The 139,771-nt window shown below is 50.2% G+C and overlaps 4 protein-coding genes and 1 long non-coding RNA gene across 11 annotated transcripts in view; 4 read left to right on the forward strand and 1 right to left on the reverse strand.

Moving 5' to 3' along the window:
* The window catches only part of LOC138165008 (ATP synthase mitochondrial F1 complex assembly factor 1-like), a 15,226-nt gene extending 3,331 nt beyond the window's left edge, over nucleotides 1-11,895 (forward strand). Inside the window, exons 4-9 of the mRNA XM_069093059.1 lie at nucleotides 375-437; nucleotides 4,561-4,611; nucleotides 5,593-5,640; nucleotides 7,387-7,482; nucleotides 9,279-9,386; nucleotides 10,870-11,895. Coding sequence (XP_068949160.1) covers nucleotides 375-437; nucleotides 4,561-4,611; nucleotides 5,593-5,640; nucleotides 7,387-7,482; nucleotides 9,279-9,386; nucleotides 10,870-11,064 — 561 coding nt within the window. The 3' untranslated portion in view covers nucleotides 11,065-11,895. The remainder of the gene's footprint in view (nucleotides 1-374; nucleotides 438-4,560; nucleotides 4,612-5,592; nucleotides 5,641-7,386; nucleotides 7,483-9,278; nucleotides 9,387-10,869) is intronic.
* A 23,612-nt stretch (nucleotides 11,896-35,507) lies between these two features.
* LOC138165009 (MOB kinase activator 3C) lies at nucleotides 35,508-51,690 on the forward strand. Of its 4 annotated transcripts, none has more exons than XM_069093061.1 (4): nucleotides 35,508-35,733; nucleotides 42,901-43,344; nucleotides 48,516-48,718; nucleotides 49,607-51,690. In XM_069093061.1, exons 2-4 carry the CDS (start codon nucleotides 42,927-42,929, stop codon nucleotides 49,634-49,636), a joined length of 651 nt encoding a protein of 216 aa, XP_068949162.1. In that variant the 5' UTR covers nucleotides 35,508-35,733; nucleotides 42,901-42,926; the 3' UTR covers nucleotides 49,637-51,690. The 4 variants fall into 4 exon arrangements, with proteins under 4 accessions (XP_068949162.1, XP_068949165.1, XP_068949164.1 ...); XM_069093064.1 differs by lacking the exon at nucleotides 35,508-35,733 and adding an exon at nucleotides 36,489-36,627; XM_069093063.1 differs by lacking the exon at nucleotides 35,508-35,733 and adding an exon at nucleotides 36,491-36,632.
* A 5,106-nt stretch (nucleotides 51,691-56,796) lies between these two features.
* Nucleotides 56,797-99,971, forward strand: LOC138165010 (MAP kinase-interacting serine/threonine-protein kinase 1). Of its 4 annotated transcripts, XR_011169247.1 has the most exons (14): nucleotides 56,797-57,003; nucleotides 67,290-67,474; nucleotides 71,408-71,509; nucleotides 75,155-75,252; nucleotides 77,805-77,884; nucleotides 80,060-80,133; nucleotides 82,311-82,415; nucleotides 86,473-86,528; nucleotides 92,397-92,492; nucleotides 95,729-95,923; nucleotides 96,677-96,841; nucleotides 97,354-97,397; nucleotides 98,705-99,222; nucleotides 99,678-99,971. XR_011169247.1 is itself a non-coding variant. In XM_069093065.1 (13 exons), exons 3-13 carry the CDS (start codon nucleotides 71,410-71,412, stop codon nucleotides 98,931-98,933), a joined length of 1,242 nt encoding a protein of 413 aa, XP_068949166.1. In that variant the 5' UTR covers nucleotides 56,797-57,003; nucleotides 67,290-67,474; nucleotides 71,408-71,409; the 3' UTR covers nucleotides 98,934-99,971. The 4 variants fall into 4 exon arrangements, 3 of the variants coding, with proteins under 3 accessions (XP_068949166.1, XP_068949168.1, XP_068949167.1); XM_069093065.1 differs by having other exon boundaries at nucleotides 98,705-99,971; XM_069093067.1 differs by having other exon boundaries at nucleotides 97,357-97,397; nucleotides 98,705-99,971.
* Nucleotides 97,708-110,211, reverse strand: LOC138165011 (uncharacterized). The gene is made up of 3 exons (XR_011169248.1): nucleotides 109,840-110,211; nucleotides 99,396-99,565; nucleotides 97,708-98,789 (listed from the first exon to the last, which is right to left on the reverse strand). It is a non-coding gene; the product is annotated as an uncharacterized lncRNA (long non-coding RNA).
* Nucleotides 110,212-114,743: 4,532 nt separating this feature from the next.
* On the forward strand, nucleotides 114,744-121,578 carry LOC138164838 (kinocilin-like). The gene is made up of 4 exons (XM_069092763.1): nucleotides 114,744-114,951; nucleotides 117,875-117,943; nucleotides 119,414-119,488; nucleotides 120,151-121,578. Exons 1-4 carry the CDS (start codon nucleotides 114,801-114,803, stop codon nucleotides 120,258-120,260), a joined length of 405 nt encoding a protein of 134 aa, XP_068948864.1. The 5' UTR covers nucleotides 114,744-114,800; the 3' UTR covers nucleotides 120,261-121,578.
* Nucleotides 121,579-139,771: the final 18,193 nt, after the last annotated feature.

Raw genomic sequence — 139,771 nt, forward strand, 5'->3', positions numbered from 1 at the left:
GGCTGGGTGTCTGTCTTCTTCAGCTTTAATAACTCGCTCCTGGCCCCACCCCAAGGGTGGGGTCTAGCACTGAGCCCCAAAGCACTGGAGGAGATGTGGGACTGGTAGCAGCCTCAGGCACCTTCCTCCAGTCCTTCCTGGTCACTCTGGGCCATCAAGAGGCCTGGGGCCTTTGGAGAGTGGAGATATACTCTGAATGCAAGAAGCCGGGCTTCCTTATTCCCCCTGAGATGTTTGTGAAGCAGGGATGAATTTGGGAAATCCCCCAGCCTGGAGGCCTCTGCCTGCCCCTGGCAGCCTCTCCTCTTCCCTCCCCTCCCCTCCCCTCCCCTCCCAGAGGCCTTTCCTTTGACGGCCTTCATTTTCCATTTCAGACTCTCAGCTCAATCTTGAACCTTGAGATGGTGAAAGATAAAACCGGGGAAGAGATCCAGCAGGTAGAGTATTTCCATGTCCTTCCTTGGGGTGAGCAGCTGCTCCCAGGGGAGGGAAGGCCTTTTGGAGATGCTCAGGTAGGGCCCATGGAGGGTGGCAGCAGCTCCCATGGACTGGTCACTTCTGGGCTGGGGCCCCAGGGCCTCTGAGGTCAGCCCAGCACCAGGTGCTCCTGAGTCTGGCACCCTGTCTCTGTGTTGTGTTCTCCCAGCACCTCCAGGGCAGGCTCACGGCTGTAGAAACCCCACTAACATCTTGTCCCATGCCTGCTTCAAAACCTCAAGAACCATCACTCGTACTACTCATCCCTGGGGGAACTGGAATAAGTTTAGAAACTTTAAGGCCCGTAGAGCTGGGTGGTGCCAGGAGGGGCGAGAGCCCTGGGCCTGGAGTCAGAAAACCCTGAGTTCAGCTGTGTCACCCTGGACAAGTCACTTACCCTCTGTTTGTTTTCTGATCTGTAAAGTGAGGATAATATATGCACATACCTCCCAGGGTCATTATGAAATTTGAAAAGCATTTTGCAGACTTTAAAATGCATATTAATCCTAACTAGCTATTATTGTTATTAATAATAATATCCAAACTTACTGTCCTGGCATTCAGAGCCCTCCTAATCTGGCCCCAGCCTTTCCCTCCTCAGCCTCGTGTGCCGCTGCCACCCCATTGACACTCTTGTGTTCTAGTGAAGCTGGACTTCCTGCTGCTCGTGACTGGGCTTTACCCCAATGGCATCAAAACCAAATAGGAGCAGCAGTCACTCCCCTGCACCTCAGGATCCCTGTGGGTGTGTAGTGACTTAGAAAGCCATGCGTTAACAGCATCTGTGTTTTCTTATATTTTTATTTATTTTGTTAAATATTCCCCAATTATGTTTTAATCTAGTTTTAGCCTTGCTCAGGAGTGTTGTGGGTCACATGTTTGGGAAATATCTAACAAAATAAGAGGGCAGAGTCTTGAGGCTGTTGGCATAGTGCAAGTGAGAGATGGCAAGGCCCAGGATGGCGACACTGATTTGGAAAGATGGGGATGGTGGGGTTCAGCAGCTTTGAGGTTCTGTGGGCTTGGAAAAGACAAGAAGCCGAGGGTGGGTCTGGGGTGACTGGGAGGATGGCAGTGCCCTTAGAGAGGGGAGGGGTTGGGGACGAGACATTGTGCTCCACTATGGGCGTGCAGAGCTTGAGATGCCCACTAGACATGTGACCAGAATCCGATGGACAGCGGGTGGCGTGGGTCTGTGTCTTAAGCTACAGAACAGAGCCGTAGATGGAGATCATAAGCTTCATAGGGATGGTGAGGAAATTCACCGAGAGGGAGGCCTCAGAGAGAGAAGAGGACCCAGTGTGCCTGGTGGTGCCTTGAAGGAGACTGAGCAGAAGTCAGGCAGGGAGCAGGAGGAAAGCCTGGGCAGTAGGGCTGTATGCTGCAGGACTGATGAATCAGTCAGCAGGCATTAGTAAGTGCCTCCTGTGTGCCGGGCCCTGGGGATACAGAGACAGGCAGATAGCAGTCTCTGCCCTCAAGCAGCTCACGGCCTGGCATATCAGCAGAGTAAAGGCGCTAGTATTGAGGGATATGGAAGAAGTTTCTTGTACCTGTTGGGATTTTAGTGAGCACCTGAAGGAAGCCAGGAAACAAAAGAGGTGAGGTGAGGGGGAAAGCATTGCAGGCCTGTGGGACAGACAGGGAAGGTGCCTGGGGTTGGGAGATGGTGTGTCCTGTGCAAGGAACATCCATTGTCACTGGATCCCAGAGGATGGGGTGGGGAGTAAAGTGTAAGAACACCAGAAAGGGGGGGTGGGGACAGCTTCTGACGGAAGAGCTTCTCTTTTATCCTGGTGGCATAGGGAACCACTGGAGTTTATTGGTTAGAAGGGTAACATGGCCAGGCCTGTGCTGTAGGAAAATCCCTTTAACAAGTGATGGAGGCCAGGTGGGAGTGGGGAGAGCTGAGACACCCGCCCCCCCTCCGCAGCAGCCAGTGCAGTGGTAGTCCAGCCATAATGATGGCCTGCAGCCGGGGGGGGTGGCCATGTCAGAGCAGAGAAGGTAGAAGACACATGACATACGACAGAGACACAAACGGCAGGTCAAGAACGAAGCTGAGGCAAGGATGTGAGGTTTCCTAATGAAGAGAGTCGGCCTCAGAGAGAGTAGTTCAGTGAAGAGGTCAGAAGTCAGACTGCACACAGTGATTGGAGGAAATGTTAAAGCACCAGTATCACCTGGTTTCCTTGCCTGTGAAAGAGGAGAGCTCTGGACAGTTGCTTGAGGGGATGGGAAGGCCAAGGGAGGGGAGACCTGGGCCTGCTCGTAGGCATCGGCAGGAGCCAGTAGAGAGATGGGGATGGAGAGGAATGAGGGGTCAGATAGTCAGGGGGCCTGAGAAAAAAATAAGGGCATAAGTCCAGGGGCTGCCTTGGGGAGAAGGGCCATGGGGACTAAAGATCAAGAGCATGGAAGATGATGCCATGGGTGTTTGAGCTCTTAAAGACAGAAGGGGGATTTGTGGTGAACAGCCTCGATTTCCTGAGAGATGAGTGCTGTGCCCAGAGTAAGGGTGGGGAGGTGTGGGAAGCCTCTGTGCAGGGGCGTAGGGAGCAGGAAAAGCGCTGCCTTCTGCAGTGACGGCTCATTTGAGATTGGCTAGAGTGGCTCCGGTGGGCTCGGTTGTGTGCCTTCCTCCAGCCCCAGCTGGGAGTGAAGGAGATGGGCAGTTCAAGTTGCTCAGGATTCGAGAGCTGGAGACCACGTAACATTGAAGGGGCTCCCTAAGGGGTCACATCTGGACGGTGGTCTGGCCCCAGGGTTTGATGAGGGCCAAAAGTGGGGTTGGTAGGAATCCATAAGAGGCAGAATGGAAGATCCGGCGCAGACGGGGGGATCTGGGGAGTCTGAATCACAAAGGGAGGTTTGTCAAGTGAAGGTGAGATCAAGGATATGACTGTCCCTGTGTGCAGCCAGGAGGCAACTCTGAGCAGTGTTGACGGTCCCCCCGCCCCTGTTAGTAGGCAGGAGTTGGGGTGAAAAGCAAGACTGGGGCCGGGCTGTAAACTGGAAGCTGCGTTTGGACCAGTGGAGGTGAAGACCTTATTGCTTCCTTTGGGGTTAGTGGTAGTAATGAACACGGTGCCGGCACAGGATGCCTCTTCGGTCTGGCCAGACAAAGACAGCGGGGGCAGTGAGCCCATTGGATCTGAAGATCTGAAGAGACAGAGAGGATGTGCCCACGGGCCCAGGTGCCCAGCCAGCTCTGTTCCCGTGGGGGACATCTGTAGGTTGTGATATCAGAGGTGGAGGATGGGCAGGGACTCACATGTTGCTTAAGCTGGTTTAAGTTTAAGAAAAGAGCAGAAGACAAACAAGCATGTCCCTCTGGGACATGAGGCTGTGGAGAGATGAAGGGAGCATCTCCCCCAGTTCATGGGCTGGAAGCCTGGAGTGCCCAGGCGGCTGCGTCATCCACCGGCAGTGTTCGTCCCCCATCTCTTCTGATTCACACCCCTGGCCAGAGCCTGGCCAGTTGTGGACTAGGCCACGGCCACTTCAGTTAGGATTGACCCCATTCCAGATGAGGAAGCAGGCCCAGAGAGGCTAATAGACTTGCCCAGGGTCACACAGCTGGCGTCAGAAGTTCAGCATTCTTCCCCTACGTCGTGCTTTCCTTTCCGCCCCAGCTTTGCACAGTTCACATCATGGAGATGCAGTCCTGTTCTCCCCCAGACCTTTGGGGCATTCTCTGGTGCCTCATTTGAGATAAGACTCTAACCTCGGGGCCCAGTGATCTTCCCCAGCATGCCATTGGTGCTGTTCTTGGGAAGGAGGTGGTACGAGCAGATCCAAATGCCTGGGGGAGCGTGGTGCCAATGGTGGGCTTCAGGGCATGGCCCCCTGAAGCAGGGCTCTGCTGGGGAGCCAAGAAGGCATCGTGCTGAACACCAGCTCATTACTCCTTCACTAAGGACCAGTGACATTGCTCGTCATAAAAATATACTTGCAGAAGCTTTCCTTGCCCATGGCCTCGGGGCACCCACTTGTGAGCATTAGTGGGGAGGGCTTCTGTCTGGCAGGGATTCCCCTCAGCTCCCCTGTGACCTCACGCTGCTCCTTCTTGTCTCTCACCAGATCTGGCAGCAGTATTTCGCAACAAAAGATACCGTCTATGCTGTTATCCCTGTAAGTTGTTTGGAGGAGGGATGGAGGTAGTGTGAGCACCTGAGCTCAGGGTGGGGGCTGCCTCTTCTGCTGCTGTGCCCCATCTCTCTGGGGAGCCCGTGTCCCCCAGGGGGGCATTGCATGCTCCTCTCTCTGTCTGACACTTGTGACTCTTGTCCTTCCCTCATCTCAGAGACGTCTCTGGGTCTCAAGTCCTTGGTAGTAGGCCAAGGCTGCCAAAACATTTCCAAATTCATTTATTGTCCGTTGGTTTGCTATTTGAAGATGCTGTTTCTAACAGGCCTCCAGAACTAGCGGAGGTGGGAGGTCTTGGGATCACAGGGTCTTGAGGTTAAGAGGCCTTAGACAGGCCTTGGCTGCTTCTCCACTTTGCCTAAGCTGATAGGAGTAGCCGGCGCCAGGTGACTTATTAGAATTCAGAATGTTCTTGCCCGGCTAGAACATTGAGATGAACCGCGTACGGCATTCAGGGAGCAAGAATCCGTTCACAAGCGGAGGGTGGGAGAGTATGTCTGGAGGCAGGGCGTCTTAGGAGACTGCACACTGAATGAGAGTCTGCAGTGTGGTGTGACAGCCAGGGAAGCCAAGGCCATCTCGGGCTGCTATAAGGCCTCTCCTCTGGGGCTTGTCTTCAGCTCTAAGTAACATGTTTTAGGAAGGACTCTGGAGAGAGCCCAGAGGAGAACAGCCAGGATAATGGGATGCCGGCTGCTTGTGCCCTCTGATGCACCTGGGAAAAAGGCAGGGCTCAGAGGAGAAGACCCAGGAGGGGGAACGTGTGTGAGCAGTTATTGGCCGGTATGACTCCATGTAAGGCCTCCTGCTACCCAAGTGTTTGCTGAGGCCTTGTCAGGGGCCAGAGGTCTGGGCTGAGCCTGAGCCCCCAGAGCGCTAACTGGGTGCCTGCCGGCATCGAGCACAAGCATGCCATTGGTTTGTCTTGGACATTCCTTTGTTTTATTTCTTGTTTCCACCCTGCAGGCAGAGAAGTTTGACTTGATCTGGAGCCGAGCCCAGAAGTGTCCCTCCGTAAGTTCATCTGCTCACTGGGTGCGGGAGGGGGCTATGGCCTCAGCTGCCCTGGTCAGCCTGTCAGCATGCGGGCAGAGGTGCCGAGGCATGGGGTGGGGGGGAGGGAAGGGAGGTGGTTGGACTGCTCAGTCACTTGCCCTTGGAGGTCTAAACCACAAAACTTTTATTTGGGTGAATCCCCAGAAGCTGGAAAGCCTTTCCCTGAAGGCCCCAATCTTTTCATCAGCCTCTAAGCTGGTGACTGGAGATGAGAGAGAGATGACCTGGGTGCGGGCTCTGCCTCGGGTGGTCAGTCAGTAAACATGAAGCCCGGCACTGGGCTCAATGCTAGGGATAAAAGGAAGGTGAAAGGCAGTCTCTGCCCTCAGGAAGCTCACAGTCTAACAGATGAGAAAGCATGTGGACAGCTGCATGCCAACAAGCTGTGGACGAGGTAACTTGAAATTATCTGCAAAAGGAAGGCAGGTGCATTGAGAGGAGTTAAAGGCTGGGACTCCAAGGAAGCCAGGGCAGAGATGAGGAGGGAGAGCATTCCAGGCACTGGGCAGCTGGTGCAAAGGCTGGGAGTTGGGAGACTGCAGCTACAGAGAGACTGATACCTCTGGATCACAGAGTATGTAGGGGGAGGTCCACATCCAAAGACTTTGTGGTTTTTTTGTTTGTTTTTTGCTTTTTTTTTTTGGAGGGGAGAAGGCAGGGCAATTGGGGTTAAGTGACTTGCCCAAGGTCACATGGCTAGTAAGTGTCTGAGGCTGGATTTAAACTCAGGTCCTCCTGACTCCAGGGCCAGTGCTCAATTCACTGCACTACCTAGCCACCCCAAGACTTTGTTATTGATGCTGGAGGTGATAAGGGAACCACAGCAGTGTCCTGAGCAGAGGGAGGCCATGGTCAGACCTTAGCTTTAGGAAGGTCATTTTCACAACTGAGTGGAAGGTGGCCTAGAGCCAGGGGAGCGTTGGCACAGGCAGGCCCACCAGCAGACCTGCAGGGGTGAAGCGATGAGGGTCTGCACCAGGGTAGATCAGGGTCAGAGGACAGGAGGGTCATTTGGGAAAACCGTTGTAAAGGTAAAATCCACAGGCTTAGCAACAGCTTGGTTATGGGGCAGTGAGAGGGTGAGGAGTGGAGGGCACCACCTGCCAGTGAGGGGCGGACCTGGGGACAGGAAGGAAGTGTGATTTCTGTTTGGGACGTGTCCAGCTTAAGATGTCTGCTGGGTCATTCAGCTTGGGATGTCTGATAGGCAGCCAGAGATGTGAGATCAGGGGTTAGAAGAGAGGTAGAGGTGAGGATCACCAGGGTGGAGATGGTCAGAGAAGCCTTGGGCACCGAGGGGTCACCAAGTGATACAGAGGGTGAAGAGAAGGAGGCCCAGGACAGAAGGGACTCCCACCTATGGCTAGAGAGAGGGCATGACCTGGAGAAGGAGGATCCAGCAGAGGAGACAGGAGCAGCCGCACAGCCTGGCTCAGGGCTCCAGGCCCAGAGGAGGTGCTGACCTGCTTTGGTGGAGGGCCTTTCCTCCCTACATCTTCCTAATAGCAATAATAACTAGCATTTCTATAGCTCTCAAAAACCCAGAGGTCTGGTTGCTGTCCCTGAAGCCCATATTACCTATTAGTTCTTTCTGGTATTTTGGGAGGCATGTTTGTACTTTCCTAGGCCCCTGAGGCCCTGGCAGCCCCTGGGAGATCTTTGCTGGACATCTCACCTCCCACCCCCACTGTTTACTCCCTGCAGTTCCTGTGTGCCCTCCCAAGGAGGGAAGGTTACGAGTTCTTTGTGGGACAGTGGTCAGGTCCAGAGCTCCACTTCACTGCCCTTATAAACATCCAGGTAAGTGAGCAGCATTGCAGGGTTCCCAGCCAAGAAGGGTGGGCTTTGTTCTTGGTTGGAGTCAGAGGCCAGTGTGTCTTCACCCCCCAAAAGTAGGGCTCTTCCCACAAATAATGTTTCCCAGAATTAAGGTTCAAGAGTCAGAAGCAGCCCCAGGGGCCCTTGCTCTGATGCTAGAGAGGGAGTCGTGTTAAATGTCCGCCTCCTTTAGGGGGTTTTCCCTGACCCCTGGAGCCCTCAGGATGTCTCCTGACACTTCTCCCAGGCTCTGAGCATCAACGACCTTGGATTGTCAGTTATCTGTTTATATGTTTATGGTTTATAAGCACAGATGTCTCCTGGACCCCCACCCCCAGCCTGAGGATCACTCTCTGAGCCATCTCACAGCCCCTGCCAGACAGGAGGATGGCCGAGACCAGTCACACATGTCTCTGTCCCTCCATGGCACAGAGTGGGTGCACCATGTCTAACCCGCTGGGGGCCTTGCAGGGGTCAGCATGGCTTTCAGAGCTTAGATTAGGTTGGCCACGAGTGCGGGCTGCTGGGGTGAGCTTAAAAATCTCCTGATTCTCCCAGCTGGGGGGGGGGGGGTTTCCCCCGCCTGACCCCCCTAAGCATCCCATCCTGTTCTTGAGGGCAGGCACTTAGTCTTCTGATTAGTTATTTTTGTTTTGGTTTTTTTTTGGGGGGGGTGGGTTTGTTTTTGGCAGTTGGGGTTAAGTGACTTCCCCAAGGTAACACAGCTAGTAAGTACTAAGTGTCTGGGGCCAGATTTGAATTCAGGTCCTCCTGATTCCAGGACCAGTGCTCTATTCACTGTGCCACCTCGCTGCCCCCTCCCTCCCTGCCCCCGATGTCATTATTTAGTCCAGCCCACCCATTTCCCAGCCACTTAATTTCTCTACCACAAGCCACCTCGAAGGATTTGGGAGAGAAAACAAGATCACTCTGAAGCTTTCCTTAGAGCAGCCCAGGGGTAGGCAGTGTATGTTTGAGGAAACAGAGGCTCAGTGGCCCCCAGTCACACAGCCAGGAAGGGGAAACAGCACTGAATGAGGAGCCAGGAAAGGCCTAGGTTCAGATCCACACGCTCACTCGACTTCTTTGAGTCTTGGTTTCCTTTTCTGTAAAGCTGGAGTAAAAGCCCTTGTACCTCCCTCTCTTAACCATACAAACACTGCCATCATCATCATTATTATTACTATATCACCATGTGTTATTGATGTCATGATTATTGAATTACTGACTTAAATGGAACTCCATGCTTCAAGCTCCTGAGGGTGAGGAGCTGACTGGGACGGCCCAGGGGAGGGTGTCCATGCCTGTCCTGCCAAGCTGTTTTCTAATCAACAATTTAAAGGACCTTTCCTGATGTTTGAGCTAGACAGCCACACTTTTGGAACCAGTGCTGAGAAAACCTCCTCCAGCTCAGCTGGGGCCGTCACCCTTGGCCAGTCCAAAGCTAGACTGGTCTGGCATCTGCCCCCAACTTTACCCTCTTCCGGAGGCTTCCTGTGGGGCCATGGCCGGCCTCTGTGTAGTCACTTTAAATCTGTTCTTTTTTTTCTCCTCAATAGAATAGACCCTTCTTGAAGGCAGAGGCTCTTCAGGGGATTTTGGCTCCACAGCCACGGTGCCTGGCCCCCATTACATGAATGTCACACCCAGGGTGCCCCCCACAACTCCCTTTCCCCTTGCATGAATGGTACTTGTGGCTTTTCTTTGGGAAACTACTTATTACAAGTGACTAAAGGGCTGGCACCATTGCGGTAACCCTGGGTTTCTCTCCTTTGCAGACTCGCGGGGAGGCAGCATCCAGCCAGCTCGTTCTCTACCACTTCCCAGAGCTCAAGGAGGAAAAGGGCATCGTGCTCATGACGGCAGAGATGGATTCCACTTTTTTGGTAAGATGCATCACTGACACCAGGCCTTGCACCAAGTACTGGGCTGCCAGTCCCTGCCCTCAGGGAGCTCCCAGTCTAATGGGGAGACAGCATGGAAACAGCTGGGTACAAGCAAGCCATAGACAATACTAGGTTGGAGGTAATCACAGAGGGTTGGCCCTGGCATTAAGAGGGATGGGAAAGGGGAATTTTAGCTGAAGGAAGCCAGGAATCGAGGAGAGGAGGGAGAGCCTTCCAGGCATGGCCTCCTCTCTGCAGCACCAGAGGTAAGACAACTCCCACAAACCTCCTGGGAAGCCAGGCCTGGTGGAAGCAGAGTCCCAAGAAGAAATACACCAAGCACACCCCCAGAACTCCTCCAGACAGATCCAGAAAACACACCAGACCGGCTCTTGTTGGGGAGATTAGGGAAAAGTCACAGTGAGGCCTGTTCCAACTCAGGTGGGCAGAATGCACCAGTGCCCATCATGAGAGGGGTCCCAGGCCTGTACAGATGCCAGCTGGCAGCCCTGCCAGCCCCTGCCCCACTCTGGGGCACACAGGCAGACTGAGGGTAGATGAGGAGCAGGCATGCACAGCAGGATATGGAAGGAGGATAATCAGAGGCAGCAGCAGCAATGAGGAGGCGCGGCCTCAGGGGCAGAGCAGGGTCTTGGGGCCAGTTTCTAGCCCAGCCTGAGGAGGAATGTCCAGAGCCGATCCGGGACTGGCAGAGCTGGAAGCAGGGGGCAGAGAGCAGATGTTGCCCTGGATCCGACCACGTGGGGAGCACTAAAAGTTTGTAGGCCCCAGCAGGAGATCCTGGAATGACAATACTCCATGCTCCAGAAGAGCAGCAGCAAGACTCCCTTTTTTTCACCATGGTTCTAGAATGGCCATGGGTTTAAATGACACCACCCCCTCAGCCCCCCAAGGGAGAATGGGGGTCCCAGTTCCTAGAGCCGAAGCAGAGGGAGTGAGGAGGTTCCTCCAGCTTGCATGCTCCCAGTTCAGGATCACTGGACCAGAGGAATCTTTTCATCATGGCGTGGAAACTGGCCACAAACTGGGCTTGTACAAGCTTCAGAAGGGTGAGGACAGCCAAGGCCAGCATAGTTAGACTGCACTACCCAAAGCAGTGGTCCTGTGGTGCTAATGGAGTCCAAGGCCCAGGGTTCTAATCCTGCCCCTGCCACTTCCTGGCCCTGGAACCTCAGGTAGCCCTGGGCCTGGTGGGCCTCACAAGATGGGCTTAGACAAGACACTTGCCAAGACTCCTGCTCAGAGCAGGCACGAGCCTGTAAAGCTGAAGTCCCTAGCGAATAGAACAAAATGCTGTCCTTGAAGACCTATTCACAGAGAGAAGGGCTGGCATGTGGGCAGAAGTCCATCCCAAAGGCCTAGAAAGGGCTTCGGAGGGCAAGGCCATCCACTGAGGGCCCTTCTAAGGTGGGGGAGCTACGGCCGCCAGGGGAGGCCTTAACCATGTTCCCTTCCCTTTCAGAAAATCCCTGAGGCTCAGTGCATTGCCAACCAGGTGCAGCTCTTCTATGCCACTGACCGCCAGGAGACCTATGGCCTGGTAGAGACCTTTAACCTCCGACCCAATGAATTCAAATACATGTCTGTCATCGCAGAGCTGGAGCAGAGTGGGCTTGCAGCTGAGCTGAGACCCTCCCGAGAATCAGACAAAGCCTAGAGCTGGGGCTGTTGTACTGATGGTGGTGGTCAGTCCTGGAAAGGGGCCCAAGGACCCATCGTACGCACACAGGAGCTCACACACACACACTGGACGCCTTCTGTGTTTCCCAGGATGTTTATTGTGGGGAAGGGACCCTGGAGCTTGGTCTTTAGATCTCACAGGGTTGGGTGTTACAAGAACTCTTTTCCAGCCTCCTTAGGCTGTCCTTGGGAAGTGAGTGGAAGCCAGGGCAGTGACACTCGACAGGATAGTTGGCTTAACATCATTAACATTGCAGTATCAAAATGTGACACTGTGGTTGCATGCCATTGGTTTTGACATTACAGCCCCAAAGTGGTGGAGTTGTCCTTTATGTAGAGTTAAGAAGAGATGATGCTGGCCTGCCTGCCGTGGCCACGTACATGGCTTTCACGTACGTGTCTTTCATGTATGCGGCAGGCCAGGCACAGGCATCTCCAGGGGGGCTGCCCATTTCATCCAGAGGTGTCCGTGTGGTTTAGTTGGAATTGTGCTGGACTGGCCCGGGTGCCCGTCTTGTGACCTCCAGGGCTGGCACTTGGTGGAGACAGCAAGCAGTTTTGATAGCCCTGAGAGGAAACCACGGAGTGTGCTCATTCTTCTCACCTGCCCCTTAGAAACACTCTCCAGGTGAAGCGTGCTTGGAGGGGGTGAATCAGTACAGTCTGAGCATATACATAGATATAAAAACGGGCGCCCAGTCCTGCGTCTCGGGGTGGTGGTCCCCGGCCTGGAGCCCCGGAGCTGTTAGCATATGAACAACAGGGCACGGCTCCCTGCTCGAGCAATAAAACCGCTTCTGGCTCTCCAGCCTTATCTCCGTGTGTGATGTCTGAGCTGGGGCAGGATTGGTGCCAACTGTTAGAATCAGAACCTCTCCTCAGTCCCCAGGAGTCCAGGAAAGCCACCAGAGCAAGAAGGGGCTTTGAAAGTTGGAGAGGGGCAGCTAGGTGGCACAGTGAGTAGAGCACCAGCCCTGGAGTTGGGAAGACCCGAGTTCAAATCCGGCCTCAGACATTTAACACAAAAACTAGCCAAATGACCTTGGGCAAGTCACTTAACCCCCATTGCCCTCCAAAAAGAAAGAAGGAAAGTTGGAGATTCCTCCCTGCTGAGTGTGGAGGGCAGCCAGGATCACAGGGGGTCAGGAACCTCGTGTGAGGATCAGAGGAGGCTCAGGGAACATGAGGGATTAGACCCAAGAGGTTGGAACGAGGGATGATGGGAAGAGGAGACAGTGACTGGATTTCAGGGTCCTTGTGAAAATACATCTGATGGCACAAAGCACCTTCTATCTGGTTATTTGTGTCCATGTCTTTTAATAATAACATTTATCTAGAGCTCTAGAACTTGCCAAGCGATGAGATACAACAGCCCTTGGAGGTAAGGGCTCTTATCCTCAATTCACGGTTCAGAAAACTGAGGCAGGAAAAGGTGAAGTATCTGAGGCTGGATTTTAACTCGGGCCTTATATGTCTTACTAGGCAACCTGCTTCATAACAGCTCGGGCCTGGCTTATTCTCCTCACTTCCTGATAGTTGGGGTAATCTCAAGCAGGTCTGCAGCTTTAGGAAGTCTCCAAGCAAAGGCTAAGTGTTGAGCGCTATTAGCAGCAGCATCGTGGAACATCCCTGTGGGGCTGCAGTTGGGCCTGATGCCTTTGGGGCCTTTCCCAGGCCTGTGACCTCACAGCCCCACGCCACGGTGATGGCACCTCAGATGAGGGGAACACTGACATACTGGTGAGCATCTTCGAGGAAGAGAGCCTATGTGGCGAGAGGCCTGGACACTGGGCCAAGGGACCTGAATCAGTTATGGGAATTTGGGAGGGGAGGGTGGTTAGTTTGGAGAGGAAGAAAATGGCTAGAGCCTGTTCTTTCATGATCCTCACAGCAACCCATGGGGAAGGGGCTATGAGGAAGCTGAGACCCAAAGAGGCCTTCTAGACCTTGAGGTCCAGTGAGCCATGAGAGAAAACTTAGGCTGCACTAAAGAGCAGGATGGCACATGCCAAGGATGTTGTTTAGGGGGTCTTGGCTAGGGAGTGACACATGTGACAGGAGATGCAGCCCCTGCCCTTAGAGTCTAGTGGGGGATAAAGGGCACACACACCAATAGCTGGGTGGGGAGTATTTTGTGCCATGAGAGAGGGGACCAGAGCACCCCAAGGATCTGTCACTGGCCCTGTTCTAAACAGTAAAGCTGTCCAAAAATAAAATGAGCTGCCTCAGGAAGAAGTGAGCTCCCCATCACAGAATGCTGAAGGACAATGTCTCAGATATTCTAGAAGGAAGGCCTTGATGCCCTCTTCTGAGGTCAGATGTTCCTTATTGCTTGTGGTTCTAGACTACCCCCTCCCCCACATTCCCTTCCCATCCCAGTCACTAGCGTCAGACCTAACACAAGCCCTCAGATGGTTTAAAATCAGCCGCAGCTCTTGCCCAAGATTCAAGAGGCCTCTCAGCACTCGAAGGTGTCACGCTCACCGGATTGCTCCCAACAATGAGGGGGGCCCTTGAGGCCCCAGGACTGCCCCAACAAGCACTTTGCCATCACCTGTCACAGTCCAGAGCGCCTCAGGCTTGGCAGCAACATCATAGTCCCCATCCAGCATTTGTGGCGGGGAGAAGGGAGAGGTGACTCTGTCAGGGTCACTGCTTATGTCAGGGGCAGGGCCAGGTTGGGAGCTGGCCACCAGCCTTCCCACCTTCATCTCTATTCTGTATGACACTCAGCCAACATATAGCTCTTCTCCCTGTCTTAATTTCCAAGTTCTTACAGACTCCCTGATCTTCACTTTGATGGAATCTGTCATGAATTCCCAAATTTCATGAGCTCGAGTATTGAGTGCTATGACATTTTTCATTTATATAACACTTTAAAGTTTGCTGAGCATTTTATATACATTCATTTAATGTTCATGACAATCCTAGGAGGGAGGTCCTATTACCAGTTTTACAGATATGGAAATTGAGGCTTATCAAAAGAAGAATTGAAAACAACCATATAAAGTGATCTTCCAAGTTACCAATAAGAAAAGCGGAAAAAAAAAAAAAGACCAATCCTGTGATCTTTGGGAAAGATGACAAAAGATGGGAATAGTATTGAAGAGAAAGGCACACCAGGGTATTGCTGATAGAGCTGTGCATTGGTATAACCATTCTGGAGACCTTTTTGGAATTATGTAAATAAAGTGATTAAAATGTCCTCACTCTGACCCAGAGATTCCAACCCGTTGCTCCAAGGAGGCCATTGACAATAAGAAAGTCTCCATATACACCAATTATTTATAACAGCACTTTTGGTGATATACAAAAAAATTGGAAACAAAGTCAATGCCAATCAATTGGGGTATGATTGAGCCAATTGTGGTACCTGAATATAATAAAATCTTATTTTGCTGTAATCTTACTCTGCGTATGATGAATACAAAGAAGCCAGGGAAGACTTACATGAACTGATACCAAGTGTAAATAGCAAGCGCCACAGAACAGCACCATCAGAAGTTCACTCCCCTCGGGACTACTCGGATGCTCCTTGCAGCCCCTTTCTCTAGTTCTAAGGAAAATGCCGGTGGGACTGGCCATGTCTTCTTCTCCAGGCTTCACTCCTGACTCTTTCGGCTTTCCGTACCACAGGCTCCTTCCCACCCTCCTTTTCAGTTTTAATTGGGGTGAGATTAGGGGACAGGGTGACTGACAATGAGGTCGGGAAAAAAAGGGAAAAAAGAAAAAAGGATTTTTCAAAACATTTAAAGAAGCAGAAGAGAATAGAAAGAGGATTGGAGGGAGAGACAAGCAAGCAAGGCAGCTTTACAACTAACATGTTTCATGAAGTAATTTTTAAAATTCAGTTTTTTCAAACTTTTTTCTCCCTCCCATCCCCCCCCAAAAAAAAGAACCCTGTGCCAAATAAGTATAGGTAAGCAAAACAAATTCCCCTCTAGGGCATGTAAGTCCCACTCTGCTTATTACTCCATCATCTTTCTGTCAAGAGATCCTTCATCCTTTGTCTCTGGAATCATGGGTGGTTATTGAGTTAATCAGCTTAGCATCTTTCAAAGTGCTTCATTTTTACAATGTTGATGCTACAGTAGAAGTTCTCCCGGTTCTGTTCACCTCACTGCCTTGGTTCATACAAGTCTTCCCAGGTTTCTCTAAAACCATTTTCCTCCTCATCTCCCAAAGCAATAGTTCTCTATTATACTCATACACCATAATTTGGTCAGCCATTACACATTGTTTTGTTAAAGCAAGTCGTTGTACCAGAAGTTCCAAATACAATCACCTTTCTCGTCTTTACAGATGGAAATGTCCATACTAATTGGGGTTTGTCAAGAATAACGAAAAAAAAAAATTTTTTTTGCTTTTTTTTGGGGGGGGAGGGCACTTGGGGTTAAGTGACTTGCCCAAGGTCACACAGCTAGTAAGTGTTAAGGGTCTGAGATTGGATTTGAATTCAGGTCCTCCTGATTCCAGGGCCGGTGCTCTATTCACTGTGCCACCTAGCTGCCCTGAAAAAAATTATTTTTTAAAAAAGAAAATGCACCTTTGTTTATTGTAGAGGTTAGGGGGAAAGAATAATGACCTGCAATTTCACTGACATTCAAATGAGCAAATTTTCTCTACCACAGCGGAATAGCCAGAAACTCCTCTGCAGCTTGGGAATCTGCCTACAACATGAGAAGATGAGCCATTTGCCCAGGGTCACACAACTAGTATGTATCAGAGGTGAAATCTGAACCCAGGTCTCCCCAGCTCCGAGGCAGGCTCTCTTATCTATTAGACCAAAGGCATATAGAGCACTTTTTCCCCATAAGAGATAAGGAGGGAAATGGTTTTAGAGAAATCCGGAAAGGCTTGTACCATATCTGTGGGGAGAAGGAGGGAAGATCATGATGTGGTGGTTTCATCTTTACTCTCCTCAACTATGAAAATAGGAAGGGACCATAGAGATCACCCAGATCTTCCTCTGGGGAGCACTTGAAGGGTAACATTAGTTCCCAGCTGGGAGTCGGCCCCGGAGAAGCAGAACTCCCCCACCTCCCTCAAGGCTGGATCTTTACAGGGACTCCCTTGTTCTAGGTAAAGTGTCATAAGGAAGACAGATAGTGAAGGGCAGAGAAGATTGGGATGGGGAATCAGACCTGGCAAGTGACACATACCAGTCACTAGCCCCTCTCTTTGAGGCCCAGTTTCCTAAGTGAGGTGGCCACTGACATCACTTCTGGATTCTGCAGTGGAGTGGTATGAGTCCACTAAACCTCAAACACTTGGTCCCAAAGCCAAGGACTTTCCTAGTGATTGGGGGATCATTGGCATCCCAGTCCAGCGGCACCAGTGTGAAAAGGCGAGAGTAGGCTGTCTGTGCAGAAAGCCTTTGTCCTGGTGGGTTTCATTGTCCCTGTGGCCTCTGCCTGGGCTCCTTGAAGGCAATTTCTGGGCCCATGGGTGAGTAAGCAAAGGCAGATGATGTATGAGAAGCCCAGCAAGGGCTGTAGACAGCAGACACAGCCATAGATCTTAGCAAAGAGACTCACACCCCATTGGGGATGGGATTGATGGGTTGTGACTCTTCTACCGCTGCCCAGCTCCTCATTTTAGAACCTGGCAGCTGGCTGTCCACGAGTCCTGGGCTCCAGGGCAGCGGCTGAGAAAACAACACAGTCAAGGTCGTCTTGCTCGCTAATCAACCTGCTCCCACCGAAGTTATTTTCAGAGCCAGAGCCCCCAGGCCCAGCTCCACCGTCTGCTTCTCCATGAGATGTCCCCTGTATCCCTGGCTAGAAGTGATCATTTCCACCTCTGAACTCCCAAAGAGCTTCCTATCTCATGCAGGCATCTCTCTGCAGTTCTTTTTATTATGTGATAGCTTTATGGTATAGCTGTCCTCAAGTCTAATCCTCCAACACTACTACAGTCAGAAGCCCGCATTAGGAACCAGAGCACTTGTGTTTGCTGATCCTGAAGGTTCTCCTTAGGACCTATGTGACATGGGTCAAGTCACTTTCCCTCCCTGGGCCTATTTCCTCCTCTAGAAGTCATTAGGCAAGGTCATTTCCAGCTTGAGTATCTGTGGACACTGTGACTATAAGTTTCATGAGGGTAAAGTCAGTATCTCCCTCATCTTTGATCCCCACCCAGCACTGAGCACTGGACCCTACATATAGTAGGTGCTAAGGAAATGTGGGTTGAATGGAAGAAGGTATGAAATTAAATTGGATTAAAGTTCATCCAGTAACCTTTTTCTTCTGAAGACTTGGAGCCCTGAGCTCATTCCAAGGCTTTTCTCTTTTACCCTCTACTCAGTGTATGGCTTTCTCTCCCCAACCCATCTTCTAGCCTCAGACACTTGCTATCTGTGTGACCCTGGGCAAGTCACTTAACCCTGTTTGCCTCGGTTTCCTCATCTATAAAATGAGCTGGAGAAGGAAATGGGAAACCAGCCAGTATCTTTGCCAACAAAAGCCCAGTGGAACTCAAGGGATTGTGGAACTGAATGTTGTAAACTAAAAGTAAATAAATAAATGTAAATTAAAAAAAAAAGAAAAGCCCAAATGGGGTCACAAAGAGATGGACATAAGTGAACAGCATCCAGATTGCTCTAGAGTAGAGGTTCTTGAACTAGAATCCATAGATAGATTTCAGAGGGTCTGTGAACCTGAATGGTAAAAAAAAAAAGTCTATCTTCATTTTCACCAACTTTTAATTAAAATTGAGCACTCACTTTAATAATGAATAACAATTAAAAATATGGTTCTTAGAAGAGGTCCATAGCTTTTACCAAATGGCATCCCCCAAAGGGATCAATAACACAAGAAAGGGGAACATCTGCTCTAGAACTGACCCCCCCAAGGAAGCCAAGATAATAAGAAGTCAAGCTTGGCAAAGGTACTTAGAACTCTTCAGAGGAAAAATGCTGCCCAAGGTGTACTTAGTCTGTCAGGTTACCAGTGATAATTCACAGAATATTCACATGGACTTGGTTGATCACAAATCCAAGCATGTATGATTCTGTTATAGTCAATTCCCCAACAATGCCATGAACTTCGTGCCGAGTAAATATTAAATTAAGAAAAATATGAAGTACTCTGGTGGAGTCTCAGAGCTGTAGGGAAGCCCAGGGGCAGCAAGCTAAACCATTCCAGAACAGGAATCTCCCCTGAAGACAGTCATCCAGCCTTCCCTTGGAGACCTCCAGGGACAGAGAGCTCACTGCCACTCAGAACAGCCCACCTGCTTTGGAATAACTGCCCATCTAACTCATTGCCCCTAGCTGTGCCCCCTGTCATCTCAAAAGAGGCTTAGATCCCATGAATTGGAAGTCAATAGCCCCTCTCTACCCTATCCTTGTCACTCACCTAGAATTTTGTGTTCAGTTCTAAGCTCAACAGTTTTAAGGACAATGGTCAGCTGGAGAACGTCCAGGGGAAGACAAACAAGTGGACCTGTTAGCCTGGAGAAGGGAAGACTTGGGGGGCTGTGATAACTGCGAATGTCATCTCACTTGATCCTCACACCAGCCTTGGGAGGCAAATGATATTATTATACCCATTTTACAGTTGAGGACACTGAGACAGACAGAGGCTTACTGAGGCTGGTAGGTGACTGAGGTAGGACTGGTTCCAGTTACAGATGCTGTACCAGGAACACTTGGGAGGGGGCAAGGAAAAATAACAAATTTTTCACTATCAAAATTACAAAGTGTACATCATCATCAATCATCATTACAGTCATTAGCATTTATATAGTGCTATAGGGATTATTACATTTTACAAAGAAGGAAACTGAGGTTCATAGAGAGGAAGCTTAAGTAAGCTCCCAGAGCTGGGGGGTATCAGAGTCAAGATCTGAACTCAGGTCTCTTGACTCTAAATCAATCCATCCCCTTCCCACTAACTTGTGACCCCGGCATCCAGCCTGGCTCATTTGCATAAGACTCTCCTCCTTGGTGGAGAGAAGGATGACATTGTGCCACTTTCCTGCCCTTGGGGCAGAGTGGACTTGTGAGCCTCTGAAAGGAGAGACCCTCTTCTGTCCTGCTGTTGAGGACTCTCTTCAGGCAGGGACCAGAGTAGAGAGAGAAGGACATGGGAAGGCAGATATAGAGGGACAGCCTGCTCCTCAGTAACCTCCTGATAACCCTGATAATACCTCCTTAGAGAGAATTCAGGGAATTTCCCCATCACTCAGATAAATGGATTCCCTTAATAGTCACAATTTGTAATGGCCTTCTGTGTAAGTAGGATTTATTTGGTGGGAAGGGGTCAAGTCTTTGGATATAAGTTTGAGGTGCCCCTTCCTCTTTAGGAGGAAGGAATCAAGCATCTATCAAGGGCTTATTCTGTGCCAAATGTTATCTCATTTGGTGATCACAACAACCTTAAGAAATAGGTGCTATTAACTATCCTCATTTTACAATTAAGAAAACTTAGACAGAAGTGACTTGACCAGGGTCACACAACTACTGAGTGTCTACAGCTGGATTTGAACTCAGGTCTTCCTGCCTTCAGACCAAACAGCACTCTGTTCATCATTCCACCCCACCTTGCTGCCCAATTAAGTGAGAGCAATCAGGAAAGCATCCTCAGTCTAAGGGGGAGAGGAGATCGTTTCCTAAAAGGAGCTGATAAGTTGTCACGCTAGTCTGGTATCTCTTCTCTAAAAAGAATAGAGGAACAGGTTTCATGGCCCCTTCTCCTGCTCCCCTCCAGGTAGGGATCAAGGTCTCCTTTGGAAATGGATGGTCAAAATTCCAGAGATATCCACCAATGCCTTTTCTTGAGCCACATCTAATGAAACCATGTGGACCATACCGGCAGCCCTGCCCCCTCCCACCAGCCTGCAAAACTTTCTCTCTCTCTCTCTCTCTCTCTCTCTCTCTCTCTCTCTCTCTCTCTCTCTCTCTCTCTCTCTCTCTCTCTCTCTGGAAAAATACTCTTTAGATGTGAAGTTGGAAGGTTCCTCCTAGGATCAAGAGCCCTGGGGTTCCCCATTACCCTCAGGGCTGGCCACCAGGGCTCCGGGCCACTAGAGGATGCAGAGGAGATAGGAAGGAAAGTAAGAGCTCTCTCAGAAGCTTTAACATCCAGGAGATGGAAGCTGTCATCAAGGCAGAATGAATCCAGGGCCGTGTCTCTGTATGTGTCTCCTGGGAGTTCAGGAAGAGGATGAGGGGTTCAGGAAGGGAATGGGGCTCAGTGACAGAAAAAGGAGCTCAATGACGGGGGAAACTCATTAAGAAGATGGAGGTTCATGGAGGGGATAGTGGCTCAGGGAGTAAATAGAGCCTCCAAATAGCCACAGCCTAGGATGGACCCCCTGACTCACACTGGCTGTGCTCACCCCTAAGAACTCAGACCAAGGACCTACTATGTGCCAAGCACCATGCTAAAGCATACTATGTGCCAGTGCTAATAATAATTAATAGCTTGCATTTCTATCGTACTTTAAGGTTTGCAAAGCACTTTACACACATTAACTCATTTTATCTTCATAACAACCCTGACAAAGAGGGGCTGTTTTACAGAGGAAGGCGCTGAGGCACAGGTGAAGTGACTTTCCCAGGGCCACACAGCCAGTAAGCATCTGAGACAGGATTTGAACCTGATTCCTCTGGTGTGCAGAACCAGGAACTTTATGCAGAACTGTCCTTTATGCCACACAGCTCCGAACCACCAGGAAGCTCTAGCTACCATGTCTCCATTCACAGAATCATGATTTTGCAGTTAGAAGGGGCCCCAGAAATCAGCCTATTGAGCTGAATCATTGAAGAAGTCCTGCCTGATTCAGCCTTTGCTGGGAGATCCCCTGGGGAGGATGCCTCCACCTCCCTGAGCATCTCATTCCACTCTGGGGCAGCTCTCACTAAGGGGAGTTTTTCTTGAGATCATGACAATCCCAGCCTCTTTTCAGCTTCCCACCCGCCCAGCCTGGACCATGGCTCCTCATTGCTCTGCCTTCTGTACTCATGGTTCTGGAGGGCTGGCCAATCTAATCTCTCACCCACTGGCCAGCCCTCCAGAACCATGAGTACAGCAGTCACAGCCCCTTTCCCCCCTCTCCCCATCCCACCCAATCCTCTCTTCTCCATGTTACATAATTCCTTCAGCTGACCCTCTTAGGAGAACAGAATCCAAGCCCTTCTTCATTCTGGCTGCCATCCTCAGGACACTCTGCAGTTTGTCAATGTCTTTCTTAAACTGTGTGGTCCAGAAATGAACCAAATGCTCCAGATGAGGTCTGATGACAGCAAAGGACAGAGGGACTCCCACCTCCCTATTCCTGGAGGTTCTGCCTCACTTAATGAAGCCCAAGATGGTGGTAGCTTTAGGGGCTGCCACTGATGACTCGTTATTGAGCTTATGGTCCATTAAAACACCCAGATCATTTTCAGACAAACTCCTGTTGAACCTCGTAAAGTCAAGATTTGAATCCCACCATAACACTGTATGCTGCTCCCTACTAAAATTCATCTTCACCCTGGGTTTTAACCCATCAAGATCTTTTTTTGGATTCTGGTTTTGTCATCTGGTATATTAGCCATCCCTCCCAAATTTGTGTCATCCAGAAATGGCATGGTACACATCTATACCTTTACCTCTAGCCTTAATCACTGAATGGGTGTTGCCTCAGTCAAACTGAGAACTGGGAAGGATCTTACTCCACAAAGACCAGAGTCTTCCCCTGCATCAAGGGCCATCCCCAGTCATCCTGATCCATATTTGGCCACTGAACCAGATGGCTCTGGAGGAGACAGTGAGGCTGGTGACTTTGCACAGCCCTGCCTCACTTACATCCAATTCACTTTCATGTCATGGCATCACTTCTCTGATGTCATGATCTGTTTCAAGAATGAAGAACAAACAAAAACAGGAAGACAGAAATGTTCAACATGGTTGGTTTAACAGATGGCCGCCAGGTGGTGCCATAGTGCACAGAGCACTGCACCTGGAGCCTCTAAGATCTTCACAAGGAGCCTCAGACATCTTATAACTGTGTGACCTTGGGTAAGTCACTTACCTTCTGTCTGCCTCGGTTTCCCCATCTGTAAACTGGGGAGCATAGTAGCACCTACTTCCCAGGGTTGTTGTGAGGACCAACTGAGATAATAATTGTGAATTCCTCTATAAACCTTAAAGCGTTACATAAATGTTGTTATTAGTATCAGGGCCAGCCACAAATCCCTGGGGTACTGTACTTCAGACCTCCTTCCACACTCACATGAAACCATTAACAATCAGTCTTCTAGTCCAGTCATTCAACTATTTCCGAATCCACTTCATTGTCCTAGCCTCCCCGCCCCCATCTCTTCCACAAGAATAGCACAAAAGAATTTATGAAATGGAGCCAAGAAAACCAACCCACAATGGCAACAATGGAAATGGGAAGAAAAGGCCCTGAAACAATCCCAAGTCAATGGTGCAAAATGACCAAGGACAAGCTTGGTCTTGGCGGCTCAGGCACAATAACTGTATTATCAGGGTGTTCCCAAAGAGCGGGTTGGGTTTGCTGGATTTTTTTCTCGTATTCCTGTTTTCTTTAAAAAAAAGTCTTTGTGGTAAGGGATGGCTCTCTGGATCAAACGATGCCCTCGCTGTAAAAAGGGCTTAGTACCTAGCAGGCACTTAATAAATACTTAGCACCTTCCCTCACTTAGGAAGGAAACTTTGGGAAATTTAGGCAATGTCAAAAACAAAGGCATCAATTCAAAAAAAATGTTAATAAAGCTTTGCTAAATCTAGGTATATTATAGCTAGCTCCTAGTCCTAGCCCTATGGCTGATGGGCAGCGTGACTGTGGACATGTCACTGCATTCCTCTGGACTCGAGATTCCCTCATCGTAAAACGAAGAGGCTCCGAGACCTCTAAGGGTCCTCCCAGCTCTGATAGTCTGTGTTCTAGGTTCTAAGCTCTCTCACCTCTAACATCCCATATTCTAGGTTCTAAGGGCTCTCCAGCTCTGACATTCTATATTCTCTGCTCCCTCCCAGCTGACATTCCATGTTCTAAGTTCTAAGGTCCCTCCAGCTCTGACATTGTCTTCTATATGTTCAAGTCCCTGTAAGTCTTGACAGTCTCTGCTCTACAGCCTAAACTCTTCCCACCCTTTGAGATTCCACATTCTAGGTTCTAAGGTCCTTCCTAGCTCTGATATTCTGTGTTTTTTGTTCTAAGATCCCTATAAGCTCTGACCTTGTCAGGATCTAAGACTCCTCTCCAGCCTGGGAGAAAACAAACTAGAGACATCTTGGGATAGAAGCCCTGTGAGGGAGAGTTCTCACAATCCTTTCCATTTCGGGTGTTGGAGGGGAGGTGGAGCTGTCTCCTCCAGGGGTACACCACTGTGGACACTGGCTGACTGGTGCCCCAGCTGAACAACCTAGCGTTCAGGATATCTGCTCTCCCTGACCCTCTGCCCATCAGAGTGGCCGTCTATCTCGGGATTCCCCAAAGCAAAGACAAAAGCCCCCCAAGCCCACCTTGTCCAGTCCATCCCCATGCTCCTCATCTCAAGAGTGCTGAGGCATCTCTCTCCCTCCTGTCCCAAGGAGACACTCCAGCTCCTTGGGGCTGGACCACTGTCTGCCTACTTTGGGTAGCACTTTGGGGTCATCAAAAGAAGCTTCTCTAGGCCTGGGGAGCTGATAATGACACCCTGAACAGGCCCTCCTGGGGGAAACCGCCTCCTAGACCAAGGATTCCTTTTTGTATTATCTCCTAAACCTCCCCACTCTCTGAACTCTGGCTCAGGGACCAAGTCTGTTCACCATCTGGCCACTGCTGCAGTGCCCTCTGGGATTGGCCCCTCCTAAATTCCATGTGCTTTCCTGGAAGCTCCTTTTTTTCCAATTTTTTTTTAAATTTATTTTTAACATTCTTTTTTTGGGGGGTTCTGAATTCTCTCCCTCTCCCACTCATTGTCAAGGCAAGAAATGTGATATCAATTATACATGTGAGATCATACAAAACATTCCCATATTAGCCATGTTGAAAAAAATGCAAGAAAAACAAAGAAAGTGAAAACAATTATGCTTCAATCTGCATTCACACTCTATCAGTTCTTTTTCTGGAGGTGTATAGCACTTTTCATCAATGAGTCCTTCAGAATTGTCTTAGATAATTGTATAGATCAGACTAGCTAAATCTATCAAAGGTGGTCATCTCATAATGTTGCTGTTACTATTTACATTGTTCTCCTGGTTCTGCTCACTTCACTCAGCATCAGTTCATGTAAGTCTTTCCAGGTTTTTCTCAAGTCTTCCTGCTCATCATTTCTTATGGAATAATTCACATACCGTCACATTCATATACCACAACTTGTTTAGCCATTCCCCAAATTATGGACATCCCCTCAATTTCCAGTTCTTTGCCACCACAAAAAGAGCTACTATAAATATTTTTGGACATGTGGGTCCTTTTCCTTTTTCTCTGATCTCTTTGGGATATAGACTTAGCACTGGTATTTCTGGGGCAAAGGGTATGCACAGTTTTATAGCCCTTTGGGCAGAGTTTTAGAAGTTTCTGCTCTTTCTTTTCCTTTCCACAGAACTCAGGAAGTCCTGGGAGCTGAACAGTCTGGGCTCTCAGAGGCATCAATCCAACCCAGACCAGAACCAGATCCCTCTGCAACATCCCCATCAAGTGGTCATCCAGCCTGTGCTTGGTGGCCTCTAAGAAGGGAGAACTCAAAGCTTTGCTGAGGCTAAATATCCCCAACTTCTTCAGTCCTTATAGGAACACAAAGCCCTTTCCCCTTTTCCTCCACAGTCACCAGCTTATAAAGTCTTTTTTTTATTTAAAGCAATTGGGGTTAAGTAACTTGCTCAAGGTTACATGGCCAGTTATTTCTGGGTGTGGTGCTAAGTATCTGAGCCTGGATTCGACCCCCCAGGTCATCCTGACACTGGGGGCCAGTGCTCTTACTCGCTGAGCCACCTGGCTGCCCCAGATAAAGATTTCTTTCTTTCTTTCTTTTTTTTTTTGGCGGGCAATTGGGGTTAAGTAACTTGCCCAAGGTTACATGGCTAGTTTTTTTTGTGTTAAATGTCTGAGGCTGGAACCGAACTCAGGTCCTCCCGACTCTGGGACCAGTGCTTTTACTCACTGCGCCACCTAGCCACCCCTATAAAGTCTTTTTTAATCAGTGGACCCATAACTGACCACAGGACTCCAGATGTAACCAAACAAGGAGAGAGGGACTGACCGACAGGGGTGATGAGAAAGAGAGGGGGGGGGCGGAGAAAGAGAGAAAGAAGGAAGGAAGGAAGTAAAAAAGGAAGGAAGGAAAAAAAGTAAAAAAGGAAGGAAGGAAAGAAGGAGGGAGGGAGGAAACAAGGAAGGGATGGAGAAAAAGAAAGAAAGATAAAAGGAGAAAGAGGAAGAAAGAGAGAGAGGGAGATGTAGTTGTGCCCCTAGAAAGGTAAATCTAAGCCAGATTGTGAAGGCCTTTAAAAACCAAACAGAGGAGTGTATAATTTACCCCATAAAGGCAAAAGGAAGTTCCTAGAGTTGCATGGAGGATGGTTTGGAGAGGGAAGAACCTGACAATAGTGAGACCAATGAGGTTGTCTCAATAGTTCAGGGGAGAAGGGACTGTGAGAATGAAGAGAACAGAGGGATGTGAGTGATGATGTGGAGATAGCCTTGCCTTTATGAAACACCTTACAAAAATCTCAGTCAATTGTGTCTGCATCATTACCTTGATCCACCACTTAAATAACCCTTTCTTCCTATGACACAGCTCCAGTCCCCTCATCACCATACTCTGGGTGCTTTCCTCTTGGTCAAAATCCTTCCTACACAGTGATGCCTATTTTTTGGGTCTTTAAAAACAGTGTCTGGGGGCAGGTAGGTGGCGCAGTGAGTAAAGCACTAGCCCGGAGTCAGGAGAACCCAAGTTCGATTCCGGCCTCAGGCACTTAACACCCACACAAAAAAAAAACTAGACATGTAACCTTGGGCAAGTTATTTAACCCCAATTGCCCTCTAAAAGGCAAAACAAAACAAAAAACAGTGTCTACTGACAGATAGGAGCTCCCAGGATCCTTCTCCAATCTGCACCGCACTTTCTCAGGGGAATGGCAGCCTCACACAAAGGACTGTGACCCAGCACCCCAAGACCTGGATGCATGCCCTGGAGAGCTTTGGAACAAGGGGGGGGTGGTAGTAACCTCAGGTACAATTGCAGGGGGCGTTGAATAAAAATTAAGGGGGTAGTGTAAGCATAAGGAAAAAAGAGAAGAGATTTTTGAAAAATTGTACATGTTTCATCTGTTGTGTAACAGAATTAAAGTTGTAGTAATTACATTATTTTCCAAATAAACACACAAAATGCAAGTTATAATTGATCAGTGGTCAAGTTCACCAACAGGTCTTAACAAGCAAGTGTTGGCAGGTGAGCATGTCACAAATGGTCAGGAATTCCAGCATGCATTGGCAGGAATATGTACATATAATGACTTGTTTACAGTAAGATACTATAGGGTTACATGACACAATATTGCACTGTCAAAATTTCAATGCAGGAAAACCCCCAAATTTACAATAAATTATTAAATTTAAGACATCATTTTAAAAAATATGTTTTATGTTTTTTTAATGATGCAATTTTTTTTAAGTTAGAGGGTTAGAGAAGGTAGATTTCCAGGGGTCAATGAGTAATTTTTTTTAAAGGGGGAGGTAGGCCAAATAAGCTTGGAAACCTCTGGTCTAAGACAAATCAGTCAGCAGGGTGATAGTAGGGGTGCTAGGTTGGGCTGAAGAGGAGAGGGCTAGCTCCTCCCTCTTTCTGGCCGTCACCTTTGTGGGTCACTGCTCTCTTAGCCAACTTCTCTGTCTTTTCCATTAGCATGACTTTCTCTCTACTTTTCACCTCTGGAAGAAGAGCCCAGACATCACCAACAACATCCTTTCAAAGCCACCACAGGAAAGCAGTGGGAAGATGAAGTGGTGGAGGTGGCCGCCCCTCATTCCAGTCCCAACTTGCTCACACTCTTCTCCCCATTCCCGAGACTGCTGTTTTATTTGTTTAGGACTAATCTGAAAGGCATAAAAATCCATAATTCTTTCTTCTCTTGCTCTGAGCTCCCAACCAGGAAAACTACCCTGGCAGACAAAAATCCGTTTAAACACTCATCTCTGTCTGTTTCTTTGTCCATCCCTCAGTCCCTCTCTTTCTGTCTATCTCTCATTCCCCTCCTATTCTCTTTCTCAGCTGTATTTGAGTGATGAAGCACACAAATCATTCATCACATTTATTTTAAAAGAATTGGATTTAAAACATCAGTAAAAACATTACTAATATGGAAAAAATGTTTTACATGATTGTATATATATAATCTAGATCAAATTGCTTGCCATCTTGGAGGGAGGTGAGGGAGGAAGTGAGAAAATTTGGAACTCGAAATTTTCTATAAAAAGTGAATGCTAAAAATTGTCTTTATATGTCATTGGAAAAAAATTAAATACTATTTAAAAGAAAAAAACCAAGAGACGTCCAATAGGGACACACACACACACAAAACTAAAATAAAATAAAACAACAGCGAAACAGAAAGCAAAATAGGAGGGGTGGGTTGGTAGAATGAGATGGAAAGAATGCTGAATCCAAAGTCAGGAGAGACCTATCTTGAAATCTCAACAGTTATGAGTCTGGTCAAGAACTAGAGCCTGGGGAAAAGGCTTGTCTCTCTCCCCAAAGAGTGAGACACAAAGAAGAAAGTACTGGAGGAGAAAATAAGACAAGTCCAGTTGTGACCTCAGCAGCAGGAATGGTTCCAACAACCCCCCATCTGCTCCATGGACTCCTTCCCAGTCTGGTCACACGGTCCTTGTTTTGGTGTCCCAGCATGTCGCTGTCACACCTGCCTCATGCAAATGTCAGTCAGTCCCCTCCTCTCCCTGGGGTTCTCTTCCCGGAGGTGGTACCTGCCCGGCAGCCTACAGTACAGTGGCGGCTCTGTTTCTATTCCCCAGTGGTGACTCCCAGGGCCGATAGCACCAGCTCCACACATACAGGTGCTGGTGAAGGTTTAACAATTGACTTTCTGGAGAAAAAAATTTTTTTCACATGATGCACTTCTAAGTTGAATCTACATTATTAACATTTTCTCTATCGCTTTCTTAAGTACAGACAATCAAGAAAACAATAAATCAAGCCCAGATCTGTAGCATGTGCAGATTTTCAAGGTGCAAATGCTAACACTGAAAATTTAACAATTCCTGAGCAATTTGGGATTGGTAGGAGAGGTGGCCCCTTCCCTTCACCTTCCCACCATCGTCCTGTGGGGGGTTTGAAAGGAAAACCCTTCTTCCAGAGTATAAGACTAGAGAGAAAGTCATGCCCAATGGAAAAGACAGACAAAGTGGCTAAGAAAGCAGTGACCCAAGCACACAAAGGTGAATGCCAGAAAGAGGGAGTAAGTAGCCCTCTTCTTTTTAGACCAGCCTAGAGACCCTAGTATTACATTGCTGGCTCATTTGCCTAAAACTAACCTAGGTCCATGGGTACCTAGGTAGCACAGTGGAGAGAGTGCCAGGCCTGGAGTTAGGAAGACTTGAGTTTAAATCCAGCCTTAGACACTTACTAGTTGTGTGACCCTGGGCAAGTCACTTAATCCTGTTTGCCTCAGTTTCCTCATCTGGAGGATAAGAGGGGAAAAAGAGGCATTTTTTCCTCATCCTCATCCCCTTCCCTTCCGTTCCCTTCCCTTCCCTTCCCTTCCCTTCCCTTCCCTTCCCTTCCCTTCCTTTCCCTTCCCTTCCCTTCCCTTCATCTTCTGCTACTGCTGTCCAGTCATGTGTTCCTTCCTCCCCTCTCCCCCACCTATTAATTTAGAAGGTTATTTTTTTAGCCAAAGTTAAATTTACATTAAATTAAATGTTTTTGCATTAGGATCAGTCCCCTCTTTGTCTCCTGTGGGACCTGGGACAGTGTGGGGAGGGGGCTGGAGGGAGGTGCAGCTCCCACCAGAATAACACCAAAGTACATGAACTCTAAGGTTTGAAAAGAGCTTGAGCTCGAGGCAAAGAACAGGCAGAGCCAGGATCAGTCTCAGCCCAGAAGTCTGTGTAAGAACAGCAGTCTACTGAGCATAGACACTGGGCACTTTCCAAGTTTGGGAGCTGAGTCCCCTGCCATGACCAAGATGTCTGCCAGGTCCCTGGCCATAACAGCAGTGAGAGTCAGGGAGTGGAAGGACGTGCAGCCCCATCCTTGTTTGCTTGTTTATTGGGCCAGAGCCATGAGGAATTCCCATGATGGAAAAGTCCTTCACCTATCCAGATCTCGACTTTTCTGTAATCTACTAAAGAGTTTCGTGGCATAGTACTGGGGGTGAAGTAGCTTGAACACAGGTCTTTCTGACTCCAAAGCTGGTTCTCTATCCACCATACCACACTGTCTCTCATTGCTGTCTTACAAATGAGGAAACCAAAACTCAAAGATATAAGGTTGCCTGTGGTCACACAATTATTAAGGGAAGCAGCAGGACATTAGTGCAAATCCTGACTCTGACCTTGGGCAGGGTATTTAACTTCTCTGGGCCTCCATTTCTTCACCTGTAAAATGAGGATTGGGGTGAGACTAGACGGCCTCTTCCTTCTAGGTCTTGGGTCCTACATTTAGGAGAAGGGTTAACACCCCAGGGGAGGTCAGCGCCCCATTTGACAGACTTAGAAAGTGAGGCTGCAATGGGCAACAAGAATACTGTCAGGGTTTAAAACAGAGTTTCTCCTCACTTTGGTTTTAGCCTCTCTTACAGGGGCTCTCTTGAGCTGCACTTTCCCTGCCCCTGCCCCAATCCCAGGCTTCCATTTCCCCCTTGTCATGACCAAGGACACCTGTTTGTAGCTGGAACCCCTGCCCACCAAACTCCATGGGGGAAGGTAAGGAAGGGAAAGAGGGGCAGGAAAAATGCCTCTCTTTCCCCTCTCACTGTCCTCTAAGTATGGTGATCTCTCTCCAAAGGGGAAGGTTCTGTCTCAGTAGGGAAGGCAACAGGGAAATGGAATTTCCCGGGATATCAGTGTGGGCACTGGGGCCTGGGCAGGCCAGTTCAAAGATAAGGGATTCTAGAGCCTGGGGAGTTAGAGGAAGGGATGGACATGAAGATAAGAAGCCTTGGCAAGGGGAAGGAACACTGATAAGGGGTGGAAAGATGCCCCCCAAAACAGGCTTAGGGCAGGAGTGATAGGACAGGCTGGAAGAGCTGAGTGGGGACAGACAGCATTCATCATTCCTTCCTGACCCAACCAACCCCCCTCCCAATTCCATCAGTCCTTTGGTCCCAAAGGGCAGGACCCAGCAGGAAGCTGGGGCAGCTATCAGACCGATGACCCAGACATCCCCCAGGAAAAGTGACATGGCTGGATTGGTGAAGAGGGAAGGGCACAGACCTTCATCTCAGGCCCTCTGAGGGTTCAGAGGCCCTGGGTACCTGTAGCTAGGAAAGGAGGGAAGTTCCTGACAGGGTGCCTTCAATGCCTTCTCTCTCCTTTCCTCTACTCTGCCCAGTCCCTTCCTCCCAGCTCTGAATACTCAGGGTCCCCTACCATGCCCTTCACAGGCAACGCCCAGGACTCCACACCTTTTCCTTCTTCCTGCCTGTATTCTCTATCTTCAAACCCTTCCCTCTGCCCTGGTTAATGGGAAAAACTCATTCCTATACCCAGTGGCTGCCAAAGGCACAAATGTGTTGTGCCCACCAATTCAATTTAACTCAACAAACATCAATTATAGGAAATGATCAGAATATCAGATCAGAAGGTGTCCTCAGGAGGCTTATCCTATTTAATGGGTAGAAAGCCCCTCCCTGGTAGATGGTCTTCCAGCTTCCCTTTTTTGAATACCTCCAGAGATGAGAGGCTCCCTACCTGGTGAGGCAGCCCCTTCTCTTGTAAGCATTTCTCTCTTTTTCATTCTTTATTACAAAGGATGAGGAAAGGAAAGAGGGAGAATATACTTGGGTGATGTTAAAAATAATAATAATAATCACTAGTGTTTAGAGAATGCTTTGTAGTTTACAAAGTGGTTTGTACATGTTATCTCATTGAACCCTCACAACAGCCCTTGGAGGCAGGTGCTGTTGTTAGCCCATTTTACAGGGGAGGAAGCTGAGGCAAACAGGTGAAGTGACTTACCCAGGGTCACACAGCTAGCAAGTATCTGAGGCAGCATTTGAACCTGAGTCTCCCTGAGTCCGCTATACGATAGCTCACAAAAGATAGCTGGTGCTACTTTGTGCAGGGCCTAGAATGCCAAGGTCAGGAGGGTCACCTTTCCTCACCATGAATTCCATGACGACTTTTGCGTGTGAGCAGTGTGTCTGAGGCAATGAGCAGATGGTGAAAGGGGAATCATAGGTCAGTTTTCTGCTGCCCTCCTGGGCCCTCACCCCCTCTTTGAACTGCCTTGCACCCTTCCCCCAGGTCCATGGGCTCATTTGGCACAGCTGTTTGCCTGGGGCTCCCTGGAAGAGTCCCATTCCTCCTAACCTCTGACTTCTCCTTCTATTCCAGGACAAAGACAGCCCCCGGGAGGTGAGTGTGGCTCTAACTTGGGGTGGGGGGGGGAATCCTAGGTTTATTCAGCTATGGGAAGATGGAGGCTGGGGCCAAGACCTCATTCCTCTGCTGTAGTTCTAGGAATTGAAAGCCCAGGCTTGCCCCAGCAGAAGACACCTGAGTTTGAATCCTGACTCACCAACCATTAGTGATCTTGACTACTTTGACGCCCCTCTCTGGGCCTCCTCCTTTCTAAAGGGATGGGACTGGTCAGAATTACTGCTAAGCTTCCTTCTAGCTGCCCTAAAATCCTATCCTACAGTAAACCTGCACTTCACTGAGGCTTCAGGACCTGGGACCCTGGGGCCACTGAGAACCACAGAGATGTAGCAGGAAACTCGAAAATGTGGACCTAGGCAGGGTCGGGGCTAGGCTGGGAAGAAGCAGAAACAAGAATGTCAGGAAGGGACCTATTCACAGAACATGATTGCTGGAAATGCTTTCATTTTACAGATGGGGAAACTGAGACCCAGAGAGAAGGAACTTACCCAAGTTACTGTCAGGACTAAGATTAGAACCTGGGTCTCCTAACTTATAATCACAGAATCTCAGAGTTGGAAAAGACCTTAGAGGGAGTTAATCCAGCCCCAGGCCCTGAGCAGGAGTCTCTGTCTCAACGGAGGTTAGAAGGCCACTAGAAATGGAGAACCCACCACCTCCTGAGTCAGCCCTTCCCAGTCTGGGGCAGCTCCTGCTGGTGGGAAGACTTTCTTTACATTGAACTGACTGTCTTTCTACAGCTAAAATGCTCCCCTCTCCTTGCCAAGCAGAACAAAGTTAATCCCTCTTCCCCAGGACCTCACAGCCCCCTGAGCCTTCTGTCCTCCAAGATAAACATCTCCACCGCCCTTGGATCCTCCACGGGTGGTCTCCATCCTCTGGACTCAATATCCTTCCTAAAACAGGCTGCCCAGACCTCAGCAGACTGTCAGATCAGCTCCAAAGTCCTCTGCTAAAGACTGCCCTCTGTGCCAGGCATTTGGGGGTTGCCCCGTCGGTCAGCTCTGAACTGACCTCTCTGTAGAACCCTCTAATCCATGCCACCTCATCCCCAAAGACATCAGTCTACACGTATTTACTTGATGTCTTATTACATGCCAAGTGCTGGACATAGAAAGAAGAGGAAAAAACAGTCCCTGTCTTCAAGAAACTCTCAGTCTAAGAAGGGAGACAATCTGCAACAGCCATGTACTAAGGAGAGATACACAGTATATATACAAAGGTAATCAACTGAGGGAAAACACCAAGATTAAGGGGAAAGACTTCTGCACAACTACCCGTGTTTCCCCGCTAATAAGACCTATCCCGAAAATAAGCCCTCCCCTTACTGTGTAAGATTCCTCTAAAATAAGCCCTCCCCCGAAAATAAGCCCTATTGAGATTGCTACTGTAGTGAAGGTTATCCCCTGCGCTACACGTTACATTATGGTACCCTCTGTATGTACCGTCCCCACCCCCCCGGAAACCACACCGCGCTCCGAGCTGCATCCAATCAGAGCTGCAGCAGTGAGCGCATCATCCTGTTCTTCCCCAGTGATTTGCTTATTGAATAAAGGTACATTTTTTTGCTCACATTTACCTGTTTATTAAAATTGCTGTCAATATTCATTAAATTAAGCCCTCCCTTGAAAATAAGCCCTCTGGTGTTTTTCTGTCCCAAAAAATAATAAGACAGTGTCTTATTACCGGGGAAACACGGTATGTAAAAACCAGACACAGACGGAGATGGAATGGAGAAGGTGCTGGCATAAAGAGGGCCAAGAAAGGTGGGATTGGGGTAAACTGAGTCTGTCACATTCCCCAGATCTGCCAGACCAGCTCCTAGAGAGGATTAGCATCAGAACTGGGACCAGAAGCCAGTCTTCTGACTCCCAGGTGAGTAAATGACTTTCCTGGCCAAAGTCCCACATAAGGGTGGGTGGCAGGGCCAGGACTAGAAGCTCTCCCTCCTGGTCCCCAGGTCAGTCTTCTTTCCACACACTGCTGACTCAGTCAGGTCACCTCCTTCATCTCCTTGCCAAGCTCTCCTGGGTCTTGGGCCTCAGAAGTTTCCTCCTTCCACCAAACACACTGCATTCGCCACCCCCCAACAAATAGAGAGGCCACTCAAATCAACCCCCTTTGACCTGATAGGCATTCAGATAGTGTCTGCTTTGGAGAGAGTTCCAGGAAGCCTATTAGGGCCCCTAACTACTGCCCTTTAGATCCATGCCAGGCCTCAGCATGGGTCAGGTCGATACATGAGGAAAAGAATCCCAGCCAGAGTTTACCCTAAGATCTCATCCTCTGTCCCAAGCAGGCCTAGGAGGCCAGCAGGAGCTCAGGAATGCTCCGGCTCCCCAAGCAGCCCTGTCCAGTCCTATGAAGCAGTGTGGAAAGGTGGAAAGACATCTAGGCTTGAACCCAGGCAGCCTGGTTGCAGGGGATCAGTTCTGCTTCACCCTATATAGGTGATTCTGGGTAAGTGGTTTCCGTTCTCTGAACCTATTTCCTCCTCTCTAAAATGGAGCCACCGCCCTTGCATGGCCTACTTCATAGGAGTCATTGTGAGGACCAAATAAGACGGCACAGATGAAGCTTTCTGCAAACCCAGTGTGCCACAGTAATGTTAGCTTTTAGGACTGGCTTGGCTGGGCAGGGCTGGACTCCCCATCCTTGGGCACTCCCTTCATTGCCCCCCTCAAGGTTCCCAGGCCAATTGGCCTGATCCCTGACCTCAGGAGTCATTTAAAGGCAATATTACTGAATGCATTTTCTGCAAAACTGATCACAATGTCCCTGTAAGGGAGCGAATGCCAGGATTGTTGCCCCCACTTTTCAGATGAAGAAGGCAAGTGAGGTTGGGTGAAGTGAGAGAAGGAACTCTCCTGTGGTCCAATGGCTAACAAATATCCCCCCCAAGATCTCCCTTCTGCTCTTACTACTCAAGAAGCCACCCGACAGAATCTGGACATGCAGGAGCCAGGAAGAACCCTGCACTGTGTGGAGTGATTGCAGCAGGCAGCCAGAAGCTTTGGTGGGCTGGGAATCCTGTATCCCTGGCCCCTCAGGGCTTTCTTAGTGCAGGGGGACTGCCAGTCCAGTTGGTCACATCTGGGAGCTAGGTCAGGGCCCAAACTGAAGCCTCAACTCAGATTAGGACTCAGTTTTGAATCAGGATCAGAGTCAAGGCCTTATCTGGGACAGGACACTCTTAGACCAGCATCAGGGATCAGTGTGGGGCCAGGGTCAAGACCAGGGCCCAGACTGAGACCAAGGTCAGGACTCAGGTGAAGCTAGCTTGTAGAGTGGATCAAGTTCTGGGCCTGGAGCTAGGGAGACCTGAGTTCAAATCTGGTATCAGACACTTACTAGCTGTGTGACCCTGGGCAAGTCACTTAACCTGTTTTCCTGTTTCCTCACCTGTAAAATGGGAATAAAATGGGGATTATAATTAGCACCCTGCTGCCAGGATTGTTGTGAAGATATTTGTAAAGACTGCACAGTGCCTGGCACATGGTAGTTGCTACATAAATATTCTTCTTGCTGTTATCATTAGTCTGGAGCCATTGACAAGGTTCAAACTAGGGCCAAGACCAGGCTCCAGTCAGGACCCAGGCTCCAGTCAGGACCAGAATCAGGGTCAGGGCTCAGCCCAGGACCAGGGTCAAGGTCAGGGCTCAGTCCAGGGTCAGGGTCAGGGTCAGGACTAGGATCAGGACCCAGGCTCCGATCAGGACCAGGGTCAGGGCCCAGGGCCCTGTCACTGAGTAGTGGTCCACAGCAGCTGATGGAGAACAGCTGCGAGAAGAGAGCGAGTGTGGGAAGGGGCGGAGGATGGGGGCTGCCGGAGGCCCGTGGGCAGGTCTGGCAGCGTGGCGGGGGCGGGGTCAGAGGCGGGGCTGGTCGAGATTCCCCTGACCTGATCCTCAGCCGGGCTGGGCGAGCCGTAACATTCTCTGCAGCTGTTTCCAGTGCTCGAGGCCGGCCCCGTGCGGAAGAGAGTGAGCTCCCGGGCGGAGGAACAGACGGACAGGCAGGCGGACCGACAGACGGGCGGACAGCCGGACCCGCCTCCTCGAACGCCCGGCCCGGTCGTTGCCCGGTAAGTGACCCCCCCCCACACCCCACCCCTGGACCCCGCCCCCCGCCGAAATGTGGCTCGGCACCGCCAGGGTTCAGCGCACCCACAGCGCCGGGCGGAGCCCCAGGCGTCCGGAGCTGGACCGCGACCCTCCTGGAGGGGCCGGCCTGAGCTGCACCAGGCACCTAGCGCCTAGGGGAACCTAGGACCGGGGCCAGAGGCGGGGCCGCTCTGCGAGGGTCACGGACGCAGGGGTGGGGGAATCCAGGCTTCCGTCCTCAGGAAACCCCCTTTCTAAGAAGGATATGCTTCACCCAGCGTATCAGAGCCTAGAGGCAGATGGGCTGGTGGAGAGAGGCCGGGGGTTGGAGGCAGACGCCCTGGACTCTAGTCTTAGCTCTGACAGTTTCTTCTTCTGGAGAATGGGCACGATTATAGCCCCTACCAACCAGGGCGTCAGTGAGCGCCTCTCTGTTAATATGAGTCCTTGCAGCCCTGAATCGTGAGAGCAGTGTGGACTTGTATTAACCCTCCCACCAGGAGCCTCTTAAGCCCCTGGCTGTGTCTCAGTCGTTCCCTCTATAAAATGGACTGTTTGGGGGGAGGTAGATGGGACAATACCTGAGGCCTGTGCCTCTCCAGGGCAGCCCCACTCTGAGTGACTTCATATGGGCTGGTCTGGGCAGGGCAGGGCAGGGCAGGGCAGCCTTCCTGGAGGAGGTGCGTTTGAGGCAGAGCTTTGGAAGAAGCTGCAGTCAATTGGCTGTTTTTACCAGGAAGGACACTGACACCCAGAGAAAGGAAGGGACTTAGCCCAAGTCCTAAGGGAGTTAGTGGCACCTAGAGATTCCCAAGGCAGTGGCCTTCCTCCCCCACCCTCCATGTCTGAACTGCCTAAGTGACTGAGACCCAGAAGTAAGGTAGGACATGCTGCCCTGATGCACAGGGAGGCCTAGAGCTGGGGAAGTAGGAGCAGAGGGGAGTCAAGATGAGGCCTAGGTGCCTCATAGGTCAATTTCATCCAGTCTTTTGAGGCAGGCTGGCCTCATGGTTCCCCTTTTCCTAAAGGGGAAAACTGAAGTTCAAACTGTTGGGTAACTTCTCTGGGGTCCCAGGAAACCCCCAGGCCCTGACCTGGCTCTGCATAATAAATATTAGATCTGGAGGGACCCTAAGATATACCAGGGAGTCTGTTACATTTGAGGAAACTGAGGCAAAGCAAGACCAGGGCCTTGCCCTGGTCCACATGTCCAGGTGTCCTATCTCAAAGGTCTGTTTTTCCCCTCAAAAGAGGCCCTGAAAGGCCTCTAGAGGAAATCAGAGGCCCAGCAGCCAGTGCTTAGAGGAGAAGCTGGGCTAGTTCAGGGTTGGCAGTGAGGTGTGAATATATGGAGGTGAGGAGAGGACAGGGGCCTCTCTGGAACCCTCCTGAGCTGAGTTCTCCTAGCTGGCCTGGTGGGCATGGTGTGTGGGATTAGCCTTGGCCTGGGAGAGCAGGAGAGTTGCCAAGCAGCCAACTGAGGCTGTCCCAGAGAGGGAGGGGCTGCCTCTAGGGCAGTGAGTGGCCCTTCTCTGGAGGGTTTGAACAGAAGCTGGATGCTCCCTTGTCTTTGGGGGACTTCTTCTTGTGTGGGTTGGACCAGATACTCTTGAGATCGTTGCCAACTCCAATTCTGGGATCCTCTGAATCTAGGGAGGGGCCAGTGGAGGTAGGAAACAAAGTGATTCTTCTCGGTTTGCAAAGAAAGAACTGTCTGCTCTCCCATCTCCCTGAGTTCACACCAAAGCCCAGGGAGGGTCTCACAGCTGGGATCAGCCCTTGTTATTTTCTACATTTTACAAAGGAAGAAACTGAGGCCAAAGGAGAAAAACTACCCCTGCCCCAGACCTCCCAGCAAGGTCCCTCAGTCCACCCGCAGCAAGCACCTGCATGTGAACTGCACTAGGCTCTGGGGATTCAGAGACAAGAATGAGAGCCCAGGCCTTGGGGGAACCTCCCCTTCTCTGTTTGGTGCCCAAGCAAAGGCCATTGGATCGCAGGAGCATCATATTTTAGGCTGAAAGCTGCTAGCTCCCCACCCCCCAAGAAAACTAGCCCCTGTCCTGGGGAGGGGCTCACCCCTGGTGCACAGACCTGGCCTGCAGAGGCACTGAAGTGGAATCTTCCCCCCCTCCCCTTCTGGAAGAAGCCCAGAGAGGCTAACGATTTACCCCCAAAGGGTGGAGCAGGAGGGAGGGAGGGAGGAGTGCTGCCCCTGGCCAGCCTCTCACCTGAGCCCTGTCTCTGGTACTAGTCACCTCCAGAAGCCCACCCTGAACCAGGAGTCAGGAAAGAGGCCCGCTTCTGACACTAACGGCAGCTTTGCCTCTCAGGGCCTCAGTTCCTTCTACTGTCAAATGAAGACAATTCATCTTCATACTCTCTACCTTCCAGGGGTTTATGGGGAAAATGTCTTATTCACTTCAAGGCCTCAGAGAAATGGGCAGGCAGGCTCCCAACTACTGCTCTTGCTGCCTCTTCCCTCCTCAAGCTAGAAAGTTTGCCCCATTCATCCTCCTGCCCCCCTCAGCATGGCCCCAGATACGGCCTTGTCCAAATGAACCCAAATGTCCAAATGGCCCTGTGTCCGAAGACCTAGGAAAAAAGAGGCAGCCAGGCATAACTCCATGTGGTCATACCAGAGCCAACTTCAGTCCTTCCCGATGAGGTTGATATGCAGTCCCTCTGCTTGGGTTAGGAAAGCAGCTTCTCTTTTTGGAGGCCCCTGAGGGCTCACCTCTCTGGGACCTCTTTTCCCTGCCCCCCACAAGGGTCAGTCTCTGGTGCTTCATTAGGGGTCTTTTCCTGACTCTCTCCAAGGGCTCCCTGGGTTAGGGAAGACAGAGCTGACTTATGCTGGCCCCGAGTTAAAAGAGAATCAGAAATTGCCCAGGAAGAAGGCAAAGGTGGGCTTGGGTTGAGTCTCCCTCATGGATTTGTCTCCCTGGGGCTCCCCCCTTCCTGGGAGGGAAACAGAAGGGGAGAAAGGAGGGCTTCAGGGTTGTATCTTAAATAGCAGCTCTGCTTGGGAGGAAGGGGTCTGTGTGTGTGTATGGCATATGTGTGTGAATGTATGTGTGTTGCATGTGTATGTATTGTGTATGTGTGTATGTATCATGCATGTGTGTGTGTTGTGTGTATATGTGTGTGAGTGTGTATGTCTGTATGTGTCTATATGTGTCTGTGTGTGAGTGTGTGTATATGTATTGTATATATCATGTGTCTCTGTGTGTATATGTGTGTGTGTGAGAGTGTGTGTGTGAGACAGACAGAGGCGGACTCAGTGCAGCAGAATGGCCAAATGAGCTGACTTCAAGCCCAGCCCCAGCTATCCCTGGTCATTCTCCTCAGAAAAGTAAGAATGATTGTTCTAACTCAGAAAGTGCTTTGTCAGCATTGCTGAAGGTCTCTGTGTTTCAAGGAAGGACGCCAGTCTATCAGTGAGATGACCCTGAGTATTTAATCTTTGTGTGTTCTCAGAAGAAGGGGCCAGATGAGGCCATTTCCAAGGGCACTTTCAGCTCTGAGGTATAAGAGGAAGCCACCAGTGGATAAGACACCCCCCCCCCCCAGCCTGAATCACTAGGACCCTGCAGAAAGAAAAAAAAAACCTCACCAGGTTTTTGAGGGCTTGGCTTGCTTAGAGCATAACTGAGGCACCAACTCAGAGAAGGGCTGGGTTATCCCTTGGCAGAGATTGGCCTGAGGGTACCCACACCCCTGCCCCATCCAGCCTAGGAGAACTGTATCTTCTGGGCCCCTCCTCAGAGAGGAGGGAGCAGAGTGAGCAGAGCCCCTGACCAACCCCCATGGTGTCCACGTTGATGGAAGCCAGGAAGGGCTGTGTGAGTCAGACACATCCCTGTCCATCTCCCTGGGCGTCCTCCAGAGAGGAGGCCTCAGAAAGGAGAATAGCCTCTTCAGAAGAACCCGGACCAAACCCCCAAATTTCCAAGAGGAGATCTAAGGAGAAGGAGTGCAGTCCAGGCGTGACCACCAGCCTGTTTGGATACATGGAGGTGCTAGGTGTAGGGTGAAGTCTGGGGATAGCTGGGTGTTTGGCTGGAACGCAGAGTGTGTGGAAGGGAGTCGAGAGAAACAAGGCTGGAAAGTCAGACTGGAGCCCAATTGCGAAGGGCCTTCAGTACCATTTACTTTTCCTGGTCCTCAGTCCCCTCTGACCTGGCCCCCTGGACATCTGCCAACATGTCAACTGCTTTTATCTCTCATTCCACGTCCATCCTCTGCCTTTGAGTTGGAAGGCACAAAACTAGAATGAGGAAAGTATACTCTGGACTGACAGTCAGTCAAGAAGCCTTTATTAAGCACCTGTGCTAAGCACTGGGGATAAAAAAAAGGCAAAAACGACACCCCTTCCCTCAAGGAGCTTATATTCTAATAAGGGAAACAAACAGGTGTCCCAGCTGAAGGAATGGGGATGTTTAATCTGGAAAAGAGGAGACTCAGGGGAGACGTGAGAGATGCCTTCAAGTATCTGGAGATCTGCCAGGGGGAAGAGGGATGAGTGTTGTTCTCCTTGGCCCCAGGGAGATGGACAGGGAAATAAATTACTAGGTGCACAGAAGATCCAGATTGGATAGAAAGTAACTTGCAGTCAAAGATACTAGGAGAAGCCTTTCCTGCTGAAAGTGAGACTTGAGCTGAGTCTTGAAGGAAACTAGAAAGCCTTAGTGAGGCAGGAAAGCATCCCAGGCATGAGGGACAGCCTGTACAAAGGCAAGGAGGTGGGAAATGGAGTGTGATGTTTGAGGAGCAGCAAGAATGCCAGTGTAACTGGATGGTTGAGTACATGGATGGGAGTAATATGTAAGATTAGAAAGGTAGGGAAGAACCAGGTTGTGAAATGCGTTAAAGGTCCTCTGCCCAGAAGACTTCAGTGCTGGAAGACCAGGGATGGTCAAGTCTATAGGAGAATGGGAAATGTCTGACCAACATGGATTGGCTCTGTGTCCTCCCTCTGCCCAAGAATACTGGGGGGGGGGGAGGGGGATGGGAGGGGAACTTCGTAGAGCCATATTTAAAGGGGTCAGCCTTTGATATGTAAAGGAAGTGAACCATCCGGACCCAGAGTCAGCAGATGTGTCTACATAAAGCTTCTGCAGAGTCATCTACTCTCCTACTCCCCCAGCCCCCATGACTAACCGAACACAGGGTTAACACAGTTGACCAAGGCTGGAGGGCAATTTTAGTTTGTGCGAAACCAGGTCCCTTTAGATGAGTATTGAGCCTGTGATCAGTCCCTGCTCGGAGAGTTCACAGGCTAGGAGAGATGGGATACCCCTGCCAGGCTGTCCACCACCACAGAGAGTAATACATGATATGCCAGCCCTTCAAGAGTCGCAGAGAAAGAGCCCTGAAAGTGCTCAGGAATGAATACTGGACAGATTGAATCTGCAAGTGTCAAAAGGGTACAGTGTTAAAGGGGGTAAGAGTGAGGGCATGGTCCATGGCTTATCAGGATTCTGCCTGTGAGTCAGCAGTATGGTATAACAGTCACGAAAGTGAAGGTGATCCCAGACTTTATTAAAGTGGGACAAAGGAGGGGAGAGTCCCTCTGGTCAGACTACAAGGAGAAGCTTGTGTTCAGTTCTAGGCACCACAGATAAGGTGGAGTGTCCAGAGGACGGCCATACCCAGAAGGTGAAGGGCATGAGTCTGCCCCACCTGTTTCACTGTAGTCTCCAGGGTAAGGCCTCCTGAAACAGGTGTCTCAGCTGAAGACACTGGGGATGTTTAATCTGGAAAAGAGGAGACTCAGGGGAGACGTGAGAGATGCCTTCAAGTATCTGGAGATCTGCCAGGGGGAAGAGGGATGAGTGTTGTTCTCCTTGGCCACAGAGCCAGACCCAGAAACAAAGGGACAGCCAGGAAAAACTTTCCCACAATGAGAGCTCTCTCCAAAGGGCTGGAGAGATGGTGAGGTCCCTCTGCTCTGGGGTCTTCAAGCAGACGCTGAATGTCTTGTTGGGGATGTGATGTCAGGGATTCTGGGATTAGGCCATTCCTTCTAGAAGGTCTCTTGAGGCTGTACCCCATGGTGTCCTTCAGTTCTGGGTATAAGCAGATCCCTCCCTGCCTGGCCCGCCAGCAGCATCCTTGGCAGGGATGGGTGATGCCTGATTTCTCTTCTTGTTCCCCAGAATGGAGCAGGGCTTGGCCATATATTGGCCGAATTATTCTTCCTGGGTGAGGAAGCCCATCCTTCCCCGCCCCACAGCTTACTTAGTCCTTCCCCTCTGTGGCTGCTCCTGTCATCCTCCGAGAGGGCCCCTCCTCTTTCCCTCCCCACCTCCCCAGCCTGCAGCCCACACATCCTGCTGGTCTCTTTCCTCTGTCAGCTAGAAAAACCGGAAAGAGTTTTTGGGCAGAAACTTCCCTCCCCCATGCCCTGGGAATCCCCGGGGCCGGAAGGACAATGGGATATCCAGGAGGAAGTGTCCGACTGCCAACCAACACAAAGCACAGGGCAGCTGTGGTCACCAAGGCCATCATATCCAGCCCCCTGTCTCAGGACTGAAAGTTCTTGTGCTCTAGGTGCCCAGCCTCTCTGCAGAGCAGTGCCAGCATTGGCAGGAGTCTGCATCAAGGGTGGCTGGCATGGGCCTGGTCTTTGGCCCTCATATAGCATAGGGAAACTGGAGAAGGGTCTCCAGTGAAGCTAGCCTAGCCCCTTCCTCATGGAGCTCAGCTTCTAGCAGGGTCTGCCTGGCCTCTATGCAGATGACATGCAAGGCTTCAGTGAAGGCTCGGGAAGCTGCTGGGAGAGGTTTGAGTGGGGCAAGCTATGACTGCTTAATAAATGTCAATGGATTCTATCAGGAAAGCTTCCTGTACGAGGTGGGGGTTGGACTTGGAAGGATAGGTAGGATTTTAGTATTGGGGGGGGGGGAGTGGAGGAAGGCAGCCGTCCCAGGTTTCAGGAACAGCATGAAAGAAGGCATCAGATCCAGACATGGTCAGGACCTTAAGGACCATCATTCCCAAACCCCTCATTTTACAGATGAGGAAACTGAAGCTCAGCCAGGTTATGAAGTCTGCCTAGGGTCACACAGTAAGCATCTCAAGTGACATGCAGGGTGTCCGAGGGGAGGGGGCTAGCCTCTCATAGCACCCTCTCTTTCTTATAGACCCAAGCCACTTCAAGCTCCCAGCCATGGCTTTGTGCCTGAAACAGGTGTTCAACAAGGACAAGACATTCCGGCCTCGGAAGCGCTTTGAGCCGGGCACTGAACGCTTTGAGCTCTACAAGAAGGCGCAGGCCTCACTGAAGTCGGGCCTGGACCTGCGGGCCGTGGTGCGGCTGCCGCCAGGGGAGAGCATCAACGACTGGCTGGCTGTGCACGTGGTGGACTTCTTCAATCGCATCAACCTCATCTATGGCACGATGGGTGAGTGCTGCACGGAGGCCAGCTGCCCCGTGATGTCGGGCGGCCCGCGCTATGAGTACCGCTGGCAGGATGAGCAACAGTACCGGCGGCCCGCCAAGCTGCCCGCCCCCCGCTACATGGCGCTGCTCATGGACTGGATCGAGGGGCTCATCAACAATGAGGACGTCTTCCCCACCCAAGTGGGTGAGTGCCCTGGCCAGTGTGGGAGGGAGGCAAAGACTGGGACATCAGGAAGCCCTGTGGAGGGGGAAGAGGACAGACACAGCCCTGCTGTGGGGAGCCCCTGGGCTGAGGGGGCAGCTCTGGGCCTCTAGGGAGCTCCTGAAGGGCAGGGCTGTGACCTCTCCACCCGATGATAGTCCCTGACTGAAGGCTTAGCCCTGGAGGGGGGGCACTGGAGCTCCTGGGAGGAAAGAACACAGTGATGACGTCCTCCTCCTCCTTGGAGACTCAACTTATCTCCTCTGTCCAGAAGCTGGCTTTCTGACTTTAGGCTGAGTATCTCCAACCCACCCACTTGCTGAGGTATCCCTGACCTTGGTCTGGTGGGGGTGGGGAGGAAGGGGATCAGCTAAAGGAAGATAGCACGGGCATAACAGCTTGTGGGGCCTCAACCCTGTTCCCCACCCAGCCCAGCTTCCTCTCTGGGGAGTAGGATCTTCCTGTGGCCTGTGGACGCAGGCAGTGTTCTCACTCTATGGCATGAGCCATATTTTTCAATGCTTTCCCCCAGTACCTGGCCTTCATATTGGTTGGCAAGGTCATTGGACTGGGTTGGGTCTTCCCAGTAAGAGCTCCCTAACACCAAAAGTGTTTCATCAGACACTGAGGGTCCTACCTTGAGAAGGAAGCGGGGCTAGGACTCAGGGGTGGGAAGCCTGCAGCCTTGAGATCCTCAAGTGCAGCCCTTTGACTGAGTCCAAGTTTTATAGAACAAATCCTTTTATTAAGGGAATTTGTTCTGTGATGTTTGGATTCAGTCAAAGGGCTGCACTTGAGGACCTAGAGGGCCACATGTGGCTTCGGGCAAGTGTCTCTACTCATCCCCTCAAGAAGTGACCCTCCCTTATCAGGGCTGGAGAAGGCACCGGGGAGGGAGAGCTTAGGGTCTCAAGTAGAACCCAAGAAAGTCTGGAAATGGCTGAGGCCAGAGAGGAGTGGGGCCATGCTGTTAAAGGGACAAGGAGAAACTGGCCTAGAAAACCAAAGGTTAAGTGCAGAGAGGCAGTCAGTGGTGGGAAGAATGCTGGATGTGGTCGGAGGACATGGGTTCAAATTCTGCCTTTGCTAGTCACTGCCTTGTAACCTTAGTCAAGCAGCTTCCCTTATCACCTTATTATCTCTAAGGTGACCTCTTAGAGGCCTCCAAGGTGCTTTGCAGCCCTAGCTCTCTGAGCCTGGGAAAGAGCCATAGCTTCCTGGGGCAATCACAACTCCTGACAGTGTGGCAGGGGGCAGAGGGCCAGGAGGTCCGGGATCAACTCTTTGCCTGGGTCAGGCCTTCTTTGGAAGACTAGGTTCATTTCTGGGCCCTACAGTTTTCAGATGGACATTGATCAGTCGCCTGAATGGGGAATAGCTTTGGGCCCCCATGTCTCAGAAGGATCTGTTGAGGGAAGTGGGGGTGTTTAACGTGGAGGAGAGAAGGCTCAGGAAGACATGAGAGCTGTCTTAGGTATTTGAAGAGCTATAGTATGGAGGAAGGATCAGCCTTGTTCTGCTTGGTCCATCAGTTCAGAACTAGGAACAGTGGAAGGAGGGGGGGGATGTTGCAAAGATGACAATTTAGTCTGGATGTCAGGAAGAACTTACTAAAGTGGATTGGGCTATCTCAGGAACACACTAAAGTGGATTGGGCTATCTCAGGAACTTATTAATGTGAATTGGACTCTCTCAGGAGGCAGTGAGCTCCCCATCTTTGGAGGAAGACATGCTATTTTTCCCTCTGGTGAACTGGAGGTCTTTAAGCAGAGACTGGAAACTCCTTGTCTTATAGTGGAGATTTCTTCCTGGATGTGTCCCTTCCACTTCTCAGATTCCATGATTCTCAGACAACAGGCCTGCTCCATGTCTGAGGCTTGACTCAAAGTCTCTCTAGCTTGGGAGGGTCTACCAGAAGTTCTGTATCACTGGCAAAGCCTTCAAGAGCCACCTCCCATCCCCACCAGAGAAGAAGCACCTATGGGTCAGTAAATTACAGATTGAAGGTCTTTAAGCAGAGGCTGGACATGGCCCCAGGACTCTGCGGAGTTCAGTGTCCTACATGTCTAGTGTCTAGGTTACATGATTTCCCTTACCTGGGAATACAAGTCACTGGGGAGAGCAGACTCCATGATGGCTAGGTTCCAAATACAGGTGGAGATGGTCTTTCTTCTGGCCTCTGGGAACTGAACTGATCCCTCCTTCTCTTGGCCATTCCCAAGCCAGATAATCTTTGGGCCCTTGGTGTAGCTTTCTTGCTTCCCTTGCTGTCTTGGTCCCACCCTTTGAGCCAATCATGGGCCTCAGTCAGTCACTCTGACCCTGACCTTTTCCATATACATACTCCATTCCATATCACACCCATAAGATAACATTGTTCTCCAGAAAAACATGGGTGTAACTGCTTCTAAGTAAGATGACAGAACCCTAGAGTCCCCAGTTGGAAAGACCCTTTGAAGTCATCCAGTTCCAATGTAAAACCCTATCAACAGCATCTCCAACAGGTAGGTGACCACCTAGCCTCTATTTGCCTATCTCCCATGACAGGGAGCTCACTACTTAAGAAGGCTGCCTCAGGAGTGTTAGAGAGTCCTTCTTACTATCAAGCAGAAATCTTAGCCCTGCTTGGGTCATGATTTGGCATCAGGAATAAAGGGAGAAAGTCTGCCTGTTCAATTCAACAACCCCTTATTAAGACATATGGTGTCTGCAATACAAAGAGACCTGTGCTTGGGGATGGATGAAGAAATACAGCTTTGGTCTCTTCTGGGCCCTGACCTTATGGCACTGTCAGTCTCATGAGGGGATGCACTCAGGCCACAGTACTCATGACATTCCCTGACTCAAGAGGGACAAAGCCAGCATGACATGAGATCTAATGGGAAAGATGCTGGAAGCCTGGGGAGCCCAGGGAGGGGGCATCCTGGGATCAGTGGCAGTGGACCGAGATCGTGAAGGACCCGGAGGAAGCCAAGCCAACAGGAAGGTGTAAGCTCCTCAAAGGCAGAAACTGCATCATTTTGGCTGCTCTGTGCCTGGCATGTCGAAGGCACTCAATAAATGTTGATTGCATTGAAGCAAATGAAACTGGTAAAGACAGAAAAGGACCATAAGGAGCTCATTACCTTGGCATAGGCCCAGAGGCAGGATTGACGATGGGTCAGGGCACCTTCCTCTCACTGTCATCCCACTTAACTGGTGCTTAGTGTGTGTGCAGGAGGGTGATGGAATGAGGCAGGGTGCTGCCAGATCACAGAGAGCCTTGAATGCCAGGGAGAAAAACGAGTCTAAACATGAAGTAGTGGGCAGAAGGGAGATGGTGATGGTGTTTAGAGAGGAGAAGAGACCACATGCATGTGTGATGAAGGTGATTCTGGTAGGGATGGGGAACTCAAGGCCCTTCCCTATTGTGATTGCCTTTCCCTGGCCACACTCCGGCCTATCAGGGTCTTTCCCAGAATGCAAGGCCAAGAGTTGAACAACACGAGCCCCCATTTGTGGCCAGGCCAGGGCAGGGGACAGAGGGATTCCACATCCTTAACGTTGTTCAGTCCTGTCCAACGCTCCATGACCCCATTTGGGTCTTTCTTGGCAGAGATACTGGAGTGTTTGCCATTTCCTTCTCCAGCTCATTATACAGATGAGGAGACTCAGGCAAACAGGGTGAAGTGACTTGCCCAGGGTCACACAGCCTGTAAGTGTCTGAGGCCGGATTTGAACTCAGGAAGACATCATCCTGATTCCAGCCCTGGTGCTCTACCGGCTGCCTCCCTGTCGCTGGCTGTCTAAACACAGCCTGGGATCCTACCAGCTTTTTTGGCTGAACTGTATCACGCTATTGACTGACAAGGAGCTTGGAGCCCACTGTAGCCCCCACATCTGTTTCAGACAAATTGCACCCTCACCATGCCTCCCCCATCTTATACTTAAAAAGCTGATTTCCTTAAAATCCAAATGTAAGATTTTACATTTTCCTTCATCAAACTTCAACATGTAAGACAGGCCAGCATCGTGGACAAAGGGCCGGCCTTCACATCAGGAAGACCTGGGTTGACATCCAGTCTTTACTCAACCTGGACAAGTCACTTATTCTCCCAATGCCCCAGAAAGCTCTCTGAGACCCAGGAGTTACAAAGGAAGTGCCCAGAACAGCTCATTCCCTGTCTCCTCAAACCCCCCTCTTCTGAACTTCCCAGTTACCGTGAGAGCTCTGCCATCTTCCCAGTCACTATCTTTGGCCCCTCACTCAAGTTTACCCCATATATTGATTTAATCCTGCACGAAGCTTGGAATATCTTCCTGCACCGTGTCCCTTCCCTCTTCGGACACTGCCCCACTCTGGTGCAGGCCCCCTCCCCACATCACACCTGGACTATGGTAGTCGCTGCTGGTGGGTCTGCCTGCCTCGAGGCTCTTTCCACTCAGCCACTGACCCTGTTAGGTCCCCCACCCCCTCACTAGACTCCAGTGGCCTCCCATAAGCTCCATGCTCAGATAGAATGTCCTGTGTGTTTTGTCATTGAAAGCCTTTCACAGCCTGGCTTCTCTTCACCCACCCCTCCAGGCTTCCCTCTGTGCCATGGAGCCACAAAACTTCCACAAGTTTGGGTTCAGTCAAAGGGCCACTCTTGAGAGAGGGCCATGTGTGGCCTCCAGGCCACAGGTTCCCCACCCCTGACCTAAGTTATTCCTTCTCCTTCAATCTCTGCTCTTAGAATAAAACTACAGGCAGGATCCCAGGGGCAGGGAGTGGTGGGCTGGGCCAGAGGCTCAGAGTGAGGCATCAATGGGAGGTGGATTTCTTCCTCTTCTTTCTTCAGAATGGGGCAGAGAACCCCGGTATTTTGGCTCTTCTGCAGGGAAATGAGCTTGGAAATGGGGGCTGGGGTGCATATGAGGTGACCATAGTACAGGGGTCCCAATGTCCAAGGGCCTGAATATCCCAGGATCCAGATATCCAAGGGCCCTTATGTCCTGGGGTCCTGGATATCTAGGGGTCCAGAGGGCCCTGTGTATGGGATCCTGACGTTCTGGGGTCTTAATGTCTAGGGTTCTGGACATCCAGGGGTCCAGATGTCTAGGAGCGCAGATATCTTGGGGTCTGGATTCCAGGGGTCTAGATTCTGAATCAGTTCTTTCTCACTTACCTGCAGGGGTCCCTTTCCCCAAGAACTTCCAGCAAGTGTGCACCAAGATCCTGACCCGCCTTTTCCGTGTCTTTGTTCATGTCTACATCCACCATTTTGATGGCATCATTGCCATGGGTGCCGAGGCCCATGTCAACACCTGCTACAAGCACTTCTACTACTTTATCCAGGAGTTCAGCCTAGTGGACCACCGGGAGCTCGAGCCACTGGTAAGACAGGCCTCAGGCTTCCCCCCACACTTCCAGGCCCCCCTGCCTCCTTGCCCATCATGCCTGTTTCTCCAGGGCCTCAAAGCTTACAAACTACTCCCCACCCCCTAACGTCCATGATTTTTTTTTTTTTTTGCTTTTTTGAAGGGGGGAAGGTAGGGCAATTGGGGTTAAATGACTTGCTCAAGATCACTCGGCTAGTTTTTGTGTTCAGTGTCTGAGGCCGCATTTGAACTCAGGTCCTCCTGACTCCAGGGCTGGTGCTCTATTCACTGCGCCACCTAGCCGCCCCATCCTAAAGTCCATTATTAGTCCCATTTCATGGAGGAGAAAACTGAGGGTGCAAGAGCCCAGGATCACAGAGCTAGTGAATGTCCAAGCCAGACTTTGAACCCTTCAAAATTCTCCTGTCTTCAGGCCCACTGCCTCAACTGCCTCTGTAGGCTTCATGTTTTCATATCTAATGCAGGAAGCATCGTCCAGCCTGGGGGAGACTGCTCGCCCTCCTGTGGACACTCTGTTGTCCTCTACCCATCAGGGGCAGTGCCAGCCTCCTCTCCAGACCTGTCCACGTTCTTATGTCTTTGGCCATTCTGTTTGGTGCTTAATGGTTTTAGGGGTAGTTCGCTGTAAGAAAGCCTCATGTATAAAATTCTGATGGTGCCAACTAGATAAATGGAGAGGCAGAGATCATTCTCGTTATATAGGAACCCTTCCCATTACCATTGCATTGCCATGAAGCCCTGAGAACTCACTGAGTACCAGATCACAGCCTTCTCAAGGGAGGAATGTACTGGGGGGGGGGGGGGGGGGGAAACAGGCCTTGAGGCCTAGGGCCTTCTGGATCCTCAGTCCTGACTTTCTTTGTCCATGCTTTTGACATTCCAGAGAGAGATGACAGAGAGGATCTGTCATTGAGCCCCCAACTGCCTGGGAGAAGATGCTGACCTTTGGCCTGGAGCTTCAGGACCTTGGTGGGGAAAAGGCAACTGCCCCCATGACTGTGGCCATAGAGAGACCCATGACACTCTCTGCCTCTGGCACCCCTCCCCAAGACCCTCCAAATACCCCTTTTCATTTTCCTGAGTCTGCCCACCCTCTCTCCTGCTGGAAGTGGGTCAGGAAGGACCAGGAAGAAAGACAGAAAGAGAAGGACACACTTCAGAAACTGCCAGGAGGGAGGGCCTCACGAATCTGAAATTTCCTTTAAGAGCCTTCCCCCATCCTCATGCCATTCTGGACAAGGACTCTAAGCAGCTCCCAGCAGGTAGCTGGTATAGGGGTATAATTAACCCAAAGTCTTGGACAGAGTAGGGGCCAGAGCCAGGAGGGCCCAAAGTGTGACCCTGTGAGATCGCCTGCCTCCAGGGGCTGTCAGTGAGATCAAGAAGCATTTACTAAGTGTTTTCTGTATCCCAGGCACTGAGCTGAGGGCTGAGTGTATGTGTCTGGCTGACTAGCCCTTGTGCTTAGATCTCTGTGTAGGTGTGACTCCTTTCCTCTGTGTCTGTGTGTGTGTGTGTGTGTGTGTGTAGGTGTAGTTGTGTTTTCCTGTGTGACTCCCTGACTTCATGCCTCTGAGCTAAGGGCCTTGTGCATATGGGGCAATAGTGAGCAATGTTTTACAGTTTGGGGGGAGGGGAGGGTATCCTTGCCACCATTCCTCCCCCAGGGGGGACCCTGTAGAACCAAGCACTTAAAGGAGGCTCAGTGAGCAGTTAGGACCCTGGTCGTGACTGTCCAGAAGGCCCCCTACCCCACTCCGGTTCCCAGCTTGAGGCTCTCTGGGAAAGGACACCTCATCCATCCTCAGCATGACTGTGTTGGGAGGGAGGGGGCTGTGTGGAAGGGCCCTGCTGCTCTCAAAAGTCCCCTGTCCCTCCCCACCTCAAGAAGTCATTTTCAGGGGGTTGACCAAGCAGGCCTTGCTTGCATGGAGCCAAGATCTTCCATGCTATGGCTTGAGATGCTGCTTCTTTGGTCTTTAGCATGGATGGAAGCCATCCCCTGAGAAGCCCTTACAAAGACAACTTTGGCCAAAGCCACTCTGGGCTCATGAGGCTACTCTTAGGCTGTCAGATGCCACCGAATAAGCTATTTGGATTGAAGAGACCATTCCTGGATTCTTCCCCAAAACTAGAGCAGACCCGGCCCTTTGGCCAAACCCTTCAGGCAAAGCCACTTTTCAGGATTCTTCACTGCTTGAAGCTAAAGGGTTACCAGTTAGAGAAACATAGAGGAGTGTGTGTATCCAAGCCAGAGTCGTTCTCTCACTCTGTGCATTCATGCACACTCATCCTTCACACACTCACTGAAGATCCAGTGGGGTTGAAGATGGAGAAAGAATGAGCAGGAGAGATGGGAGGCCCACTGGGGATGCCTGCTGGGTTCTCCCCTTGCCTTCCCATTCACCACCCTAATTAGATGCCACTGAGTCCTGCCCACTTATTCGGCCAATTATTGATGAACCTTCACCCCCTCCCAACTCGGAGCCAGGCCTAGCCAGGGGGTAGATGTGAGACTCAGCAGAGCTAGTCCCTGCCCTCAGGGAGCTTCTGGTCTTCCCTTCTCACAATGCAGGATCTCAGCAGACCCTTTGCCTCCCCACTTGTAAACCCTGATGGAAGCTTTGCTGGGACCAGAGCCAACTTAGACTAAATTAAGAGGGTGAGGGAAGACCCCCATCCCCTGAGACCTGAGCCTAATTAATTCTTGCCATTCCCAGGGACTATTCACTCTGATGATGTGAAAGGAAGCAGACTGGGGGGAGGGGGTATGGTCTGAGCCTAGAGGGGATTCCAGGAAGCCTTAGCTTCTGCCCCCCCCCACCCCCACCCCTCTGCCCAATCAGAGTGATTGGAATCACCCTTTGCTGGGGTCACATAGGGAAGGGGTAACTTTTTTTCTTAAGTGAAGGGAAAGAGTGTATTGTTTTTATTTTAAACAAAGAAAAATAAAGAAGAAATACAGTCTCAGTCTCTGCGTTGGGCCAGATGGGCTCCTTTGATGTCCTAAGGCTTAAAAAGCAAGGCTTACCACACCCCTATGGGGGAAGTGCTTTGGTCTGAGATCCAAGGGCCGACCTAGGGTGGGGCTGGTATGGCTCTGAGCTCTGGGTGGGAGGGCTCAGCCTGAGGCTGGGGGTGTCCTGGAACTCTGAGCATGGGGGGGGGAGCTTCCACAGGTGTGGAGAAGTAGGAACATGGGGGGGGGCTCCCCTAGAAGTGAGGGAGGGAGGTTGACCCTTGGAAAGACTTCTGTACTCTGCATGGGGGGAATTTAGAAGGGAAAACTAAGAATCCTGGTTTGCCGCCCCCCTCCCCCCAAGACGGGTCCAAGCCAGGCTCCAGACCTTGCCTTCTTTCCTCTCAGACTCAAAACTGATCCTTCCTGATCCCTAGACTAGGGGACACAGAAAGAAAACCTTATGAGCCCGGGAATGATGTGCCCATGTTTTCTCTGGGCTAAGGCCAGGCTCCCAGTCTTCAGGCCAGACCCTAGTACCTAGAATTACTTCTGGGAGCTTCAATGAAGCCCAGGCCACAGAATCTCCAGACTGGAAGGGAGCGGAGATCTCCTGGACAACATCAAGCCTCCCTTGAAGCACAGATGGGCTGTTCCCTTCTTCACCAGGCAGCTCACTCCTTTGTCTAGGGAAGTTCAGCCTCCTTTCCTCCTCCTCCACCAGCCTTGGGCCCTCGTTCTGCCTTCTGGGGCAGAGCAGAACCCAGAGGAGCCAGCACATACTCTGGAAGACGACCCTCCTGTCCCTCTGAGCCATCCCTTCTGTGGGAGGGGAGGAGGGAGAAACAGACAACACCTGTACCCATATACAAAGTATATATAAAGTGATTTAGAGGGTGAAGGATCTCTGATAGCTGGGGGAGCCAGGAAGGGCTGCCTGTCAGAGGTGGCCCCTGGACTGAGCCTTAAAGGACAGTGGTGTTTGTCACTCATCTAGGGACACTTGGGGCAGGTGGGCTCCCAGGTGGACCTTCCCATCACCCAGAGCTGTGGTGCCTTCATATCACTAACTTGGAAAGGCTACTCTGCTCGCTCCTGTGGATCAGAGCTCCGGGAAATCACACAGCTCATAGAATCAGGGCTCAAAGGCCTGTTAGAGGCAATCAAGCACAACCCACTTATTTTACAGATAAGGAAACTGAGGCCCAGAGAGGCACACAGGTAGTAAGTGTCCCATCTACGGTAACCTGCTGCCTCCTATCTCAAGAGAGATACTCATATCTCTCCAATATGCCCCCTTCTCTTCTCTGACACTGTCACTCCCCCTTGGATCACTGTACTAGCTGCTTGGGGGTCCACCTGCCTCAAGGCTCTCCCCACTCAAGCTGTCAAGGGGGTCTTCCTGAAGTGCAGGTCTGACCATCTTATCCCCCTCCTTCATAAACTCCAGCAGCTTCCTATCACCTCCAGAATCGGCTACAAAATCCCCTGTCAGTCAGTCAATAGACTTGTTGAGGTGTTGGGAGTTAGATCGATCTATTAATAAACAAACATTTCTTAAGCACCTACTGTTTGCCAAGCATTTTGCTAAGAATTAAGGAAAAGAAGAAAAGGCAAAAGACAGTCCCTGCCCTCAAGGAGCCCACCGTCTCACTGTTAGATTCGGAGATGCTGGTCTCCTTGCTATTGCCTGAATAAGACCCTCCATCTCGCAGCTCCAGGCATTTCTACTGGCCTGCCCTTCCCCCCCCATGCCCTTCCTGCTCATCACTGCCCCTTGGCTTCCTTCAAGTCCCAGCCAACGTCCCCCCTCCTCTAGGAAGCCTCTCCTGATGCCACCCAATGCTGGGGCTCCCTCTGTTAATCGTTCACAATTGATCCTGTCAATGGCTTGTTAGAAGACCCTTGTTTTGTGCTAGACCATGAGCTCCTTGTGAGCAGGCACTGGTTTTTACCCTTTGTATCTCTAGCACTTAACACAGTTCCTGGCACATAGTAGGCCCTTAATAAATGCCTGTTGACTAGTGAAACAGAGAGAGGAGGAGGGTGGTAGTGAGAGGGAGGAAGAGCAGGGGAGGGAAAGAGGGAGGAGGGAGAGAGGAGAGAGAAAGGTGGGAGAAGGGAGGGGAAAAGAGTGGAGGAAGAAAGAGCAAGGGAGGGGAAGAAAGAGAAAGGGAGGCAGAGAGCTAAAGGGAGGAGGGAAAGAGTGGAGAGGAGAGAGGGAGGGAGGGAAGGGGAGAGAGATCTGGAGATCTGGGATTTCATCTGGGGGAGCTCCCCCTGTTTCTCTTCAGCTCCCCATCCAGGCAGAGCAGGGAATCACGGAGTCCTAGAGAGTGGCTGCCCTGTTCTACACAGCCTGCCCCTGAGGTTGGCTGTGGGTCCCACAGGTGACCAGCAGGCTATTTCCCCAAGGTTTTAAACCTCAAAGGAGGCTGGATGGAAAAATACTGGCGGGAGCCCCGTGACTTATCTAGTCTTGTGCAAGGGGAGGAAGGCAAAAGGGGGGGTGGGTGGGGGGGGGGGGCCTTATGGTGTCACAAGTTCTCTCTGGAAGGATACTGCAGGACAGCTGAGAAGACACAATTCCTGGGAAACAGAAACTTAAACAGAAAAGCAAAGTAATATGCAAATGCTGAGATTGTCTGGTAGAAAGGCTCTGAGACACACCAGATGAGAGCCTGATTTGGAATCAAGGAGACCTGGGCTCAAGCCTTGCCCTTCCTGGGTAAGTCACTGAACCTTAGCCTGCCTCAGTTTCCTGATCTGGGCTCACTTCACCTCCCCCTCCCCCCCCCCCCCCTCCCCGCCCCGGGCAGTTGACTGCTGCTCCATTTAGAGTTCCAGGGATAACTTGGAAGGGTTGCGGTTTCTAACACTCTCTCTCTTGAGTCTCATGATCCCTTATGAATCTGGTCCCTGAGAGTTCTTTCTCCCTTAACAGAGTCCCCACCATCTTTGCTTTGGGTAGAAGAGTTAGTGATGGACAAATCACTTCCAGCTGGTGTTGCAGTGGATGGAGCACTGGGCCTTGAGTCAGGAAGACCTGAGTTCAAATCTGGACTCAAGATGCTTTCTAGCTGTGTGACCCTGGGCAAGTCACTTTACCTCTGCCTGCCTCAGTTTCCTCATCTGTAAAATGGGGATCATAATAGCACCAACCACCCAGGGTTGTGAGGATCAAATGGGAAAATATTTGTAAGAGTGCTTAGCACAGTGTTTGGCACATAGTTGTGTTCTATCATGCTATTCCCTCCCCCGAGATTCTGCCCTGGAGGGCCCAACTGCCTGTAATAGTGGGAGATGGGAGAGAGAATGGAGATAGTGTGTTATTCTAAGGAAATGCAGCCTGCTGAGCTAACCTGGGAAGCTTTATCCTTTCTTAAGGGGCATCCACATATGCCCAAATGAGGACCCTGACAACCCCTGGTTAGGACAGGCCCCACAAGGTATTTAAACTCAAAGGAACCTTTACTGCCCTCTGACCCCCATCCCACCCCAAAATTGAGGAATCATTATCTAATCAAGAACATAGAATGTTGACATTCAAAAGGATCTCAGTGACTATTTAGGGTCCTCTCCTCCTGCAGAACCAGAGGGGAAGGAGCTAGTTCAGGATCCTGCAGCACCTCAGTGTTAGGGTCAGGGCTGGAAGCCAGGGGTCTTAGAGGCTGCTAGGTAGTCCAGTGGGTAGAGCCAGAAATACCTGAGTTCAAATCCAACCCCAGATGCTTAACTTACTGTCTAGCCCCAGCCCATCACTTAACCTCTGTTTGCCTCAGTTTCCTTAACTGTAAAATGGAGATTAATAACAACACTTCCCTCGGAGGGTCACTGTGAGGATCCAATGAGACAATAATTGTAACCAGTCTGGCAGACAGTAGGTGCTATGTATATTTATTCCTTCCTTCCTGTTCCGGATATCCCCCTGCTTGCCCTCTGTCCCATTCACTTCAGGGACCCTTCAGTCATTCCAGGGCTCATTCTAACAGTCACTCCTGATGTTTTCATTCATTTCCTACTTTTGACCTCTGCTCCAGGATCACCAGAAGCCCCGTCCCCCTCCCCCTTGCCAGTATCTTCTCTACAGAATTGCTTCATAGATGTCCTGTGTTCGTTTGTGTACCTGCAGTTTCCCCCAAGGTATCGAATAGCTAGAAATGTAAATAAATATCACCTTGAGGTCTGCAAGGCACTTTGCAGATGTGATCTCCTAGGATGCTCCCATTTTACAGAAGAGAAAACTAAGGCAGACAGGTTCAGTGACCTGTCCAGGGTCACACAGCTAGAAAGGGCCAGAGCCTGGATTTGGACTCAGGTCTTCCTGGCTCCGGACACAGCGCTGCTTCTTCAGGGCAGGCAGGGACTGCTTCCTTCGGGCTGGCACTTTGCCTAGCAGGCCCTCCCTTCATAAATGTTTGTTGAGTGGCTCCGTGAAGGAGGCGGGAGGCTGTGAAGTCGTGCCACAAGGACAGTGGCTGAGCTGAGGACTGGATGCAGATCCTATCCCTGGCACTCCGACACTGAGACCTTTAAGGGCTCTCTCATCTGTAAAGTGGGGATAATTCTTACGGCGCTCCTTAGCACAAAAGTGGCTAAGTAACCTGCGGGGCCTTGTCCTGATCGTAAAGGAGCTGCGAGAAGGTCAGCTCCAGCTTTTAGCCCAGGAGCACCCAGAGGGAGTGTTCGGTCTTTTGTATGCAACAGGTGTCCAATCAATGCCAGCTGATTGATCATTACCCCAAAGGTTCTGGAATCACTCCCAGCCAGTCACTCACTCACTCCACCTGTTCGTGGAGATCGGGATTCTCCCTGCGCTTAGCACAGAGTAAGCGCTTAATAAATGTCCACTGATTGACATAACTCCGGATCACCATACCAGGAATACGCCTGGTATATATACATCTTCCCCAGATCCTAATGCGCCTGCGTAAAACTGCCTCTGCCTCCGCCTCGCGGATCCTCAGGGTGCCTGCGCTCCCCTGTCTGAGCCGCCCCATTCCTCTGTCCCGCCGGAGGAGGGGAAGGGGCGGTCCTCGTGGAGGTCGGGAGGGATCAGGGCGCAGGCGTAGCCCCGCCTCGAGCCCACCCACCTAGTCTAGGACGGAGGAGGTTACCGGGAGGGGTGGGGGAGGTGACTGGAGGTCTTCAGAGCGCAGGTCCGAACTTGCCCGGCTCCCCTGGTTGGCTACAAGAAGACCCAAGGCGCAGGCGTGTCCCCGCTCCCTCTTCGCCCTCTGCTTCCGGTTTCCCAGATGAGTTTTGACTCTTCTGAGAAGACTTAGGCTCAGGACGAGCGGGAGACCGAGCAAGAAGCGGAGGTGAGAGGGGTCTTTGGGGGGGAGGGGAGTCTGAGAAGGGTCTCAGGGTGGAAAGGGGGAAACTGGAAAGGGTGCTGTGAGGAGGGAGCAGCGTTGGGAGTTGTACTTGCCAGAGAGGAGCGCTGTTGGTGGCCAGACTGTAGGAGGTCTGAAAAAGATCCGGGGGTCTTAGTGGACCACCAGCTCAGTGGGCGTCAGCAGTGGGATGGGGCAGCTCCGACAAAGCTCGTGGCATCTTGGGCTGCCTGGGAATAGAGAGAGCTTTGCTGCTCTCTGCCCACCTCAAGCCCCCTCAGGAGTGTTGTGACCAGTTCTGGCCGCTGGGATGGGTAGAGGTCCTCGAGGGGCTCTGTGGGAGACTGAGATGGAGAAGAGGGGGGATCCCAGAGGACTGCTGCACTGAGGGAGGCTGGGCCTGAGCTCAGAGGACAGAGCCAGGAGCGGAAGCTCCAAAGAGCGCCTCGGGCTGGATCAGTCGGGGGTGTCCAAGGATAGGACGGGCCCTTTGTCAGATGCCGGGGATCAGACTCCGCTTTGACTCCGAGGCTCCGATTCAGGCGTGATACGGCAGCGAAGGTGGGGAGGAGGAGGAGACCCCGTGTCCTTGGGTAGGGTCTTGGGTCACGAGGGCCTCGTTTTAGGAAGGATCCAACAAACTGGGCCGGAGGAGGGAGCCCAGGGTAGCGAAGGGCTTTAGGACCCTTCTAGAAGAGAATCCACCAAGGAGTTGGGGACGTTTTAACCTGGAGCAGAAGATCTTTGTGGAGGGGGGCCAGCGGTGTGGAGTTGTCTTTAAGAATCTGATCATGGGCAGGACCTCTGGCTGTCTGGTCTGGCCCCTGCACGCAGGAGGCTGCACCAGACCCCACCAGATGGGTGCTCATCCAGCCTGTGCTTGGAGACCCCCGAGGACGGGGGCCCACCATTTGTCGGGGCAGCCCCAGGGGACGGACTTAGGACTGGGAGTCACAAGTCAGGGTGTCCTGAGGTGGAATGGGAGGGCTCCTTCTCTTGGGAGGTCTTCAGATGTAGGCTCCACACCCCCTTGTTGGGGATGTGACAGAGGGGAATTCTCGTTCATGGACTGCTAGGACTCAGGGGCTTGACGCCCCTTCTAATTCTGTGACCTCAATGAGTGTGTGTGAGCAGGGGCTTTGCCAGAGGAGGCATTTGGCCGCTTTATGAAGCTGCTTAATTCATTCTATTGCAGGTGAGATAACCCACCTGGACCCTCCTGGGCCCTCAGCTGTGTTGGCTGCAGCTGCTGGGGCGGCTGTTTGGCATGCTCTCTAAATGCACTCAGGACAATCTGGGGCCAGGAGCACTTTTTCTTTGTAGAAGTCTCCCTGGCCCCCATGGAGAGCAGAGGGAAGCCATGGGGTGACGTGTCTCGCCCATTTGTGGCCTTCAGCATTTTTCCCAGCCTCTGGCCCTCTTTTGCTATTCCGGTTATCTGCTTGCTTCCTTTGCCTATGGTTATCATATCACACGTAGGTCACAGATATGTTTTGCAATGCCTGGAGGAAGGCCCATTTGTGGCCTTCAGCATTTTTCCCAGCCTCTGACCCCCTTTTGCTATTCCAGTTATCTGCTTGCTTCCTTTGCCTGTGGTTATCATATTACACGTAGGTCACAGATGTGTTTTGCAATGCCTGGAGGAATTTGGTGACAAGAAGGTGGGGTGGCATTTCTCAGCCCAGCACCTTAGGCACCTTCCCTTGCCCTCTGGAGTAGGCCACATCTTCCAGTGGACCCACCTGCTGGGAAGATGTAATAGTAATGGAATTTAAAGATCTCCCTGTATTGGCTTGGTTGTCGGGTTGAGTGTTAAAATCCAGAGTTTGGGAATCCCACTTGTGGGATGGACTTGTTGACATGAAAAGAGAGGGCTGAACTGAGAGGAGCTGGTGCTGTGGATTTAGAGAGGCACAATCAGAGGAGGAGAGGCAGAAGAATTTTTGGAAGCAGCATCGTGGAGGCAGAGAGACAGAGAGGATTGCTGAGGGCCAGCTCGAGCTGCCCAGGACTTTTGAGAGCTGCCAAGGACATGGCTGTGATGCTGGTACTTTGTCTGTTTTGATGTTGTTTTGCCAGATTTGTCCACTGGTGAAGGACAGTGCTGTTGTTGCAGAGGTCCTGGAACCTTGCTGTTGGTTCAGGAGCCCCAAAGAAGGATTTTCTTGTTGTATGTTTATAGAAATCCTGGGAGAGGGTTTTGCTAATGTTTTCAGGGGTCCTGGGACTGTTCTACAGACAAAGAAAAAATTAATGAATACACTGGCAATATATCTTGTGGCCTTGTTAAGCTTTGTCTCACCAGAAACAGAGATTGCTGAGAACTTGCCTCGAGTCAAGATCAACAAAAGACCTCTCTTTGGGTATTAAATGCTGTGATGAAATCTTAACCTTGCTGTAGCTCAGGAGTAGATGGCCTTTATGCTCTCTACTTCCCCTTTTGAGAAGGTGCTTGGTGGTAACTGATGATAATTGTACTTCAGTTGTGATCCAAGGGTATTTTGAACCTTGGGAAGTTGTCTTTGCTTGGCATTACAGAAGGAGAGTGAGAAATTCTGTGGTTTTCTGGGTGTTTGTGAGCTACTCCTGGGCCCAGCAGGTTATCTTGGTGCAACCTCAATGAGCTCTGACAAGCTAGCACTGGGAGCATTCTCTCTGATGAAAAAAGGCTCCTCTCAGTGGTGGGGGTGGGATTAGGAGGGCATAAATACTGTGTTTGGCATGACTTTGTAAGCTGTATGGAAATATCAGGCTTGTGGATGCAGCCGTCTAAAAATATTCCAATTCTTTCTTAGAACGTGTGAAGGTTTTCCTCACATCAAGCATAAAATTTATCCCTGCAGTTTCTTGGTTCCTCCTCATTCTGCCCTCCTGGGCCACACCAGACAAGTCTTATTGGGCCCCATGACACAGAGCCCTTCGGACACTTGAAGACAGTTCTCATCTTTCCCAGGGCATTTTTGCAACTCCAGTGAAATGCCTGGGTTATGAATATGTGCACCTAAAAATATCCAGACTCTTCCTTCTGACATATCCCTGATCCTTACCCCTCTTCTCTAGTCCAAAGAACCCTCCAGTTGATTCTCATGTTATGAACTAAGGCTCTCCTTCTTGTAGTTCACTCATTGTCAGTCATATCCGACTCTTTGTGCCCCTATTTGGGGTTTTCTTGGCCGTGACACTGGAGTGGTTGACCATTTCCTTCTCTGGCTCATTTCTCAGATGAGGAAACTGAGGCCAATATGGTGAAGTGACTTGCCCAGGGTCACACAGCTAGGGAGTGTCTGAGGCCAGGTTTGAAGTTGGGTCTTCCTGGCTCCAGGCCTAGAGCTCTGTCCACTGCTCTCTCCTAGGCTCTCCACTGTCCTTCAGATATTTGAATCAAGTTATCATGTCCTTCAGTCATTTGCAGTCTGGAGTTTCTGGAAGACTTTACCATCTCCTATTTAGATTGTGAGCTAGAAGCCTTTAATGAACGGAAGGGAGTGAATATCTTCCTGTTTTATGTCCAGCTTGATAGTAAGACTTCTCAGAGGACCGGCCAACTTTGATCTGTTGTCTCTCCGTTAAGGAGTCTCTCTTGATTTTGACTCATACGCTGTCTGCACATGCTTTCGTTGTTCCTAAGAAGACTTTAAGGAGCGCTGCTCCACCAGAGCAGAGGCTTTTTGCAAAATCATTATAGTCCCCACCCCTTTCCCCTGGACTAAGAGACAGTATTGCTTGTGTTATTTTTTGCCATCTTCTGGTATTATAGAGTAGTTTATCTGCTGGTGTTGTCCTTGATTGCCACATTTCTTCCCTGTTTGCTAAGGAAAACCAGTATTTTCTGAGACCATTTCTAGGCTCTGTTGAGTCACTTCATTGATATAAGTTCCTGTATGTCAACCCCGAGAACAAATGACGAAAGACCCACAGAGGTTTTGCAGCTGCTGTTAACTATAAAAAAAAAACAGAGAGCTCCCCGCAGGTTATCAAAACCACGGTTAACTTAATAATAAAATAGACTAAAACCGAAGAGATAACAGCGGTGATAAGCAAAAGGCTTTCTTCATTTAGTTGGAGGAGGGAAACTAGACACGTGTGCCCTGCTTTAGTGCGGGCAGATCTCAGTGCTCATGCTGAGGCTATTCAGTGAGCTGTATAGCCCTGACAGTGAGGGGTGACAGCAACAGGGAGACCAGTTTGATTCATAGCAGGATGAGTACTGCAGGTGCTTGTCCAGGCTCAGGGCCCACCTGGTGCTGGTGTGAAATGATTCTGGGATTTTGCTGTGAGTGAGACCATCCAGAGGGTGAGTAAAAAGGATTGTTGTTATGTCAAACTCAAGGCATAGCTTGCTTGCTGATCCTTAGCTCTGGAAAACAGGGTATCTCCCAAGAGTAAAAAGAGAGGGACAGTCTGGGCATGGGGATCCTGACACTTACATCAGTTGAATGTCCATAGGATGTTCCTACTTCTGTTTCCTTTTTCCCTTTTCCTTTCCCCTTGCCCCTCCCCCCTCATTGTCTCAAACCCCCTTCCCCTTTCTCTCTTTCACTCTGTTTCTTTTTCCTCCTTCCCTTTTCCTTCCCCTCTCTACCTACTTCTCTCCCTTTTTGGGTTTCCCCTGACTTCTCCATGCCCTTTTACCTTGCCCTCCCTGTCTGGCTACTCCTTAATTTCCTCTGAGGGATCGTCACCCATGTTCTACCCCCTATGTATGTATTCCAAGGTTCTGTCCTCCTCCTTCTCCCCTCTCGTGGTGACCCATCCATCTCACCTCTACTCCCCTCAATGTCCCACTGCATATCTGCTTGTGCCTTCCTCTGTGCTCCTTAGAATCCCTGCTCTAACATTAAAAGAAAAAAGAAAATCCCTTCATTTTAGACTTCTTTCCAACATTCTGGCCCCCTTCTGACCCTCACTGACACCTGCTTGCCACCAGATGAGCCTCTGCCTCCTTGGCCTTCCTTGCCACTTCTGGCTGTACTTTCTCTCCTAACCGCCGAGCTGGTGGAGTATGTCCCATCACCACACCCACACTCTCCTGTCCTCCCTTGGGGTTTGGTGGAGCCATGGTTCTCATCCACCCTAGCTCCTTGTAAGGGACGGTGACTGATGCCCAGCAGTCTCCCTCCTTTCTCTGTGCCTTCAGTGCCAGCTTCAGTCTCCCTTTTCACCCCTATCCCAGGGGGCTCCAGCAGCAGCTGACATTCCTTCTGATTCCCCCACTTCACCTCAGCCACACACAGGGATAGTCACTCTTACTTTGCCATCACCCCCCATGTTCTTCCTCTCTGTCGATGAGCTCTGAGATGCTCTTCCAGTCACTCCCTCCCCCCAATGCCTGCCTTTCCTCCTCACTCTCACTCCCATCCTTTCACTCCGTTCTTTGCCAAGCCAGCAAGTCTGTTCTGCTTCCGCTCGACTAGTTTCCTCTCGAAGCTTTAGTGAACTGTGCAAGGATGCACTGCTACCTGCTTGAGGGTCCTTGCCCTCTATCCTCCAGTGCCTTGCCAAGCCGCACTCCTGGATCATCCCCATCATCAGCGTTCTGTGCTCCTCCCCAAGTGCTGTTGAACCCGGCTGGAGGAGAGCCTCGGTCCGCTTTTTCATCCCCCTTGGGCTCTCCCTGCAGCAAGGCAATCCCGGTAGTACGTCCCCCTCTCCCCAGTGGTCATTCCAGTGTATCCCTCCTCAGGCCTCCCACAGGATCTGCTCCACTCACTCTCAGCTGTTTTCCATACTTCACATTTTACTGAAGCAGTTGAAACCATTCACTGAGAGCTTCATCATCCACCCTTCTCTTCATTTGATAACCCATCACTATCATCCCCCACTGTTTCCTCCTTTACTTCTGTCTCTGACAAAGAGGTAGCTCTTCTCCTCTACATAGGGTAACACCAACTACTTTACGTGTACCCTCAATCCCTTCCCCTCCCGTCTTTGCCTCTGATATCATTCTTTACAATTTTCAGTTTCTCCCTCTCTCCTTGGTTCCTTCTGACCTGTCCTTTCAAAGAAATCCTCACCACCCTCTGGCACCCCTTAAGCTCACACCCTGTGACCTGCCTCCGTTTCTGACAAAGCCCTTCTCCTCTCACTCTCCTGAGCCCTCTGCCATCTGGCTCCTGACCTGATCCCTTCACTGAGACAGCTCTGTCCAGAGTTACCAGTGATCCTTAGTGGCCACATTCCTCCGAGTTCATCCCTCGTCCTTCTTGACGGCTCTCCTACACCTATGTCACTGACCATCTGTCTCCTCCGGGTTTCAGTGACTCTGCTCCCTCCTGGTGCTGCTCCCCGGCCAGTCTGTCCTTCTCCGGCTCCTTGGAGCTGGAGCTCCGCTTGTCCTCTGACTACAGAGTTTCCGGAAGCCCTGTCTGTCCTGAGTCCTTCTCCTTTGGCTCCCAGAGGCTTAATTATCTCCTTGATGCAGAGGACTCCCAGATCAAATCTAGATGTCTCTGTCATTTAAGGCTCTTTTTCTCCTGGCCCCTTGGTGCCTTTCTGGCCCTCTTACACCTCTGAAGTTACACATCTACTAATCATCTCTCATCACCTGTGTCGTATATACCCAGCAGTTTGCGTGTCATCTCCCCCATGAGATGGGAGCTCCTTGTGGACAGAGCCCATGGGTTAGCCTTTTTTTATATTCCCAACACTCAGCATGGGGCCAGGCACACAGTAAGTGCTTAATAAATGCTTGTGGACTGATTGGCTTGTCTTTCTCCTGAGCTGAAGTTCCATGTCAGTAACTGATTTCTAGGCTTTTAACATGGGTGCCTCCTGGGCACCTCAGACCACCCTCATTGGCCTTACCCCAAAGCCTCCCCACTTTGGAAGGGCCTGTTAAAGCTGCTTTTGGCCAAAGCTCTGGGCTCTCCACACCCTGTCATTGATGTACATGCCTTGGCTCCCTTCTATGCCCTCTGTGGGCCTGCTCCCACGTGGCCCTGCTTCTCTGGCCTCCAGCCTTCACCCGACTCTCTCCCACTCCCGCCTGCCTCTCCAAGGCTCAGCTGAAGCCCTGCTCCTCTCTGCCTCCTTTCCTGATTCCCGCCTCCCCCTCTCCAGTTACCTCCTATCTACTTTTAAAGGTTTTCTGTGTCACTCCGCTTGTAGCAGCTGCTTCCTCCAGCAGGACTTCAGCTCCTTGGGAGCAGGCCGGCTTGGTCGGGGGTATTGTATCCAAAGTGGCTGGCACTTAGGTGCTTAATCAGTTTGTCGCCCTCTCCATCCTTTCTCTTTCATTTTCAGGGTGATTTGGGATGTCAATTTTTGAGGAGTGTCTGGGATTGTTTTTTCTTCCACCAGATCTTTCCTCTTTGCTCAGCGCTGTGATAGGCATTCAGCTGTGCAGATGTTTTTAAAGTACCTCCTGAGGGAACAGCATTGTGCTAGGCCTGGTGGAGGTATGTAGCTTAGATGTGACCCTTTCCCTTTCCTCACGAAAGACAGCATGTCACCAAAGGTGACCTACACAGAGATAACCAGCATCCCATGATGCCTCAGAGAGGGGCTTTGTGATGCCCAAGCACGATCTGTTTGTTTCCCAGTGGAGGGGTCTGGGCAGGCTTCCTGGAAGAGGTGACATTTGGCTTTGGGCTTCAGAGACTGAGGAGGGATTTGCTAAGCAAAAAGGATATTCCAGGCAGAGGGTCTGGAGCGTGTTTTGGGACTCATTGGGGTATAGAGGATATGGGGAAGGACAGAGGGTGTCTGAAGAGCGTTAGATACATTGTAGGGGGGCTGGATTCTTGTCCTAGACTTGCCACTAATTGGTTCTTTCCCTGACCACGCCTCAGTGTTGTGTTTGCAGAAGCAGGGGTTTGGACTCACTGGACTTGACAGGGGTCTTCGATCCTTGGGTCCTAGCACAAGTTGGAGAGATCAGGAGAGGTGCTTGTGCAGTGTGAGCCAAGGGGGAATAGAGCCCACAGCACCTGTGACCTGGCAGGCCGCCTCTCTCTGGCTCTCCCCTGCCTCTGGCAAGCAGGCTGCAGGCTCTAGAGGGAAGGCAGATTTCAGCACCAGATGGATGGGTCTGTTTTCATCGCACAGAATTAAGGCATCTAATAAAAGCTTGTTGAACTAACGGATTGGAAGAAAAAGTGCTGAGGACAGTCTCCTCGCGTGGTTTGTGGGCCCTTTGCTGTGGGCCCCTTGGCCTTGATCAGGCTGCCTGGGCCCTTCAGTTGCCGGGCCCTGTGGCTTGGTGGGAAGAGCTCTGGACATAGATGGAACCTGAAGGAACTGGGCCAGAGAGTTTGTTCCCTGAAAAATCACTTCACCTCTCTGAGACTCGGCTTTGTCATCTGTGAAATGAGAGTGCTAATAGTCCTTGTGCCACGTCCTCACCAGGCTGTTGAAAGGTCAGCCAAGAAGCAGTTATTAAGTTCCTGCCATGTGCTAGGCACTGCCCTCAGCCCTCAGGTAACCCTTAAAGCTCTCCAGAAATATGAGGTGGGTTGAGTCCCTAAAATGGCCCCTTTGATCTCCAGCTGTTGGCCGTCTTTTATTAGCAAGTCAAGCCAGCCCCATTGGCTTCTCTCTTGGCTTCTGGTCTGGCAACTATGAGGATGTGACTAATGGAGAGATGGTGTTAATTATGGTCATCACAGTGACAGGAGGGCTTCCTCTTTGCTGCCCCTTTGATTGGTCTGAGAACTTCTCTGCCTGCCTTCTTTGTGAATGCTTGCTGGGGACTGCATGAGTTCAGGGACCTGGATTCAGGAGGCAAATCTTGGGTGAGGAAAATGCCTTTTTTTTTTTTTAATTACCCTTTCTCTTTGGCTTGGGGCACAATCATAGACTGTCAGAGCTGGGAGGGGCTTTGGTGGGTACAGGTCTAATACCTATCTAAGAGTCCCTGTATCTAAGGAGCTTTCTGGTTCTGACAGCATTCTACACAGAGATGATAATTAAGTCCTTGGGAGCTGCTGAGATCCTAAAGTGAAGTTGTACAGAGGGAGAAGAGAGAGGACTCAGGATAGAGCCCGGGGGATATCTACAGGTAGAGAGGGGGGCCCAGAGGAGAATCCAGCAAAGGAGACAAAGCCTTGTACACAGTAGGTGGTTGATATTTGAAATTTATCTCCACTGTGCCAGACCCCTCAGTCTGACACCTTAGGTCCACGTGCCAGGGTGCTGTGACTCCTTATCTTGGCCTTGCCGTCCCTTTTCCCTTTGAAAGTCACATGTGTCACCCTCTACACTCAGTCCTTGGTGCTCATTGCTTGGAACTTCAGTCAGCAGCTTCACTTCTTGGATCTCAAGCAGTACCAAGAGTATAAGATGCCTAGACATCTGGGAAACTGGTAGTACAGTGGTTAGAGCCCTGGGCCTGGAGTCAGCAATGCCCACAGACAGCCAGCAGCTGTGTGGCTCAGGGCTAGTCGCTGGACCTCTCTGACTCTGAGTTGTAGGGCAGGTGCAGATGGAAGGCGTTTCCTCCTGTCTGTCTGAAATCATAGGCGAAGCCAGAAAACACTGATGCATAATGTACATCAGTATGAACTAGTGTTTATTCTCCTTGTCTGCTCCCCTGTAGATGCTAAAAATGGAAAACAGGAGGGAGAGACACAGAGGGACACAGGCTCTGTAAGGCTGCATGGCTGACCCGTCACTGGCAGGCCACCAGCTGGACCCTGCTAGATCATTAAAAGGAATTTTCTGTTTGAATGAGAAGGGGGTGAGACATGACTGGGTTTTTGACGTGGTGAAGAGTCTCCATTGACAGAGGAAAGTCCAGAGCGTCCTGATAGCCAAGTAAAACTGTCCATCTGGTGGTGGGAAAGATCTTTCAGACATTTTTTTAATAGGGGCCCAGAAATTACGCTTGAGGTAGAAGAAGGAAGTACAAGCTTGAGGGTGAGGAAGTGGCCAGAACCCGTTTGGGCCCTGGAGCCTTGAGACAGAAACCATCTTGGAGGAGGGAGCTCAGACGTCCCCAGGCCTGTGGTTCGGCAGTGCCCCTGCCACTGGCTGCGCTGGGCCCAGCCTTCCTGGGAAGTGCCTGCGGTTTCTCCAGAGTCATCCCAGAGCTCTTTCTCCAAGGGTCTTTCTTCCTCACTCCTTGGTTGCCCTCGGTGCTTTAGAGCTCCATGTACCCTGTGCTCTAGTTGGTGGACTGGGCCTTTTTCATGCTCACATGGCTGATGATGGAGAAGGTCTGCACATGAGTGTGGGGTAGGGAGGGGTCAGTCGGGTTCCCCCTTCTCCAGAAGGGGCACGTGCGCCCTCCTGCTGGGACCCTCTAGCACACACTTTCTCTTGGTCTCTTTTAGATGCCACATGTGGTGAGGTACCAGCAAACTGGGGAACTGAACACTCACTGCACTTTTCAGGTGAACTACAAGGACCGATGAAAGCAGCTCCGGAGCCGCATAAGAAGAGAACAGGCCGGCCAGTCTCTATCAGCTGAGAACCAGACTCGCTTGGGCTCCGTCTTCCCCTAGCTGAGGCAGCCTAGGTAAGAATGGCTTGGTTTTTGAAGTGTTCGAGGTTGCTGTTTGAAGAGATCGGGGCTTGGCTTTGGCCCGGCCAGGGCTGTTCTGTGAGGCTGGGGGCTGGAGGCAGCGCCCAGGTTAAGGCTGATTTGGGTTGTGAGGGTTGGCAGAGGCTCTCCCCTGGGTTTCCCACAGGGGTTTGCTCTCTGTGGCTTCCCCTTCTCATCTCCCTTGTAGTCATGATGGAAGCTCCCCACACAAGCTCCCTAGGCTCGGTTCCCATGTGGTGGCGTGCACGGCTTCCTCATCACAGAGACTCTGCGTGTGTTAATTGTTACTGTTAAGCCCTCTGCTGATGAGCTGTTGACTTCCCCCTTCTGGTTATTGGTATCACCCTGGGACTAGAAACCTCTGAGTCCTCTTGGACTCCTCAAGCCCCATCCCCATCATGGCCAGGGAGATTGCTTGAGAGAGGCTTGGGGTCAGGACTGACCTGGCCCTGACTCTCAGCTCAGCCCCTGCTTTGGTCCCTTCCTGTCTTCTGTGCTGCAGCTCTCTCTTCTGTGGAATGGGAATAAGCACGCTTGTGCTCCCAGCCTCCCTGGGATCTTCAGAAGATAGGACTTTGTAAGTGTGAGCTGTCATTCCTCCATTGCCAGGCGCGCTCTGGTCTGCCTGCACATGGCCTCTTCCCTAAAAGCTCTGGGCCTGTCACCTCTCTTTGGTCCTCTGCATAAGGTTTTCCGTGTTTTGTCAGCCTTAAAGCTGATGTAAAGTAGGAATGTGTCTTGTAGATGTGTGGAGCACGTCTCCATCCTGCCCATCACTTAGGCTCCAAACCTGTCTCTTGCTGCCTGTATCTTGTCTCCTGACACCATCACCACCTTGATGCAGGCCCATGCCACCTCAGCCCTGGACCATTGGAGTAGCTGCTGGGGGCGTCTCTCTGACTCAGGTCTCTCCTCATTCCAGGTCTGACTGGGTGGGAGTCTAGAAATCTCTAAAATTAGGAGCCCAAATTTCCTAGGGAGAAAGACCTGGTTTGTGTAAGTGAAGAGCTTTTGGCTGCTGACCCTGACACAGAGGAGGGTGCGGCTCCGCCTCCTTCACACCTTGTCACTCCACTTGTTTCCTTCCTAGTCACCAAACAGCTCTGCTTCCAAGGAAAGTGAACCATGTCTTCTTCCTGCTGCTCCTTCCTCTGCTGAGACCATGCAGAGTAGAGCAGGTACTCCCCCGGCTTTCCAGGCTTGAGGCTTCGGGGTCGAGTGTGTGTGTGTGTGTGTGTGTGTGTGTGTGTGTGTGTGTGTGTGTGTGTGTGTGTGCGCGCGCGTGCGCACATGGGAGTGAGTGTGCATGCATGTGTGCGTGTGTGGGGGTGTTTGTGGGTGCGTGTGGGGGTGTGGGTATATGCTGTGTGGGGGTGTGCATAGTTCCAGCTTGGCTGTGTGCAGGCATGCTCATCCTGCAAGGGGCTGTCTTAGCATTTCCATGATCAGAACCACGGAGAAGCAGAACTGGTTCACCTTTCTGCCCAGATCCTAGGAATGTCTTAGCCTTTCTGGTGGGTTGGAAGACGCCTACTCCTCTCCTGCGGGTCCCCCTGGCTTTAGGCTGGCCTTCACCACCTCAGTCACATGGTGGTCAAGGGAAGGGAGGAGGGGGATGAGACAGCCCCAGATCCACTGGCTTCTGGGCTGGTCCTCAGCCTCCTGAAGAGCTGAGCTGGGTGCAGGAGGAGACCAAGGCCCCTTTCTCTGTGTTGGCTGCCAGGGGCAAGGGGAAGCTGCAGAGGTCCTAAGAGTAAGACCAAGAGGGGCACTGCCTCCTTGATCTAGTCCCCCCACCTTAGGGAGGGCTGAAGTCCCCTGAGGGACCCCCTTGCCTGGCTGTACTTCTTCCTGCCAGCCCCTCGTGGGAATGTGCCAGGTCTGTGGGAAGGGGTGAGCTCCAAGGGACAAGGGATGATTTTTCATCTAAAATTTGTAGATAGTTGGCGTGAGTGAATGAAGGAAGGATGGGGGAAGAAGGCTCTCCCAGGTGTGGGACGCTCCCCGGAGTGCTTGTGACTGCTCCATGAAGTTGATTGCTGAGGCCTCTGGTAGGGTCCGTGACTGTGGATAATGGAGACAGAGCTGTACTTAGGTTTGACTTTGCCCTTTGGACCCTCCCCCAGATTGAGCTGTCAGACACTTGACTGCTCCACCATCCATACTTGAACATTGTGGGATTTACCAAGTGCCACATTCCGTGTGTTTTCTCCGAATAGCTGTTCTGTGCTTGTGTATGGGAACAGTCCGAAGAACTGCACCAGCGGGCATCAATCTTCCCAAGCAGGCTTGCCATTTCTTTGATAGTTTTCAGCTGGGGTCCTTAGAGAAGCACATAGACCTTAGGTCTGGCTGAGGCACAGGCAGGCAAGCAGCTCGCCAGCTTCCATTTTAAAGTCCCAGAGAAAAAAACGAAGCCTGTGTTTATTGAAGGTTGGTCCAGAAGACTCTCCTTCTCTCTCTCCAGCCCATCAGTGCACCAGGGCCATTATTTCAGAAGGATGTAAAGGTTTAATTGCCCAGGTGGGGATTTAGACACAGAGACTTCAAGAAATCTTATTATTTCCAACTGCAGGCAAAGAGCGTTAAGCCTCCATTCTGGATCAGTGTGTGGTCTGTTCTATGAGTGATTTATCTTTAACCAGGCAAGGCCCTCGCTATAGAGTCTTAAAAGCAGCCCCATGATTGGTTACTGGCACAGGATTTTATTTATTTCCCTCTTTCTACCTCTTGGTCTCATTCCTGCTTTCTTCATCACTCCCAGTTTGGTGCCCCTGTTCATCTGTCTCATAGCCACTTTGTCCTGATCTCTCTCTTTTTCCTCTCTCTCTATCTGTCTCTGTCTCTCTCTCTCCATCTCTATCTCTCTCTCTTTCCTCTCTCTCTCTCCCCCCCCCCCCCCTGTCTCAGTGTCTCTCCCCCTCTATCTCTCTCATCCCCCTACCCCCATCTTTGTCTCTCTCTCTGTCTGTCTCTCTCTCTTTCCTCTCTGTCTCTATCTGTCTGCCTCTCTCTCCAAAGGATGGGAGTCAGGTGCTTTTCTGAGAGAGGACACCCAGAGGCCTGAGCTAGTCCTTGATCTCTGGGTATGTCTGCCGGAAGGGGCTGCATCTCCTCTAGTGAAGGGGGCTTGATCTTGCTCTCCAGTTTGGACATCAGAAAGGGGAATGTCATGTTTCCCCTCCACTTTCCTTGACAGGAAAGATTTAGTCCTAAATAATTCACTTATTCCTCCATGCCCAGTCTGTCCTGGATGATGATTACTTCTGCGTTTTTCTCTTATAAGATCATAGGATTTAGGGCAGAAAGAAATCTGAGGAATCCAGTCTACCCTGATGCCTCATGTTTGTCTAACTATCAAAGATTTGCCAAACTCTATCAGTGCCCACAACAGCCTTGAAGATGGAGGGAGGGAGGGAGGAAAGGAGGGGAAGATTATTTTACAGACAAGGAAACTGAGGTAAACACTTGCCCAGAGCAATCAGTGCAGGATTGAGACTCTGGGCTCTTTACCTGCACCTTCTGCCACGTCTCATGTGCCTTCTGGCCTTCTCTTTCTAGATCTCAGATAGAACAGCCTCCCTTTCTGGTGCTTCAGATGCTGGTCTGGGAGGCCTAGGTGGAGGTGGGTGCTCTGGCCCTTCCTGGAGCTCTCTGTCTGTGGACTCACAAGCTTTTTTTTAATCCTGCTTGCCTGTCTGAGTTTCTTTTCACAGTTAACGATCTTCTATAATGGCTTTGCCTTTCATTTTGCCTCTGGGGCAAAGCAAATCAATAGTCCTTCTTGTGGAGATTTAACAGGCAGCTTCCCTGTGCCCTCCCTGGCTTTTCCCTCTTCCTTTCTCTAGGGCTGGGAGGGCGGGAGGAGCAGCCATTGACTTTTGTTCACTCCCCTCTCCCTCCTAGAGATGGGCAGCAGCCAGCCCCTTCCTATCTCTGAAAGTGGCACCAGGAGAAAGAAAAAACGGAAGGCCCGAGCGACTGATTCCTTGCCTGAAAGGTTTGAAGGTCAGTTGGATGTTTTTCTCTCCAAGCCTGGATGTGGTGACTCTTACCACTGCACCCCAGTGGCACAAAAGCCATGGTGATTCTGCAAGACCAGCTGACTCAGCTGCCACAAATCCTAGAAGCTCGGTAGCATGTGGTCCAATACCACCCCCTTTCCCCTCATGGCAGATCTGACAAGGGGCCATCCCCCTCCCAGGCAGAATCTCTCCAAGCTGTTCCTGCCCCCCCTGGGACTCAACAGCCTGATCCCTCTCTCTGTACTTAAAGATAGGATGTTAGGGTGCAATCAAAAGGAGGGAAGACTGAGGCCCAGAGAGAGGTTACCACAGTAACCAGCAGTTGGCAAAAGGTCAGACCTAGGTTCAAGTCTCAGCTCTGATGCTACATGACTAGGGCCTGGTGACTCCATTGCTCCCTGCCTCAGTTTCCCCATCTGGGGATATCGACACTTGTACAGCCCTTCCGTGTCATCACCCTCATTCTGACTTCAGGTTCCTAGGTCACTTCTTTGTTGCATCTTCAGTGAGTCAGGGCTGATAGGAGGAAGAGTAGCCACCGGGAGGTCATGAAACAGGCTGATGCCGGGCACTTCAGGAGGCAGCAGGACTTGCCCATGGCCACACGGCTCATGTCAGAGCTGGGACTTGAACCCGAGCCGGCCCTGACTCCATGGCTAGATACTAATTTATAACCCTAAGCCAGCCATGTATAGGCTCTGAGCCTCAGTTCCCTCATTTGTAAACTGGAGATAAGGGTACCTGCGTCCCAGGGCCAACGATCAAATCAGATAAAGTGTAAACCAAAAACACTAGAAATGTAGGCTGTTGTCAGCCACAGCAAAAATACACAGTTAAGCAAAACCCACCCACTTCCTAACCACTTCAGACGGCTTTAGCCCGCATAGGCTTGTCCCTCACTGCTCTCCTTACAAGAGAGGAAGTGGGTTTCTGTATCATAGGCTTCAATGGCCGGGCCCTAGGAGTCCTCCCCATTATTCAGAGCTTCCTGTTGCCTCTCTCTAAGTTCTTCCTTCTCAAGAATCTGGCTTCCTGCCGATGCCTGCCAGCCCCTTCTAGCTCTCAAGTTCTGGGAGTCCTGGAGGGTGGCCAGGGCACTCAGGTTTGCCTGGGCTAAGATGTAGTCATCAGACTTGTCGAGTTGGGATGGCCCAAGGCTGGGAAGGAGAGCCTCTGCACTGGGCGGCCAAGTTGGGCTTCAGAAAAAATGTTGGGCTGAACTGAGTAAGATTAATTTTAATAGTGGTGATTATAATGTTTTATATGGGTTCAGAAAACAATTTCTTAAGTATAAGATGCAGGAGAAATGATGAGACCGTCATTAATGTGGAAAAAAAGATCTCAGGGCTTTCGCAGTCAGTCGTGTGCTGTGGTGGCCATGAAAGGCTTTGGGGGCCTACTCCTAGAGAGCCCCAGTGTCCAGGATGAGGTAGAAGGCTGATCCTCTGCCATGAGTGGACCAGGGCTGGTGCAGCCACTTTGCTGCAGGCTGAGACCTCAAAGTTTAGGAGGATGTTGACATTCTGGAGAGTGTCCAGAGGAGATGAGGGCAGCCAGGGTAGGGAAAAGGTGGGTGGCCCTGTGGGTGGTGCCAGGTGAGGGCTCCTGAAGGCAATGTCTGGAGAAGGCAGGATGCAGGTGGGATGGGATCCCTGTGCCCAGGAGAGGGGAGAGACTTGGAATGAGGGACCCCCTCGGTTCAGGGGGAGAGCGGCTGAACTTGGTCAATGGTTCTGGGTTCATATCCCAGCTCTTCCATTTGCTCCCTGAATCACCTCAGGCAAGTCAGGTAACCTCTCCAGGCCTCACTTTCCCCATCTTGAAAATGAGGCTAGACCTCCAAGGTCCCTTTCAGTTCAGAATCTTCGCTCTGCTTGACTCCCAGGGATTGAACCAGGAGCAATGGAGGGAGATCCCAGAAAGGCAGATTAGTGTCCTCTTTCACAGTGAGAGCTGTCCCAGGGAGCTGGTGCTGAGCTCTCCATGTCTGGAGGTCTCCAAGGAGAGGCTGATGGTATAGAGGAGACTTTTGTTCAATTATTAGTAGGATCAAATGCCTCCGGGTCCCTTCCAACTCAGATTCAGTGATTTTGTCTCTTCACAGTGACTTGGGGAGAAAGATAGGGCTGGGATGGTGGATTATCACAGTTTTAGAGATGGGGAACCTGAGACCCTGACAGGAGAAGTGGCCAGCTGGGGTTGCACAGCCAGCAAGGGGCAGAAGTGGAACTGAAATCTGGGTGGTCTCCTTCCCCTCTGCCTGCCGCCTCTTTCCCACAATGTACGTTCTAAGCTGAGGGCACTGGTGGTGTGTGTGCTACTCGGATGTGAAATGAGAGGGTGCTTCCTTAGGGAGCTGGGAGAACACGAGAACCATCTCCGAGTGGTGGAGTGTTCACAAAAAGGCTGCCTCAGGAGGCCGTGCCCATCCCTGTCCCTGGAGTGAGTCCCTTGTTGGAGGTTTTTTTGTGGTATATTCTGGTTCTAGCCTGGTTTGAACTAGATACCTCCTGGGGTCACTTTCTGCTCTGAGGTTTGGAGATCCTTGGTAAATAGTTATGTTAGGGTTAATTGAACAGAGTGGCCTCCCCTTTGTTTCATTCCTATAATGAATGTAATCCCTTAGCACTTCTAGCCCTGCTTCCCCACTTTGTAGACTGAGTGGGCAATTGATTTTTTCCTAACTGAGCCTTCTGTCAGTCAGGCAAGGATAACTTCTGGTCCCCCTCATGCGGATTGGCTGTTGTATAAGACTAATTCCAAACCCCTGAGTCCATTAGGAGACATTCATGACATCATCTCAAACCTCCAGTCTAGGATTTGAGCAGGATTGGGGCCATGGGGAGCCTGCAGGGCTCAGTTTGGTGCTGGGTGCCACCACCCCAAGGTTTCTAGAAGTGTTTCCCTGCCCACAGGCCTTGCTTCTTCAATGAATGGGATCAAAGGCATTTTGTACAAGCACAACTGGGTTTTTCATGAGTCAGAGTGATAAAGATTGAGTTGCTTAGTAAGAAGGATTGGGCTCGGACTGAGGCTTCATGTCAGGATACCTGAGGGGTACAAATTACAGAACAGAAGACATGGGCAGCCAGTCAGGGGAGGGTGGGAGCATCAAACCTGCTTGGGCGTGCGGATGGTTTGCCTTTCCTTTGGAAGGCAGCCCAAGCTGCTCATCCTGCTTGTGGAGTTCTTGGGCCCAATCCAACTTGTGCCTTGCCACAGGCTGGCTTTCATAGGAGGCCCAGCCTGACTCAGTGGCTGGAGTGCCAGCTACCGAGAGTGACCAGATCCCCGTCTCATCCCATCTCTCACTCTGGGCTGTATGTTGGGCAAACCACCAGCCCTCCTGGTATTTCAGCTTCTCTGTGCGTGAGATGATATCCTAATGCATGTTCTGCCCAGAAGTTTGTCATGATTAACTCCTCATTAAAGGTCACCCAGTTTAGCAGTCCTCTAGACCAGCCCCCTCATTTTACAGATGAGGAAAGGCAGAGAGGGCCCAGCCTGCCAGGAGTAAGTCACAAAGGCAGGATTTCATCTTCTCTTTGCTGCTGCCTAACTGGAGAAGCTCAGCTCAAAAGGACATTCCCCCCTGATGGCCTTTTTCCTTGCTTGGTGTCCTTACCAGATTTGTATAGGCTGACCTCTGAGCTGCTTGGAGAAGGCGCCTACGCCAAAGTTCAAGGGGCTGTGAGTCTTCAGAATGGCAAAGAATACGCAGTAAAGGTGAGTGGCCCCAGACGGGCAGGCCCAGGTTTGTCAGCAGGCTTCTAGCTGATATTAGACCCACCTTAGAGAACGGTTACATCCTTTGAAAAATGAATGGAATGCCCGTAATTCCTCCTGTTGGGGGGGCTGAGGTTAGTGGATGGCTGGAGCTTGGGAGGGCTAGCGTCAGGGCTCTAAACTGACTGGGTCCCTTCACACTGATTCCAGCACCTGTCTGATACACCTGGAGGGCATGAACCACTCCAGATCAGAAGGCCCTAGGACCAATCAGTAGTGGAATTGGGCCTGAGTAAGATAGGAAGACCCGGGGATTAAAAAAGAAAAAGAAAATGGTTGTGTCCTATCTCCTCATCCTGCCCTTTGCACTCCTCTTCTGGGATAGATTACCTTTCCCTCCTGTTTCCATCTGTTGAAAACTTTCTGTGAGGTCCAGGCCACAAGGCCTTCCCTGTGACACTGTTAGCAGGCATGACCTGGAGGAAGGTTCCACAGCGGAGGCCAAGAAGAAGAAGAACCAGGAGCAATGGTTATCAGGAAGGTCCAAGGAAGACAGAGTATCTAGGGCAGGAGGGTGATGGACAATGTCTGGTGGCTGTTAGAGTTGGCTGGTAACTTTAGGGAGGGAGGTTTTAGCTGGGAGTCCAATTGTGGAGGGTGTCCAAGGGCGTGAGAGACACTTGTAGATGGCCTTCTGGCTAAGAACTGGAAACTAAGGTGTTCCCATCAGTCAGGGAACAGACTTATGGCCTAGGCATGTCATGGACTCTAAGAGATGATGAAAGGGATGGATTCAGAGAAACCAGGGAAGACGCCTATGAGCTGATGCAGAGGGAGGTGAGCGGAGCCAGGAGCACAGGTTGTACAACATCATCATTGTAAAAAGTGAGAAAAACTGAGAGACTCGAGAGCTCTGATTAACACCATGACCAACTGCTGTTCCAGAGGACTAATGACAGATGAATTATGCTGCCCATCCCCTAACAGAGAGGTCATGGGCTAACTGCAGAATGAAACACAGCCTTCCACATGGTTAATGTAGGAATTTGTTTGGCTCAACTGAATGTTTCTCACGAAGGTTTTGTTGGGGGTATTTTTTGTCACAAAGAGACAATAAATACTCGTGAATTTTTTAAATTGTAAGATTGGTTTTTTTTAAAGTTAATATCTCAATGGCTTTATCAAGTAGTTTAACCAAAGGGGCAAGACAGAGAAAGGACAATAGTTAGCAGGGATGGATGGGTCACGTGAGGGCTTTTGAGAATGGAGGAGACGTGGGCATATTTATAGTCAGTAGAGAAACAGCCAGTAGACAGGGAGAAATGGAAGAGAAGAGGGAGGGAAGATAGAGGGGCCAGTGTTCTGGATTAACAGGGAGGGCTGGGATCTAAGGTGCACATGTATGTAGAGAGGTGAGAAGCAGACACAAACCATATGGGAGACTGGGAGGTGGGGAGGGAAGTAAGGAGAGCTCCCTAGCAATGGCCTTCGTTTCATCAGTGAAGTGTGAGGGGAGGCCACAGCTGAGAGGGTGAGGGGTTAGAGTGACCATTGGACCCTTCCCTCTGTTCTGCTCTACTGTACTGGCTTTCTCACTGGGCTCCCTGCCTCTGGTCTCTTTTCTCACCAGTCTGTCCCTCACACGGCTGGCCTAGATCTGATCAGGATATGCCCTGGCTAAAAAGCCTCTTCAGGGGCCCTCTCTTTCCTCCAGATAAAATATAGATTCTAAGACTGGCTTGAAGTCTGTCTCAAGCTGGCTCCAGCTCCACTTTCCATCCTGGTTTCATGCTTCACCCACCTGGTCATGCCTGGTCTGTTCTAGCAGGATTGGTCTATTAGCTGTTCTCAGGACTCACTGCTTCCCCCCTCCAGGCCTTTGCCTTGGCTGTCCCTCATGTCTGCTGCTTCCTAATTGTGTGAGCTATTGGGATTTGGTGCCTCAGCCTTTAAGGTCCCTTTCCTGGAAGGCTTTGCCAGGGTGCCACAGCTCTGACCCCACCTCCCCTCAGCTACCATTGCTTTCTCCCTCCTCTGATTATGGCCTTGTGTTCACTTCTCCAGGAGAGCCCTTAGACCAGGGGTTTTGGAGCCTTGGGCGGGCAGTCTGGAGAGGCTAAGGGACCCCTTCTTAGATTCATTTTTAAGTGCACAAAATAAAATAACCTAGGATTACAAAGGAAATGAGCCACACTGAAATTATATTGAAATACAGTCATCAGAATATTTTTGAACAAGGTCACAGACCCCAGTTCTGGAGCCTTGCCCTAGCAGGAGATGGGTTCCTTTGGGGCTGAGATAGTTTTGTTTTTGACTCTGTGTCCTCATCACCCAGCAGGTGTGCAGGTTGTATGAATGTTGGAGGGGAGGTGGTCATCACCGATCATCTGAGCACAGCTGACATTGGCAGAATCCCTTACCTGTGTCTCTGGCTCCATCTAGCCTAGATAGAGCCATCATTTAGCTCGGTCTGCCTACATCCCCTAGGCCATCTCAGTCCTAAACCCAAGGCCCTGGTGACTTATGCCTGACCCATGTCATTCTTTCCACAGATCATCGAGAAACAAGCTGGGCACAGTCGGAGCAGGGTGTTTCGAGAGGTAGAGACGTTATATCAGTGTCAAGGCAACAAGTGAGTGTGAGAAGAGCTTGGCTGCTTCCTGGGGGTCCTCCCCACGACCTCCAGGGGAGTGGGCTGCCTGTGACTTCCCTGGGGGGGAGAAGGACCCATTACAAAGCACTTGACGTTGGATCTTCAGTCCTGGGAGGTCCCTAACACCCTGAGTGTTATCTCTGGGGAAGTGAGCCGCCCACAGTCATGAGGCTTCTCAAGAGCCAGGATTCCAGCCCGGGGCTTTTGAGCCAAAAGCTCAAGAACTTAGACGGACTCGTGAGGGGCACCTTATTCAGATCAGCTGCTGTGCTGTGCCGTGCCGAGGTGCCCGGACCTCCTTCCTCAGCTTCAGGAGTTAACCCAGTTACTAATTAATTTAGCAAATCCTCTCTTCAGAGAAGCCTCATAATGTGGTCGACACTTTGTGACCCTGAGCTGATCACTCCCCGGCTCGAGCCCTCAGGCTTCTCATTGGTCCAGGGGAGGACAGTACCCTGGGTGCTGATGCCTGCCTGCCCGCCCCACTGAATTGTTTGGGGGAGAAGTGTTTTGTAAGGCTTAGGGCCCTCGAGAAATGGTGTGATTTATGAGAGTGCCACGATGATTTTGCACTGGTGTCCCCAGTCCATTCTGTGAACAAGGTCTTCAGAAGGGGTAATGTATTCTGTGCCTTTTCCTTCTCAGACCTTGAATAGCCCTGATTGTGGCATGTTCTGTCTTGTGGTATGTGTGCGTGCACGTGTGTGTATGTGTGTGTGTGTGTGTGTGTGTGTGTGTGTGTGTGTGTGTGAGAGATATCTCCCCCTGCTAGAGTCTGCCCCCCCATAAGGGCAGGAACCCAGTCTAGGCTCATGTGTTTCTACATCTGGTCTCTTAGCTTGGTGTGTTGTATGCAGTAAGCACTTACTAAATGCTTGTCGAATAGAAGGTGCTATAGGGGGCCTCCCCTTCCTGGAATCCCAGGGGAAGAAGCTTTTATTGTTTTTCAGGATTGGGGAGGGAAGGAGGGGGAGCTCTTCCCCTTTGCTCTCCTGCTCTCTATTTAGGCTCACAAAGCAAGGCGGTTGGGCAGATGCTGTTGCCTCATGTCACCTGTACCCAGTAAACTCTCCCAGCTCCTGTGTCCTCCCAGATCAGACTGCTGGCCCTCTGCTTGGCTTTTGGAGCCCTTCCCAGCCTTCTCACACCTTGCACCACTGCACATGCTCTGGGCCACCTGGCTGCTGCTGGCCCTGACTCCTCTCTGGCTCTCTGGCATGTCCAGCATGCCCTAGCTTTCCTCTTCATTCTGCTCATTGAGTCCATCTGTGCTGTTTGTACCAGGGCCTGGCACATAGTAGGTGCTTAGCCAGCCCTTGTTGCCTGACTGCCTGGTTAGTTATCGTCCTTAATCTCCATCCTTGGCCTCTCCTGGAGAGGTTAAGGTGTCTTTAGGAGGCGGGGTCCAGATCCATTTTCAGTCCATGGCTTCTTCCTTCAGCATTAGAAGCTTGATTCAGTTTGTGTCACTCTAGGAAAAAAAAAACAACAAAAAAAGAAAGCCCCCCTCCCTGTCCCTCCCCACCCTGGAATCCAGGCCGGTGGTCGGTCTCCCTGCTGAGCTACAAGACGACCTTGTTGGCAGAGCATGTAATACTGGGCAGACGTGAGTGTTCACCGGGGAGCGCTACAAGTACCCACGACTGCAGAGCTCCCGCTCTTTCATTAAGCAGCACTTAGCAGTCGGGGGCTGGCGGCGCCCACGTTCGGCCCCCAGTCTGTTTGACAGATGTTTCCATTTTCTCCAGGCCATGTAAATACTGCCCCGTGATTTATGGGAGAGGAGGAGGGCAAGTAATTATTTTATACTTGCCTCCAGGACACACGCCTCCTATTCCACGTTATTAACCGCAATTGCTTACCGTCGGCTGCTGTGGGTTTTCTTGGGTCTAATGTGACCGGGACTTTTTTATAACCCTACCTGGCGGATTTTAGGGCTGGGCTTTGACAGCACGGGCTTGGTGGGAAAGCACAGGGGACACAACATTATGGAAAGATAAGGTGACCTGGAGCCAGCACGCACCCCCGGCGCCGATTCTTGGAGAGCATGCCCATTCCAGCTTGAGTTTTGACCCACAGCAGGGTGCCTTGTGGCCATAAAGGAGGGTCAATGCCATTTCCCCCATCGTGTCCCTTTTTTTTCTCGCCTTTTAGGAACATTTTGGAGCTGATCGAATTTTTTGAAGACGATGCAAGATTTTACCTGGTCTTTGAGAAACTGCAAGGAGGTACTTCCTGTACAGTGAGGATCCATCACAACTCCCAGAGGCCCCTACACTAGTTCTGGAATGGAAAGGATGAAGGACTTCAGAACTGCCCTTGATTTGGGAGAAGGGAGGCCCGGGGGAAGGAGGCTAATTAACATTTGTGCAGCTTAAAAGGCTGCCGGTTGGCATTCTGTAAGCGCCTTTTCATTATAATAGGAACCGCATACAGATAAATTTAGTCATCAATTTCCCAATCCCCTGCTTTGACAGATTCACCACTTCACAAGATTAATTATGGGGTGGGAGTTTTTGAATACATTGGTTATGCCAGAAACATTCACTGGAGGAGGGAAGAGTCCCATTGCTTAGGGCTGGGAGCCAAGGCTGCCCGGAGGAAGCTGGCCCTTTGGCCCGCCATCTGTCCATGGCACCACTGCCGGTGGGAGCAGCTGCTCTGCTCTCCCTGTGCTCTGTTCTGCCCCTCCTTACTCTGAGCCCTTTGGGAGGTAGCCGAGTGAGGATTCCAGCCAGCCCAGAGGGGGAGCTTTTCTTTGAGTGAAGCTCATTGGCATTCCTGGGGATCAGGCATCTGCCCTCGACTTCATCGGCCTTGGGCCACAGATCAGTAAGCTTGAAAGGTCATTGGTCAAGCACTTTTGAGAGAAGCAGGGGTCCTTGGGGAGTGTCAAGGAGGAAACTGAGGCACTGAGAGGGGAAGACACTTCCCACTGTGCCTAGGAAGGGCCCCCCTCTCCTAGGGCAGAGCCGAAATGTGGCTTCTGGCCTCTGGCTCCCCCCAGGCTGCTCATTGCCATCCCACGTGGCCTCTATGGCAGATCTGGAAGGGTCTAGGGCTCTGCTTCCAAAGGGAGACAGAAGACAGACATGGAATAGAACACAAAGCAGCTCCACCACCCCATGTAGACCCAGGACTCTTCCCAGATGTTTGTTTCACCCGGTTTTGTTGATCCATTTGGGCAGAGGTGGCCACTCCCCCTTCTCCCTCCAGGAAGCAGATAGGCAGGAATTTGAGAGAGTGTGTGTGTGTGTGTGTGTGTGTGTGTGTGTGTGTGTGTGTGTGCATGTGTGCATGCGTGCATGCGCATGCCAGTGCCCCCTATTTGGAGGTAGAGCTGGGCTTTTTAGTGGCCCATGTGGCATTTCTAGATAGCTGATAAGTGGAGGGTGATTAGTGAGGCCAGCACCAGGGAAGTTTGATCCCAACGGATCCAGGGGAAGGCAGCCTGGACAAGGAGAGCCCTGGAGGCCATGGGTTATTGGGGGAACAAGAGAGCTGTCTGTAGAGTCGTGAAGGTCTCAGCTCAATGTGCCAGTAATAACAGCTGTCTGTCCAGAGGGAGAATTGCCTGCCCTTGTGGGAGATCTTTCAAAGGTCTTTCCGCTTCCAACTGATGCTAGGATTGTGTGTTTTTGAGGGAACCAGTAGGCCTCAGGCAGAGACTGTGCAGGAACTCCAGGCTGAACTGCTGCCAGTGGACAGAGGGCCCTGAAGCCTGGCCATGTGCCCAGAGTGTGGGGGCCCAGGGCAGCCTGCCTCTATTAGTGAGAGACATGACTCAGAGAACGCAAACTTTCCCTTTGGAGGGGAATCCTCAGCAGGGAAAATAATTAAAGCAATGCCCATTTGTATCTCTAGTCAGGTGTTATGGTGCTTCCAGAGGGGAGTCTTCTGTGGCTAGGAGGTCAGTCCCTGCAGAGAGGGCCCCTCACCCCTGCCAGAGGGGCTCCCAGGTTGCAGGTAGTGCCAGCCCAGGAGCCAGAGGCAGTTGGGTGGCTCAGGGCTTGGAATGCAGAACACCTAGGTTCTGATCTTGTCTGTCACTAGCTGTATCACCCTGGGCATGTCACCTAATGTCTGTCTGCCTCAGTTTCCCTATCTGTAAAATGGAGGAAGTAATAGCACTTGGCTCCCAGAGTTGTTGTGAGGGTAAAAAGAAATAATATTTGTAAAGCACTTAGCAAACCTCAAAGCATTCTAGAAACACTATGCTGTTATTGTTAAAGCAGGTCCTGCCTCATTCTTGAGCCAAACCAAACACTGGGGACAGTTTGGTGTCACCACTCGCACCTCAAACACATCATCCTAGAGCTCTCCTAAATCCCTAGTAGGCTGCAGTGTTTGATCACTGAATTGACTAGCTGGTGCCTGACAAATTCCTTCTTCTCTTTCACCAAAGGCTCTATTTTGACCCACATCCAAAAACGAAAGCATTTCAATGAGCGGGAAGCTAGCCGGGTGGTCCGAGATGTCTCCACTGCCCTGGACTTCTTGCATACGAAAGGTGAGTGAGCCAGACCTCTGGGTGCCCTTCCCTGGAGGCTCCCCTCACCTGAGGCTCTGCAGAGGGTTGGCCTGGCTTGGTCTGACTACTTGGCAAATCTTTTGGGGTTTGATGGATGTTCTAGAACTTAAAGGGGGCCCAGAGTCTTTTCTTTCTCGTTTTCAACTGGAACTCTGTTTAAGCCATGCTTTCTATCTGCTAATGAAATGGAGGGCACTTATGTTGGTGGTCATAAGATGGGATGGCTCATTCCTACTCCATGACCCAGCGAGCAGCCTGTGCCCCTTCCTGTCACTGAGGTCTCTCAGGTAGGCCCCTCTCCACCTCCCTGCTTATTCTCAGTAGTTGGAGCTATCACTTGTTTATTCCTAAAAAATGACGGAACCAGGAGAGTTAGCACAGGTGGGGCTCTGGGCCCTTGGGCAGGTGCTCTGTGCAGCAGTCCCACCCAGGGCCTGAGGGTGTGTATGTGCTGGAGCCCTTGTAAATGGGAGGCGTGTACAAGCCTGTGGGTATCTGTGTAGAGGCGTGTGTGTGTGTGTGTGTGTGTGTGTGTGTGTGTGTGTGTATTCATTCTAAAGAGGGTGCCAAGTGAAAAATCTGTGAGCTGGTCCTTTGCATGTCTAGAATCTAATGATTTCTTGCATCCTGCTTGCAGATATATCCTTGGCTTGGATCAGTAGCAGACTTCTCATTTATGTGTGTGGGTAGATGTTTTCTTTCAGTAGATTTTTACTTTTCATTCAGTAGATTTTTATTTTTAAAATGGTTTCCATTCCCTTTGTAAACTTTTGGGTCAGCAAAGGGCTTTGCCTGTGGCCAGGTGGGAGGTGTGTGAGCATCATCATTGGCGAAGATACTGAGGTCCAAAAGAGTTCATTGACTTGGCCAGGGTCACCCAGGCAGCAGAGCTGGGGTCAGATCTTAGTCCAAGGCATCCTGCCCCTCCCCCTCCCCCCCTCCCATCGCACTGCCTTCTGTGAGAGCGTGTCCTCTGGGCAAGATAGAGACTGACAGAGCAGGCTGCTGTGCAGGAGGGAGAATGCACAGTATAGGTGTGTATGAACATGGGGGGCAACGCACCTACACACATCATGGGGAGTGAAGTCCAGACAAAGCTTTGTGTCAAGAGAGTTCACTCCTGAGTGTGTGTGCACACATGCATGTGTGCTGTGTACATGTACATGTACATGTGTGCGTACAAGCACGCAGTCGGTCTTTTTGGAAATGTCGGGGCTGGAGCGTGTATACTCGTGAGCCCTGGCCGGGCAGGTGGCTGAGCCTGGTCTGCCACAGCAGCAGGAGCGAAGCCTTACAAGTCCATGCGCTGCTGTTCTCCGCCTCTTCCTGAATCTAATTGTGTGAGACCCGGACAGAGGCCTTGGGGGACTGTGTTGCCGCTTCCAGACGCCTGTTTGCATGTCACACTCTTTGGCGGGGCGCAGTCCAGCCAGGGGGCTTTTCTTCGATACATTAACAGGGAGAAGTTAAGGTTGTTGAGTTCCATCAGCTTTGGGCTCTCGGCAAGGGAGGGCGGCCGCCTTGGCCAGGTTCCAGGTCGTGGTGCTGCCCTCATGGACCCTTGTAATCAAGTAGGGGAAAGAAACAAGCATTTATTAAGTACCTGCTGTGTGCTGGGCCCCCTCCTAAGAGCTTTACAAAGATTATCTCCTCTTGTCTTTATGATAACTCTGTGAGGTAGAGGCTCACAGAAGCTAAGTGACTTGTCCAAGGTCACACAGCTAGGAAGTGTCTGAGGTGAGATTTGAACTCAGGTCTTCCTGACTCCAGGCCCAGCACTCTATCCACTGTACCCTTCACTCCTTGGAATTATAGGGAAAGAAATACCTCTAATAATGGTAACTATAAAAATGCCTGTCGTACAGGTGTCTGAGAGAGGTATGGACCCTGCTGTCCTAGCAAAGACTGGAGTGTGGGGTCCGGGTCTTAGCCAGGCTAAGATGCTCCCCTGCAGCAGGCTGTGTGACATGTTACACACACAACCACTCTTCCTGCAGCGGTCTGTGTGACACATTACACACATGTGCACCTACAGCACACTCCCTGCAGTGGTCTGTGTGACACATTACACACATGTGCACACACAACCACACTCCCTGCAGCGGTCTGTGTGACTCGTTACACACATGTGCACACACAGCCACACTCACAGTGGTCTGCCTTGTGACACGTTACACACATGTGCACACACACCCACACTCCCTGCGATAGCCTGCTGTGTGACATGTCACACATGTGCCCACACATGCACCCAGACCCTGCTTTCCTTTCCCTCCTCCTCATGGTTGTCCATGTTCTCCCATTGCTGGCCCTCAGCCCTCCCTTGGACAGTGTGGTGTTTGGGGTAGGGTTTGCACCTGGGAGGAGAATTCCAGAGAGCGTGGGGTGTCTGAGCGTGGCAGGTGTGATGAATGGCGAGGTTCCTCATCTGAAGGCTGGGATATGTGCAGGTAACACGTGCCTGACTAAGATTTACAACATCTCCCCACCTGCTGCCTCCTTGAGATCCCCCGAGGAGGGGTTGGGCTCCGGTGGCTTCCAGGTGTGTGCTGCGGGGGTGTCAGGAGTGCTTGTTCCCCCACTGCCGGCCCGCTCTGTCACGTGATCCTCAAAGTGGCTGAAAAACGATTGCGACTGAACCTCGTAGCTTGATAAATAACTTTACTCTGCAAAGATGGATGGGGCCTCAATGGTCAGCCTAGAAACAAGGTCTGTACTTTTCAAATACCGGCCACACTGTAGCGGAACCTCTGGGAAATCGGGGGAAGGCGGCTGGTATCTGGCGGTTCTCGACGCTTCCGGGCTGCAGGTCCCTGGCCTGTCGCCTGGCCTTGGGAAGTTGGAGGCGAGGGGCACCCCGACCACCTTTGGAAACATTAGCCGTAATGGGAAAGAGCTGCCACTGCTTGCCCGGCTCCATTTGGGCAAATTGGAACTTGGTTGCTGTGGGTTTTCATTCAATTAGGAGGCTTGGATGAAGTGGTTCGGCTCTGCCGAGCTTCCTGCCGAGGGGCACAAACAGGTGTGCTGGGGGTCACTTCTTGGAAGACACAGGCTTCTGAAAAGTTGTGGTGCCCAGAGCCAAGCCTGCAGGAACTTCTGGAAAGGGAATCCAGTATTTCCTGTTGCCTTCCATGACAGGAAGGGCAAACGGGCTGTCCCTGGATCTCAGGCCCACCTTCTCTGCTGTAGACTGGGTGGCCGCTGAGACCCCTGCCAAGCCAGCTCTGGGATTCTATTTGGCTCTTGTGTGGGGATGTAGAGCTCACCTGCTCTCTCTACCCTGAGCTGGAGGGGAGAATGAAGCATTGTGGTCTGAGCTGGAGTCAGCGCCTCCAGTTTCCTGGGGTTCCTCTGGCCACCAAGGACCATGCTTAATAATGTCCTGTGGCCAGCTTCTAGGTCACACACCGGAAGGCTCCCACGGGAAAGAAAGGGTCATGGTTCTGAGCCCTCAAAGTCCTCTCCGAGAACAGCAAGGGGACTTTCCTTCTGTCTCCCCCCATCCCTCCAATGTCCTAACCCCCAAACAGCCCATTTGTTCGGTAGCCAGAGGAGGGGAGGCGAATGAGGCAAGTGTCAGGAGACTTGTTAACACTTGGTCCCCTGGAAATCCAGGGCATCCTGTGTGGCGGAAAGCTTTTGTTGTGGCCACGTGAGAAGAAATGAGGGAGAGCAATGCAGGTCCCCTCGAGACACTCCTAAATGAGGACCTAATTATTACTGCACTGCTGTGTGGAGCGCTTGGGGCTGTGGAGTTCTTACTGCCCTCGGTTTGTCCTCCCTCGCGGCAGCGCTAGGAGGCGGATGGCTTGAAGTCGGCTGACTGTCTCGGCCTGGCTTCTGCAGGCTCCCGAGTCAGCAGGGCCCTCCCTGTGGCCCTGCTTACTTCTGTCTCCTGCAGCTCGTTAATTTTTTAATGTACCATAATTGGGAATTAATCTGTGAGCAGCAGCATTTGAAAAAAATTAATTGTGTGTGGAATGTCTAATAATTGTATGTGTTTTAACCATTTCTTTCCATCCCCTCATTTCAGGCATAGCTCACAGAGATCTGAAGCCAGAGAACATACTGTGTGAATCTCCCTCAGAGGTACTTTGGGGCCTCTGACACTGGGATGGGGGGAGCCTGCCGTTGGCCTTGAGCCTCAGGGAAGGTGCCACCTGCAAGCAAGTTTGCTCATGGACCTTGGGGCTGGACCCCAGAGAGTTCATCTCTGTGTTCCTGAATGTGTGTGTCCTTCTGGCTCTTTTGCTCATTCTCAACACTGGTGAGGCGAGCTTGGTAGCTTGTTGAGTTTTTAAAATACGTCTGATCTACACAAAATAAATTCTTTCTGAGGTAGCCAACTTTGAAACCCTTTGCAGATTCCTGGAAAGAAAGCCTGAGTTTGGCATGAAGCATAGACCAGGGGGCGTATCCTGGAATAGTAGAAAAAGTCCTGCCCCTGCACCACCAGACCCCCATTCCAGACCCATTTCTGGCACTAGCTAGGTGACAGGTGGCGAGCACTCAGCCCGTTTATTCATCTATGATATGGGGGTGATAACGACTGTATTATCTATCTCCTTCCTAGGGTTGTAAATGAAGTGCTTGCAAACCCGAAAGTGCTGCCTAATTATAGCAGCAAAGAAGGACGAATCGGTGCATGTTTCTTCTACTTACGTCCTAGTTCCAAAGCTTTCAGTTCATGCCTGTAATTTTTTTTCACCTTCTTACATCTTTTTTCCTCTTATTCGAGTCTTTTTGCACAAAGTGACTAATGTGGGAATGTTTTACGTGATTGAATATTTATAACCTATACCAGATTGCTTATCATCTCAAGGAGGGGGTAGAGGACTGAGGGAAAGAGGGATGAAATTTGGAACTCAAAACTTTAAACAAAAATGTTAAAAAATTGGAAAAAAAAAGTAGGATAAGGGGGAAATCAAAGAGGAACACTGTCTTCCATGGATGGAAAATGATAATGTGATAAATAGAAGGGAGAAAGACACGATTCCTAGTGGATTCTTTTAACTAACTTTAAAAAAATTAAATTTATTTATTTTTAGTTTACAACATTCAGTTCCACAATCCCATGACTTCCAGAATTTCTCCCCCTCCCTCCCCATAGTGTATGCTTATAATTTAGGAGCTAAAAGTCAGAGGTGGAGAACTGGCGAACGGGGCCGGGGGTCCAAGGTCTGATCCAGCCTTTGTCAGTCTGATGAATCCTGTCCAGCATCACGTGCTTGATGACTGGTGGTGGGGTGTTCACCACCTCCTAGGCAGCCTGCTCTGGACTGAAGGGATAACTGGGAGAGTCGGTATCCGGATCAAGGCCCCAGTCTTGCATTCAGTCAGAAGGCTGCACTTGAGGACCTAGAGGGCCACATGTAGCCTCAAGGTTGCAGGTTTCCCACTCCTGTTCTAGCCTGTAGTGATCTCTTTTTAAAAAATGATCATTTAAGGGGCGGCCAGGTGGCTCAGTGAGTAAGAGCACCGGCTCCAGTGTTGGGATGACCTGGAGATCGCATGCCAGGCTCAGACACTCAGCACCACACCTAGAAATAACTGGCTGTGTAACCTTGAGCAAGTTACTTAACCCCAATTGCTTTAAAAAAAAAATGATGATTTATTGGGGTGGCTAGGTGGTGCAGTGAATAGAGCACCGGCCCTGGAGTCAGAAGGACTTGGGTTCGGATCCAGCCTCAGACACTTAACACAAAAACTAGCCATGTGACCTTGGGCAAGTCACTTAACCCCAATTGCCCTGCAAAAAACAAAAAATGATGATTTATTGATATCTTATTTTTTATATCACCAGAATTTTTCCCAATATCTATCCTCTTCCCCCCTCCCAGAGATCCGTTCCTCCTAACAAATATTTTTTCAGAGAAAGAGGAAGAGAAGAAAAGAATCAGCAAAATCAATCAGTACATCCAGGAAGTCTGAAATCAGAGCAGTCCCCCCCTCGGCCCTCGTTTAAGGGCGGGGGAGGGGATCTTTTCTGATTTTTGTCGTTTCACTCCATCTTCCTGTTGCTGTTTCATCTATGCCTCCCGTTTGCATCAGACTGTGTCCCTTTTTGCAGGCTTCTCTGACCCTTCCATTTGTTTTCTCTCCCAGCACAGTAAGAGGCAGATTCCATTACCTTTCTGTTCCCTGACAGATGAGTATCTGCTCTGTTTCTAGCGCTTTGCTCCCACAAAAGGTGCTGCTTTTAACTATTTGGGTGCATTTCTTCTTATATCAATGCCCTCCTTGGGATATATGCCCAGGAATGAAATCTCTGGGTGTTTTAGTCACTTTCTTTGTATGATCCCAGATTGCTTCCCAAGATGGTGGCATTGATTCACAGCTCCACCAACAATGCACCTGTGTACCTGTCTTCCCACAGCCCCCCAGACTTCCCATCTTTTGCCACCTTTGCCAGTGTACAGGGAGTGAGTGAAGTGAAACTTCAGAATTGTTTTGCTTTGCCTTTCTCTTATTAGTGATTTGGGGGCGCTCTTGCATATTCTTGTTAATAGTTTGCTGTTTTGAGAATTGTTCATGTCTTTGATCACTTGTCTGTTGCACAACAACTTTCAGAGATCATTGGCAGTGGCTCACCTCTGCCATCCACTAGCTCTCTCAGCGCCCTCTAATGTAGTTATCTGGTCATCGTAACTTGAAAGCTTCAAGGGCAGCTAGGTGCTCTCTCATTATCTTTACTTATCTTGGATTTCATGTTCCCCATTCACCATTTTTGTTTTGATCTTTCTGCTCTGAGTTCAGATCTGGCCTCAGACACTAGCTGTATGACCCTGAGCAGGTCACTTAACCCCAGTTGCCTCCAAAATAAATAAAGTCCCTACTAGGCCTAAATCTAAAAAAAAAAAAAAAAAGATTGTTCTTTTTGGCAGAGAAAAGAGACGTAGAATGAGAGTTGAGTAGTTCTGCCTTCTGTCCATTCTTTCTTGGGTCTGCCCCCTCCGCAGGCCTCAGCTCCTCCATGAAGTGAGAGTATCGGCTCGAGGGCTCCAGGCTAGAGTGCAGTGCTCATGCCAGCTGCTCCTTGAGCAGTGGTCTGAGCTCTCCTTGATCCTTCTCTTGTCTCCAATGGAGCAACGGTAGTCATGGGGTTCCCACTTAGATACCGTGTTTCCCCGATAATAAGACACTGTCTTATTAATTTTTTTGGAAAGGAAACCACCAGAGGGCTTATTTTCAGGGGAGGACTTATGTTGTCCTGCCTCAGCTCTCCTCCGCGGCACTGCTCTCAATGGCGCCAGCAAGCAAATCACTGGGGAAGAACAGGATGACGCGCTCACTGCTGCAGCTCTGATTGGATGCAGCTCGGAGCGTGGTGTGCGTTTCACCTGGGGGGGGGAACCCGTAATGTAGCGTGTAGTGCAGGGGATCACCTTCACTACAGTAGCAATCTCAATAGGGCTTATTTTTGGGGGAGGGCTTATTTTAGAGGAATCTTACACAGTAAGGGGAGGGCTTATTTTCGGGATAGGTCTTATTATCGGGGAAACATGGTAGCACCTCCAGGCCTTCCATGTGCTTTCCAAGGCATTTGGAGAATTTCTGGCGCCATTTTATGAGGTCGAGTGCCTTGCCTAGGATCACAGAGCTGAGAGTGTCTGAGGCAGGCTTAGAGCCAAGGCCTCCTGCCTGCCTCCCAGCGCCCTGATGCCCTCCAGCCTTTTCAGCGGGGCTTGCGGCCCCCTGCTGTCTTTAACCTCCATGGCCTGCGTTAGCTCTTGCTGGCTGTGTAAGGCTTTGTTTGGTGTATTTTGACGGGGATGACTTCCTAGTCGACCTTCCGTCCTGCCTTCCCTAAAAAACAGATCGACCAACATGGGACCAACATTTCAGAGGCATTTCACATTTAGAGTCTGTCGTTTCTTAACGGAAGGAAGAAGAATGTGTGTTTTCTGAAATCCGCAGCAGTCGTATTGCATTGGGTCTGAATTCTGATGTCTTTTAGTTTTCTTCCTTTACATTCAGCGCATTGTATGTATGGCAAAGACCCAGACCTGGGAGGACCCTCCAAGGCCAGAGAGGAGTGACTTGTCTAAGGTCACACAGGCTAGAAATAGCCAAGCCAGGACTTGAACCAGGCCCTTCACCTCCAGACCCAGCACATTTCCCCTACCATGCTGGTCCTGCTTTTTGACTCTGACTCATATGCTCTTCCCCAGGATGTGGCTTTTTACACTCAGTGGGTAAGGTCAGTGCACATCCACATCCTTCTCTTTAGACAGGTCCCCATCTTCCTTCTCAAAATTATTACTCTTTGTGTCATCAGAATTGTGTTCTTGATTTTTATTTTTGGTTGTGGGATCCTTTCTCTCCTTTCTCTGAACCTTTGGAAAAAAATCTGTTTTCCCAAGATGTAGGGAAGGTCTGGGTCAGACTTTGCCTGGATTTCCTCTCCTAGGGCATGGCCACTTCCCTCCTGAGACGTCCCATCCTTTCCCCTGCAGAAGCTGCTTCCTCCTTGTTGGCCAGGCTCAGATCCAAAGAGCAGTCCCCCCCGCCCCAATTTTTGAAAGATGAAATTAAGGAAAGGCAAGACATTATAAGCTATTGTGCCTTGTGCAAAGAGAGGGCCTGACAGAAGGCCAGACTACCCCACCTCCTGTCAGGCCTGCATCCTGCCTCGTGGACAGAGCCAGTGACCTGCCCCCACAAAAGTATCACTTCTGGTTTTCTTCCCATCGATCTTCTGCCTCTCACTTCTCTGGGCTTTGCCCTCTCAGGTTTCTGACTTTCCCCACATAAGTCTATTTTCTTAATCTGACTCTTTTATCCCCTTTAAATGAGGTTGACCTTTCCAGAGCCATGGCATGTTATGAATCCTGTTTGTCCTCTTGGGTTAGAGTCACTATAGTTTTACATCTGGTGTCCCACCCACTGCGGACTGGGCGCCCCCTTTCTTGGAGCAGTCAGCAGAGGCCGGAGAACTGTTGGTCCATTGTGTTTGAGGGGAGGAAATTCAGTTAGTGTGTGGGTTAGACTGGACGGTCCCTTCCATCTCTCACTGTGAATCTTTGTTATGATGCAAAGGGAATGAGTAATGCCCATACCTGCAAGAGAGTTTGTAGGGAGTGAGGACTAGAAAGAAATGGTCTGCTGAGGAAGCCGCCATAGGAATATGTCCAGGAAAGTCTGATGGCAAGGGGGTGAAGGCACAGCCCAGGGGTGGAGGTGTCTCGTCTAGGCCACTTTTCTCAGGAGTTTGGCAGCAAGAGGGAGGAGAGAAAGAGAACCAGAGGTGGATGATTGGGGTGGTCTAGGGAAGGCTTTTTAGGATTGAGCAAACCTGTCAGTGTTTGTGGACAGATGAGTGAAGGGATCAAAGGTTTGTAAGAAAGAGGCAGTGACTTCTGGATCCTGGCCCTGGACAAGATAGGGGATGGGATGAAGGGTGAGGTGGAATTGGCCTTAGTAACTAGTGAGGATGGTTGTTTTTTTTTTTTTTTCCTGTGGAAAGGTGATGGTTCTGAGTTTAGGGGCATGGAGGAAGCCAGCATCAGACAGCATCGATCACAGCAAGCCCTTCCCTTACCTCCTAGCACTAACCTTTTGTGGTTCTGCAACTCCTGGGAACTGTTAGTTTCTATAGGAAGGGACCAGAGCCTCCCCACTGGGAGATGATGGGCTGGGGGCATGGGGGAAGCCAGCACCTCCTGGGTGTGGTCAGCAAGACTCCTCTGAGGACGGACCTGGGGCTGAGGTGACTGAGTCTAGTCTGGTTAGAATGTCTTAATGGTCTTGTAACAACATGGGTCGGGGCTGGCCCATGGTGGCCATGACTAGGCCATAAGCTTTGTGAGGGCAGGCATCGTGCAGAGCACCAGACTGCTGTCTCCACCTCTGGTTGAGCCACACTGAGTCAGTGTTTGCTGTAACCTAGACGCAAGTCACCCGGCCTGTGTCAGGAGATCCACACCCCTGTGACCTTGCGTTCTCGGTCCATTGCAGGTATCCCCAGTGAAGATCTGTGACTTTGACCTGGGCAGTGGTGTGAAGCTGAATAGTTCTTGTACCCCCATCACCACGCCAGAGCTGACCACGCCGGTAAGTGTTCTGGTCTGGAGCACGCTCCAGGCAAGTTGCTGAGGTGACAGAGGAAGGGGTGAGGAGCAGAGGGATTGCCCATCCTGATTCTCATTCCCTCCTCCCCCCTGGGTCCAGTTCTTTTGGGGGGAGTCCTGTTCTAATGAGGCTAGCCTTCTGGGCCTCCTCAGTACCTATGAAATAAAGCATGCCAGGCTCTGTGCTAAGGGCTGGGGATGCAACAGCAGGCAAAAAGGAAGGCAGCCCCTGGCTTGAGGGGCTTCCAGAGGCTGGGCACCCCCTCTTCAGTGGGGGCCCGACCACAGCCCTTAGCTTGGGCCACCAGCTGTAGCCATCTCCTGCCTCCACGCCAGCCCCGATTCCAAGGGGAGCCGGGGGAGAGACACTGATTGGGGGCCTGCCTTGGAAATGGGGCCAAGGAGCTTCAACTGGGGGTTTCTGAGGTTCTTTCCAGCTTCAGACCCTAAGAAATAGAGTAACTAAGTACTTAGGCCATAGATGGGATCGTTGAAAAACCAAACAAACCAACCGTCATTGATGGCTGCCTCCCACTCCAGTAGAGACCTGGAGCTCTTGGGGCCCCAAGCCTTGCTTTAGTCTGGATGTGGTCCAAATACAAGGGTGCACCACTAACACAGAACCTTTGGTTTGTGCAAGGGCAGCATCTCGAGGCCTCTCCCAGGAGCAGCTCATGGCTTGTGTTTACACATCGTCCACTTGAAAGCAGTGCTCCTAGAGGCCAGCGGCTGTTCTGGCCTTTTTCAGAATCCAGAGCACTTAACCCAGCTTGCCTGGCATATAGTCAGTGCCTAATGAGTGCTTGTTGGCTGACTGACCTCAGGGAGACGTGGGGATCTTCCCCCAAATAACTTGTCAGCTTGGGTCACATGTTCTCAGGCTGTGGAGCTCAGTGGTTTCTGAGTCTGATCATCTGAGAAGGCCCACGAGCCGCCTCTTTGGGCTCTTAACCAGGATCACATTGTTTGGGGTTGGCTGCTTTCTGGTAGCACCTGAAGTCTCTGCATGCCCCATTCCCGCCATTCCCACTGGGTTTCATGATTTCCCTTGAGATTCGAAATCTTTTGCTCTTCCAAATAACCTTCCTTATTTGTCTGACTCTACAAAGTGTCTCCTTGGTAGACTGGTTGTTGCAGCATGAAATCTGGAAATAAACAGGCTCTATGTCCTCATCATATTGACCTGGTCCAGTCAGGAGTGCTACATATCACGCTGATTCTTTCTTTTCTTTCCTTCCTCTCTCCCTCCCTCCCTCTCTCCCTCCCTTCCCTCTCTTCCTCTCTCCCTCCCTCTCTCTCTTCCTCTTTCCCCCTCCCTTCCTCCCTTCTTTCCCTCTCTCCCTCCCTCCCTTCCTTCTCTTCTTCCCTCCCTCTATCCCTCCCTTCCCTCTCTTCCTCTCTCCCTCTCTTCCCTCTCTCACTCTTCCTCCTTCCCCCTCCCTTCCTTCCTTCTTTCCCTCTTTTCCTCTCTCCCTCCCTTCCCTCTCTCCTTCCCTTCCCTCTCCTCCTCCTTCCCTCTCCCTTCCTCCCTCCTTTCCCTCTCTCCCTCCCTCCCTTCTCTTCCTCCTTTCCTTCCCTCTCTCTCTCCCTCCTTCCCCCTCCCTTCCTCCCTTCTTTCCCTCTCTTCCTCCCTCCCTTCCTTCCCTCTTTTCCTCTCTCCCTCCTTTCCTTCCCTCTCTCGCTTCCTCCTTCCCCCTCCCTTCCTCTCTTCTTTCCCTCTCTTCCTCCCTCCCTTCCTTCCCTCTTCCTCCCACCCTTCCATCCTTTTCAGGAGTGTTCCATAGTCATGTCAATACAGGTGTTTAGCATAGGCATTTTGTAATTGGTTTGCATGGAACTCCCCCTTGTCTTGTTTGCTCTTGGGTTTTGTTATTTCTGCAGTGAAATGCTGTTGGCCTTTGTGGTTTCATCTTGGGTCCTGCTGCTTTACTGAAGCCATCCCTTGCCTCTGTTTCTTTGCCGCGTAGTTTCATCATCCCTTCTTTGCCCGCCTTCCTGCCTCTGTTTCCTTCTCTAGTCTAGTGACTGTTGCTGGAATTTCTGCTGCTGTGTCAGACAGTAGAGGGGAAGGGGGCATCCTTGTTTTACTGTCTTATTTTGGGGGAATGTTCCTGATGTTTCCTCATTGTATAAAATGTTAGGCCCTTTTCATCATATTTTTCAAAGGTCCTTTGATTCCACTGTCTTGTAGGGGATTTAGCGTAAATTAGTATTGTGCTTTTTCAGAGACTTCAAGTGAATGAGAAAGCAGTTATTAAGCACTTACTGTGTACCAGGCCCTGTGTCGTATGCTGGGGATACAGACTCAAGCAAGCGGTGGCATGGTCCCTTCCAGGAATTTGCAGTGTATTAAGTCGGGGAGGGGAGGCTGTGTCTGTGTGACATGAGACTGATTCCAGACAAAACAGACCAGAGTCCCAAGGCCAGGGCCCAGGAGGAGTGCAGACAGCAGCATTTAGAAATGGCCAGGAGACCTTGCTGGAACCCATTGAGAGTCATGTGACCTGGGATGATTTGGGTTTTAATATCATGAATGTAGGTGTTTTTCCTAATATAAGCCAACTTTACCCCTGGTACCAATCCTGCTTGATCACAGGGAGAGACTATGCCATGTACAATATTAGACTTAATCAGTTATTAGTTCGGTTCCACTATTGAGAACTCTTTTATCCTTTGTTGAGCAGTGTTGCTTTCTGAGAGGGAAAGGGAAAAGTAGTATATTGAGAAATGTAGGTGCTGCAAGGAAAGGCATCCATAAAATGCTTTTTAAAAGAAAGATCATGGACGGGTGGGGAACCTCCGGTCCCGAGGGTAAAGGGCACAGAAAGATTGGCTGAAAAAGAGCTAAGGGCTGGGCTGTGAAGGCGAGGGATCAGATTGGTTCTGTTGGCCCCAGAGGCACAGACCAGGGGCAGTGAGGACAGCGCAAAGAAAACCTTCCCGGCATCAGTGCTGGTAGAGGCGCTCGGCTCGTCCTCCAAGAGGCTGGGGAGGCTCCCTCAGCCTGGTTCTCCTAGCTTGGCCTCAATTCCTTTGGGGAATCCCCGTGGCTGGGCAGTGGTCAGCAGAGGAGAGGACTCAGCGGGCGCCTTGGAGGGGGGATTCAGTGCACGCAGCGCACTCTGAGGACATCAGGCGTGTTCTCTCTGGGTCCTGTGTGCAGTAGGGGCTTAATGGTGCCTGCGGTTCTCCCTGCATCTCCCTGCTCCTCTCCTCTAGTGTGGCTCGGCCGAGTACATGGCGCCTGAGGTGGTCGAGGTGTTCACTGAAGAAGCCACTTTTTACGACAAGCGCTGCGACCTCTGGAGCCTCGGGGTGGTTCTCTACATCATGCTCAGCGGCTACCCCCCCTTCGTGGGTCACTGTGGCACCGACTGTGGCTGGGACCGGGGAGAGGTCTGCCGTGTCTGCCAGGTGAGGCAGCTGGGGCCACCGAACACCCTGCAGAAGGGGGAGGCTGCAGGCCTAGGCCAGGGCAGCCATCACCTGCTAATGAGCCTCCCCGTGCTCAGCACGAGCCTCACATGAGCCTCACATGCCACGGAAGAGGCATCAGCGAGGAATTAGGACCGTGGCCGAGTGGTATGAAATAGAAGTAGAAAAAAAAAACAAGCCGAGCCCTCGGCCAGCACTGGTTAAGCTCCTGCTGTATGCCAGGCCTTGTGCTTGCACTGGGGATCTTGCCCTCAGGGGCTCCCAGCTGAGGGGGGCGTGGTGAGAGCTGACATTTCTCACCTGCCCTCAGGCAGGTGCACATTACCACCTTGATCCTCTCCACTCCCCCGGGAGGTAGGTGCTGTTGTGATCCCCATTTTGCAGATGAAGAAGTTGAGGCCAGCAAAGAGATTAAGTGACTTGGCCAGGGTCATACAGTGAGTGTCTGGGTTGAATTTGACTCTGGTCTTCCTGATCCCACATCTTGTGCCCTGCCCTGCTCTCCTCGGTGCCTCTGATGACAGCTGTATCTGGTGTTTCAGCGGGTGCAGAAGCCATGTTATGGAGGCTTTGCTCAGGGCTCCTCAGAGCAGTGCAGGGACCCCATTTTGCACCTGGGTAAACTAAGGCCCAGAGAAGTGACGGGTCAGTGCAGGCTGGCCCCGGGAAGGTGAGCAGGCCCTACGGGCCGGAAGGTCCCAGCGGGAAGGTGACTGACCCTCCTTTCCCCAGGACAGGCTGTTCCAGAGCATCCAGGAGGGAAAATATGAGTTTCCCGAGAAAGACTGGGCGCACATATCCCCGGAGGCCAAAGACCTCATCTCCAGGCTCCTCGTGCGCGATGCCAAGCAGAGGCTCAGTGCCGCGCAGGTCCTGCAGCACCCCTGGGTGCAAGGGGTGAGTGCCCGGAGGGAGGGTGGGGGCTTCCCCCCCATGGCTGAGCCTGGGTTCGAGTCCCACCTTTCCCTCTTTCCAGCTGTGTGGCTTTGAGAAGCTTCCTTTGCCCGTGGGGCTTAGTTTCTCCAACCATGGAAAGAGAACAATGGACTTGACAGTCACTGAGGCCCTTTCTCGCCCTCAGTCCTGCAATTCTCTGGTTTCTGATCTTGCAGCGTCCTTGAACGAGCCAACACCTCTGGGCCTCAGTTCCCTCCTCTGTGCAGGGGTCTGCTATAGCGACTCCAAAGTAAACGGAGCTTCAGTTTGCAGAACGCCTCTCCCCAGGAAGGGGCTTCCCCCAGAGCTGTCACGCCCATTGCACAGATGAGGAAACTGAGGCTCTCAGAGACAAAAGCAAGAGCAGGGACCTGGCTGAGGCCACCCCTGGGCTGGGCCCATGGGCACGGCAGTGCCAGCCAGTCTTGGGGGGGCTCCCTGTGCCCTACAGCTCCCTGTCCTTCCTCTTTCAGCAGGCTCCAGAGAGGGGACTGCCCACACCGCAGGTGCTCCAGAGGTAAGGAGGCCCGGGACGTCCAAGCTTGGTCGCCCTCCGCGAAGCCCTGGGAGTCAGGGAGGGCAGGGCCTCCAATATGAGCTCTCCTCTGTTCCTCATCTGTGCCTGGCGCGTAGTAGGGCTTCCTAAATGCTTCTTGATCTGACTTGACTCCCAAGCCTGGGCAGGCTCTTCTCCCCTCTTCTCTCTGACCAAACCCCGCTGACTTCTCGGGGTAACAGCTCAGCCCCAGGTCCCTGGTGATGGATCCTTGGGGGCCAGGTGATGGGGTTCCAGGCTGAACATGTCCTCGAGGACTCTTTAGCCTGGGGGAGATGCTACTCTTCCCTTGCAGAGGGTCCTTGATCCCCGTCCTCCCCCAGTGACCTTGGGGCAGTCCCATTCTCCCCCCTGCTTTGGTTGTACATTCGCTGTTCACAGATGGGCCTCTTGACCTGCCCCCCAGGGAGACAGCAGCCAAGCCAATAAATCTGTGAAGATAGATCCTGGGATTCACCCCAAAGCTCAGACCAAAATAAGTGATTACGGGGCAATCCCAGGGGCCACAGCCCCAGTGGCTTGGGAGGCAGGTTTCAGGGGGCAGTAGCACTCTAGGATCCAAGACTGATTTTTCCATCAAACCCAGGAGGATTTGTAAGTCCCAGGGAGGCTTGTCCTTCCAACCACTGCCCCCCTTACTCCAGAGGAGGGGCCTCCAGCCCCTTAGAGTTGTGTGTGTTTAGACAGTCCACCCCACCCCCACCCCCTGCTGATTTGTATAGCAAAGCTGCACCCGTTTCTGGAGTGCTGGGGGAGGGAGGGACCTGCCCAGGGTCACCCTGCCAGGGTCAAGTCCAGTTGCTCCCTCCACCTTAGCAGGCTCTTGCCCCTATGGAGCCCAGGCTTTTCCCCATATTGAGCCCAGAATGCCTCTGGGTTCTTCCCAACCATCCTGCCCCTTAACCTGGACAGATTTTTTTTTTTTAATGGTTAAGTGTTTATTATGTACAAGCACTGCAGATCCTTGAGGACACAGGGAGAGAAGCTTCGGTTCTAATCCTGGGAGACCACACACAGTGGGGAGAGGTGGTGGGCACTTTGGTTGGGAGGCTGCTTGGATGGGGAGGGGCCTTAGCAGCTTCCAGAGGCCAGGCCAGCCCTGAAGGTAGCTCACAAAGCTGCTTCCCAGCATGCTCCCTGGGAGGCCGCCTGCCCTGCTGAGCTGTTTGCTCACAGTACTCCACATGCAGAAGCAGAGGTGGGGAAGGCCAGGGCCAGTGGAGCGGAACCAGGCTGAGCCGTCCCTCCCCGTCCTGGCTCTCTCCTAGGAACAGCAGCACCAAAGACCTGACGCTGTTTGCAGCCGAGGCCATCGCCCTGAACCGCCAGCTGTCGCAGCACGAGGAGCACGAGCTGGGGGAGGACCAGGAGGCGCTGAGCGCAGGCCTCTGCTCCGTGAGGCTCTCTCCCCCCTCCAAGTCTCGCCTGGCGCGGCGGCGAGCCGAGGCACACGCCAGCCGCCACGGAGAGCCCGAGCCTGCCCAGGAGGCCCTGTGATGGCAGGGCTCCCAGGTGGGGAGGCCAGCACCCTTCCGCCACCCGGCCATCTGTCCCTCAGCATCTTCCCAGCTCCGGCCTGGAGCTTGCTCACAAACACAATTCATCTCTTTCTCCCCCTGCCTCCCCCTTCTGGTAATTCTGCTATTCCCCAGGGGGCCTTGAGAATGAAGCTTTCTCCAAGGAGGTTGTCATTGGAAAAGATAACAGTCACTTGTCACTTTGACTAATAGGGTCATTTCATCTGGCTCCTGAATCCAATACAGGCACCAGTGCTGCTCTGAGTCAGGTTTGAAAAGTATTTAGGTGGGCGCCGCTGTCCTGGCAGCAGGCTCTTCCTCCCTCCCGCCCAGCTCCGTCCACCCGTGGCACGCATGGTTCCCTTGTGCCACTCTCCAGCCTTCTCGCCTTCTCCCAGGGAGGGCCGGGTGCCCCCCCCTCCCTTCCTTCCCCTGCACCAACCTACGACTCAGGAACGGAAGAGGAGGCAGCGTTCCGATTTTCCAGTTCAAGAAATCAGATCCATCTTCCCGTTTTCAGCCTGTCCCCAAGCACGTGAAATGCATCGGTCTTGTCTTGCTATGAAGGAACTGTCCCTAATGCATCAGCCTCATCTTCATTTGTACTTGCTGCTAAAGTCCATTTAAAAAGAAGAAAAGTGTTAGCTGAGCTCTCCTGACATGGAGGGCTTTTGAAGACTGCACCAGGGCCTGCGGGCGCTCCCTAGAAGAAGCCTGGAGTCAGGCTCGTTTATCCTCCCAGGACCTGGGGGGCTATGGGAAGCTTCCCCCTCTTCCTCCTCTAATCTGTTTAAAGTCTGATTTGGGAAGATATCAGCCAGCCCTTTGTGGAATCCCTGAAGCGAGTGGAGCTGGAGGGGGCCAGGCCAGGAGGCAGCAGAGGTGCCAGTGGATGGTTACAGATTGTGCTGTATGGATGCCTAGCATTAAGAAATACGAACACGCCTATTTAAGACTTTTGTACGCTGATGGTGATGTTTTGAGCTGTAGTCTTAATAAAATTATTTTTAGAATAGTTGGAGTATCGTCCTTGGTGCTTTCAAGGGGAGGGGGCAGGGGCTGGGGAAGGAGCAGATCATGTTTCATGGCAGCTTCACTCCCTTTGGTAACTTGAATTTTAGTTCAGTTCAACAGATGGTTAAGAACCTGCCTGCCATGTCTGTGCAAGGCCTAGACTCGAGCTGGGGAGCCGAAGGAGGAATCTGCCGCAGCCCCTGCCCTCCATGTGCTTGCACTCTTCGGGGATACAATTTATACAGGACCAAGCGTAATCCAAGGTGGGGGTGAGATGGGGGGAGTGGGCAGCCAGGGGATCAAACTGGGAGGGCTTCATGGAGGCCCTGCCTGAGCTCACCCTTGGAGGGAGAAGGGATTTCAGGCAGTAGAGTTGAGGAAGTGCATTCCAGGCTTGGGGAATAAGAATCCCTGTTTTAATAAGAAGCAGGTAGGGGACACCATATTGTGCACACACATGATCATGATTCTCTGTCTCTGTCTCTCTCTCTCTCTCCCCCCCTCCCCCTCCTTCCCTCTCTCTCTATCTCTCATCTCTCCCCGTCTCTGTGTCTGTCTCTGTTTCTGTCTCTCCTCTCTCCCTGTCTGTCTCTCTGTCTTTCTCTCCCCCCCCCCCCCCCCCCCCCCCTCCACCCGCGCCAGGGAGTAGCCCTCGGGCCCGTCTCTGTGTCTGTCTCTGTTTCTTTCTCTCCTCTCTCCCTGTCTGTCTTTTTTTCTTTCCCCCCCCCACCCCCCCCCCGCTTCTGACTGGAAATATCATGGACTTGACTTCTTATTAAATATTAATTAAATGAATAGGAATTTGTTCCTTACTTTCCCCAATAACTCACCCATCAGCCTCTGCTTCAAGACCTCCACTGCTGGGAAAATTCCTCCAAAGCCCCTTTCCCTTTCCCCTGCTTGCTGTGAAACACCCTGGGGTGATGGAAGATGGCCATCTTGTTCCCCTTGAGTCTTCATGCTTCAGCATCCCCACTCCCTCCTTCAGTTGGCCCTCCGATCACCAGCCCCTTCATCATCCCAGTCTCCTTCCTGGCTATCCGTGTTTTCCCTGAGCACAGCCCCAGGGCTTATACCTGCCCTTGGTAGAGAAGTGGGGGTGAGGAGATTTGCCTCTAAGGTGCCACATTCCATCCCCAAGCCCTCCATCCCACGGTTGGGTTCCAGTATCTACTCAGGGCCTTCTACCACCTCCTGGGGCATGTATCACCCATGAATCCCTCCTTGGCAACCTTGGTGGCTTTTTCCTCCACTAGAATGTAAGTTCCTTGAGGGCACAGACAGACCTGCCTTCCTTTTTCCTTCTATCCAGGGCTTTTCACAGTCCCTGACACAAAAATACCTGTTGCCTTGGCTTGGAATTTATATAGACAACGGAAAATATATGTTGTCAATTTACATATTAAGTGTAACTTTAGACTTAAATAAAGCAAAGGCTTTATGACTATATTATTTGTACCTCATGACCACTCTGGGAGGGAGAGAGCTGCCCCTTCTCCCCACTGTGATCTCTTTCACAGATGAGGAAAGTGAGGGCCATGATATAGAGTTGGAAGATCCTTTTTACAGAGAAGGAAACTGAGGCTCCAAGCCAGAAAGTAACTAGTCCGAGGTCACCCAGTAAGGAGCAAAGCTGGGGTCTGAACCGAGGGCTCTCTGGCTCCAGGTCCAGTGGTCCTCCATCCGCCAAGACACTTGGCTGTTTATACAGCCTCTGTCTGAGGGCTAGCTGACTCCTCTTACACCAGAAGTTCTGATGAGGTCAGTGTCCAGAGCTGGGTCCTCTGCCCAGGATGAGTGAGGGAACATAGGCTTGAGAGGGGTGTGGACCCATTATTCCAGGAATATTTGTTGTTAAAGGCTAGTGTGAGGGAGTCCTGGGACAAGGCAGATAGAACAGACAGAACTTCCTCTCCAAGAGCTTACGTGTGATGGGGTTGGAGAGGCCATGGGCATGATTAGTTATGAGAGAGAAAGAGAGAGGCCCCAGCAAAGCAGGTCCAGGCGGACTCCTACAAGCAATCGGGAAGGAGAGATTGTTTTCTCTTGGGTAGAGGACTTTCTAGGGAAGGAGGCACCTGAGCCTGGGCCTTGAAGGAAGGGATCTGCTGAAACCCCCTGGGAGGGAGGTGGGAGATGGACCACAGGAGGGGCAAAAGGGAAAAGCCGGAGTGGGGAGAGCATTGGCTGAAGTCCAGGATGTGAGGGGCGGCAGAATGAGACCAGACTGGGCAGGCAGACCGGAGCTGAATTGTGGGACCTTGGACACCAGGGGCAGGAGCTTATTCTGGAGGAAATAGGAAGTCTTTGAAGGGTTTGAGAAGAGTTGAGTTGTTGAGTGGGACATTAAGGAGATACTTTGAGCAGGCAAAGGAAAGAGAAGACCCGATTCCTGGACCCAGGGAACATAAAGGTTAATTAGGATGCACTATCCTTAGTAGGCAGGATGGTAGAGTGGATAAAGAGCTGGTCCCAGATCTTGCCTCTTACATATGCAGGCTGTGTGAACCTGGGCAAGTCACAGTCTCTGAAGATGCTTACCTCTCCTCGGAGCTCACCCTACCACTGAAATCACAAATCCAGTCTGTCGCTTCGAAAATCCTTTGGCAGAGATGTCAGAAAGCATCTAGTTGTGCCTGAAGAGGAATCCCAGCTCCCCCTTCCTCCACCCCACCCCCAAGTGGTTGCTGAGTGCACTTGAGCAGCTCTAGAAACTTCCCAGTCTGGGAGGGGAGTCTGCCCTTCTGCTTAGAGCTAGGGAACAGGGGGCTGACCTCCCCTTTCACCCAGAACATTCCAGGGATAGATGCCCCTAACGAGGAATCTCCTTCCGCCTCACATCTGTCACCTGCCAAGTATACTGCCCATTTGGAAAGATTGGGGGCCCAGTGAGACCGGACAGACCCAAGGAGCCAGAGCCAAGACCAGAATGGGCTCTCCTGAGGCCAAGTCCCAGCCCCTGAAGAATGCTTCCCTCCTCTGTCCAGTCTAAAAATCAGGGCTGGGGCCTAGTGCTTCTGGGGGTAGGAAGTACTTAGGGGAGAAGGGAAAAGACTGGACAGTGGCTGAAGGGTCTCCTTCTCCAAGACTAGAGAAGGCAGGGTGGGACAATGGACAGAACAGGAGGCATTTGGGATCAAAGGACTTAGAATCTTGCTTCCCATGTGACCCTGGGCAAATCTCTTCCTCCCTCTGGGCTTTATTTTCATCCAGTTTAATTTATGATGAAACAACTATGCCCATGCTAGGCAATGGGAAAGCCTTCCCTGCCCTGATTTCACTCTAGGTGTGTGTTCCGAGAGGTGATGGGCGATAAGATGTCCAGATCAGCAAATACAAGGTGATTTAAGGAAGGGGAGGATGCCAACAGCTGGGGAGGGGGGATCAGGGAAGGCTTCACAGAGGAGGTGGCCCCTGAGCTGAGCCTTGAAGGGAGTAGAGCAACAGGGAGCCCCGCATGTGCAGGGAAGCCCATGTGTGGTGAGACTTGAGGGGCAAAGAATCGACATAGCTAACCTCTTCCCCCCCACCTTCTCCAAGGGGGACTTTCATTCCTCCCAGGAAGGGAGGCAGGAGGTTGAAGCCAGAGGCCACCCTACTGTCCTCATAGAGAGAAGGTACCTAGCCAGAAGTGCATCCATCTGCTTCCTCACATATTGTTAGTCTAGGGGTGATGATCCATCTCCATCTAACATCTGATCATGTTGCCACTTTAGGGGGAAGGGGGACCCCGAGCTCTATAAGCAAAGGCTTGATCCCTTTCCCACCTAATACCAGTTCCACAATGGACACACATAGTGAATAGCACAGAAGCTCATTTATCCAAATGGTAGCAAAGCAGAAATCAGAGGAGGTATACATGGGAGAATATGTACCATTCAATGCAGAGTGAGACAGGGTCACTCTCTGTGACCCCGTCTGAGGTTTTCTTGGCAGAGATACTGGAGTAGTTTTCCATTTCCTCTTCCAGTTCATTTTACAGATGAGGAAACTGAGGAAAACAGGGTGAAGTGACTTGCCCAGGATGACACAGCTAGTGTCTGAGGCTGAATTTGAGCTCATGTCTTCCTGATTCTACACCCAGTTGTCTGTCCACTGCACCATCTAGCTGCCCCCAAACCAAGAGAGAGTCCTTTATCTCACCCAAGAGAGACTCCCCACCATCTCTAGAATAGGGACATCATGGAAACTTCCAGTTCCTTTCATGCTGGCTTCTTTCCAGAGTCTTTTCCTTCAGCAACCTGAAGTGGGGTTGGCCTCTTCCACATTCTCTCTCAAAGTGCCAGGGACACCCCAAGCCACTTGATACTCAAAGAAGACTTGACCTTTGACTGGTCCCTAAGGGGCTGGCCCTAAAGAATCCTTCAGGTGGATTGGTGAAAGCTGAAGCTTCTCTGCTTTTACCAGCTCCCATCCACCCCTTCCACACAGGTAGGGCATTCATCTCCACGAAGAAGGAAATTCCATAACCACGGATGTTGGGTTATATTAGAGGTGAGGACAGGTTGCCTTCTGCCCACAGAAGTCTCATTTCTTGTAAAATGAAGGGCCTGGATGCCATGATGACCGAGGTCCCCTCCAGCCCCAAGTGCTCCTGTCCTAGGTGATCGGAGATCTGCACTTACCTCTGGTGGGACTTCCAACCTTCTGCTTCAGAGTCTGTTATCTGTTCATCTGCATGTAAGCTCCTTCAAGGCAGGGACCTAGTTCCCTTCAGTGTCCTCTACCCAGAGTAGACGTATGCAATAAATGTCTATTGAATGCAGACTTGGAGGACCTTGAACAACATATCTAGAGGATGGCGGTCAGCATGAGGACACCGAGGAAAACGCCATCGGAGAATGGAAGCTGGAGATGTTGAGCCTGGAGAAGCCTTGGAGGTGGTCATTGCTACCTTCAGCTCAGTTCTCCTGGAATGGGCATTGCGCAGAACCATGAGCAGCGAGTGAAAGTTAGTGGCAGAGAGGCCAGTATAGACTGCATTAATAAAAAGAGCTTTCCCAGAGTGGAATGGGCTGCCTCAGGAGGTAGCGAGCTCCCCTTCACTGGAGAACAAGCATGGCTACCTGCTGGGGATGATGTGGGGGGGGATCCCCTGCTCAGGTCTTGGATGCCTCTGACGTCCCATCCAGCTCTGAGGCTGTGTCTGTGCCTTTCCTTGTCCAAGCTTGAGGTGCCTCTGGGGTTACCTCAGGGTCTTGAGGAGGTCTAGCAAATCGTAACCCATAAGATCACAGGATTTAAAATGGTGAGACCTAAGAGTCATGGGATTGTTTTACAAAAGAGGTAACTGGGACTTGAGAGGAAAAGGTACTTGCCCAAGACCACACATCGGCCAAGCCAGGATTCTGACCCAGGGGCCTCCCACTGTCTGCCTTCTCCTCCCAAGGGATGCTCTTGGACTTCTATGATTGTCTCCACCCACTGGTGCTTCTCAGGCTGACCTGATGAGTCATTGCAGACTATAGGGAAAGGAAGGCCCCATCTGGAAAACTCTGTGAGGGAGGGGAGTCCCTCTACCCTCCAAGTGGACCAGAGAGGGAGGTGGAGATGGAGAGGACCCCTCCCTCTCTCCAGCCCCCCATGCAGGAAGCAGCCTCTCTAGAGACCCAAGAGAGGGGCTGAGTGGGGAGTTGTACAGGGGAGGCTTGAGATCAGGAATGAGGGGGAAAACTCTGTCTCTGAGGCTGACTGGCAAGGGCCTGGTGGCTGGTCCCACCAACAGCTCAGGATTTGTCACTCAGCATCCAGCCAGAGTCCTGTTCTCCCAGAGGCAATGCAGTGGAACGGAAGGGGGCTCAGAACCTCTGGGCTCCAGTCCCTGCTTTACCAGGGGCTCCCTAGGGGACCTGGGCCAGTTCACCCAATCTCTCTGGGACTTAGTTTCCTCTACTGTCAAAGGGGGAAGCAAGTGTGGAGCAGTGGGAAGAGCTGTGGTTCTGGATAAGAGGATCTGGATTCCTATCCTGACTCTGGGGTGACTGCAGGGAGCTGGGTAGTGCATTGGCCAATGCGCCCGGAACTGGGAAGACCTCAATTCAAATCCGGCCTAAGACACTCACTGCCTATATGGCCCAGGGCGAGCCGCTTACCTTCTCAGCCTCAGTTTCCCTATCTATAAAGTGGGGACAATATGAGCATCTCTTTCCAGGGTTCTGGTGAGGATCAAAAGAGTTCCTAATTAATGTACATCACTCTCCAAACCTTGCAGGACGCTGTAAGTGCCAGCTGCTAAGTCACCTCTCTTTTCTGGGCCTCAGTGTCCTCTTCTGTCAGGTGAGGTGCTCTAAGCTCCCAGGGATCTGAGCTTGTCTCTGTTCTGGCCAACCTTCCTATCAGTTCTTTGGAAAAAGGCGCGCATCAGATTGGCAGGCTGCACGGAGCTAACAGGGGGAGGGAATCAGCATTGAATAGCACCTACTGGGCTCCAGGCACCGTGCTAAGAGCTTTTTACAGTTATCTCATTGATCCTCGCAACAACCCTGGGAGGGAAATGCTAGTATTATCCCCATTTTATAGTTGAGGAAACTGGGGCAGAGGTTAAGTGACTTACCCAGGGTCACACAGCTAGTAAGTCTCTGAAGCCAGATTTGGACTCAGATCTTTTTGACTCCAGGCCCAGTGCTCTAGGCACAGTGCCAACTGCCCCTGGTGGCAGGGATAACTATGAGACTAGATGCCAGTGGAACTCCAAGAAAGTGCAGAGAGGATAGAGCGTTGGGCCAAATTAAAGAAGTAAACCTAGATAAGGGATAATATAAAGTCTTAAACTTGGGTTAAAAAAATTGCTTCCCCAGCTACAAAGATGGGAGTAGCACAGTTAGACAGCAGGTGTTCTTAAAGGGATCTGGAGGTCTTAGTGGACCACAAGCTCAACAAGCACCAATAGTGTTGCATAGCAGCCAGACAGGCTAATGGGATCTTAAATAGTATTCAGAGAGGCAGGTGCCCATCCATCTATGTTCCTGTCTTCTCGGACCACATCTGGAACCTTGTATTCAGTTCTGGGCACCACTTGGGAAGAACCCTGATAAATTGGAGAACAGTGGAGGGCAAACAGGGTGTGGAATGGCCTTAAATTCATGCCTTATGAGGATCAGTTCAAGGAATAAAAGATGTTTATCCTGGAGAAGAGAAGACTTGGGACACAGGATGGTTGTCTTCAAATATTTGAAGAACTATTAAGTGGAAAAAGGAAGGGGTTTATTCTGCTTGAGCCCAGAGGGCAGACACAAGGAAAATAATTGGAAGTTGCCAAGAAATGGTAAATTTAGGCTTGCTGTCGAGAAAAACCTCCTTAGAGTACATAGCAAGGTAATGAGCTCCCCATCCTTGGAGATCTGCAAGAGAAACTGGAGGCCCATCTGCTGGGAAAGTGGTGCAGAGGTTCTTGTTCAGGCTGGGAGTAGATCAGAAGCCTCTGGGATTCTGGGAGCATTTACTGTTCTGAAGGGTAGAGCCCTGCCTGGGCAGAGGAGGGAGGGAGGCAGGGGCATTATCGAATTGCAGCCTCCAGACCCTCATTGTATTAGAGTCTGGGACAGCTCCTAACAGCAACGGGCATCGAGTACAGTCCTTCCCCTGCCTCCGAGCCCCCCCTCCTTTCTTTTGTGTCACCATCTCCTCCCCATGCAGGCTGGTGGTGAGAGAACTGTTACACACACACACACACACACACACACACACTCACACTCACACACACACACACCCCTTGGGCATCTTCTCAGCCTCCCCTCCTCCGGCCAGCATCCCCATCACCATGGCAGCTTGTTGCCTTGGAAGCCAGCTTGAGAACCAGGCCAGGCTGTCAGCATCCTCCACATGGCCCCAGGAAGCAGCTCATTCCTTTGGGGAGCCAAGGATTAATCACGTTGCCTACCCCCAACCCTCCCTTCTCAAGGAAATCAGATGGACCTCAGTCTCTCCAGCCTTGTCTCCCCACCCACACTCCTCCCCAGGGGCTTAAAGAGGTGGACAGCTCCTCCCTGGCTCCCAGACCTTCTCTGGCCCCAGGGAAGATGAGTAAAGCTGGAATGGACTCCAAAAACCACCCCTCTCTGCTGCACCGTGAACACCTCCACCCTCCCTGCTGTGCAGGTGCCTTAGCTAGAGCCCTCCTGTTTATGCTGGGACTTTCTTCCCCACATTTACCCCAAATCGCCAGCAGCTGTGCTCTCATCTCTAACCCAAAGGAATAAGGCTTCTTGCAGGGCTGGTCCCCCACCCTCTCTGCCCTTTGCCTTTTGCATCAATTCCCACCCACCTCTTTCCCAGATTCAGAAATCCAGACCTTCCGGGACTGGTTGGAGATGGGCAGGGAGGCAGCCAGGCTGAGCACTCCACTGATTTTCATACCCCCTTGGTCAATTTCCTTCCTCTCCCTCCCTGAACTTCATTTTCTCTATCTGTAAAATGAGCTAGAAGGTCTCTAAGCAAGTGGGCTCCTCCTTTGCTCTTTCCCCCACTCAGCTCTGACCTTTCTGCTCTGATGCTATGCCCCGTGTGGGCAGAGGCCAAAGGGGGATCTAATTCCACCTCTACTGAGAAAGACCCCTTTATAACGTCCTCAACAAGTGGCTGTCGAATCATAGCCCCCAAGCTGGAAAGGATCTTGGAAACCAGCCAATCTAACCCCCTCGGGGGACAGCTTGAGACCACAGAGGCTGTGACCAGTCCAGGCTGTGCAGATTGAAGCCCAGAGCCACCAAAGGCAGTCTTCCCCTGGTACTGTGATGCCTCCAAGGAGGGAGACGCAGCCTGCTTCACTCTGGGACAGCTCTGGCCTGAAGGTTTTCCTTCCATCCTGCCAAACTCTCCTGGTTCTGCCCTCAGCAGGGCAGGGGCTCCTGCATCGAACAAGTCACCTTCTACACGTGACAGCTGTTGAGATGTTTCAGCCTCTGTCCTTCTGGAACTGTTGAAGGTGTGGGCACAGATAATGGTGGTGTGCATAACCATGAAGCCCTTTGTTTGGTGAGTGCTTGTGTACTGGACTGGAGGCGTGGGGGAGAAAGTTCAGCTCAGACCCAGGATCAGTTCCCTTTCAAGTGCTTAGTAATTTTGTGACTCTGGGAGAGTCTTTCTCTTCTTTGGGCCTCAGTTTCCACCCCTGTAAAAGGGTGGTCCTGCCTCCCTGCCAAGGCCACTGGCAGGATCAAGTAGAGTGAAAACTATTGGCGTTCCATAGCACCAGAGACCCCACCACCTTGGGCCTGCGCCAAGGTCTGCCTTGGAAATCATATGACAGTGAACAGACTCGTCCAGAGCCTCTGAGAGTCCCAGAGCCTCCACAGTTTCTCTGAGAAGGGATCATCTAGCCTGCATTTGGAGATTTCCAGTGATAGGGAGCTTACTACCTCTATTTTAGGACTGCCTCTCTGTTTGCATTATCTACTATGATTTTCAGGCATTTTGGCAACCCCAGCTCTCAACCCCATAGCCTTTGTGAGAGGATGTTTCTTGCAAGGGACTCATTCTCTTTTCTGTTCTAGGAAAACAAGAAAGAAATTTAAAACAGCTCTCTGGTGAATGCAGCTCATTGTGTCTGGCATTGATTAGGAGCCCAAGGAGGAGCCCAGGGAGTGATAGCTCTAGGCGGAAAGAAGAAGCAAGAGAGAGAGGCAAGAGAGAAAAGTGTTTTCACTCGGAGCCATATTCCTGGCCTTAGACTAAGCCCCAATCACACCCCTTCCAGCCACAGACTGAGACCTTTCCCGGGTCACATTCTGAGCCCTGATCCTGGGCACAGGCAGCCTTCCTCCTTGCCCCGATTAGACTGATCCCCAATCCCACGCCCCTGTGCCTTGGTCATATGCAGAGCCCCCAATCCCAGCCACACAGAGCCCTGGCATCACCAGCCATCCCATAATTACCTGCCAATTAGTCTCAGTCAGGGCCAGTACAGAGATCAGGGATGAGAGTTTCCAGCCTGTCCCAAGTTCAAGGGCCAGGCTCAGGTCCTTGGTCTGCTGAGAGGGTTGGAGGAAGGGGAGGGTCATGGTGAAGCTCCTTTGGCGTCAGGCATAGACAGACAGCCCCCAGTACTGTGCATATGGTAGGGTGGGGTATGTCTCTGCTCAGAGCCTGCAAATAAGAAGGGTTTTTCATGCACAATTATTCCGATGCCTCCTCCTGTGACAGATCAGCAGGGGATAAATTCTGAGTCCTGGGGACTCAGGCTGTCATTTATTGCCTAATTAGAGGAGTAATCAGACCTCGTTCTAGCACTGAAGCTGGAGATTTGAACATCTGGGAACAAAGGCCTCTGTTATCCAGGAATATCTGGCCCAGGAGGAAGAGGGTGGATTTTCAAGGGGAGGAGGGCTGTGCACATTCCCATTATAGACGCTCAGAGCTGGATGGGGCCTCAGAGGGCACCCAGTCCATCTTCATAGCCCCAGAAGGAAGACCCCCTACCACCTCTTTGACAGGGGGTTGTCTAGACTGCTTGAACACTTCTAGTGGTGCGGAGCTCACTACTTTATGAGGTGTTCCCTGCCCCGTTCAAGCCCCCCCCTCCCATTTCATTGTGGTACGGCTCTCATTATTAGACAGATACTTCTTGCTATAAGACTCAGACAGATCCATAACATTTGAAGGTCCCCTACAACAATGCAGATCCTGACTCATCCGTGCATTGCTCCTGGGCATCTGAAAACAGATAAACAAGCCTGACCTCCACCCCACTCGCTAGGGCAGATCTTTAGCGCTCACATCCTCCCCTGATGCTTCCATCCATCCCTGTATGTTGGGTATTCCAGGCCCCTCTCCATCCTGGCTGTCCTCTGGACACTCTTCACGTGATCAACAACCTTCTTAAACTGTGGTGCCCAGATTCATACTGTGTATCCCTTTTAGATATAGTTATTTTCATGTTGTCTCTCAAGCTTGGCACATAAATGCTTGTTGACTGACTGAACACAGTAGTCTAGCCAAAGTCTAATGAGGACAGTAGGACCCTCCCTTCCCTCTTCCCAAAAGCTCCATCCCTCTTCACACAGGCCGAGATCACATTAATATTTTTGGCAGTGCTAACTGACTCATTGCCCAGGGTCACACAGCTAGTAAGTATCTGTGGCTGAATTTCACCTCAGGTTTTCCTGACTCCAGGTCCAGGGTTCTGGCCACTGTGTCACCTAGCTGCCTCCTAGCGGGCTCAGATTTATTCTTCCTAGTAGGTTATAATGAACATTGGCAGATATTCCCTTTTTGGTTCTGATCCAGCATGACTTGGTGAGCCTTCTTCTAGCCTGGTTATTGATGGGGTGGTATTATGTGGTAACAAAGAGCTTTTTGGTTGGCTGAGGATCCAGAAGGACTGAGGGGGCTAAATGTGCTCATACAAGGTTCTCAGGCTCTTCCCTGATGGGTTTTTAAGTGAGAAGGATTGCTTGGTGCTTCTTGGGGCAGAAGGGAGGGGAAGAAAGCTGCTAACACCCCCACACAGATGTGCCTTGATAACATGTGTCTCTGGGTGAGTGATATCTCTATTTCTTTTGTGCTTATTCTCTCCTGATCTTGAATATTTTGAGTGGAGAGGACCTAACTGACTGGAAAACCATCATAGGTCCCCTTGGCAACTCGAGTCTATTGCAGAATGCTATAGAGCCATGGTGGCTGATGATGGAGGGAGCAGCAAAATGGTCCCCTGAGGATGGTGCGGCTTCTGGGATCATAATCCCTATTGACAGAGAAATGTGGACTCTGGACTCTAGAAGGGACTTTTTCTGAGAGCCCATCAGAGATCTGTGCCTAAGGAGAACCCCATGAGGCCTCCACAAAGGTACAGAAGGACTCCCAGGGCCAATGGTGGAGCATTACCCTTTGGTCACATGTTCACCATTAGATTATGGAATCCTTGCTCCCCACCCCCAGCCTTTAGTACAGTGACCAACACATAGCAGGCACTTAATAAGTGCACACTGATTTGTCTTGTTGATAAAATTGTAATTTAAGTTTGAGCCCATTACGAACCCCCCACCCCAGGGATTTTGTACGTGCTTGGAGTCAGGAGATGGAGTGGGTTGTTTGAGGGACAGCATGGTCAGTGTCACTAAATTAAAGAATAGTTGAGGGAGCATGTAAGGTGTAAGAAGACTGGAAAGATGGGGGCGGCCAGGTAGCACAGTGAGTAAGAGCACCGGCCCCAGAGTCGCGATGACCTGGAGATCGAATTCCAGGCTCAGACACTCAGCACCACACCCAGAAATAACTGGCCATGTAACCTTGAGCAAGTTACTTAACCCCAATTGCTTAAAAAAAGATAATAATAATAAAAAAAGAAGACCGGAAAGACAAGGGAGGGGCAAGTAATGAAGGTCTTTGAATGCCAGAGGATTTTGTGTTTTATCTTGGAGATAAGAAACCACTGAAGCTTACTGAAAAGGGATGTGGTGGGGGGAGATAGTGACTTGGTCAGACTTGCACTTTAGAAAGATCAATTTGACAGCTGAGTGGAGAAAGAACTGGAGAGAAATAGAGAAAGACAGAGATGGAAAGACAGAGATAGAGACAGAGAGAAAGACAGACAGATACAGATGGAGACAGAAAGAGAAAAACAGAGATAGAGACCAACAGAAAGAGAGACAGAGATAGCGAGAGAGACAGAGAGACACAGAGAGAGACAGAGACAGACAGACAGACTTGGGGCAAGGACTAACAAGAAGGCTGCTGCAAGAGTCCAGGAGGGAGGTGATGTGTGCCTGCTCCAAGGTGGTGGTAGTGTTAGACTCTGTCCATTGACCCCAACATAGTGGTATAATTTTGGTCCTCTTTCAGCATCAGAGGAGAGAAGGGAGTGTATAAGAGAGAAGTCACAGAGGCAGAAACAACCCCCTTGGATATGGGGGAGGTGGTGAGAGGGAGGAGTTGAGGAGGATGCCTCAGTTAGGAGTCTGGGTGCCTGGGAGGAGGCTGACACCCTCACTAGTAATGGAGGAGTTTGGAGAAGGGAATGGTTTGGGAAGAAAGCTAAATTTGGTTTTGAACATGTTGAACTTCAGATATCTATGAAACATTGAGTTCAAGATATGTAATAGGCAGTTGGAGATGGGAGTATGGAAGGCAGCAGAGAGGGTCAGGCTGGATGACTAGGTCTGAGAATCATCAGCAAAGAAAGAGCATATGCCTTCTTACTACATAACGCTACTCTACCCTCCTCCCTTTCCCCTTCCTGTTTCTTTTGAATAAGGTATGCCCATTCAGAGCCATCATACAGTACTTGGGTTTCATCCAGTCATGTCTCAGTGATACCCAAGAGGCCCAATATAACCCGCTGACAGACTGTAAGCTCCTTGAGGTCAGGGACTGTTTGGTCTTTGGTACCGTCTTCGGTACCTTGTGTTCTACACATAATAAACCCTTTGTAAATAGTGGTTGAATTGTCAGACTGTGCAACCGAGGCAGGCTTTGCACGGAGGAGCTGCAGCCCCCAAACAGAGTCCGCCAGGACTATCAGAGGTACATGTTTTCTGAGGTCTGGTGGAAAAGAGTATGGTGTTTAGATTCTGAGGATGGGGTCAGAGCCCAGCTCTGCTGCTCAGTACCCACATGGTCCTGGGCCAAGCTACTCCCACTTCCTAAACTGCTCTTTCCTCTTCTGTAAAACCAGAGCGATCCCTGTAGCTCCCAAGCTGTGACTGGAAGAGCCTAGGACAATGGACGGACCCTTGAGAGAAGGTATGGACAGGTTTACCGTGGGAAAGCAGATTCTTATCACACACACACACACACACACACACGTCTACCTGCCAATGGTCACCTGTCAGAGTCCACCCAGACCCACAGTGAGTTTCAGGTAAAGGAATAATTGGTGGGTGACACTGGAGTCCTACGAGTAGGGGGCAATTGGCTCTGGAGATCATCAGATTTATAGCCTAGAACAGGGAACGTCAGAGCTGGGAGGGGCCTTAGAACAGAGAACAGAAAATGGCTAGAAGACCTTAGAGCAGAGAGTAAAGAATGCAAAAGCTGGGAAGGACCTTAGAACACTAATAGGAAAAATATCGGAACTGAAAGGGTTCTAAAAATCACTGAATCTAAACCCTCCATGTTACAGTGAAGGAAACTGGGTCACAGCAGAGGGAAGGCACTTGTCCACTGTCACACAGCTCAGAAGTGGCAGTCAGGTCCTCTGACCTCCTCCCTCTCCCAATACTGGGCTCTTTGCTCTGCACCCCACTGCCCAGTCTGAGCAAGGGTATGGTGGCAGCCTCTTGGAACAACCTACCCTGCCCAGGCATTGTCTGCCTCCCTGCCCATCCCAAACCACTCGCCAGATCATGTTGCTTTAGCCTTATTCATAATGCAACCCCTGCCTTTATCTCCTGAAGAACCTGAGCCCTTTTGGTCTCTGTGTTTCACCCCTCCCCATGTGGGATCACAGGGTCCCCAGGCAGTCACCCTGGAAGGAGCATTAAGCAGATGCAAGATGTGGGGGTGGGGGGAGCTGTTCCTGAGCTCCCTGAAGTAGGTAGGCAGTGGGCAGCTTGAAGCAGGGTGAGACATGGTCCTCCCAACCTTCCAAGGCCCAAGCAGAAATCCTGCCTCAATGGTACCTGGATAGCAACCCTATCCAAAGGGAACCTTCTAAAAGGGGGGTTGAGATTAGAGGCAAAGAAGGATCTGGCACTTGAAAAGGCACAGGGGGGAAAAGGGGGGATGAGTCTGGGACAGTGCCTAGCCAGTAGTGCAGGTAAGCCAGGATGCTGATGAGCCTGCTGGAGTCTAGCCACAGGTTGGAGGAGTTGCCCAGGTTCTAAGGACGAGGCAGGGTCTGGACTGCTGCAGCTGAGAGCCAGTGGGAGCTCGTACCCAGGCCCCAGGTCAGCCCTTCATGGATGTCCCCATCAGTGGCCGGGACTTGCGATGCCTGCAGCTGGCCTGTGCTGCCCTGGGCCTGCTGGCGGGCAGCATCATTATTGGAGTGTCTGTTTCATCTGCGGCAGCAGCTGTGGGGGGCATCTTCATTGGAGCTGCAGGTCTGGGTGAGTGCAGAGATCCTGGGATGGGAGGGAGGGGGACAAGGTAAGCTGACCCAGTGGGCAGTAGAGTAATTCGGGGAGGGGGCTCAGGTGGGTGGGAGGAGAGGAGAAAATGAAGAGAGCCTGCTGGAGAAAAGATGGCTGGGAAAGTTCCTTAAGAGAAGGAGGGGGAGCCAGGCACCGGCTCCCCTCACTGCACCATGCACACCTCCATCCCGAACCCCACTTCCTGGCTACAGAGGTACAACACCACCTTTTACAGATGAGGTGCCTGTCGCCCCACTCACCAGACTGTCTAATCCTCCCTGAAGATTCAATCACCCCCTCATCCCTCATTCTCCCTTCCCAGGCTGGGACCAGTTCCTAGAGTCAGAGCTTCTAAATTAAAGAGAGGAAATGACGAAGAAGGTAGGTTTATAAGAGAAAAACAGGAAAGAGTGGGTATGGGACTGAGGTTGCGTGATTCACTAGACCCAGCCCTGGACTAGGACTGACTCCAACACTTATCAGACGCATGATCTTAGAGAAAGCCCTTACCCTCCTGGGCCTCAGTTTTCCCCTTTGTGCAATGGGAGTGTGTTTTCTCTGTCTCTTTCCCAAGGATGCTGAGAGCAAAGGGCGTTGTATTATCACTCTTAGTAACCTTCCTCCTCCAGGCAGCAGTGCACCTTGGACCAGTACTTGCTGCTCCCAATGAAGGCAGGAGAGTAACCCCCAACCCCTTCCCTGCCATCCTTGGAGGTCAGTGGTATAGTGGGTACATATAGGCAGAGAAAGGGGGAGCCCATTCATCCCTGTCCTCCTCAGCCCCAAACAGCTGCCTGGTGCTCTTCAGTGTTTGAGGGGCAGGGGTCTGAGAGCAGCCAGAAGGGTGAGGGAACTGGGATGGAGGCCAGAGGGAGCGATAGAAGCACAGATAGCAGTTTTGAACCAGATGTCAGGAAGAACTTCCTGCCAAGCAGAACTGAGAGGCCTCCCCACCCATCACTGGGGGTCTTCGAGTGGAGGCTAGGCAAGGGGCCCACTTGTGAGAGGGGCTTTGGAGTTTCTGGGTTTCCCTAGACGTCCATTCCTCACCATTATTTGTGCAGGGGAAAGAAAGGGCAGTGGGATCCAAACTGGTGGGTTTTTCTTGGCATAGAAAGTAGAATCCAGTCCCCAGGCTCCCAGGTGAGTACGTGACCCAGCTCTGGGGGAAGAGAAGAAGGGACCGGGGATGGGGTGGGGGGGGAGGTGGGGCTGGCTTCACAGGTGTTGAATATCATGGTGGCCTCATTCTCCTGACCCAGGAGGAAATAGGATAGCCCGTCTCAAGTTTACCTCACCTTATCTCAGCCTCCATCTCTCAGGTGCAGAGCCTCGGGCTAAGGGACGCAGGGAGGGAAGCTGCCATCCTGCAGGAGCCAGGAGGGGACTTAGCTCCACATCCTGAGGAAAGGACCCATGACAGAGAACCCCCAAACTCTTCCTTGCCCCCCACCAGGAAGACCATCTCCCTGAAGTCAGAAGGGACCCCCTGAGGCACCTCAGCCCAACCTCCTAGGGTAGGAATCCTCTGTGCACATTCCTAGATCGAGGTCCCTCCAGGCTGTGTTTGAACACCTCCAAAGCCAGAAGGCTCACTACCTCCTAGGCAGTCTACACAAACTATCAGGGAGTTCTTCCTGCCACCACAGTGAAGCTGGCCCCTCTGTAACTTCCCTCCACTGTTCCTCATGCTGCCCTTTGGGACCAAGCCCAATGAGCCTCATCTGTCTTCCAAGTGACAGCCTTCAGATAGCTGAACACAGCTCTTATGGAGTGGCTTCATTTCAAGCCTTCTCTTCTCCAGCCCAAACACCTCCAGTCCCTTCATATCATCCTCTTTTGACTTGTACTAAAGGACCTTTACCATCCGCCCTGCTCTCTACTGGACAAGGTCCAGCCTGCCAGTGTCCTTCCTAAAATGGGGTCCCAAACCTGGACACAAAGCTCAGCACTGATAGTGCCTCATTGGAAGCCTTCGTGTTTGGTGACACAAACAGAAAGCCCCAATCTGGTCCCAGCCCCAGATCCAGTCACCCCATGAGTTTAGGGTGAGAACTTTACCCTGGGAGGGCTTTGAGGACCCTCCCTCCTGACAATCACAGGGAATATTGGCAATCCATCCATCTGTCAGCAAGTCTTTGTACACCTTCCCCCACCGCCCATGTGCCCATACATGTGCCAAACCCTGCATTGGGAGAGACATAGGAGGAGAAGAGATCCGAGGTGTGGCTCCCACTGGGGTTTTGGGCTTCCCCTCTACAAAGCCTCAGGGCCAGACTCAATGGTCTCAAAGACCTCTTCCATTCTGATCTTCTATAACCCATGCCAATGCTCCCGGTGTAATCAGAGAGGGAGATCCCTGACAAGGAATATCCAAGGAGTTGTGGGGCCCCATTCATTTACTCAAGCTCTGGTACAAGGATCTTGCTCTGCTTAAAGTTAAATGCTTCATAAATAATTTCTAAATTTACAAAATCCACTGTTAAAGCATGAGGTTCCACATCAGGACTGTGGAGCCCAGAGCCATCAGCAAGGGATTCTGAAGGAGGAAGACCCAGGTCCATGCTTGTGGGAGGCAGAGGGCTCAGAGACAGAGAGCACAGGACCAGGATAGTCAGGGTGGTGGTATAAGGGGCACCCTGAGCTCACAGGCAGGAGAGACCTGAATTCTCTGCCTTCCACTCCCACCCCCCTCAGGGACTCCCATTTATTCCTTCAGCTGTTTGCCCATCTTGGACACCCGAGTCCATCTCCACACCTCCAGATCTGGAGTCTCTATCTTCTCCCTGACTCCCCAGAGCCCGCAGTTCACACACGCCTTTGCTCTGGAGTCAGAGGGTGTGGATTCACGTTCTGACTGCCTCAGTTTCCTCACCTCACTCTTCTCCCTCATGCCCAGGGCTCTTCATCCTGGCTTATCCCTTTCTGAACTCTCGGTTCAACCTGGATCGATTCCTGCCTTCCCTGGGTAAGTGTGACCTGACCACCTGGTGGCTGGGGGAGGGGAGAAGGGAGATGGGGCATGTGCTGATACGTGACACTGGATGATTATATGAGATTGTGTGACTGGGAGGCGATGGTGGTGGTTACTCCTGACCCCGAGCCAGGAGCCTGGGTTTGAACCCAACTCCAGCATTTCCTAACTGGGTAATCACTAGCTGGGGATGTCCCTTAACCCCTGGGGCCTCAGCTGCCTCATCTGCAAAAGAAATATCATACTACCTGTAGCCCTTACTTCCCTGAGAACTAAGAGCACTTAGGAGCTTGGGTGGCTGTTGACAGTGTGTGTGTGTGTGTGTGTGTGAGGCCGCCTGTGTGTTTGCATCTGTGTGTGTTTGAAGCCTTCACAGATGTGTTTAAATGTTGCTATGACAACAGCCATGCCTTCGAGGATTTACATCCTGCTAGATTTAGAAAAAAACCATTTCCCTCCCCTCTGCCCCCACCCCCACGTCCAACCCAGCCCAGCTTCTCCTAGTCTTGCATCCTCCCTTCTAGGACCCATCTCTTGCTGTCCTTGATCCCTCCTCACCTCTCCACAAGAAAACTGGAGAGGACTAAAAATATCAAAACAAAGAGCTAGCATTTATGCAGGACAGCAAAGTTTGCAAAGTGTTCTTACAAATATTATCTCATTTTATTTTCACAGCAGCTCTGGGAGGTAGGTGCTATTACTCTGCTCATTTTTACAGATCAAGAAACTGAAGCAGACAGAGGTTAAGTGACTTCCCAGGGTCACGTAGCTAGGAAGTGTCTAAGGCTAAATTTGAATTCAGATCTTCCTGACTCCAGGTCCAGCGCTCTATCCACAGTGCCACCTACTTGTGGTACCTATGTGCCATTCACTCAAGATAGATTTGCAAATGCCAGGCACTGTGCTAAGAACTGGGGAGGGAGGGATCAGCAGGTCACCAGATGGGGAACATTGTGGGGTAGTGAATATAGAACCAGTCTCATAGCTGGAAAGACCCAGATTCAAGTCACATCCCTGACACATACTGGCAGGATAACCCTGTTCAGGTCATTTAAGGTTTCAGTAGTCTCAGGCATCTCTCTAAGACCATGAGATTCAGGGAAGGAGGCTCATTTGGGAATTTTGTCCCTGATGAAGTCACAAATCTCAACCCCCAGAATGTGCCCAGCCCTCTGCTATGTGTTAGGGACAAAGACAAAACCAAACCTGCCATCAAAGTCTTCCTTTCTGTTGGGAGGAGGGGTTCAATATGTGTACAGGTAAGTCAGCACAAAATATACATCCAGCCGCTTGTAGGGAAGCACGAACAATTGGGATCCAAAGACAAGTCAAGCTAGGGGACAACAGGAAGGGTGGGAGTCAGACATGAAGAGCTTCCCCTCTCAATCGGGACCAGGGAACCAAGGTCAGGGATTCTGTGGACAAGTTATCTTATCCAAATTGAAATCACCTCTCCCCCTGCAGGGAATCTAAGGATCCACCCCCAGCCTGGGAGCAGTGGAGAGGAAGGGGCCTCCAGTGGTGGAGGGAAGAGTGAAGGTAGGTGTGAGGGACCCCACAGCCTGCCTGCCTCACTAGCCTCCCCACCTGGTCCCAGTCCCCACCATAGGCAGGACCTATGGCCAGAAGATTCCAAGTGGAGACAGACTGGCCACTTGGCAGGGATGTTGTGAGGGGGGACTCTTGAGCAGATACAGGTCAGGTTAGATGCCTCTAATATCTCCTCTAGCTGGGAATTTGGGATTCTGCCTCCTCCTACCCTCCCTCCTATAGTTAATCAACCAACCAAGCTACAACTAGCATTTATTAAGTACCTACAGCCGCTCTGCTAAACACTGGAGGTACAAAGGCAAAAATTAATTAACTCTTGCCTTCAAGGAACTTACATTCCGTTAGGTGCAAGGAAAGACAATGTGTACACATATTTGTGCATTCCAGATAAATCCCAAATAAATGCAAGGTATTTTGGATGCGGGGGGCATCTGTAGACCTGCTACCCTCACCGAGCCCTGCCTCCTTAAGGCTTAAATGCCAACTCCCCCTTCTCTCTTCACCCTGAAGTCATTAACTCCATCCACATGACTCTGAAAGAGGGATGACCCAGAATCCACCTGCATGACCAGGATATCTCTCCTCCTGTTATCCCCCAGAGTCTGTCTTCTGTCTTTAACAATAGTCCCATTTCCCCCACCCCTTCCAAGGAATAAGGAGTCATATGCCTACCAGCCTCTCTACTGTGAGCCGGACCCTGGAGAAGCTGAAACCTGGAGGGGGCAATCCTGGTGGGAGCCGAGGGACAGAAGAGGGCTGAGGGACCTCAGGCTGGATACTGCCTGGTCAAACCCACCCCTTTCTGCTTGGGGATGCATCACCCGGTGGAGAGGAAAGGAATGGAGATCTCCCCCATCTCTTCCAACCCTCCCCAATCTGGCTGTCTGGGTTTCCCCAGGCTGTACCACTGGGACAGGAGCACAGCTGAATAATCCAAAATCCCAGACAATCACAGTGATCACCAGAGCAAAAGAAGAGCTACTAGAAATATTATGGGACACCTCTAAAGTGAGGGGAGGTCATCTCACAGCTGACTCCCCAGCACCACAGAGCAGCTGCACATGGTGGTGTTCAGCCCAACCTCTTCTGAGCACTGGCGACTGGTGGCAGGACAGTCTAGTTCCTGCAGGACTGGAGACTTCCCCAAAGTCACACGGAGCTGGGAAGGGAAGGCTGGAAGCCACAGACACCAGGCAGGCAGCAGGAGGTGAACTCCATCATGCCACGTCTCCATGCTCTACACCTGTGACTCTAAACAGGCTGCACCTGCATTACTTTTTGCAAACCCCTTACCTTATTTCTTTGTCAGAGTCACAGTCTGATTGCTTTTAAGACCATCTCTTTTGATACCACCTCACACCTATCAGAGTAGCTAATATAACAAAAAAGGAAAATGTTGGATGTTGGAGGGGATGTGGGAAAACTTCAACACTAAGGCATTGTTGGTGGAGTTGGGAGCTGATCCAACCATTCTGGAGAGCAATTTGGAACTATGCCCAAAGGGCTGTAAAATTGTGCATACCCTTTGATCCAGCAATACTATTGTGAGGTCAAAGACATCCAAAAAAAAGGGGAAAAGAACCTATTTGTACAAAAGCATTAATGGCGGCTCTTTTTGTGGTGGCTAAGAATTAGAAATCAAAGGGATGTCCATCAGTTCGAGAATGGCTAAACAAGCTGTGGTGTATTATTGTAATGGAATATTATTTTGATCTAAGAAATGACAAGCAGGATGATTTCAGAAAAAAAAACGCAGAAAAACTTACATGAACTGCATAATGAAATGAACAGAGCCAGGACAATACTGTACACAATAGCAGCAATATTGTTTGATGAACTGCAAATGACTTCACTATTCTCAGCAATGCAAAGATCCAAGACAATCCCAAAGGACTAATGGTGAAGCATATTATCCACCTGCAGAGAAAGAACTGATATTGATTGAATACAGACTGAGACATGCTATTTTCACTTTCTTTCATTTTTTCTTTTATTCGAGTCTTCTTGTACAAAATGACTAATATGGAAATGTTTTACATAATTGCACATACATAGCCTATATCTGATTGCTTACCATCTCAGGGAGGGAGGAGGGGAGGGAGGGGAAGGAAGGGAAAATTTGGAATTCAAAACTTTAAATAAAAATGTTTTAAAAATTAGAGAACAAAAAGTCTGTCTCTTTTTCTCTATACTATCTAGTTTCATTTTTAAAGATGGGGAAATTATCAGTTTTAAGCTGTATTATGGTTTCTTTTGAAACCCACCAAGCTGATTTCTTCCTGACTTTTCTCACATATAAACACAAGACACTAGTCCAAAAGTCAGAAGATTCAGGGGACTTAGTGAAATGGGGAGGACACTGACCAATAATTTCTTCCGCATACTGACTGTGTGACTTCCCCTCTCTAACCTTAATTTTCCTCATCTGTCAAATGAAGTCTCTTCCAAGCCTGTGATTCAGTGGTCTCTCCAGGCCATCAGCTACAGAAAGAAGTATCGCTGCCCTTGGCCCAGACTGGGCTCCTTCTTCAAAGTCCAACTCAAACCCACCTCTTACACAAAGACTTCTTTGCCTGGCTGACTTTTCAGCATGGCAGGGAATAAGTCTGTGAAACAGACTCCTGAACTGCTAAGACTAACTTGGGGTTAGGGTGGGGATGGCAAGGGGATTCTGAGTTGTGCATAGAGCACAGTCCAATAAGTGTCTCACTATTTTCCCCTCCCTGGTCCTCCATTTAGTCTACAGTCAACTTTCCAACTAGCTCACTGGGAGACCTTGGCCCATCCCTTTCCCTCTCTAGGTGTCAGAGTCTAACTCTGTGAAATGAAGGAGTTGGATTAGATGAGCCCTGAAGACCACCCTTTAAACCTCCAGGGTCTGATTCCATATGCCCCAAAGTAAGATGGCCATGGGTGACATGGGATGGCCCTGGCCATGCTCTCCAGGCTCTGTGTCTTTGGTGTCCCCAACACTTAGAAAGTCTTCCCTTCCCTTTTTCACTTTTTGAAATAACCTGGAGAAATGAAAAGACCCTAAGATTCGGAAGCAGAGAACCTTCATTTATATTGTGACTCTGCTACCTGGCATCTGTGAGATTCTGGGCAAGGCTCTTTCCCTCCCTGGGTCTTGGGTATACTTACCTATAAAATAAAAGAGTTGATGGAGATCAGAGTGTCTTAAGAAGGAGTCTGGGGGCGGCCAGGTAGCACAGCAAGTAAGAGCACCGGCTCCAGTGTTGAGATAGACCTGGAGATCGAATCCCGGGCTCAGACGCTCAGCACCACACTCAGAAATAACTGGCCGTGTAACCTTGAGCAAGTTACTTAACCCCGATTGCTTAAAAAAAAAAGAAAAAAAAAAGGACTCTGAAGATAGATTTCAGGGACCCTTAAACTTTGAATGGGAAAAACATACCTTTATTTTCATCAACTTCTGAATGAATATATGGCATTTCTTTCAATGGTGAATCTTTAAAAAAAAACCATTCTTCTGAGGAGGGGACCATAGACTTCACTGGACAGCATGCCTAAGGGGTCCATGACATTTTTCAAAATGGCTAAATAAGAAGGCCCTAGACTCAATCACAGCGGTGTAAAGAAAGAGTGTAAGGTTGGCAACAGAAGGGTCTGGGTTGTTCAAATCCTGACTTTGTCATTCATTACCTTTGTAATCCTACTTCCTCTTTGGGTTTCTGTTTCTTCATCTGCAAAATGACTTGACTATATGAGTTCTAAAATACGAGGGGCAGCATGTCAGAGTGGAAGGGAACTACATTTGGAGTAAGGGGATCTTGGCTTGAATCCTGGCTCTGCCACTTACTTTTTTTTTTCTTTTTGGAGGAGGGAAGGTAGGGCAATTGGGGTTAAGTGACTTGCCCAAGGTCACACAGCTAGTTTTGTGTTAAGTGTCTGAGGCCAGGTTTGAACACAGGTTCTCCTGACTCCAAGGCCACTGCTGTATTCACTGTACCACCTAGCCGCCCCGAGTCTTTTTTTTTTTTTTTGCTTTTTGGAGGGCAATTGGGGTTAAGTGACTTGCCCAAGGTCACACAGCTAGTTTTTGTGTTAAGTGTCTGAAGCCAGATTTGAACTCAGGTCCTCCTGACTCCAGGGCCAGTGTCTGCCACTTACTAACTGTGATCTTGGGTGAGCCACTTCTACCTCTTTGCACCTCAGTTTCCCTACTCTGTAAAATGAGGATGCTGGACTAGAGAACCTCTGTCATCCCATCTGGTCCAAGACCTATGATCCTATGATCCTGTCCAGCTCTAAATCCTATGATCAGCACAGGGGGCATCTCCTCCAGCAAGCTTACCCTGATGCCCAGTCAGAAATGATTTCTTTTTTTCTAAACTGCAGACATTTGGATCCTATCTCATGATCCTTAAGAATCAAAATCATAGGTAGGTATGTGTGTGTGTGTGTGTGTGTGTGTGTGTGTGTTATCTACCACATAGGTTGGGAGCTCCCTGAAGGCAAGACCTGGGTCTTACTCTGTTTTATTGGTCAATGTCCTACCCATTTCACTTACCGTGTTTCCCCGATAATAAGACACTGTCTTATTAATTTTTTGGACAGAAAAAACACCAGAGGGCTTATTTTCAGGGGAGGGCTTATTTTAATGAACATTGACAGCAATTTTAATAAACAGGTAAATGTTAATCAAAAATGTACCTTTATTCAATAAGCAAATCACTGGGGAAGAACAGGATGACGCGCTCACTGCTGCAGCTCTGATTGGATGCAGCTCGGAGCGTGGCATGCGTTTCACGGGGGGGGGAGGGGACGGTGCATACAGAGGGTACCGTAATGTAGCGTATAGCGCAGGGGATCACCTTCACTACAGTAGCAATCTCAATAGGGCTTATTTTCGGGGGAGGGCTTATTTTAGAGGAATCTTACACAGTAAGGGGAGGGCTTATTTTCGGGATAGGTCTTATTATCGGGGAAACACGGTAGTCCCCTGACTATAGCACTAAGCATAGATTGAAAGAATTCTTAACTCTGGGACCCAATCTACTTTTTCAGCCTAATCTTCCTTTGCTCCTCTTCATGTCCATGAAATTAATTTCTCTCTGCCTCCACACCTTTGCTCATCTCTATCCCTTTTCTCTCATTTGAGTCCCCCTCTCCTTCTAGGACTAGTTCAAGGTCACCTCCTTCAGGACTGCTCCCCCTATCCTGAGTGCCTTGGGCGTTTACTACCAGCTCCCAAGCCTCCTGCCCTTTAAGTTCTACAAAGTACTTTTTTCACTACAATCCTGGGGGGGAGAGAGTAGAAGGATTGTTGTCCCTTTTGGAAGTAACAGAAGTATTGATCTCTCCATTGCAGGTTGGACAGAGAAGGATTGGGCTGGACCTGTGGTTTCAAATGCCCAAATTGATACCAACCTAGCTCATCCCTGGGGCAGTCTGGTCACTTGGTAATCAATTCTTTGATTGTGGCAGCCCAAGAAAAAAATAACAATAAATACAACATGACCCTTGGTCCTCTGTGGTATTTTTTATTTATTTATTTTTAGTTTTCAACATTCATTTCCACAAGATTCTGAGTTACAATTTATCTCCCCATCTTTCCCCTACCCCACCCCAAAAAAGCAAGCCTACTGAATACCCCTTCCCCTAATTTGTTCTCTCATATCCTCCCCCACCACTCCCCTAACTTTCTAGTAGGGCAAGGTGGATTTCTATACCCCACTGCCTGTATATCTTTTTTTATTATACACATTTGTTTTAAAAACTTTGAGTTCCAGATTTTTTTTCCCTTCTTCCTTCCTCACCCACCCCCACTGGGAAGATAAGTAGTTCAATATAGGTTGTACATGTGTAGTTATACAAAACATTTCCATAGTAGGTATATTGTGAAAGACTATATTTCCCTCCATCCTATCCCAAATTATTCTATTTTTTTCCTTTGACCCTATCCCTTTTCTTTTTCCTTTTTGCTTTTTTGGACGGGGGAAGGCAGGGCAATTGGGGTTAAGTGACTTGCCCAAGGTCATACGGCTAGTTTGTGTGTGTGTGTGTGTGTGTGTGTGTGTGTGTGTATTAAGTATCTGAGGCTGGATTTGAACTCAGGTCCTCCTGACTCCAGGGCCAGTGCTCTATTCACTGTGCCACCTAGCCACCCCCAACCCTATCCCTTTTCAAAAGTGTTTGCTTCTAACTACCCTCTCCCCCAATCTGCCCTCCCTTCTATCATCCCCCCTCTTATGCCCTTACCCCTTATTTTCTTGTAGGGTAAGATACCCAATTGAATGTGTATATTATTCTCTCCTTAAGCCAAATTCAATGAGAGTAAGGTTGACCCATTTCCTTTCACCTTCCTACTCTTCCCCTCCATTGTAACAGTTTTTTCTTGCCTCTTTTATATGAGATAATTTACCTTAATCTATTTCTCCCTTTCTCCTTCTCCCAATATAGTCCTCTCTCACCTCTTAATTTTATTTTTTAGATATCATCCATTCATATTCAACTCGTCCTTTGCCCTCTGTCTATTTATACATGTACATACATGAGCATACCCTCACATATATATTTTATACATGCATACATCCTCCTTTACATACATATATATGTATGTATACACATATATACATATATATTCCCTTCAATTGTCCTCATATTGAGAAAAGTCTTATGAGTTACAATTATTGTTTTTCCATGTAGGACTGTAAATAGTTCAATTTTAATAAGTTCCTTATGATTTCTTTTCCCTGTATACCTTCTCATGCTTCTCTTGGTTCTTGTATTTGAAAGTCAAATTTTCTGTTCGGCTCTGGTTTTTTCATCAAGAATGCTTGAAAGTCCACTATTCCATTGAATAACCATATTTTCCCCTGAAGCATTATACTAGTCTTACTGGGTAGATTGTTCTTGGTTTTAATTCCAGCTCTTTTGACCTCCAGAATATCATATTCCATATTCAATTCAATCCCTTAATGTAGAAGCTGCTAGGTCTTGTGTTATCCCGATTGTGTTTCCACAATACTCAAATAGTTTCTTCCTGACTACTTGTAGTATTTTCTCCTTGACCTGGAAATTCCAGAATTTGGCTATAATATTCCTAGGAGTTTTCTTTTTGGGATCTTTTTCAAGAGGTGATCAGCGAATTCTTTAAATTTCTATTTTGCCCTCCGGTTCTAGAATATCAGGTCAATTTTGCTAGACAATTTCTTGAAAAATTGTGTCTAGGCTCTTTTTTTTTATCATGGCTTTCAGGTAGTACAATAATTTTTCAATTATCTTTCTTGGATCTATTTTCCAGGTCTGTGGTTTTTCCTCCATGGTCTGTAACCAATTCATATTTTTCTTGAAAGATTTTGATGCAGGAGTTCTGACTTCATTGTCTTCCTCCTGTTCCATGCTTTGATCCTTTTTGTCCCCAAAAAAGGAATCTATGGCAGGATTGCATTTCCTCTGCTTGCTCATGTTGCCAGTCAATTACTTGAATTTTGAACTCTTTGCCATGGTAGAACTCTGCTTACAGAATGGAGAGAGCTTTGTCCCAAATTGCTGGGGTTTTGCAGCTGCTGGAGCAATTAGAAGGGTGCCCTCTCTACAGCCCCCACAGACTCTGGCACCTGGCCACACACCCTAGGACCTCCACCCAAGACTGTGATCTAGATCCAAGCAGGTTAAAGCAAGAGTGACATCCCTCTGAATAATCATTTGATCCCCCTACAATCTGCAGGACAGGAGCTCCTGAGTCAGCCATGCGGCACAGCCGCTGCACCTCCAGGGGATAGGGGCCAGACCACACTCTTCAATCCACCCCTGATCCAACAGAGTTCCACACTGACCTTTTACTTTGTCTTTGGTGTTTATGGGTTGAGAAGTCTGGAAACCACCACAGGCACTGGTGCTTCACTCTCCTGAAGTCTGCTTTGGCCACTGCTGGTCAGGGCTGCCCTAGGTAGGGCTTGGCTCAGCTCCCAGCTTGGTGCAATAGACCCTTCCTGCCAGCCTGCTGGGCTGCCTTCAGTGGGAGATTTGTTTCTCTCTGTCACTTTGTGGGTTCTGTAGCTCTAAAATTTATTTAGAGTCATTTTTTGCATGTATTGGAGGAGGTGGAGGCTGGAGGCTGGAGCCATGGGGAAGTCCTGTTTCTACTCCACCATCTTGGCTCTGCCCCCACTCTGTGGTATTTTTTGCTTCTTCAGGAATGGTGTCAGGGTGATAGAAAAAGAGGCAGAGGGAGCCAGGTGTAGTCCAGTCTTTAGCATGTCTATAAGTATTACCACAACAGATGATAATCACAATTTAAGGTCCTTGTCCACTATCTTGATAAGTAGAAAAGGCTGGAAAGAATCCTAGACCCACAGCTGGAAGGAATCGGGTCTAAAACTAGCTTCATTTTATAGGTTCAGTGAAGCTGTCTCCCACACTATGGGGCTCTAGACATCTCTAGCCTTACCACCACCCCCTACTGTTATTCAAAGGAGACTTTATTTCCTGCCAGGAGGTGAATCAGGAGATTGGGACCAGAAGTTTGGTCACTGCTTTCCTCAAAGAGAGGGGGTGCTGGGCTAGAATTACACCTATCTAGTCCCTTATATTATTTATCTAGGGGATGTAGTTTTCAGATTCAGGCTAAAATTCTGATTGCTATTTATTATAGGGGGAGGTAGGACCCCAAGCCTTATATCCCAGGCTTGAATCCCTTCCCACCAAATACCATATCCACAGTAAATACACAGAACAAGAAAATGAACCCATTTATCCAGGTTGATAACAAAACAGATGTCAGAAAGTATACATAGAGGAATGTATGCTGGACAATACAGAGTGAAGGACCTCTCCCATTGGGAGTGAGGTCACTCAGCTCAAACGAGAGAGAGACCCAGATTTTATCCAAGAGGAAATTCTCCAGAGTCTCTAGTAGAGCAATTTGAGGAGGGGAGGAACATGATGGAGACTGACAGTTCTTCCCTTGGTATCTTCTTTCCTATTTAATTCTCCCTCCAGCAACCTGAAATGCATTTGTCATTGTTCTTCCTTTCTCTCTCAAAGCTGGAAACCAGAAGCTCTCAGTGGGACTACAAAGCCTGAAGATGACAGAGACTGAAGTTCTCCTCTTTCCCACTCTCACCAACTTCACCTTACCCTTCATGCAGGCTCAGGCATTACATTTCACCAATGAGGAGACAGTCCTATACCAATGGGCTTTGGGACTCAAGTTACACAGATGAGAAAACTGAGGCCAGTGGCGGGGAAGTGACTTTGAAATGAACAGGTTATACAGGTAGAAAGCATCATCATTGCTATTCAAACCCATATCTTCTGAGTCCCAAATTATTCCTTTCATCTTCAGAGCTCTGGCCCTAGTGATTGAATGGGTGCCATCTACCCACTATATCAAACCACCAGGCCATGCTTTGATTCCTCCTCCAGTCACCCACATGGACCACCTTGACATCACTCTACCCTTCCACTCAACATTTTCTGCCTCCCCAGAAACAAAGTCCTTTCCCTAGTCATCTCTGCCCTATATGTGTTGTCCTCTCCATTAGAATGCAAGGTCCTTCAGAACAAGAACTGACCATGTTTAGTCTCCCTAGAATTTAACACAGTACCAGGCACGCACTAAGCACTTAATAAATGCTCATTTATTCATTCATTCCACTGAATCATGTGGTAAATGAAGCCAGAAGATGTAGAAAACTCACAGCTAAAGAGAAGCAGGTGAGTGAAACAGGTAGAGTGCTAGCTTGTAATTAGGAAAATCTGAGTTCACATCTGACCTTTGATGCCTTCTGTGTGACCCTGAGCAAGTCACTTCCCTCTCTGCCTCTGTTTCCTCCTCTGAAAACTGGGGATAATAACAGAGCCTAAGTCCCAGAGTATTTGTGAAGAAAAAGTATAATATTTGAAAACTGCTTTAGAAACCTTAAGTGCTACATAAATTCTGGTTATTATTATTATTATGAATGGATGGTTTACAGATAGTGAAGCTACCAGATTAAACTCTAATATCACAGTCCTGCATGTACTTATAGAGGAAATGATAATGGCCCCAAAGAAAACAAGATGGAGTGACTAAAGAAGACTAAGAATACACAGAGAAAGTTCATGCTGAAAGCAATGCACTTGTAGAGTGTTGTGGCTTGATTGTCAAGGAATCTGAAGGAGAAGAAGCTACCAAAGGCATGGAAAAAAAGCTTAGGCTTTCAAGTGATTATGGATCCCCCTCCACAAACAAAAAACCCAATAACTATTGACCTATTTCTTTTCCATCTACATCATGTCTTATAAGAAAAATTTACTCACCTATTGAAAACATCCTTTACAAAGATAGTAGAAGAGAATAGTAAGGCAGTATTCCACAGCAGACCACATATTTACCATCATACAATTGATGGAAATGTGTCAAGAACCCAGCATCTCACTATGACTATTGTTGATTGACTAGACAATGGTATTTGATTCAGTCAATCAAAATACTACCTTAAAGGCTTCCAAGAGGTGTCTTTTAGGCACATATCAAAATTAGACAAGATGCTTTGTAAGTGCTAACAATCTTTTACATTCCCACTCTGATCATTAATATCAAATGAAGCATGAAATAGAAAGAGATATATTTGTCAAAGATGTTTGCTACTGTCATGGGAGAGATATATCCAAAGTGAAAAACAATTCCTTATAGATGGTGAAGTCCTCCAGATTTTCCTCTTGGTGGATGGCATTGTACTGATTACATCAAGCCCCAGAACACTGCACAGACTTCTAGAAGAGATCCCTCCAAAGAATTTGTCCTATCTACATAGGGAAATCCAAGTGGATAAAGAATGCCTCTTTCCTAGACTGCAATTGGATGGACAATATCTATAAGGGCACATCCATCAGGGTATATATCTTGGTCAAACATTGCAAATGTCCAATGAGCTGCATCCAGAATTGAAGATCAGACTCAGTTGCCTTTGAGAATTGAAAGTTCTCTTAATGACCCAAGCTTCTCCCTGAAACAAAGGCCCATCTTACCTGCATTCTTCAGGTGATGTTATATGACAAACTAAAAAGACCACAGAACTAAAGAAGTAAAATTGAGGCTATACATCCCAGTGGGTGAGAAAGGGATGCAGGCAATTACACATTAACAACAAGCAACTATGAAGGCAAACCAGAGGGAGGCACAGTATCAAAGACATATATGATTGAGAGGGAAGATGGGTTGGGAGATGACCCATGGCGAGTTACGTGCCCTACTGTTTTCCTTGCAAAGTCAGGAGCACTTAAGAAAGGCCTCCAGCATGTTGAATGGCCTTGAAGCTGAACAGGTATGGAGGGGCTGTGATCTACATCATTGGAGGGAATACCCACATTGAAGAGATCCTAGATGATTATATGTGGAGTGTTGGGGAAATTCCTGTGCTGAACACCTGATGCACATTGGTGATCCCTCTTTAACTCTGGTATTAAAAGATTGTTTGGAGGCACCAAGAAGTGAGAGCAATCAAGTGATCAGAAATCTGGCACTGTGTTAGGTTCTGTGTTCTAAAGTTGAAAATGAAACAGTCTTTGTTCTCAAGCAGCTTATATTTTATCAGGGAAAAAACAGATGCACATGTAAGCAAACACAAAGTTAAAATAAAGAACACAAAATAAGTTATGAAGGAGGGTTCCCCTTGCAGCTGGAGGGATCGAGAAAGTCTTCACATAGGAGGCAGCTGGTGACCTAAGTTTTGAGGGACACCCACTGTCTTCTCATGTTTTCACACCTTTTCCCTGACACAGTCCACTGAAACAGCCCAACAGCCTATGCACAAGTACCTCCCAGTTCTGACATTCTGTGTTGTCAGATGTTGTCAGATCCCTAGTTCTGAAATTCTTTCTAGCTCTGACATTCTGTGTTCTGCATTCTAATCTAATTATACAGTGCCTGGCTCATAGGAAGAACTTAATAAATGCTTAATCTAAGGGAACTTTCAGGCTCTGAAAGTCTAAGAAATACAGAATCATAGAATTTCTAGACTGCCAACCCCATCTCTATCCAATAAACATTTATTAAGCAAACGGTGAGTAGAATTCTGTACTCAGCAGTAGGGGAAGTCCATAACATTCACAATGTTTTCAGCACCCTCCTTATGCTAGGGACAAATGGGGGAGTATTAAAAGAGGGAGAGGGAGCTAGGTGAGGCAGTAGATAGAACACCAGGCCTGGAATTAGGAAGACTTTTCTTCCTGAGTTTAAATCTGGCCTCAGATACTTAATAGCTATGTGACCCTGGGCAAGTCACTTGATTCAGTTTCCTTCAGTTTCCTCATCTGTAAAATGAGCTGAAGGCAAACCATTCCAGCATCTTTGCCAAGAAAACCCCAAATAGTGTTATGAAGAATCAAACACGACTGAAAAATGACTGAACAGCAGCTGGAGGAGGGAGAGAGGTTTCCTCTGAATTCATTCAATCTGTCCATCCATCCATCCATTCACCCATCCCTCTTTCTTTTTTGCTATGGTCTGTCTGTACCCTGTTTCCCCTCACATTTTAGGGTCCTCTGGACCCAACCAGGAGGGTACAGTCACCTCAGCTTTTGCTGAAGAGTGGGAGACAAAAAGAACTGTCACCAATAAGGGCCTCTCTTCCCAGTCCTCCCTTGTTGAGGGAAGTTACAGGGATAAGCTGGGTCCAGAGAACTGGTGAATGTGCAAGGTGACATCTCCCCCCATAAAAAGCAGAGTACTCTACTCATGCTCTCTCCAGGGGCTGCCATACTGAGGCAGACACATGGATACAGCACACGCACACACACAGAGCTGAGAAGCACTGAGAGAAGATGAGAATTCTCATGTAGTGAAACACCCAGATCTTAAGAAGGGGGAGAAGCCTTTGATGATCTCTGGCTGCTCCTTCCCCTTGGTGTCTCCTTGGATGCCTTCATCAATAGGGATTGATGCTTACCTCAGGCCATGAGCACTGGACTTGGAGTCAATCAGACCTGGGTTTGAATCCTAACGCTGCTGATAACTGTGGAACACTCCTCAAGTTACTTTGCTTTTGAACTTCAGCTTCATTATTTGCAAAATGGGGATGGTAAGCCTTGAACCGTATGGTGGATGTGCTTTGTACACCTTAAAACGTTATGAAAATGTCAGCTATTGTTATCTGTGGAATCTGGAGGCCTTAGCCCTGGAGATGGATTTCAGCACATCGAGGGTGGACAGCTCCAAGAAAGCTTGGTTCAGCTTTGAATTGATCCATTTCATTCAACAAGTACTTGTTGCTTCCCCGGCATTGGCGAGGGGTTGCTGCTGAGCCATTCATAACAGGAGTTAGAAAATACCCACCAGTTCCAGGCCTGCAAGAACGGCCGGTACTTACCTGCAAGGTTGTTTGAAATTCCTGACTGAAGGGTGAGGGTTAAGAGGTGGGAGGAAGGGGAAGGAGCTAGAGAAGACAGGTAGAGGGATTGGGGGGGAGGGGGAGGGGGGAGGGGGAGAGAAGGTGTTCTTCTAGAGCATCAGCTGGCTCAGATGGGGGGAGGGGGCCGAAGGCGGGAGAAGTGGAAAGAGGAAGGAGAGGAAGGTTGTTGGGTCAGAGAGTCAGAGCCCACTAGGTGGGCCCGCCATGTTCTTCTTCCCGCCTGGGAAAAGTGAGATTGCGTGTGGCTCCCTTGCTCCCTCCCTCTCTTGCTCGCTCGCTCGTTCGTCCTCCCGCCCGCCTGTTCTGCCCCTCCCCACGCCAGCGGCCGCTGGGCGCCTTGAAGCCTTGAGTCTGAGACTGAGCGTTGAGACCCGAAGCCAGCCACCTGGACTGCCTCCCCTGGGCAGTCCCCCGGGCTTGGCCCCCTGCCCCCGCCACTGGCCCATGCTGGAGGAATGATTTCTTCCGAAGCTAGCAGGGTGGGGAGACCAAAAGCACAGGATTGGGGAAGGCACAGAGCCTAGCCCCTCCCGTTGCCTCCACTCAAGAAGCCCAGTCCAGGATCTCCAAGCGGGTTGAGAACCTGGAGTGAAGCCAGACTCCTGCCTATGGTGGACTTGATACCTCAAGATTTTCCCTGCCCCCAATATCTGGCGATCTGCCCTCCTCATAATTTCGTCTGTCTGTCTCCCCCAACCTACACCCCCTCTCACTGCAAAGTTTGTGTCCTAGAAGGGGAGGCGTGCAGGCCCCCCGTCCCGGGGATGCTTCTCCTCTTGACGCTGTATCGCCAGTCTTCCTCCCTCCAGGGTGACCCCCGCCCCAGCTCAGGACCCAGCTCCAGCACCTCCCGGTCCGGATTCCTGGCTCCAGGCAAGTGAAGGAAGCGGATTTGGAGGGGAAAGCTGCGGGGGTTGGGGGGGGGGGGGAGAAGGAGGGGAGAAGCTGGGACGATGGTGCAGAGGCGAGGGCAGTGGGGAGAAAGAGGGAGAGTAGGGAGAGATAGACCAAAAACGACAAGCCGCAGGCGGCGGCGAGGGGGGGGGGGGGGTGTCTCGTGGTGACGGAGAAACAGACAAGAGGGGGAAGAAGTCAGAGACACATAAAGCCTGGTAGCTAGGAGATGCCTTAACTGGACTGAGCTCTAACCTCTGAGCTCTCTCTGGACTCCGGGCTCTGGGCTCTAATTTCTCCCTGGGCTCTGATTTCTTAATGGGCTCTAGGTTCTGAGCGGGGCCACCTGTTGAATGCATGGCGTTACTCCCCCAGGGCTGAGGCTCGTTCCCTGCAGGACACTGATTTGGCATGACTGGGAGGGAGAGGGTAGAACTATCCCAGATGGAGGCAGACCTCAGTTTAAGCAATCCCCCAAGTGGAAATGCAGCCCCGACCTAAGGATCTTTCACTTTGCAAGAGCACCCCACACCCACTTTCCTTTTAAATAGCATATTCTACCACAAAGGGGAGGGGCAGCCTTTGGGTTTATCAGGTCCTGAGTCCTAGGATCTGCCAGATGTCTAGAGCAACTCTGACTCTCCATACACCGTTCCTCCCACCCCACCTCCACCCCCACCATGTTCCCTGTCTCCTTGTATCAGTATTTGGAAATGGAGGCTGGAGTTGGGAGGGATACTAAAAGACCAATCAGTCCAGTTTTCTCTGCCCTCCCCCTCATTGTAAAGATGTAGGAACTGGGGCCCTTGAACATATTAGATGATTAATAAGTATTTGTTAATTTGATTTCCATCTAATAAGTGTATAAAGCCCTGTCTAGCAATCAATGGGAATTTAATATATGTTTGTGTGTGTATGTACACACTGCCTGATGTATGTATATATGGGGGGGAGAATATACATATATATGTGTGTGTGTATGTGTGTGTGGATATGTGTGTGTATCTGACTACCAGCTCAGAGGCCTATTCCCAAAGTGCAGTTGCTTCATGTGTCATAGTCATGGAGGAACTGGTGAGCTTGCCCTTACTGGGTCTACACATTTACTTTCTAACTTTAGCCAGGCCCTCACTTCTGAATAGCAATACTATTTCTTCACTGATAGACTCTCTTCCACTCCCCATGGTGGCTATTGTAAGACTTATATTCAAGACTTATATTCATTCAAGACTGTTTTGGATGCTCTTCTCTCTACTTTCACTCAGTGACTATAAATTCCCATTAATTCAACTCACATCTCTCTGCAAGCAACTCCGAGATCTAGCCTCAGCCTCTGTCCTGAGTCTCCTCAGTCTCTCTTCCACATTTCCACATTTGGATAGACCTAACTAGATATCTCAAAGGCATTTGAAATTCAATATGTCCAAAAGAAAACTCATCATCTTCCTCTTTCTACCTCCAACCCAGCCCTTTCTGAACATCCCTGTCTGTAGGGGGCACCACCATCCTTCCAGTCACACAGGTTTGCAACATCAAAGCCCTCCTTAATGCCTTGCTCTTCTTCACCCTTCCCTTTTAACCCATTGCCATGTCTTATGGATTCCACCTCAAAAAATAATAAGGTTTAGAGCTAGAAGACCCAGAGATTTTGAGCGAATTTCACTGGGTCACAGAGGAATATCTAAGGCAGGATTTCAACTCAGATCTTCTTGAATCCAAGTCCAGCACTTTGTCCATGTAGCAGTTTCTCATAGGTTACACAAGTAGTAGAGCTAAAATTCAAAGCCAGGACTTCTTACTCCAAATTCCATATCCTTTCATTTAAACCTACCTCCACAATCTATCTTATATCTATGCCCTTCTTTTCATTCACACAGCCATCACCATGGTGCAAGCCCTGGTCACTTTTCCCCTAGACTATTACAGTAGCCTCCCTGCTTTCTCTCCCTACTCCATAGGGTTGCCAAATTGATACTCCTTGCTTCTTCTGTTTCTGCTTCTCTTTTTTAAGTAATTAAGGTTAAGTGACTTGCCCAGGGTCACACAGCAAGTAAGTGTCTGAGAATGGATTTTACCTCAGGTCCCCTTGACTCCAGGGCTGGTACTCTATTCTCTGCACCACCTAGCTGCCCCCCCCCCCAGATTGATATTCTTAAAGCATGGATTCAACCATGACATTCCCATGATTAAGAAGGTCCAGTGGCTCTCCATTGTCACAATATAACCCTGTAAGTTACAACATAAACCTCTTTATTTGACTTTTGAAGCTCTTTGCAGTCTGACAGGAGCCTCCCTTTTGAGGTTTAATGTCTATCACTCCCCTTAATGTACTGTCTGTTCCAGCCCCACTGACCTCCTTCTGTTCCCCATCTATGAAATTCCATCTTCTATCTCTGCCCTTTGCATACTCTATCCTCCCTGCTTGGAATGCTCTTCCTCACCCCCCCCCCCCTTCTTTAAGGATGCCCTAGCTTTCTTAAAGGCTTAGATCAAGCATCATCTCCAAGAATCCTTGTCTGCTTCACCTGATTGGGAATGCCTTCTTTATTACTGGGTTTTGCTTTTGCATGAATCTATATTTACTTACCTCTGAACATATTGCATCCCCCCGGTAGGATGTCAGCTCCCTGAAGGCATACACAATCTCATTTTTTTATTTGTGTGCCTGGGCAATAGAACACACTAAATGGGTTTAGCACTTTTAGTCAATGCTGAACAAATGCTTGTTGGTTGATTGATTGAGTGAGCTCTCTATTTGAGGCCTCCTTTGAAGCTGACATCAAACCATTACTTACTATTCTTTGGGTCCAACAATTAACCACTAGAGTTCATTTATTTGTGCTGTTATCCAGCTCATATCTGTACACTTTGTATCTAATGACAGTAGGACAGACCTCTAGTAAGATGACTCCAAATCTCTATAGCTATATCCAGCCCTAACAGCTCTCTCTCTCTCTCTCTCTCTCTCTCTCTCTCTCTCTCTCTCTCCCTCTCTCTCTCTCCTTCCCTCTTGCTGGATATATCTACCTGGATACAGGAGTGTGCTGAAGTCAGCTTGAACCATCTCTGAGTCAAATGTTCAGTGTGAGCATTTATACCCAGAAATTGGAAAACAATAAAATCAGGGTCTAATTTATTGTTTGCTGGTGGTCTGGACTTAAGAAAGTGATGGAAAATATGATAAAAGGGCAGAAGGAACAGAAATGTGTCCTGTGTTCAGTTGTTAAACATTTACCAGTGCACCTCTGCCTGGATGTCACCTCAAATTCAAAATGTCTAAAAGTAAGCACTCACCCCGAACCAGTCCTTTCTTAAAGATTTCCATTTCTTTCATTGGTGCCAAATTTAAGCTTGATGTCAAGAAAAAACTTCCTAACTGTCCCAAAGTATAATGAGCTGCCTCAAGAGGTAATGATTGCTTCCTACTTGTGGGGGGTGGGGACAGAATATCTTCAAACAGAGGCTAGACAAGCATTCGTCAGGTGTGTTATAGAGGGGATTCTTTTCATGTATAGGTTGGATTCAATGGTTATTGAGGTAATATTTCCATATCTCAAATTCTATAATGCTAATTAATCTGAGCATTTGCATTTAAGATTTCTTAAGATATGGTATCCAGGCTTTTTGAAATTGTGATTTTGGGGATGGAACCAAGATGGTGGCATAGAAACAGGAAAACTCCATATGCTCCCTCCATGACCACCTCAAATACTTATAAAAAATGGCTCTAAACAAACTTTAGGGCTACAGAGCTCACAAAGCAACAGAGAGAAATAAACCTCACACTGAAGGCAGCCTGGAAGGCCAACAGGAAGGGTCCATCACACCACACTGGGAGCCAAGCCCAGCCCCTGTGAGTCCAAGGTTTTAGCCTCAGGGTGGCCATGTCCAGCCCTGGCTGGAGGGATTTCGGGAGAGTGGATCACTAGCAGCTGTGACAGTTTCCAGAATTATCAGCCCATAAATGCCAAAGACAAAGTGAGAGTTCAGTGTGGACTTTGTGGGAACAGGGGTCTAGGAATGTGGTCCAGCCTCTGCCTCCTGAGGGAGAAGTAGCAGAGGCACAGCAGCCACATGGCTGCTTCAGAGCTCCTGGCCTGCAGATCATAGAGGGACCAAGCAACCAGTCTGATGGGGTAATTGCTCTTGCTTTAGCCTGCTTGGATCTGGATTGCTATCTAGGGTGGAGGTCCTAGGGTGCATGACCAGTGTACAAGAGACAGTGGAGGCTTCTGAGAGGGCACCCAACTAATAGCTCCAGCATTTGAGAAAACCCCAGCAATTTGGGACAAAGCTCTCCTCTCTGGAAGCAGAATTCTACTGTGGCAAAAAGCTCAAAAGTCAAGTAATTGAGTGGCAACAAAAGGAAGCAAAGGAAGCAAAGCAAGCACAGAAATCTGACTCTGGATTCCTTTTTTGGGGACAGAAAGGATCAAAGCATGGAACAGGAGGAAGACAGTGAAGTCAGAACTACTGCACCTAAAGCTTCCAAGAAAACTATGAACTGGTTACAGGCCACAGAGGAGCTTAAGAAGAATTTTGAAAACCATATAAGAGAAGTGGAGGAAAAATTGGGAAGATAAATGAGAATGATGCAAGAAAATCATGAAAAGAGAGTCAACAACCTGACTGAAGAAAATAACACCTTAAAAATATACTAACTCAAAGGGCAAAAGAGATTCAAAAAGTCAATGAGGAGAAGGCCTTAAAAAGCTGAATTTGCCTGATGGAAAAAGAATTTTTAAAGCTCACTGAAGAGAATAATTCCTTCAGAATTAGATTGGAGCAAATGGAAGATAGTGACTTTATGAGAAATCAAGATACTATTAAACAGATCCAAACAAATGAAAAAATAGAAGGCAATGTGAAATATCTCATTGGAAAAACCACTGACCTGGAAAATAGATTCAGGAGAGATAATTTTAAAATTATTGGGCTACCTGAAAGCCATGATCAAAAAAAGAACCTAGAAATCATCCTTCAAGAAATTCTCAAGGAAAATTGCCCTGATGTTTTAGAACCAGTGGGCAAAATAGAGGTTGAAAGAATCCACCAATCACCTCTTGAAAATTATCCCAAAAAGAAAATTCCTAAGAATATTATAGCCAGGTTCTGGAATTCCCAGATCAAGGAGAAAATATTACAAGCAACCAAGAAGAAACACTTTGAATATTGTGGAAACACAATCAGGATAACACAGGATTTGGCAGCTTCTACACTGAGGGATTGGAGGGCTTGGAATATGATATTCCAGAGGTCAAAGAAGCTGGGATTAAAAACAAGAATCACCTACCCAGCAAAACTGAGTATCATGTTTCAGGGGGAAATATGGTCATTCAATGAAATAGAGAACTTTCAAGCATTCTTGATGAAAAAACCAGAGTTGAATAGAAAATTTCACATTCAGATACAAGAAGCAAGAAAAGCATGAGAAGGTAAACAGGGAAAAGAAATCATAAGGAACTTATCCAAGTTGAACTATTTACATTCCTACATGGAAAAACGGTAATTTTAACTTATGAAACTTTTCTCAGTATGAGAATAGTTGAAAGGAATATACATGTTTATATATAAATACATATATATGTATACATACGTATATATGTCTATATAGGAGGGTATATGGGTGTATGAACACATATGTGAGTGTGTATATATGTGTACAGGTATACATAGATAGAGGGCACAGGACCAATTGAATAGGAAGGGATGATACTTAAAAGGTGACATGGAGATGTGAGAGAGGAATATGATGAGAGGAGATGGGGAGAGACAGAATGGGGTAAATTATCTCATATAGAAGAGGCAAGGGAAAACTGTTACAATGGAGGGAAAGAACAGGAAGGCAAAAGGGAATGAGTCAACCTTACTCTCATTGAATTTGGCTTAGGGAGGGAATGATATATACACTAAATAGGGTATCTTGCCCTACAGGAGAATAGGGGGGAAGGGGATTAGAGGGGAATGATGGGAGGGATGGCAGGTTGGGGGGGGGGACATAAGTTGGAAGCACACA

This window comes from Petaurus breviceps, unplaced genomic scaffold (assembly GCF_028583685.1).
Source record: "Petaurus breviceps papuanus isolate PSGF00001 unplaced genomic scaffold, PetGlider_PUasm1.0 207, whole genome shotgun sequence".
Taxonomy (NCBI): domain Eukaryota; kingdom Metazoa; phylum Chordata; class Mammalia; order Diprotodontia; family Petauridae; genus Petaurus; species Petaurus breviceps.

Excerpts from the sequence above, each read along its gene's own strand:
- LOC138165009 (XM_069093060.1), top strand. The coding sequence starts at position 42,488 with ATGCAGATGACATGCAAGGCTTCAGTGAAGGCTCGGGAAGCTGCTGGG. Across the intron at positions 42,540-42,900 it reads TCGGGAAGCTGCTGGGAGAG|ACCCAAGCCACTTCAAGCTC; the intron begins GTTTGAGTGGGG and ends TCTTTCTTATAG. Across the intron at positions 43,345-48,515 it reads CGTCTTCCCCACCCAAGTGG|GGGTCCCTTTCCCCAAGAAC; the intron begins GTGAGTGCCCTG and ends ACTTACCTGCAG.
- LOC138164838 (XM_069092763.1), top strand. The coding sequence starts at position 114,801 with ATGGATGTCCCCATCAGTGGCCGGGACTTGCGATGCCTGCAGCTGGCC. Across the intron at positions 114,952-117,874 it reads CATTGGAGCTGCAGGTCTGG|GGCTCTTCATCCTGGCTTAT; the intron begins GTGAGTGCAGAG and ends CCTCATGCCCAG. Across the intron at positions 117,944-119,413 it reads TCGATTCCTGCCTTCCCTGG|GGAATCTAAGGATCCACCCC; the intron begins GTAAGTGTGACC and ends CTCCCCCTGCAG.
- LOC138165010 (XM_069093065.1), top strand. The coding sequence starts at position 71,410 with ATGGGCAGCAGCCAGCCCCTTCCTATCTCTGAAAGTGGCACCAGGAGA. Across the intron at positions 71,510-75,154 it reads CTTGCCTGAAAGGTTTGAAG|ATTTGTATAGGCTGACCTCT; the intron begins GTCAGTTGGATG and ends TGTCCTTACCAG. Across the intron at positions 96,842-97,353 it reads AGCACCCCTGGGTGCAAGGG|CAGGCTCCAGAGAGGGGACT; the intron begins GTGAGTGCCCGG and ends TTCCTCTTTCAG.